Below are 144,179 nucleotides of genomic sequence, written 5' to 3'. Positions count from 1 at the left end.
AGAGCCGCCCAGTTTCGGGGGGTTTTCTCTTGGGCGTCTCCACCCCGGCGGGGGTCCCGGCAGGAGGGTCCGCGGGGGGACTCTGGCGGCGGCGGCGGCTCTTCTCTCTTCGCGTCTAGTCTGTCCTTAGGGCCGGTTGTGAACCCAAAGCCTCCGGCGCGGTGGGACTCGAGGGGGGGACCCTTCCTTCCCCCCTTTCTTTCTTCCTCTCTTTCTTCTTTTTTCTTCCTTCCTTCCTTCTTCTTCCTTCTTTTCTCCCTTTCTTCCTTTTCCTTCCTTCCTTCTTCCCTCCCTCGCTTCCTTTTCCTCCCTCTGTACCTTCCTTCCTTCCTTTTCCTCCCTCCCTTCCTTTCTTTCTTTTTATTCCTTCCTTTTCCTTCCTTGCTTCCTTTCCCTCCCTTTCTTCCTTTTCCTTCCTTCCTTTTCCTTCCTTGCTGTTTCTTTCTTCCTCCCCTCTCTTTCTCCCTCTTCCTTCCTTCCTTCCTTCCTTCCTTCCTTCCTTCCTTCCTTCCTCCTTTTTCTTCCTTGCTGTTTCTTCTTTCCTTCGTTCCTCCCTCCCTTTCTTCCTTCCTTTTCCTTCCTTCCTCCTTCCTTCCTTCCCTCCCTCTCTTTTTCCTTTTCCTTCCTTCCTTCCTTCCTCCCTTTCTTTCTTCCTTCCTTCCTTCCTTCCTTCCCTCCCTCTCTTTTTCCTTTTTCTTCCTTCCTTCCTTCCTTCCTTTTTCTTCCTTGCTGTTTCTTCTTTCCTTCGTTCCTCCCTCCCTTTCTTTCTTCCTTTTCCTTCCTTCCTTCCTCCTTCCTTCCCTCCCTCTCTTTTTCCTTTTTCTTTCTTCCTTCCTTCCTTCCTCCCTTTTCCTTCCTTCCTCCCTTCCTTCCTTCCTTCCTTTCTTCCTTCCTTTTCTTCCTTGCTGTTTCTGCTTCCCTCCCTCCCTTCCTCCCTCCGTTTTTCTTCCTTCCTTCCTCCCTTTTCCTCCCGCCCGGGATGTGGTTCGTTCAAGGCAGCAGGGGGCAGAAGGGGCGAGGCCTCTGGGGCCAACCGGACAGCAGCGGGGTCAGCCAGGAGCCGCCTTTCCGGGAGGTGGTAGAGCAGCCGCCGCGGCGGGGGGGGGGGGGTCTTGGGGCCCGTGCAGGAGGCCCAGAGGCGCCGTCGGTGTTGCGGGCGGCGGGCTGCGTGGTTGGTGCAGGGGCCGGGGGGCTGGAGGGCTGAGGGGGTGGGGGCCGTTGAGGCTGCGGGGCAGGCGGCGGAGGGTGGAGGGGAGCCGCGAGCTCTTCCAGGCCGCCGCGGGGGTCCAGGGCAGAGGGGGCCCTCCTGCAGCAGCGACCTGCGGTTGGTGCGGTTGAATTCTCCGGTGTCCCGTCGGAGCCGGCGGGGGCTGCTGCAGCCCTTCGGAGGAGCCGGGGCAAGGAGTGGGGAAGCGAGCTGTATCCCGATCCGGCTCTTCTCGGTATCCCGCTGGGCTCCTGGGCCGTTCCCACGCCCTTCCCGTCTGTTTGGGGCAAGTTGGGATCCTGTGGCAAAGTGGGTCCCCGCCGGGCTTCCCCACAGCATCTGTGCCCTTCTCCGGGGCTCCCGCCTCCCTCCACCCCCCCCCCCGGGCCGCGCTGCGATCTCCATGGGAACGGGCTTCCCCCCCCGCCCCGTCGTGTGGAAGTGAACCCGGGAAATGGCTGGAGCAGCACAAGCGGCTGCCTGGGACGGGCTCTCCGCAGACACCGCACCGGCTGCGGTCCTCGTCAGCATGCCTTCAAACATACAGAACTAGAACCGACGTTTGCATTGCGTTAATTGAAGAAGGGGGAGTCCCCAACTTCTTTTGCCTGCTTTGCGGGGAAAGACTGGCAGAGACCGCCCCCTCCTCCCCGGGGGGTTTTGAAATCAGCATTGCAGAGCGGCCTGTACAAAGTGTGTATTCCGTGCAAGGAAGAAAAAAAAATGTTTCTCTGGTTTTTTAAAAATAAAACGGTTTAAAACGACGTAACTTTAGCCATTCACTCTGCCGCAGTTGTTTTTGTAACATCGCATCCGATCGGGGGGGAAGTTGGTGGCAACATTTGCAAAAGTAGATGGGAGAGACAGATGATAGACGGACAGACAGACAGACAAGATTAGATGGTAGAACATACAGCATGGTTGCAGATCTTCCTGGAAGTTTCTTTTCATTGCTATTAAATTATTATTTTTTTAATTTTAATCTCCCTGGAAGTTTCTTTTCATTGCTATTAAATTATTTTTTTTTTTAATTTTAATCTTCGTGGAAGTTGATGTTCATTTCTATGAAATTATTTTTTTTTTATTTTCCTCTTCTGGAAGTTCATTTTCATTTCCATTAAATTGTTTTTTTTTTTCTATTTTCCTCTTCATGGAAGCTGATTTCATTTCTATGAAATTATGTTTTTTTTTTTTTTAATTTAATCTTCGTGGAAGTTTATTTTAATTTCAAAGAGAGGCAGAGCAAGAAGTAGACGAGTGGTCCAAGAAATCAGGCCACGATTTTCCGTCTTGAGAGGAACCCTTCCACCCACCCCCCATCACTCACCCCCCCCCACCCCTCCGCATTGTTCTCAGAGCCGCTGAGTGAGAAATTCACCTTTGCAGAGGTCCCCACATCCCGCCTTCTAAATTCTCCAATGCAGTGTCCGTTCCGTTTAAACAGTTCTGGCCCCTCAAACTCTGGAGCACATCAAACCACAGATCCTCAGACTCTGGGGACCGTGCCCCGCTGGGGGACACGCACTGAGAGCGATTCCAAAACCTGGTTTGGTTGGTTTTGTTTGCACACATAACTTGGGCATGACATTCATTTGCATTGCTAAGACACAGAATAGAAGGAAGCGGAGGTTGCCCGTAACGAATTCGTTGGCTTGTGTGACCCATTCGTCTGTGGGCATGAACTATACAATAAAGGAAGCCCGTTGCATACCAGAATGGACGGTGGAACTGGATTCTTCTGTACTTCCTGCACGAGCACGTTTATTTACTTCCTTTATTTATAGTCCGCCCTTCTGACTGAGACGGAAGCCGGATTACAGAATGCAAACGAATGCAGTCAAAGAGGAGAGATCCCATTAGCAATGTCGTAGGCCGATCACAAAAATTAGAAACCGAGCAAAAAAAAAAAAAAACCCTATTAAACATGATGTGACAACCAATACAGAAAATGGCATTACAGAAGAAAATAGGGCTGGAAGAGCGGGAATTGAAGAGAACGACTGCAGTTCTGTTAAGATCTATAGAAATAGCCATTCTCCGCTTAAAACACACGTACACAGAGAGGCCAACCGCTGCTTACAAAGTTTCCCTCTGCTTTTTGACCCTTTCCTGCACCAACCCCACAGAGTTGAGAAGATCTGGCAAGGAGAGCCCACAACAACCACTGTGGGGAAAATGCATTCTTCCTGGGAGGCTTGAAATGAACAAAATCTCAACTTTCTGTTTTAAAAAGTTCTTTTCCTCTGACCAGAGAACAGTAGGAGAGGGAGAAAGTCAGTGGAACTACTTCCCAGACGTACCTTAGCTCACCTCCATCCAAATTTAGCAGGAGGGGTAATGGGTGCGTCAAGCTGTTCCCCTTCTCCTAGCAGGGAACAGAGATCTGGAGGAATTGAATGCTAGAGGGGACTCCAGGAAGGAAATGTCCTGAACATCTCCAGGAAAAGCTTCTTCGATCTGAAGAAACAGATATGATTAAAAAAAAACCTCCTTGAAGCCAGAAGGAGGCTGTTCTCCTTGGGTGCTGAGTCCATGAGGAGGACACAGAACTCTCCGCGGGGAAGGCAGCCATTGATCATGTGTGCTCCTAAAAAGCTGGATCAACCTTTGAGGTAATCATAACTCTGTAGAGATCTGTAACTTCTTAAAGCTATGGTGCCTGTCCTATGTTTTAACATTTGATAGGGCTATGTACAGAGAAAGGCACGGAGGATTTGTGTTTTACCTATTTCTTTTGGAATCCTTTGCTCATTCTGATGCTGTGCTAGAAGTACGCTTGTGAAAATTTTCTTTTAAATAAGTACTTTGTAAATTTGGATTTTGCTAGTGGCTCTCTGTACCACATAGACCTCCAACATCTTGGACATAAGAACATAAGAGAAGCCATGTTGGATCAGGCCAATGGCCCATCCAGTCCAATACTCTGTGTCACATAGGAACATAAAAGAAGCCCTGTTGGATCAGGCCAAAGGCCCATCCAGTCCAACACTCTGTGTCACATAAGAACATAACAGGGAGCCATGTTGGATCAAGCCAATGGCCCATCCAGTCCAACACTCTGTGTCACACAGTGGCCAATATATACGCGCACACACACACACACACACACACACACTGTGGCTAATAGCCACTGATGGACCTCTGCTGGCTATGCTTGTAGCCACCACCACGTCCTGTGGCAGTGAATTCCACAGGAGGTGAATTACCCTTTGGGTAAAGAAGTGCTTCCTTCTATCCGTTTTAACCTCACTGCTCAGCAATTTCATTGAATGCCCACGAGTTCTTGTATTGTGAGAAAGGGAGAAAAGGACTTCTTTCTCTGCTTTCTCCATCCCATGCATAATCTTGTAAACCTCTATCATGTCTCCCCGCAGTCGACGTTTCTCCAAGCCAAAGAGCCCTAAGGGAAAGTGTTCCAACCCTTTAATCAAACCTCTCCTCCTTCTATTGGCTAAGGCTCCTCCTCTTCCTGACCCCTTGGGGAAGGAAGGAAAGAGCCAGAGCTTCCTTTGCCTAATTCCCTGGATCCCATGGGAGAGATACAAAGAAAGCACCTTTCATACCAACGTGCTAATATTTTAAGCATGTTTAATTTTTGTAAAGCATGTTTTAATCATTCTAGTTGCCCTTTTCTGGACTTTTTCCAGCGCTATAATATCCTTTTTGAGGTGCTGTTTTGAAAAGGGGGTGCCAGGGGAATGGCAGGCAGTGGGCAAGTGGCTAGTCCTCCAGGGGTGCACAGGGCAGAAAACTGTCCCCACAGTGACCAGACACTGGGCGGCAGGAGATGCAAAGGAAGGGAAGCTGGGAGTCCTGACCATCCCAGTGGGCTATTCCATACAAGGGCCAGCTAGTGATGGTGGGCAACAAGAGCGAGAGAGAGGCCTCTCTCCAGGTGTTGGGAGACCCTTGAAAGGCAGGGTGAAAGCGGGTGGCATTAGGAAACGGCTGCAATCTGGGCACGAACCTAGAACAGTCCCACGAGGCAGTGCTGATCGTGGCACAGGGTAGCAGGGCCAGCTGGCACCGCGGATGGGCCAAGCTCCTGGGCCGCGTTGGCAGAGAGAGTGGAGAAGCAGGCAGCCAGTGGCGGGTGGGCCAGTGAGAGTGCTCTAGGCACAGAAGAGCGGAGTTAGTGAGCGGAAGTGGGAAGAAGGGAAGAGGCAGCAGGCTTTCCTCTGTGGGCTGGAGGGGGCCAGCCTCTCTTAGGGAAGCTCAGCCGTCTTCCTCAGGCATCCGCCACGTCCTCTGCCCTGGCCGCCTCTCCTGCTGTTTTTCTCAGGCTCTCCTGGAAAAAAAAGCAACAGGATCCGATTCTGCTGCAGCAAAACACAGGACACCCCCCCACCCCTGAAAACCACACACAGAGGAAGAAATCTATTCTCTCCGTTTAATTGAAATCTATTTATCTGACCCTATCCAAGAATCCTCGGGGCCTAAATAGAAGAATTTCCCTCTTAATCTACATTCTCGTTAATCTGTTTTACTCCTAATATGCACAAAAAGGTAGAGAGGGGATCAAAGTGGAAAGTCGTTGGTTTTTGATAAAATTCAGACATTTGGGAGCTAGCTATTATTCTTTGGGGCCTGATATCACACTGGGACAAAACAAGATTATGGTTTACAAGATGATGCATGGGATGGAGAAAGCAGAGAAAGAAGCCCTTTTCTCCCTTTCTCACAATACAAGAACTCGTGGGCATTCGATGAAATTGCTGAGCAGTCGGGTTAGAACGGATAAAAGGAAATCCTTCTTCACCCAAAGGGTGATTAACATGTGGAATTCACTGCCTCATGAGGTGGTGGCAGCTACAAGCATAGCCAGCTTCAAGAGGGGATTGGATAAAAATATGGAGCAGAGGTCCATCAGTGGCTATTAGCCACAGTGTGTGTGTGTATGTGTGTGTATATATATATATATATATATATATATATATATATATATATATATATATATATATATATATATATATATATATATATATATATATATATATATATATATATATATGTGTGTGTGTGTGTGTGTGTGTGTATACACACATATATTGGCTACTGTGTGACACAGAGTGTTGGACTGGATGGGCCATTGGCCTGATCCAACAGGACTCCTCTTATGTTCTTCTGTGACACAGAGTGTTGGACTGGATGGGCCATTGGCCTGATTCATCATGGCTTCTCTTATGTTCTTCTGTGACACAGAGTGTTGGACTGGATGGGCCATTGGCCTAATCCAACATGGCTTCTCTTATGTTCTTCTGTGACACAGAGTGTTAGACTGGATGGGCCATTAGCCTGATCCAACATGGCTTCTCTTATGTTCTTAAAACAGTGGCCCTTCCTCAGAAGGGAAAGCTGGCCAAAGGGAGAACAATCCAGTCCTCTGGGTTTGTTCAAAATAAACCTTAAACCATTCATTTAAAAAGCAGGTTGACGTGCCCCAAGTTACTCCAAAGACCCACAACTGCAGTCTGGTGCTTGAAAGCCTCTTCTGGCACACAGATGGACGCACGTGTGGAAGTAGCCCTCAAGGACAGCACTCTCTCTGCTCCAGCCAGCGATGACTCTCCAGGGTCTCCACTAATATGGAGCAAATGTGATGAGAGACCAGGAATATGTGATGAGGATTAATTCATTTACATTCATCCCCTGCCTTTCCTTATGGCTCAAGGTGTTCTCCTGTGGAGATGGGGCAGGGAGGTCAAGTTCAAAGAAGGGGCGAGAGGGTCCTTTCTTGCTGCAAGTACAGTTTAGTTCTAAATCCCCCCCCCCCCATGAGATTTTTCTAATCTAAATAACATAAGCTGTTTACCTCCGAGGCGGCGGGAAGGGTGTCTCTACAGGATCCCCCTCTCTGTGTGTGAAGTTTTATTTGGGGGCAAGGCACGGGCAAGGTTTAGATGCCGCCATTGCTCGGTCAGTGTCTCCCTGAACAAGAAGAACCTAATTCTGGATCTGCCACATCGCAGCTGGTTTGACACTGAGAGGATAACTGCGCCAGATGTTTTCACATCGTGCAGGGAAGATTAGGAACCCCTCTGATGTCTGAGTTCCGGCAGACCAATGCAGCTAAAACCCAGAACCCAGATTGGGCTACACACACGGGGGGGGGGGGGGACGGGAAAGGAGCTGGTTTTCTCTGAGCCGCAGCAACCTCTTTCCACGCACACACACCTGGACCCACCAAGTGTCAGGTTCCCAACAGAGGTACTGCAGTTTCTCAAGTTAGGTTAGAACAGGGGTGTCAAACATGCAGTTCGGGGGCCAAATCTGGCCCTCGGGGAGCTCCTATCAGGCCCCCGGCTGTCATCTGTTTCCTTCTCCCTCTCTTTCTTGCTACCTTCTGCATCACAGCTTGCTTTGCAAAGTTTGCTCAATTGCTCAGGAGCTACAGAGCAAAGCTTCTATTTTCTCCATTGGCTGAGGCTCTCCCCCCAGTCCCCATGGGAGAAATACAAAGAAAGCATCCTTAAGACCAATGAGTGCTAATGTTTTAAGCATGTTTTAAGTTTTTTAAAAAATATATATTTGTGTTTGTGTTCTTTATAAAATGTATATCTCTGCTACTTAATCTTAAATAGGTACACACATGGCCCGGCCCAACATGGCCTGACCCGACAAGGTCTCATTTATGTCAGATCTGGCCCTCATAACAAATGAGTTTGACATCCCTGGGGTTAGAAGTATTTCTGCGTTTCATTTGCTTTGTTAGTATCTGCACCGTTATGTGTGTATCCTGTATACTCGCTAGCAGAGTAACGCTCGAGTTTGCTCGGGTGATAAAAGAGATCACCTTGATTCTCGCAAAGGTGGAAACAAGACAAATTACCAGAAACGTGGGAATGGACTTTGAAAGCTTTGCATTGGAGTGAAATGGACAAGCTTACAAGAATCTTAAAAGAACAAGATTTAGAGAAGTTCAAAAACGAGTGGGGAAAGTTTCAAAAAGTATATTGAAAAAGAATGGAACGTTCAAGGACATTTGGCGATTTTTGACAATGGTTAATCTAGAAAGAAACTTTATATGGATTATAGTAAAAAAAAAAGAGATTATTGGATTATATCTTTTTCGTTTCTTTGTGAATGACTAAAAAAGACCACTATGAAGTTGGATTACAAATATTTTTTTTTCTTTTTTTAAATGTCTTTTTTTTCATGAAGCAAGATTCTTTAATAGACAGAGTTTATTACCTTTCAACAATTTAAATAAAATAGCAATAGGGAAGGGTTTGTAAAGGGTGTTGGCAGTGCCGGGGGTCATCAAAAGGGGGGAGGGGGGGAGAAAACGTAATGTATGTATATTAATTTTTAATAACAAATGATAATATGATATTACAATATTTTACATTATAATAAATTGTTTTAAAATCGAAGAGATCACCTTGATTCCCACCTCCACAACCTGAGGCTAAAGTTACCCAAACAGCCCTGTCGGATGCTTCTCCTGGCTTTGACTGGAGGTGGGGGGATGTCAGGAAACGGGTGCACCTACTGAAGGGAAAGCCCCCCCCCCCACCCGCCCACCCTCTTCCCTGCTCCACCCCTGGCAGTTTCTACCTAGGAAAACTGTGGCCCAGTTTTGTGGAGCTGCCCACTGGGACAGGCCCACTGGCATGGTCAGGAATCCTCAAGGGCTTGTGGGGGGACACGTCACTTCCCCCTCTATGCCCCTCCCCACACTATGTCCTCTTTCCCTTTCCCTCCTCCCTGGTAACCCCCGTATCCTCTCTCCTTTCCTCGCGTCATCCTCTCTCCTCAGCTATTTTATTTGCCTGCCGTCTTCAGCCACATTTATTATTTATTAAATTCATTTACACTCCATCTTTCTCCACAGTGGGGACCAAAGCTGTTTCCATTATCCTCCTCCCCTCCTTTTGCATCTGTGTGGTAGGTTAGGAAGAAAGTATGTGATTGTTCTTGTGACGGAACCGGCCCGATTCTGCCTTCAGACCCGGTCCCGTCAACTTCCTATTGAGTCGCCAACTCCTGGAGGGAGCTATTTCTCCTCCGGCCACTTGGGCTCGCTGCCACCACCTGCTCAGTCTAGGGGTTCAGATTGAGAGGAACAGGACTCCCAATCCAGGCCTCAAGGCCCTCTGCCACCCAGTACTTGGGTATCACAGAGACCACAGCACTTCTTTGGGGAACCCCTGGAGGATTGGCACCTTACCCAACTGCATGCCTTCCCCCTTCCCCGGGGCCCCCTTCTTAAAGCAGTGTGGTCTAAAGCGGTTTGGGATCTATGTGGTACAGAGTTTGACTGCCAGCATTCAAAACAGCAAAAATATTTAATTAAAAGAGAAACAGAAAAGAAAAGAAAAGTACAACGAAAACAGTTGCCTGTAAAAGGTTAGCATAGCACAGCACCCGCACAGCAAACAGCATGACAAAGAAAAGGTGGTTATAAACGCATCTTATTGTCCCTGGTCTAAACTTGCCCTGTCTTGGGGATGACTTACTTGGTCTGACTACCTGGGGGCCTTTTCCTCTTGAATAGGCCGCTTCCACAGGCAGGGGCCCCCATGCTCACAACCTTCTCCTTTGAGCGCCAGTTGAGGACTGCCTCTCTTCCTGCTAACTCCAATACAAAGAACAAAAGAACTTCCTGCTGCTCTAGGAGGCTTTCCCCCTAGAGTTGTTGGTTTGGCTCTGGAAGGGAGAGGGGGTTGGAGGGAGGCTAGGCCAAAGCCTGCCTAGCAGTTTCAGGTTCCCTCCCAACTAAGATGGCGTTTCTCCACAGTTCTAAAAGCACATGATGAGCTTCTGTGGCAAGATGGGGGTTCAGATTTGTTTGTTTGTTTGTTTGTTAAATTTCTAGTCCACCCTTCTCTTGGCTCAGGGCGGATCATAACAGAGTTAGATAATAACAATAGGCAATAAAATTAGAAGTAAATAAACAATTAATACAATAAAATTACTCCATTTCAGGTGGAGGCCATGGCGCAAGCAGAGCTGGAACCAATGATGTTCCAATAGGCCCAATAGATCAGGGGTGGCCAACGGTAGCTCTCCAGATGTTTTTGCCTACAACTCCCATCAGCCCCAGCCAGCATGCTGGCTGGGGCTGATGGGAGTTGTAGGCAAAAACATCTGGAGAGCTACCGTTGGCCACCCCTGCAATCGATGATGGAATGCTGTTTTCTGGGTCTTCCAGACCCTACTGTGAAGTTCTAACTGCTCCCTCACACTGACTTTCATAGGGTGGTTGCTGTTGATAGGCCAGTCTGAACACATACTGTAAATAAAGCTGCCTTACCTACCCACCCAGGCCAGTCTGGTCCACTCACATTGGCACTGGCTCTCCAGGGTCTCAGGCAGAGAAAGGTCTTTCTCATCCCCTCCTGCCAGGCCCTTTTAACTAGGGATTGTGGGGTTGACTCTGGGACCTTCTGTGTGCCAAGCAGAGACTCTGCCACTGAGCCATGCCCCCAAGCAGCCAGGCCCAGCTGAGTCATGCAGGTGAGGTGGAATCAGGTCACCTAGAGGTTGCTTGCAGGCCTAAGGTGGGACATGGAGATCTCTCCGAATCACAACTGAATCCCAGATGGCAGAGATCTGTTCCGCTGGAGAAAATGACTGCTTTGGAGACTGGAATCCATGACATTATATTCAGCTGAGTCCTCTCCCCTCCTCGTGCCCCGCCCTTCTAAGACTCCACCACAAAATCTCCAGGAATTTCCCAAACTGGAGCTGGCAACCCTAGTCAGTCTTGCCTAAAGGCCAAAAGTAAACCTGGAAAGGGCCCAGCTCTCCCCCCTGATTTTTTACTCGCAACAAATCCAGCCTGTGATACTGTGGAGGCCTAGCAACAGCCAGTGAGAGTTTCTTACTTAAAGCCACAGGGACGTCTTTTATTATTTTGGGTTTTTTAAAACCCTCTATGTATTTTCTTTTTTGAAGATTTCACAAAACTGTCTACAAATCTGGACATTTTTCCAGGTTTGTAGAAAGACCTGTCTTGCCCATTCACATCTCAAATCACCGGATTTATGTAGGCAAAGATTTGACCAACTTTGCTATTAATAAATGGACAAGTGGGGAGCTGCAAAAGACTTGTGGGGAGGCGGCATTTCCCCACCTTTGCTTACTTCCCTCTCCGGCACCTTCCCCCTTCTTTCATTCTCTCCCCAAGCCAATCCATGGAGCCCGATGGTCCAGGATGTACTAAAATGAATGACAAGCTTACCCATAGGAAACAATGGGAGAGCCTGGATTGCCCACTGGATATAATGGGAGAGAAGATTGCCAATTGACTTCCATGGGCTCCACTGAAATACATTGGAGCACAGAAACGGCTGCAATAAAAATCTGGAATGGATCTTCCAGGAAAGTCAACACAACCTACAAGTGTGCTGGACACGGATTGCCAGGGGAAGGGCAGATTTCCAGCCCCTAGGATTGGCACAGGTGTTCTGGATTTGAATTGCCAGGGGGGAAGGTGGGTCGCCACCCTCTGGGACTGGATTGCCAAGGGAAAAGGTAGTTTGCCAGCCTCAAGGACTGGGTTACCAGGGGAAACGTTACCTTGCCAGTCTATGGCACTGGATTGCCAGAGGAAAAGGTACTTTCCAGCCTCCAGGACTGGATTGCCAAGGGAAAAGGTAGTTTGCCAGCCTCAAGGACTGGGTTACCAGGGGAAACGTTACCTTGCCAGTCTATGGCACTGGATTGCCAGAGGAAAAGGTACTTTCCAGCCTCCAGGACTGGATTGCCAGGGGGAAAGGCAGTTTGCCAACCTCTAGGATTGGGTAGCCAAGGGAAAAAATAGTTTGCCAGCCTCTGGAACTGAATTGTCAGGGGGAAGGGTAGTCTGCCAACCTCCAGGACTGGATTGCCAGGGGAAAAGGTAGTATACCAACCTCCAGGTCTGAATTGCCAGGGGAAAAGGCACTTTGCCAGCCTCCAGGACTAGATTGCCAGAGGAAAAGGCACTTTGCCAGCCTCCAGGACTGGATTGCTAGGGGAAAAGCTAGTCTGCCAACCTCCAGGACTGGATTGCCAGGGGAAAAGGTAGTCTGCCAGCCTTTGGCACTGGATTGTCAGGTGTAAAACAGACTTTTCTAGCCTCTGCCTCTGGATTGCCAGGAGTAAAGTGACTTTTCTAACATCTGGCTATGGATTGCCAGGAGCAAAGATAGCTTGCCTTGAGGTCCTCTGCTACTCTGCACCTGATTAAAACAGAGACCCCAGCCCTTCTTGGAAGACACCTGGAGGACTGGTACCCTTGGCAACTGCATGCCTTCCCCCTTCCTGGGAGTCTCCTCTCATAGCAGCGTGGCCAAAGGCATTTGGGGAATAAAGCGGAACACAGCTTTACTGTCAGCCTTCCAAATAGTTAAAGTTTAATTTCCAAAAAAATAGCAAAAGCTTAAAAACATCATCTTAGCATGGCACACGATCAGTAACCAGAAGATCAAATAAAAGTTGTTTTGAAATGCACCCTTCTGTCCCTTGCTTGAAAACTTGCCCTACCAGATGCTTAAGCGGAGCAGGCACATCTACATTTGGTAAGTTACAAAATCTTCTAATGATACCTCATTGCTTCATGCTTCCTGCATCCATCCAGGGCCAGCCGCATGGTCCAATATGGCAGCTGTCTAGTGGCTGGAGAGTAGCATTCTATCTTCCAGTCCCTGCTCCAAGAGAAAAGCAGCCTTGTGCTCTTCAGAGCAGTTACTTTTAGTAATACTCTGACTCCACCCACTTAACATCACTCTCCACCCCTTGTTATCAGGCCCACCTAGGTTTATGCTTCTTTTCCTGTTATCCACTTGAAGGCATTCTGGGAAAACACCATACATTCTGGGAAACCTCCAGCTCATTCCTGGAGATAGTCTCTGGGATTGGTCTAGGCCAATGCCCTCCCTACTCTATTTCCTGCCTGGAGGAGAAGGGTGTCCATTGTCTCTTCAAGCTGAATTCTCCCCCACCCCCGCAAGTCTCTGGACTCAGATACTGACACCTTTAAAGCAGGCTTGCAACCTCTCCAGGAGGAAAGGCATTTCCACACATTGCCAATACGGAGCAGGAGGTCAGTTCAAACCCTCCAATACTCTGGTGAGTAGGAGGAGTTAAACTGTAAACATCCAGGCTGAGACCTGCTTGTGTTAGTGAACTGAAAGAACCGTGGGGAAAGAGAAACTGAAAGTTGAATGGGACACAGCTCTATCTGGGGGAATGAAACTGTGCACTTTCTGTTCTGGCTAGCAGGTATTTATTTATTTCGTATTTATTATTTTTGTAGAGGCTGGGAAAGTCACTTTACCCCGGGCACTCTAGAGGTATAGGCTAGGAAAGTAACTTTACCCCTGGCAATCCAGAGATAGATGCTAGGAAAGTCACTTTACCCCTGTCAATCCAGTGTTAGAAGCTGGGAAAATAACTTAACCCCTGGCAATCCAGTGGCAGAGGTTAGGAAAATCACTTTACCCCTGGCAAACCAGAGGTAGAGGCTGGGAAAGTAACTTTACCCCTGGCAATCCAGTGGTAGAGGCTAGGAAAGTAATTTTACCCCTAACAATCCAGAGATAGATGCTAGGAAAGTAACTTTACCCCTGGCAATCCAGCGGTAGAGGCTAGCAAAGTCACTTTACCCCTGTCAATCCAGTTTTAGAAGCTGGGAAAGTCACTTTACCCCTGGCAATCCAGCAGCAGAGGCTAGGAAAGTCACTATACCTCTGGCAATCCAGAGGCTAGGAAAGTCACTTTACCCCTGGCAATCCAGTGGTAGAGGCTAGGAAAGTAATTTTACCCCTAACAATCCAGAGGTAGAGCCCAGGAAAGTTACTGTATCCCTGGCAATCCAGAGGTAGAGGCTAGGAAAGTAACTCTAACTCTACCCCTGGCAATCCAGTGGTAGAGGCAAGGAAAGTCACTTTACCCCTAACAATCCAAAGGTAGAGACTAGGAAAGTTACTGTATCCCTGGCAATCCAGAGATAGAGGCTAGGAAAGTAACTCTACTGCTGGCAATCCAGTGTCAAAGGCTAGGAAAGTAACTTTAGTCCTGGCAATTCAGTGGTAGAGGCCAGGAAAGTAATTTTACCCCTAACAATCCAGAGGTAGAGGCTAGGAAAGTAACTTTACCCCTGGCAATCCAGCGGTAGAGGCTAGCAAAGTCACTTTACCCTTGTCAATCCAGTTTTAGAAGCTGGGAAAGTCACTTTACCCCTGACAATCCAGCGGTAGTGGCTGGCAAAGTCATGTTACCCCTGGCAATCCAGTTTTAGAAGCTGGGAAAGTCACTTTACCCCTGGCAATCCAGTGGCAGAGGCTAGGAAAGTCACTTTAATCTGGCAATCCAGAGGTAGAGGCTAGGAAAGTCACTTTACCCCTGGCAATCCAGCGGTAGTGGCTAGCAAGGTCACTTTACCCCGGCAATCCAGTTTTAGAAGCTGAGAAAGTCACTTTACCCCTGGCAATCCAGTGGCAGAGGCTAGGAAAGTCACTTCACCTCTGGCAATCCAGAGGTAGAGGCTAGGAAAGTAACTTTACCCCTGTCAATCCAGTGGCAGAGGCTAGGAAAGTCACTTTACCCCTTGCAATCTAGAGGTAGAGGCTGGCAGACTAGCTTTCCCCCTGATAATGCAGTCCTTGAGGCTGGCAGACTAAATTTTCCCCTGGCAATCAATTCCTAGAGACTGGCAAACTACTTTTTCCCCTGGCAATACAATGCCAGAGGCTGGCAGACTAGCTTTTCCCCTGGCAATCCAGTCCTGGAGGCTGGCAAAGTGCCATTTCCCTTGGCAATCCAGTTCTGGAGGCTGGCAAAATACCTTTTCCCCTGGCAATCCAGTCCTGGAGGTTGGCAAGCTAGCTTTCCCCCTGAGAATCCAGTCCTAGAGACTGGAAGACTGGCTTTTCCGCTGGCAATCCAGTCCTGGAGGCTGGCAGACTAGCTTTTCCCCTGACAATCCACTCCTAGAGGTCTCCAGACTACCTTTTCCCCTAACAATCCAGGCCTTTGTTGTTGTTCAGTCACACAGTTGAGTCTGACTCTTTGCGACTCCATGGACAAAGTCACGGCAGGTCCTCCCGTCTTCCACCATCCTCCAGAGTCTGGCAATCCATTCCTGAAGGCTGCCAGACTAGTTTTTCCCCTGGCATTCCAGTCCTGGAGACTGGCAAAGTACCTTTTCCCCTGGCAATCCAGTCCTGGAGGCTGGCAGGCTAGCTTTTCCCCTGGAAATCCAGTGCCAGAGGGTGGCACATTAGCTTTTCCCCTGGCAATCCAGTCCTAGAGGCTGGCAAACTACCTTTTCCCCTGGCAATCTGGTCCTGGAGGCTGGCAAAGTGCCTTTTCCCCTGGCAACCCAGTCCTGGAGGCTGACAAAGTGCCTTTTCCCCTGGCAGTCTAGTCCTAGAGGTTGGCATACTACCTTTTCCTCTGGCAATCCAGTCCTGGAGGTTGGCAGACTACCTCTTCCTCTGGCAACCCAGTCCTGGAGGCTGGCAAATTATCTTTTCTCTTGGCTACCTAATCCTAGAGGACTGGCAAAGTAATGTTTTCCCTGGCAATCCAGTCCTGGAGGTTGGCAGACTACCTCCTCCTCTGGCAACCCAGTCCTGGAGGCTGGCAAATTATCTTTTCTCTTGGCTACCTAATCCTAGAGGACTGGCAAAGTAACGTTTCCCCTGGTAACCCAGTCCTAGAGGCTGGCAAACTACCTTTTCCCTTGGCAATCCAGTCCTGGAGGCTGGTTGGCATTGTGCTCTGTCCCCTTGCAATCCAGTCCCTTCCCCTGGCAATCCGTGTCCAGGACACTTGTAGGTTGTGTTGACTTTCCTGGAAGATCCATTCCAGATTTTTATTGCAGCCGTTTCTGTGCTCCAATGTATTTCAGTGGAGCCCATGGAAGTCAACTGGCAATCTTCTCTCCCATTATATCCAGTGGGCAATCCAGGCTCTCCCATTGTTTCCTATGGGTAAGCTTGTCATTCATTTTAGTACATCCCTGATGGTCCTCTCCCCCTCCCCCCCGCCCCTCCCCACCAGCACCGCCAATTCCAAAGTGAGTGGAAGTTTTAGGGGGTGCCACTTTCTTGCCCCGCCCAGCTGGCTTGTCCTGCCTAGGGACCAGCTAGGCTTGCCAAGTCCACTTCAAGAAATATCTGGGGACTTTGGGGGTGGAGCCAGTAAAATTTGGGGGTGGGGTCAGGAAACATTGGGGTGGAGTCATGAGCAAGGTTGAAACAAGTACAATTAAACTCCAAAGGGAGTTCTGGCCATCACATTGAAAGGGACTGCACACCTTTTCAATGCCTTCCCTCCATTAGAAATAATGAAGGATAGCGGCACCTTCCTTTGGGGACTTCTTTGGACCCCCCTGGTCCAATCCTTTTGAAACTTGGAGGGTGTTTTGAGGAAGGGCATCAGATGCTATCGTTCTCCATAGGGAATAATAGAGTGCCCAGTAGACATTTCCCTCCCCGACCCCGCTTTCTAAAGCGGGGGGAGGGCCTCCAGACAGGAGAATCCCCTGCCCCCTCCCTCCCCCTCTCTCTCTCATACACACACACACTTACTGGGTCTGGTTCCTTCACAACTTTACTTGCTCTGAAAATGAAAGCAAAACAAACGGAGGGTCTGTGCTCTGAAGAAACTACTGCTGACCCTTCCCCATGAAGCGTTTCCTGTTTCCTGCTCAACTTTAAAGGCACACATTTTAAAAACAGACCTGTTTGCAGGTTTCTAAACGTGCCGGAGCTCTAGAGATACATGGTGACTGTGGGGGCGGGGCTTCCCCCTGCCGGCCAGCAGGCTGAGGGCGGGGGGGGGGAGCCTGTAAAACTGGGGGATCCCCCGCTGGGACCTGGGCATTGGGAAGCCTAGGGCCAGCAGTGGTGGGAAAAGCCTTGCTTCGTTTCAGCTCCTTCCCTTCCGAGGAGGCCGCCAGGCCGGCCTGGACAAAGCCCGTCCCTCCGCTAGAGGCCAGCCGGCCAAGGAGCTCAGGGAACAGGCAGGGCCCAGGTGCCTCTGAGCATGGACAGAGGGCAGGGAGCGGCCTAGTCTGGCCAGCCCCCTCAGGCAGCCATGGGGGCTCTCGGGGAGGGGCATTTGGGCAGAGATACGGAGCAGGCAGCCTTGGTCTGCCGGCGGGAGGGAAGAGGCAGAGCAGTGCCTAGCCTTGGTGCTCCAGGAAAGGCCCCGCCAGTCTCCCCTGGAGGAGCACCAGTAGCCCCGCCCCCCTTGTGTGTGTGTTTGTGGTTTTTAAAAATGTTTTCAGATTTTTCTCTGAACCTGGGGAGTGCCCCAAGTTTGCTGAAAGATCGGTTTTACCCTCCCTATGGCCCCCATCCGTGGAAATCAGTACCCACCCACAGAGGGCATGTGAGGACTTGCCAGAAACTTGCGGGAGCAGCTCTTCCATTCCCTCCTCCCACCCTTCTCCCCTCGTTCTTTCACTCACCCCCTCTATTCCCCACCCACCGCCCCTTTTCTGACTCGGTCTCTCCCCACCACACACACACAACTCATCACTCTTTCAGGCTCTTTCTGCCACCCAACCCATCTCTCTTTCTTCTCCCCCTCCCCAATGCCATCACTCTCTCTGACCCCACCACTCTCTCATACCCCTGCCCCTGCCCACCCCCCCCACCCCCTAGCAGCAGTGGCAGCTCTCCCTGTTGCCTGCCCACTTATCCTCCCCACAGCAGCAGATTCGGGGGCTCTCCCAGCTGTCTGCTTGCTTCTTGCGCCCCACAGCAGCAGCAGCAGCAGTGATGAGAATTAGGGAATTAAAAGAGTTTGCAGATTCAGGGAAGAAGAAAGCGAACCCATTAAATGGCCAATTCTTCTGAAGCGGACGAAATTTTCTGGAACCACCATATTGCAAGGATTAACTGATTCGTCCTTCAGAAGAGATAATGAAATCCTAAGGACTCTTTCCTGGCAGTAAGCCCCGTTGAATACCCCTGAGTACGATTCTGAGTAGGATCGGTCTCATTGCAGAGTAGTTCATGCAGAGGCAGATCAGGGCAAGCCAAGTAGTTGTTTGTATCTAAAGAGGTAAAGGAAAGGTCCCCTGTGCAAGCACCAGTCGTTTCCGACTCTGGGGTGACGTTGCTTTCACAATGTTTTAACAGCAGACTTTTTGCGGGGTGATTTACCATGCCTTCCCCAGTCATCTACGCTTTCCCCCCAGCAAGCTGGGCACTCATTTTATCGACCTCAGAAGAATGGAAGGCTGAGTCAACCCTGAGCCAGCTATCTGAACCCAGCTTCCGCCGGGATCAAATTCAGGTCTTGAGCAGAGCTTGGACTGCAGTCCTGCAGCTTTACCACTCTGCGCCACGGGGCTCCTCTGCTTGAATCTATTCATGACCATAATTTTCTCAAAGAGCAAAATGTCCTCATAAAATCCCTGATTCTTTGAGGAAGATGTCCCCCCACAACTGTGTAGCTCAGAGAGTGACAAATCAACCCAGGCTCCTCCACTCCCCCTAAAAAAAAAATCAATTATCCGCAGCAGTCAAGTTACAGTAGTCCATTCATTCGAAAAGCTGTCTGATTTGTCTCTTAGGATTCTATATATAAAATCATATGCTGAAAATAGCAGTTCATCACTTAGGAGTGTATCGCTAATTCAGATACCAGCAAGTCTATTTAAAAGTATTTTTTTTTGAGATAAAGTCAGTTAACACAAAAACAGGATAATTAAAAGTCTGGAGATCTGTGGATATGAACCACAGAGACCATCCAGAATATTTTTTTTATACAAAACAGTATTGTTAAAATAGGAAAATAAAACGTCTAAAATAGGAAGAGGACTTCTGACTTCTTTGGGGGCTGTGAAGGAACTGGAGTTTTAAAACCCCGTGTGTTGTGCTGATACCCTGGAACTTGCTCCATTGGCCTGTTGTATTCTGGTGGACTCTGCTTTCAGGTTTATTGGATACTCAAAGCAATTGTTCGTGGTTAAGATGGCGCTCCTTGCAGTTCAACCAGGTGCAGGGAGAGCCAGTTTGGTGTAGTGGTTAAGTGTGCGGACTCTTATCTGGGAGAACCGGGTTTGATTCCCCACTCCTCCACTTGCGCCTGCTGGAATGGCCTTGGGTCAGCCATAGCCCTGGCAGAGGTTGTCCTTGAAAGGGCAGCTGCTGTGAGAGCCCCCTCCAGCCCCACCCACCTCACAGGGTGTCTGTTGTGGGGGAGGAAGGGAAAGGAGATTGTGAGCCACTCTGAGACTCTTCGGAGTGGAGGGCGGGATATAAATCCAATATCTTCTTCTTCATCTTCTTCTACTGGTTACACAATGACATCAAGCAAAGATGACTACATTCCCCTGAAGACTCCAGAGAGTCTTCCCTGGCAAGCCTCCAGTGAACTCACTCTGTTGGGCAAACGGCTGGTCACACATCTGTCAGCCACTGAGATCCACAGATCTTGAGGCTTGCCTTGGCTTTTCAAAGTCACCGTGGCCTACGTGCGTGTAAGCACCAGCCCTCATCCTGAGGATGCTGTTTACCTCCTTCAGCGGTACCTCTAAAGATACACTAATGGCTGGGAAATTGGCAGGCATTAAGTCTGGAATAGAGCAAATAGAGGGAATTCTGGAGAATCTCTTAAGAGTTGCCTTCTCCTCACCGTACGATGGTCCCCTCGTGTAAGTCAGCAGTCAACAGAGTGGTCCAAAAGGTGTATGGTGGCACCATATGAAGCTGACCCTTGGTCCATCAAAGTCAGTATTGTCTTCTCAGACTGGCAGCGGCTCTCCAGGGTCTCAAGCTGAGGTTTTTCACACCTATTTGCCTGGACCCTTTTTTGGAGATGCCGGGGATTGAACCTGGGACCTTCTGCTTCCGAAGCAGATGCTCTACCACTGAGCCACCATCCCTCCCACTTCAAGCAGATTTCTGGAGAGGTGGTATATATAATTTCTAAATTAAAGAACAAACAAAATAAAATCCAAAGCGATGATTAAGACCCGAGAGTCTGTGGTGAACGATTTTCGAGGTGGAAGAAATTGTTGGTTTGAACTGTGAGCCAAAGACCGTATGTGGTTTTGGAGGAAAACGTGGCTTTACTGGACTGCTGGGAAATGACCCGGTGACTGAGAGGAGATGTAACAGATGAGAGGCTGGGACCGGATAGGTTGTCCGGTTGAGAGACCTCCATGTTCTGAACAGCCTGTTTGCCCTTGGCGATACGCTCCAGGACATTTGACCATAGATACACTCAACACTCCAGGGAAGTCGTCACTGATTCAGAACTTGAGGTCGAAGTGAGAGAAGGGAAACATAACCAGACGTTGGAGGACGACTTATTTAGCCATATCGAAAAGGCTGCTTTGCTATAGGAAATGTTTCTGCCTGTAAGGATTCAATATGTCTCTTTCGTCCTCAGACGGGAGCTGTAGAATAGGAAAGGCTATCAAGTCAAACGCACACGGGCAGAAAGTGTAAATAGTACATTAAACGTAACGTAATCTTTAAGGACAAAAATTAGTGAGAGAATAAAGGCCACCCTCAGCCTGCCTATAGACGGTGCAGTGGTGCTGCAACTGTCAGCAGGTGGAGGCAGAGCTGAAGAAGCAGAAAAAGAGAAGTCGGAAGGGAAGGGAAAGGCTGCCGTCTGGCAGGGTATTTTATTTATTTATTTAAGATTTGTATCCCGCCCTTCCCACTAGTGGCTCAGGGCGGCTTCCAACAATTAGTCAAACATAAAAATAAACAATATTTAAATACATAAACAATTAAACATTTAAAACTGTTAAAACATTAAAAACCAGTAAACATTCCAGATATATACATATAAAACAAGAGTCCGGCAAGCTACATTGAGTTCTCATCTCAGCTAGGTGTAGGCTAGCCGGAAGAGGGTCGTCTTACAGGCCCTGCAGAACTGAACAAGGTCCCGCACGGCCCTCACCTCGTCCGGCAGCTGATTCCACCATGTAGGGGCCATAACAGAGAAAGCCCTTTCTCTGGTGGATTTCAAGCGGGCTTCTTTTGGCCCGGGGATAGTGAGGAGATTTTGTGTTCCCGACCTCAGTACTCTCTGGGGAACATGTGGGGAGAGACGGTCCTTCAGGTAGGCAGGTCCCAGGCCATATAGGGCTTTAAAGGTAATAACCAGCACCTTGTACCGGACTCAGTATATCACTGGAAGCCAGTGCAGAGTCCGAAGATCCGGCCGAATGTGTCCCCACTTTGGGAGACCCAGTAATAGCCGGGCCGCGGCATTCTGCACCAGCTGCAATTTCCGAGTTCGGGATAGGGGCAGCCCCATGTAGAGGGCATTGCAGTAGTCCAACTGTAGTGGGTTCTATGCATGGCAGAGTCTCGGAATAAGTGATAACAAGCTCTTTAATAGGAATCACATAGTAAAAGGTTACAATACAAGACTGGTGTTGGGGCCCACGGGCCGAACTTATATACATCTCTGGGCTCCCGCGCAAGCACGTTATTGGGTCATTCAAACCGGTGGGGGCTTGTGATTGGTCCTGGGCTGCAGGGGTTTGAACCCTACAGCCCTTTGTTCCCAAGTCCCCAAGCTCAGTCCGCATGGCTCCAACGAGCCACACGGAAACACCAAAGTCTTCCCTTGAGTCCACATACATAACACAGGGGAACTGAGAGGAAGACACCATCAGGGAGACAGACCGGAAGCCTGAAGAATATCAGATGGGGAAGCCGTGGGATCTCCTTGGGGCAGCAGCTTGGCTCCCCAGTTCCAGGGCTCTGAAAGGGGAATCCAGACTGGGGGAGGGGGGGGAACCCACTGGTTTCAGAAGTGATGCCCTTGTCTTCAGTACGCACAAAACCCAAGGAAAAGCCTGGCCCAAAGAGATGAGTGTTGGACAAAGGAAGACAATCAACAAGGACATGTCACCTGCATCACAAATACCCACACAAATTCCCATGTTATGCTTTTAATAATGGATTTCTTAATGAATACTTATATCTTTTGAGTCTCGGCTTTATTTGGTCCGTGCCGACCCAAAGTATCAATCTAAATGCATCACTTGGATTGAAGTAGATAGGACTGAGGACAGTTTTGCCTATGTGTCTTTAATTGCCTCCAACAACCCTACAATCGCATGCAAAGCCACAAGAACAAATTGCTTCAGACTATATTTATTTTATTTATATCCCGCCCTGCCCGCTAAGACAGGCTCAGGGGGGCTCACAACATAAAATCATGATAACAATTAAAACGATTATATTCTGAAATCACAAATTCTACCGTTTAAAACAATTCGAATAGGTTTGGTGCTCATCTCATCAGATGTTGCATATTTCCGGTGGCGACGGCATTTCTCCAGATACCTATGATGGAGGCTGCGCATCAATTAAAAGCCAGCCGGAAGAGAGCAGTCTTGCAGCCCCTGAGGAAATGAGCAAGGTCCCGCAAGGCCCTCACCTCCTCTGGCAGTTGGTTCCACCCGTGAGGGGCTGCAACCAAGAAGGCCCTCTCTCTGGTGGTCTTTAGTTTGGCCTCCTTCGGCCCGGGGATTACTAATAGATTTTGCGATCCAGATCGAAGTACCTTCTGGGGAACGTGTGGGAAGAGACGGTCCCTAAAGTAGGCAGGTCCTAGGCTATATAGGGCTTTAAAGGTAATAACCAGTACCTTGTAACGGATCCGGTACACAATTGGCAGCCAGTGCAGTTCCTGCAGCCCCAGCTGTATGTGCTCCCACCTGGAAAGCCCCAATAGCAGTCTGGCCGCCGCGTTCTGCACTAGCTGTAGTTTCCGGGTTCGGCATGGGGCAGCCCCAAGTAGAGGGCATTACAGTAGTCCAACCTCAGCATGGATCACTGTTGCCAGGTCGTCGCACTCCAGGAAGGGGACCAACTGCCTCACCCACCTTAGATGGAAGAAGGCGGATTTGGCAGTGGCTGCTATCTGGGCCTATACACATTTGTATTCAACATCCATCATCTTTGGAGGGAAGGATTGTACTCCCGTCTCTAAGGCCAAAACTAGCCACTTAATCAGGTCTGTATAATGTCTGAGTTTTTTAGAAGGCGAGGGACCATCTTTTCCTACAACTTGGTCTGGAGACAACTCAGCCGTGACTCTAGAGCCCGTAAAATTGATCTCCTCTTCCAAATGAATAGAAGAAACTGGAATGTGTTTGTAATGTCTAGATTTACAGGTGTGTCAAACATACAGTTCGCAGGACAGAACTGGCTCACCAAGCCCTTTAATCCAGGGGTGTAAAACATGCCAGAATCAGCCCTTGGAGGACTCTGATCAAGCCTCCGAGCAACTGGCTATCATATGCTTCCTTTTCCCTCTCTCTTGATTCCTTCTACATCACAGCTTGCCTTGCCTGGCTTGCTCAATTGCACAGGAGCTACAGAGCAAAATCTCTCGTTTCTCCATTGGCTGAGGCTCCTTCCTGAGGGGGGGAGGGAGAGCTTGATTTGATTTGATCTCTCAATCGCACAGCAGAGCTACTGAGCGAAGCCTCTCTTCCTTCTATTGGCTGAGGCTCCTCCCCCTCCTGGTCCCCTGGGGAAGGAAGGAAAGAGCCAGAGCTTCCTTTGCCCAGTTTCTAGGATCCCATGGAAGAGATACAAAGAAAGCACCTTTAAGACCAACAAGTGCTAATGTTTTAAGCATGTTTTAAGTTTTTTTTTTAAATTGTGTTTGTCTGCATCTTTTATAAAGTTTATGTCCCTGCTTTTATAAAGTTTATGGTCCCTCAGGATACAGGATGACCTTGACAGGCTGGAAAACTGGGCTAAAATCAATAAAATGAATTTTAACAGGGATAAATGTAAAGTTCTGCATTTAGGTAGAAAAAATCCAGTGCATGGTTATAGGATGGGGGAGACTTGTCTTAACAGTAGTATGTGCGAAAAGGATCTAGGGGTCTTATTGGATCATACGCTGAACATGAGTCAACAGTGTGATGCGGTGGCTAAAAAGGCAAATGCAATTTTGGGCTGTATCAACAGAAGTGTAGTGTCCAGATCACGTGATGTGATGATATCGCTTTACTCTGCTCTGGTAAGACCTCACCTGGAGTATTGTGTTCAGTTTTGGGCACCACATTTTAAGAAGAATATAGACAAGCTGGAACGGGTCCAGAGGAGAGCGCACAAGAAGGTGAAGGGTCTGGAGACCAAGTACTATGAAGAAAGGTTGAAGGAGCTGGGGATGTTTAGCTTGGAGAAGAGGCGGCTGAGAGGTGATATGACCTCTAGGGTCATCTAGTCCAACCCCCTGCACAATGCAGGAAACGCACAAACACCTCCCCCTAAATTCACAGGATCTTCATTGTTGTCAGATGGCCATCTAGCCTTTGTTTAAAAACCTTCAAGGAAGGAGAGCCCATCACCTCCCGAGGAGGAAGCCTGTTTCACTGAGGAACCGCTCTAATGGTCAGGAAGTTCTTCCTAATGTTGAGCTGAAAACTCTTCTGATGTAATTTCAACCCATTGGTTCTGGTCCTACATTCCTGGGCCACAGAAAACAATTCCACACCATCCTCTATAGGACAGCCCTTCAAGTACTTGAAGATGGTGATCATATCACCTCTCAGCCGCCTCTTCTCCAAGCTAAACATCCCCAGCTCCTTCAACCTTTCTTCATAGGACTTGGTCTTCAGACCCCTCACCATCTTTGTTGCCCTCCTCTGGACACATTCCAGCTTGTCTATATTTTTCTTAAAATGTGGTGCCCAAAACAACACAATATGGTAGGTGAGGCCTTACCAGAGCAGAGTAAAGCGATACCATCACATCACGTGATCTGGACACTAGACTTCTTGATACAGTCCAAAATTGCATTTGCCTTTTTAGCCACCGCATCACACTGTTGACTCATGTTCAGCGTATGATCAACTAAGACCCCTAGATCCTTTTCGTACATACTACTGCTAAGACGAGTCTCCCCCATCCTATAACCATGCATTGGATTATTCCTACCTAAATGCAGAACTTTACATTTATCCTTGTTAAGATTAATTTTATTGATTTTAACGGAGATCTTTGTGAGCTCCTTCCCTCCCCCCCGCCCCGCAGCTGCTGAAATGGCCTTGGGTCACCCACAGCACTCATGGGAGTCGTCCTTGAAAGGGTAGCTGCTGCAAGAGCTCTCTCAGCCCCACCCACCTCGCAAGGTGTTTGTTGTGTGTGTGTGGGGGGGAAGGTAAAGGAGATTGTAACTCTGAGATTCAGAGCATAGGGCAGGATATAAATCCAGTCTCTTCTTCTTCTTCTTCTTGGGAATGATCAGCAGTTGCTTCTGAGGGTCAGTGCACTTGGGGGCCCACACACAGTGACTTTGGGGGGGGGGGGGTAACTGCCCTTGAATCCAGTGGGGCTTCCCCTCTCAAGGAAGGTGTCACTTCTGCAACAAACATAGGGTGAGCCGGTCCTCCTCCCCTTCCAACCAAAGAGCAAAGGGACCCTCCCCCCGCCCTCCTCTGAGGCTCTCCCAAGCCCCCTCCCTGCCTTCAAAACGACCCCCCCCCCGGGGCCTGGACTGGGAAGGGGGGAGCCTTGAGAGCATTCAGATGTCCTGTTTGTATGGCTGGCCCCACCCTGCTTAGAGAGGGCTGCAGGCTTCTTAGGAAAAGAACTGGATGTTGAGGCAATGGCAGCTCCAGGAACTCAGCACATCTCTTGCTTGTCCTCAGTAAGAACAAAAGCAGCTGACTCCCTATCTGCCTGAAGCCAATTTCTTCATTTGGAGAGGGGACCCTCTGGCACCGGAGGTCCCTCCCCTCCCCGAATCCCCCGTGCATCATCACGCTCCACCCCACAATCTCCAGGAATTTACCAACCCAGAGCTGACAACTTTAATTACCACAAGGGAGAGAAACGTTTGGATCCCCAGTCAGCCGTGAAGGTGATCGGTTAATGCAGGGCTAATCGCTCTCCTTCAGACTCTCCTACTGCATAGGGCTGTTGTAAGGATAAAATGGAGGGCAAATTTTGGAGGAAAGGCAGAATAATATTGTGATGAGGAGATATCTGTCTGTTTCTGCAGTGGGACCCTCCCTCCCTCCCTCCCTTCCTTCCTTCCTTCCTTCCTTCCTTCCTTCCTTCCTTCCTTCCTTCCTTCCTTCCTTCCTTCCTTCCTTCCTTCCTTCCTTCCTTCCTTCCTTCCTTCCTTCCTTCCTTCCTAACCTGCTCTCCCCCCACCTAAGAACTGCTAGAAAGCCTGGAGAGAAAGCTACTGCATCCCTTGGAGAGAGGCTTATTTATCAGGTGGCTTCATTTACCCCCATGCTGATGGGAGTTGTAGGCCAGGGGTAGCCAATGGTAGCTCTCCAGATGCTTTTTGCCTACAACTCCCATCATCCCCAGCCATTGGCCATGCTGGCTGGGGCTGATGGGAGTTGCAGGCAAAAAAACACCTGGAGAGCTACCGTTGGCCACCCCTGGCCTACAACTCTCATCAGCCCAGCCATTGACCATGCTGGCTGGGGCTGATGGGAGTTGCAGGCAAAAAACATCTGGAGAGCTACCGTTGGCCACCCCTGGCCTACAACTCCCATCAGCCCCAGCCATTGGCCATGCTGGCTGGGGCTGATGGGAGTTGCAGGCAAAAAAACACCTGGAGAGCTACCGTTGGCCACCCCTGGCCTACAACTCTCATCAGCCCAGCCATTGACCATGCTGGCTGGGGCTGATGGGAGTTGCAGGCAAAAAACATCTGGAGAGCTACCGTTGGCCACCCCTGGCCTACAACTCTCATCAGCCCAGCCATTGACCATGCTGGCTGGGGCTGATGGGAGTTGCAGGCAAAAAACATCTGGAGAGCTACCGTTGGCCACCCCTGGCCTACAACTCTCATCAGCCCAGCCATTGGCCATGCTGGCTGGGGCTGATGGGAGTTGCAGGCAAAAAACATCTGGAGAGCTACCGTTGGCCACCCCTGGCCTACAACTCTCATCAGCCCAGCCATTGACCATGCTGGCTGGGGCTGATGGGAGTTGCAGGCAAAAAAACATCTGGAGAACTACTGCTGGCCACCCCTGTCATAAGCAGTCCTCTGTGAGCAGAGCTGAAGTGAGAGATCAGGGGGGCTGGGCCTAAAACCTCCCATCTGCTGTAGGGCCCAGAGAAGCTGGGCGGGCTTGTTGGGTGAGAAGAGAAAGAAGCAACAGAACACAGAGCCTAAGTCCCTTATTTGCCAACTCAGGGTCAGGAAAGGCCAGGAGATTTGGGGTTGTGGAGTCTGCGGATGGCACAGTTTGGTGGGGGGGGGGCATCAGCAAGGTCTAACTCCGTGCACCCCATCCTCCAAAGCAGCCGTTTTCTTCACGGGAGCTGAACTCTGTCGTCTGGAGGTCAGTTCTAATTCTGGGAGGTTTTACAGCCTGGTCCAACAAGGTCCCATTTATGTCAGATCCGGCCCTCGTCAGAAATGAGTTTGACACCCCTGGTCTAGAACCAGTGACCAGCACTCACAAGGAATGGGATGGTGCAGTGGGTGGGTGTGGGGGGTGGGAGGGTATCAGTGACCTTTGTGGTGTGCTGAAGCCAGTGCTGACAGCATTGGTGGCAAAGTGGTTGTGGAAAGTGTGGAGTGAATGTTGGCGGCAAAGTGCAGGTGGGGACACTGAGGGGACCACAAGCTGGTGGCAAAGTGAGACCTTGGGACTTGGCACCCGGGATGGAGCCGATATGCAAGCAGCCTTAGTTAGTGCCTGTGATGCTCTCTCAGCATGGAAACTGCTGTGGAGAGATCAGAAACAGATCATATCCTCTGGGCTCTGAGCAGGAAGGAGAGCTGCTGGAGCGGTACATGGGGGTTTTTTGTGGAGGAGGGGTTTGTTCCTTAACTGCTGGGGAGAATTAGCTGAGCTTACTGTGTAGGACAACAGTGTTTGAGGGTGTGTGGATGTGTGTGGCCTTCCGGAAAGCGGTGACTGCTAGAGTAAGTGTGGTTTCTGTTTGTCTCTGTTGCCTGCGTTGTGTCCAGACTCTTATCTGGGAGAACCGGGTTTGATTCCCCACTCCTCCATTTGCACCTGCTAGCATGGCCTTGGGTCAGCCAGAGCTCTGGCAGAGGTTGTCCTTGAAAGGGCAGCTGCTGGGAGAGCCCTCTCCAGCCCCACCCACCTCACAGGGTGTCTGTTGTGGGGGAGGAAGGGAAAGGAGACTGTGAGCCGCTTTGAGACTCTTCGGAGTGGAGGGCGGGATATAAATCCAATATCTTCATCTACCTCACAGGGTGTCTGTTGTAGGGAGGGGGAAAGGTAAAGGAGATTGTGAGCCTCTCTGAGACTCTTCAGAGTGGAGGGCGGGATATAAATCCAATATCTTCATCTACTTCACAGGGTGTCTGTTGTGGGGAGGGGGAAAGGTAAATGAGATTGTGAGCCGCTCTGAGACTCTTCGGAGTGGAGGGCGGGAAATAAATCCAATATCTTCATCAACCTCACAGGGTGTCTGTTGTGGGGGAGGAAGGTAAAGGAGATTGTGAGCTGCTCTGAGACTCTTCGGAGTGGAGGGCGGGATATAAATCCAATATCTTCATCTACCTCACAGAGTGTCTGTTGTGGGGAGGGGGGAAGGTAAAGGAGATTGTGAGCCACTCTGAGACTCTTCGGCGTGGAGGACGGGATATAAATCCAATATCATCATCTTTTTCTTCTTCTTTCTGCCTGGTCTCAAGAGTTGCCAAGGTCACTCTTGCCCAAATACATGCACACCTGCAAGGGGTCTGAGAAAATCTTGGGGGGAGGGACCACTGCTTCCCGCTTTTATTTGAAAATGTAATGGTTTAAGCCAGGACTTTAAGAGAAAGGCAAAAGCCCGCCAAAGCCAGTTTTCGCAAAGTCCATCTTGCCTTGGACCGTCACGTATTAATAAATGGTTACTCTTCGAATGGACTGTTTGTGATCACTAAACTGCTGGGGGCTTGAGAGGTTGTAGCTGGTTGTGGAAATTGATTGTTGCTGATAGGCGAGGGTCTGACTGCTGGCCCCCACCCTCTGCTGGGTGAGCCTTAAACTGTGTAAGACTCCTCCTTGCCAGAGGCGTGAGCTGAAGGGTGAGAGCTCAAGGGCTTTTGCCCTGTGGCTGTTAGCCTGGGGGTCTGGCCTGGGGGCCCTATACGAAGCTCTTACATTTCTTCTTGTTAAAGCATGGCTTAGGAAGAGAAAGAAGAATACTTCAAAGAAATGACTGACTGTGTAGATGGTGTCATCTGGAAAGGTTTGGATTTTGGGATTGTGGATTACACTTTGAGATGAAGCTCTTCCATCAGGAGATGGTTTGCACCTCACGAGGGCAGGGGAAAATATGTTTGGTAATAAGCTTTAAGTTAAGCCTTACAGAGAAGTGAGACAAAAAAGTCAAAGCCTGGTATGATGCCAATATACGAAGAGAAGAACACTTAAAATTTCTGAGGATTGACACACATGCTAAGAAACATTAACTTGCAGGTGAGTACAGAAACAAACCCTCAGGGCACCCAAAATTTTAATTCTGATGGCTCTACACAAATGCAGAGTATGGGAAACAAGCAGGAGGAACTGGAAGTCCTAATACAGGAAGGGGACTATGACCTAATAGGCATTACTGAAACTTGGTGGGATGACACCCACAATTGGAATATTAGGATTGAGGAGTATAACTTATTTAAAAGGGACAGACGAATAAGGAAGGGCAAAAGTAGGGTTGCCAAGTCCAATTAAAGAAAAATCTGGGGACTTTGGGGGCGGAGCCAGGAGACTTTGGGGGTGGGGCCAGGAGACATTGGGGGTGGAGCCAGGAACAAGGATGTGACAAGCATAATTGAACTCCAAGGGAGTTCTGGCCATCACATTTAAAGGGACAGCTCACCTTTTTAAATGCCTTTCTTCCATAGGAAATAATTAAGGATAGGGGCACTGTCTTTTGGGGCTCATAGAATTGGACTCTCTGGTCCAATCATTTTGAAACTTGGGGGGTATTTTGGGGAGAGGCACTAGATGCTATACTAAAAATCTGGTGCCTCTACCTAAAAAAATAGCCCCCCCAGAGCCCCCAATACCCATGGATCAATTCCCTATTATTCCCTATGGGAATCGTTCTCCATAGGGAATAACAGAGTGCCTAGTAGACATTTCCCTCGCCCCCCCCACGCTTTCTAAAGCGGGGGAAAGCCTCCATACCAGGGAATCCCCCCTCCCTGCCGCCTCCCTCTCTCACACACACAAATACTTACTGGGTCTTCTTCCGGAGAACTCTACCTGCTGTGAAAACGAAAGCAAAGAAAGGGAGGGGCCGTTCTCCAAAGCCCTTCCTGTTTCCTGCTTCCTGCCCAGCCTTAAAGGGGCAGACATTTTACAAACTGCTCAGGAGCTAACAGCATGAAGCCTACAGGTATGTTCTCCCCCCCTCCACCCCCCGCTTCCCAATTTTTGGAGAGCGGGAGATGACGCTGGGAACCAGAGCGGGAGGTTTGGGAAGCCTAGGCAAAAGGATCACATTACATTTGAATGAGTTATATATTTATGAGGAAATATACCCTGCCCTTCGCTTGGAGTCACCGAGTGGCTTATAATCTCTTTCCCTTTTCCTTCCCCTTCCCACAAAAGACACCCTGTGAGGTAGGTGGGGCTGAGAGAGCTCTCCAAAACTGCTCTTGAGAGGAACAGCTCTGAGAGAGTTCTGACTAACCCAAGGTCATACCAACAGGTGAAGGAGTGGGGAATCAAACCTGGTTCTCCTAAATTAGACTCTGCACACTTAACCAGCACACCAAGCTGGCTTGAGCATTTGCAGACAAAAGACAGGTTGCTTACCTGTAACTGTAGATCTTCGAGTGGTCATCTGTGCATTCACACTCATGGGATAGAGCGCCTGCGCCGATCCCTGAATTGGTATCTGAAAAGCCCGGGATTTTTCCGCGCTCAGCGCCAATGGGCATGCGCAGGTGTCCCAGTACGCATGCTCACCGGCGCCAGCGCGGGGATCCCGCCAGTTCCTTTCTGACCGCTGCACGGAGAGGATTTACCTTTCGTGTCCCCGGTCGGTGAGATATTGGTTTTTGCCTTATCGTTGTATATAGCCCATTTGTTGTTTTTTCTAGTATAGATAGTTAGTTAGTTAGTAGATAGTTTTAAAAAAAAGTTTGTGATTGTTGGACTTGCCCTTCGGGGCCTTTTCTCCCGTTTGTTTACCCCCAAATTTTTTTTCCCCTCGGAGGACTCTGAGTGGGTTTTTTTGTGTGTGGCGTCTATGGAAAGACACTGGGGTTTTTTCAAATGCTGCCGCTCTTGTGGGAGGGGTGAGTTGTTCCCATACAGAGTATTGGTATCTAGCCATGCAAGCAGCATAGTTAGATACCTTTACCCCTAGGGCCCCTACAGAATAGACCTTACTTCCCATATTGTCCAGCTTTCCCCCTTCCTTGTCAGGTGGGGATGAGTGGACCTTACACGCCTTGGAAGAGGAAGAGACGACCACTGAGTTCGCTGATGAAGTCCCATTTGAACTTTTGCCTTCATGTTCCCTTGCTTATTGGTCATGAAAGATAGCCTTTGGACAGCAGTCAGTCAGAACTCTCTCAGAGCAGGCCGAAAACAACAGATGCTGAAATGTGACAAAAAATAGGCAATGATGCTGCTGAGTCACCCAGTCCTCGAAATGATACCATTTTTTGAAATAAGATGACCTAGCAGACGGTTTTCTGGCTTGCAACAGAATCTCTAAAACTCCTTCTAAGACGCTCTAGTCTCCAAGCTGTTAGATGTAATTTGTCCACATAGGAGGCCCTATGTGTCAATGAGTCTGGAACTCTTGGAAGTGGCATGAACCTCCCTTTGGATAACTACAACAGTTCCGGAGGCCAAATCTCTCTGGCTCAAAAGGGTCCAGTTGGCCTTCATTTTCCTCAGTACCCTCCCTACCAGAGGGAAGGGGTAAAATCATAATGCACCTGTATAAATCGATGGTGCGGTCTCATTTGGAGTACTGTGTGCAGTTCTGGTCGCCGCACCTCAAAAAGGATATTATAGCATTGGAGAAAGTCCAGAGAAGGGCAACTAGAATGATTAAAGGGCTGGAGCACTTTCCCTATGAAGAAAGGATGAAACGCTTGGACTCTTTAGCTTGGAGAAACGTCGACTGCGGGGTGACATGATAGAGGTTTACAAGATAATGCATGGGATGGAGAAAGTAGAGAAGGAGGTACTTTTCTCCCTTTCACACAATACAAGAACTCATGGGCATTCGATGAAATTGCTGAGCAGACAGGTTAAAACAGATAAAAGGAAGTACTTCTTCACCCAAAGGGTGATTAACATGTGGAATTCACTGCCACAGGAGGTGGTGGTGGCCACAAGCATGGCCACCTTCAAGAGGGGTTTAGATAAAAATATGGAGCAGAGGTCCATCAGTGGCTATTAGCCACAGTGTGTGTGTATATATATATATATAAAAAAATCGTTGGCCACTGTGTGTCGCAGAGTGTTGGACTGGATGGGCCATTGGCCTGATCCAACATGGCTTCTCTTATGTTCTTATATTCTTATGGCACCTGACCGAATCAGTTGAGACATCTCCCAGGGAACCAGGTCTTTCTCTTCCCCAGGTGCAAAACTCTAGAGCTTAGGCAGACACAGTCGACATGAACAAATCCACCCGGGGAAAAATGCATTGTTGGAAAATCAGTAGCAGGTACTTGGGTTATACTGTCCAATTGTAAGTGCCCCTGTCAGCTTCTGTATTCTTCACACCTGCCTTATGTATGGCATGAGGAAGCACCTAGAACACTACAGCAATGCCCTACAACATTTGTGCCTCTCTGCAAAAGCAAAGAGATCCTGTGCCCCCTTGTCTGTTGATGTACTACTCTGTGGAGAGATTGTCCATTTGTATTAGAACCGATCTCCCCTGCATTGTATCTGCAAAAACAGTTAGGGTCAGTCCTATAGGAGAGACAGAGAGAGTGAAAGTATATGGATCCTCTAGGTCTTTGAAGTGTATATTAAAATTGTTGGAAGCCTGGATGAAGCTCACCACAAAAATGAGGGGGTTTAGCATCTAGAGACCTGTTTGCTTTTTCAGCCGTAGCTGCCTTTTCCTTGAAATTTATTCCAGTCTTCTTTTGGATAAAAGCATCGAATGGAGCAGCTTCAGCAATATTTGGAACACGAAACACCCCTTCTGTGTAAAACTTTGGCAGCTGTAATCTTTGGAGCGACTGTGACATAACCTGTGGAATACTTTGGGATGTTCCTGTTTTCATTGCTTTTGTTCCATGTATATTGAATGTCTAACCTTGTTTAATAAGACTGATGGATGTGTGAATGAGATAGATTTATCTATTGGTTTGTAACAGATTTCCCCCCCATTATTTTTTCTTTACATGGAGGCTTAGCCTTGACTCTTCCACTTCCTTCTGTGTTTCTCACCTGTTGCCAAATCTCCAGGCGAGGGCTCGTGATAACTCAGAATTACAACTGCTCTCCAGATGGCAGAGATCAGCTCCCCTTGACTTGGGGGGGGGGGTAGGGTAGTGAAAATTTGAGTGGGTGTGAAGACAGCAAGGGGGGGGCACTCTCTTTCGAGAGTCTGTTGTGTTTTTCTTCACAAGGGGCCTTAACCCTAGTTAGTAATAACTGACAAAACTCACACTTCTGAACAAGCGCAAGGCCAACCCTCCACAAAAAGTGACAAATGATCCTTGAACTATAACATGATATTCCCCTTTGGGGCACAATCAGAGTTTGTGGACAGGGTGCTGCTGCTCTTGCTGACCTGACTCTCTGTGATGCTAGGCAGGACAATTACGAGGGGGACCCTGTCACACCTCAAAGGGTGTCTGTTGTGGGGGAGGAAGGAAAAGGAGATTGTAGGCCGCTCTGAGACTGATTCAGAGAGAAGGGCGGGGTATACATCTAAGGTCTTCTTCTTAGGTTCAAAGACTCTTATCTGGGAGAACTGGGTTTGATTCCCCACTCCTCCACTTGCACCTGCTTGGGTCAGCCAGAGCTCTGGCAGAGGTTGTCCTTGAAAGGGCAGCTGCTGTGAGAGCCCTCTCCAGCCCCACCCACCTCACAGGGTGTCTGTTGTGGGAGAGGAAGGGAAAGGAGATTGTGAGCCGCTCTGAGACTCTTCGGAGTGGAGGGTGGGATATAAATCCAATATCATCTTTTACCTCACAGGGTGCCTGTTGTGGGGGAGGAAGGGAAAGGAGATTGTGAGCCGCTCTGAGACTCTTCGGAATGGAGGGCAGGATATAAATCCAATATCTCCGTCTTCTTCTTCTTCTTAGGAGGAGGATTGGAATTGACAAGTAGGATACATTTAGGGATGTTGCTGAAATAGTTGATGTTGACCTCTGTAATAAGGGCTTTGGTAACGTTAATATCTTGGAGTGTACCATTGGCCTTGATTGGATTGAAATGTATAGACATTCAACAATTTTGCCTACTCTTCTTAATGGGGGATAAAAACTCATCTGTATTCTTGGCAAAAAAGCATGGTTTGAATGGTAAATCCTCCACTTCGGCTCGGGTCTTTCTAGGTAACGCCGTGTTCCAGAGCCATGCGTGATGGCGAAGCACAATATCTCAGCTGAGTCTTTGCCTGCATTGATCTGTTGCTTAAACAACTTTAGGGCCTCGGTTTTAAGCTTTGCCATAGCTTTGGACTCTTCAGGAACTTGACCAAAGAACTTGTTCAAGTTCTGCCATAAACAAAGCTGGTAATCCAAGATGGTTTTGTAATTAGATATTCTGAAACTCAGAGCTGCTGAGAAATATAATTTTCTCCCAAGAATGTCCAGTCCACAGTTCTTCTTGTCTGTGGATGAGGCATGTTGACCTGGGGCAACAATGGGTTTCTATTCCCTCAATAATGATTGAAGATGAAGATGGAACTGGATGGGTGAATCCCATCATCTCAGACTTTATCTTGTAAAGGTTGTCCAATTTACTGGGAGCAGCTTGCATTGAAGAAGGGTTTTCCCAAATAGGAATGGTTAAGTCATTAAGGCCTTTGAGGATTGGGAAAATCAGGACCTTGCGGGACTTGCCACAATTCCGCAGGGCCTGCAAGGCGGAATTGTTTCGGTTAGCATTTAACATCTAATGGGGAGGCAACCGCTATTCCACCATCCCACAGCATTGGTATTTGAATCCATCCCGCTATAAATGTAGAGTACTAAAGAACACCTAACATTGTTACGTATTGTGCTCAATAAGAACCACACCATCCTGGATTCTAGGGAATGAAATTGAAACTGGAAGGATTGTTTTAAATTGTATAATTATATGAAATGTTTAATGATTTCATTGTGCTTTTATTTGGCACTATGTTGTTTTTATTAGTAGCGGCCCCCAAGTGCAGAGTGGTAAAGCAGCAGCACTGCAATACTGTGGTCTGAACTCTCTGCTCATGACCTGAGTTCAATTCCGGCGGAAGCTGGATTCAGGTAGCCGATCCAAGGTTGACTCAGCCTTCCATCCTTCCGAGGTCAGTCAAATGAGTACCCAGCTTGCTGGGGGGGGGGGAGTGTAGATGACTGGGGAAGGCAATGGCAAACCACCCCGTAAAAAGTCTGCCGTGAAAACGTCACCCCAGAGTCGGAAACGACTGGTGCTGGCACAGGGGACCTTTCCCTTTTTTTCCTGTTTTTATTATTGTTAGCCACCCTGAGCCCATCAGGGGAGAGTGGGATACAAATGTAATAAAATAAAACTACAGATGTGGGAGTAGCTGAATAAAGACAACTAAGGATTTAATCCTTGGCTTTGTCATCTGAAGTGGCCACATCAGAGAGCCAGTTTGGTGTAGTGGTTAAGTGTGTGGACTCTTATCTGGGAGAACCGGGTTTGATTCTTCACTTCTCCACTCGCAGCTGCTGGAATGGCCTTGGGTCAGCCATAGCTCTCATAGAGGTTGTCCTGGTGTAGTGGTTAAGTGTGCGGACTCTTATCTGGGAGAACTGGGTTTGATTTCCCACTCCTCCACTTGCACCTGCTAGCGTGGTCTTGGGTCAGCCATGGCTCTCACAGGCGTTGTCCTTGAAAGGGCAGCTGCTGTGAGAGCCCTCTCCAGCCCCACCCACCTCACAGGGTGTCTGTTGTGGGGGAGGAAGGTAAAGGAGATTGTGAGCCACTCTGAGACTCTTCGGAGTGGAGGGTGGGATACAAATCCAATATCTTCTTCTTCTTCTTCTTCATCTTCATCTATTTCAAGAGCATAGGCCGCCCTGATCATTTGCTTGCAGTATAAGTGCAGGTCTTCATTGGGAGACATCAGGTTAGGATCATTCATGGCATCATCAAGGGACGGTTCTGATGCCGTCTCGGGGCTCAGGTGTGAGGGGCCTGAGCCTTGGTTGAAAGGTTGAAACTGGGAACCCGTCAAGAAATCTTGTGAAAAGTTGCATTCGTAGTACTTGTGTAGATCAGAGTATTCCTCAAAACCTGTCTGACTGTCCTTCCAGGCATCAAGAGACTGCGGAAACATGTTTTGATGCCTTTTCCAATCTGGAACAAGGTAGAATACTTGCAAGTTCCAGAAAACAGCTATTATGGTAGTTGTAGCCAATAAGGGCCACAGTACTGAATTCAGACCGAAGCCCCAAAACCCAAGAAAGCCACGAAATATAATTAATGGAGTTTATTAAAAGATCATACAAGAATACAATAAAAAGCCAGTGATATAATAATAAAGTTATACATATCTAACCTAAGTACTCTTACAAGCACTGGTTTGAAAACGAGATGTTACCTTTACAAAGCTGAGCTCAACAGAGATTCAAACAGACGCGCTGGATGGCATACATCCAAGAGTTCTGAAAGATCTCCTGACAAAAATATGTAATCTTTCATTAAAATCTGCCTCCATTCCTGAGGACTGGAAGATAGCTAATCACCCCCATCTTTAAAAAGGGTTCCAGAGGAGATGCAGGAAATTACAGGCCAGTCAGACTGATGTCAATACCAGGAGAGTAGGTGGAAACTGTTATTAAAGAGAGAATTAGTAGGCACATTGATGAACAAAAGCTATTGAGGAAGACTCAGCATGGGTTCTGTAAGGGAAGATCTCGTCTCACCTGTTAAGAGTTCTTTGAGGGGGTGAACAAACATGTGGACAAAGGAGACACGATAGACGTTGTTTACCTTGACTTCCGGAAAGCTTTTCATAAAGTTCCTCATCAAAGGCTCCTAAGTAAGCTCAATAATCATGGGATAAAAAGACAAGTTTTCTTGTGGATCAAAAACTGGCTAATTAATTATACTCTGTTTCAAGAGTATAAATGGGCAGTCTTCACAGTGGAAGACAGTAAGTAGTGGGGTGCCGCAGGGCTCAGTACTGGGTTTGATGCTTTTTAACTTGTTCATTAATGATTTGGAGTTGGGAGTAAGCAGTGAAGTGGCCAAGTTTGCAGATGACACTAAATTGTTCAGGGTGGTGAGAACCAGGGAGGATGGTGAGGCGCTCCAAAGAGATCTGTCGAGGCTGGGCAAGTGGGTGTCAACATGGCAAATGAGGTTCAACATGGCCAAGTGCAAAGTAATGCACATTGGGACCAGAAATCCTAACTATAAATGCAAGTTGATGGGGTCTGAATTGGCAGAGACTGACCAAGAGAGAGAGATCTTGGAATAGTAATAGATAACTCATTGAAAACATCGAGATAGTGTGCGACTGCAATTAAAAAGATAAACACAATGCTGAGGATTATTAGGAAGGGAATTGAAAACAAATCAGCCAGTATCATAATGCCCCAGTATAAATTGATGGTGCAGCCTCATTTGGAACACTGTGTGCAATTCTGGTCACAGCACCTCCAAAAGGATATTATAGCATTGGAAAAAGTGCAGAAAAGGGCAACTAGAATGATTAAAGGGCTGGAACACTTTCCCTATGAAGAAAGGTTGAAACGCTTGGGGCTCTTTAGCTTGGAGAAACGTTGACTGAGGGGTGACATGATAGATACAAGATTATGCATGGGATAGAGAAGGTAGAGAAAGAAGTCCTTTTCTTCCTTTCTCACAATACAAGAACTTGTGGACACTCAATGAAATTGCTGAGCAGCCAGGTTAGAATGGATAAAAGGAAGTACTTCTTCACCCAAAGGGTGATTAACATGTGGAATTCACTGCCACAGGGGGTGGTGGCGGCCACAAGCATAGCCACCTTCAAGAGGGGTTTAGATAAAAATATGGAGCAGAGGTCCATCAGTGGCTATTAGCCACAGTGTGTGTGTATATATAAAATTTTTTGCCACTGTGTGACAGAGTGTTGGACTGGATGGGCCGTTGGCCTGATCCAACATGGCTTCTCTTATGTTCTTATGTTCTTGACCTTTGGTTCTCAGAGAGCATAAAATGTCCATGCTTTTCTAAACCGCAACCTGTACCACTGTTTGCATTTGGACAAGAGAGTATGAAAAAGGTCTAGTCTCTCCTTGGCACGTCTTGCCTCTCTCTTTGAAGGCATGCACAGAGGGACAACTCTTTCTTGGGGTGGAACAGGAAGGATCTGTGCACCTCATTTCTTTGCTACAACCTTCCAGAGTTGCTATGGCATCAATGTACAACCCAGTCTTTGGGACTCAATAGAGACCACCATGAAGAGCCTGACCCCTACCAGGAGAACCTCTCCAGCCCTGCTCCTTTCCACAGGAGTCCGTTTCCCACAACAGCTATGATTTGTGGGGCTGGAGCTCTTGCCTCGGGCAAGTTAGTCATGGAGATGTGCAACTTGGTCGAATGACAAACAACAAGTTTGTGCCATTCCTGGCTCCGAAGCACCTTCTGCTTTGGAAATTTATTAAAGCCAAGTAGAAATCTATTAAGTGTTCTTATTGGACTATTTATTTATTTTCATTTGTTGTCCACTTTTCTCACTGGGCTTCCAGACTTCTTACAAAATAACCATGAAGTCAATCAGTAAGCCAATCATAAAATATGCTAACATTTAGGGGGAGGTATTTGTGCATTTCTTGCATTGTGCAGGGGGTTGGACTAGATGACCCTGGAAGTCCCTGCCAACTCTATGATTCTATGACTGTGAAGAGCAGTTCCTCAGTGGAACAGGCTTCCTCCTCGGGAGGTGGTGGGCTCTCCTTCCTTGGAGGTTTTTCAACAGAGGCTCAATGGCCACCTGACAGCAATGAAGATCCTGTGAATTTAGGGGGAGGTGTTTGTGAGTTTCGTGCAGTGTGCAGGAGGTTGGACTAGATGACCCTGGAGGTCCCTTCCATATGATTCGATGACAGGTTCCTCAGTGGAAGAGGCTTCCTCGGGAGAAGGTGGGCTCTCCTTCCTTGGAGGTTTTTCAACAGAAGCTGGATGGCCATCTGACAGCAATGAAGATCCTGTGAATTTAGGGGGAGGTGTTTGAGAGTTTCCTGCAGTGTGCAGGAGGTTGGACTAGATGACCCTGGAGGTCCCTTCCATATGATTCGATGACAGGTTCCTCAGTGGAAGAGGCTTCCTCGGGAGGTGGTGGGCTCTCCTTCCTTGGAGGTTTTTCAACAGAGGCTAAATGGCCATCTGACAGCAATGAGGATCCTGTGAATTTAGGGGGAGGTGTTTGTGAGTTTCCTGCATTGTGCAGGGGGTTGGACTAGATGACCCTGGAGGTCCCTTCCAACTCTTATGATTCTATGATTTGACCAATACCAACATTTGAATCGAACAGCATAGATTCCTAATAAAACAATTTAATGGGCGGGGGGGGGAGAGAGGGAAGAAAAAACAAATTTGTCCCAAGCTGATTCCGCTCTACCCCCTCTACCCAAGCCCCCTCCCCAAACAATTCTGGCTTCTGCATGTTTTGTAACACGACAGGAGCTTCCCATGCAAGTCGCAAAGCTTCTGTTTAAGGCAGAGTCCAAAAAGTGACCAATCTGTTGCATGCAGAATTCTTTTCGATAAATTTATGCTCGTTGTCAACTGTGTGATCTTTAAATTACAGTGAATTAAAAAATGACGAATTGCCGTATTCGTCTAAAGAAGTGCGTCGCAGCCCTGCCCGGGACCTTGCCAACGGGGTCGCAGTTCAGTTGAGGGCATAATTAAACTGGTTTGCAAACTTTTCGTGTTTCCTTTGGTCCGCTCGATTCATGGCTTTCACCACTCGTTTCACGGCCGCTCTGCAGGAAGAAGACGAGACAAGACGGAAACAAGAGCGTTGAGCGGATGTTTCATGCAAATGCGTTTCGTTTATGAATCTGTTAGCAAAAATAATGAAGTGGAGTATGATTAATTACTAATCAGGCCTCCAACACCGCACCGATGATGAAGCAGAACTAATTCATTATGTTAACTAAATTAGCTACAGCAATATAAACAGTTTTAATTCGGCAATGGGCTCATTAGCAGGAATAAACAAATGGCGGTCTTTCAGCGTAATGATCTTGCACTCCCTACCCTTTATACCCCCCCCCCATCCATTGCAGACAATTACTTAGGGGGATTTTAAAACCTGCTGCAGGAAATGCAAGGGACACGGACCTCTAGAGGGCAATGTTTGCAGTGTTTTGCTTATCGACCAGCGGTTTGAACTTGGTGAAACGAAAGCATTTTACACGTTAAGATGGCACGAGCTGCAGCAATAAAAAGAAACTGGAGCTGGACACGTGTCATGATTTCCAGCTGAAATTGGGAAGGGGGGGGGAGATGACTTAATGGATCTCTGACACAGAGAAAGAAGCCTGCCTGAGGCTCTTCCAGTGTTCGTGTCTCAGCCTCACATTCGTGCTTTCCTGTAGGTAGTAAAGGCCACCTAAAGCCCAGCACTTGATCAGTCACAGGGACAACTTTCAAAGGGGAAAACCCTAAAAGCGAACGAAGCTTGCTAGAGCAGTTTATGTTGAAACATCACTGGGCTGCTACACTAAGAACATAAAAGAAGCCATGTTGGATCAGGCCAATGGCCCCTCCAGTCCAACAATCTGCGTCACATAAGAACATAAGAGGAGCCATGTTGGATCAGGCCAATGGCCCCTCCAGTCCAACAATCTGCGTCACATAAGAACATAAGAGGAGCCATATTGGATCAGGCCAATGGCCCATCCAGTCCAACAATCTGCGTCACATAAGAACATAAGAGGAGCCATATTGGATCAGGCCAATGGCCCATCCAGTCCAACACTCTGCGTCATTTAAGAACATAAGAGGAGCCATGTTGGATCAGGCCAATGGCCCATCCTGTCCAACACTCTGTGTATATATACACACTGTGGCTAATAGCCACTGATGGACCTCTGCTCTATATTTTTATCTAACCCCCTCTTGAAGCTGACTATGCCTGTAGCCGCCACCACCTCCTGTGGCAGTGAATTCCACATGTTAATCACCCTTTGAGTGAAGAAGGACTTCCTTTAATCTGTTTTAACCTGACTGCTCAGCAATTTCATTGAATGCCCACGAGTTCTTGTATTGTGAGAAAGGGAGAAAAGGACTTCTTTCTCTACTTTCTCCATCCCATGCATAATCTTGTAAACCTCTATCATGTCACCCCGCAGTCGACGTTTCTCCAAGCTAAAGAGCCCCAAGCGTTTTAACCTTTCTTCGTAGGGAAAGTGTTCCAACCCTTTAATCATTCTAGTTGCCCTTTTCTGCACTTTTTCCAATGCCATAATATCCTTTTTGAAGTGCGGTGACCAGAATTGCACACAGTACTCCAAACGAGACCGCGCCATCGATTTATACAGGGGCATGATGATACTGGCTGGTTTGTTTTCAAATCAAACTGTTCACCACTTAGACTGCAAGGAGTAGAAACGTTCTGAATGAATTAATCAGATAAATCCCCCGGCCACAAAGGCCTCCTTTGAAATCTTTCAGAATGATAAGTAGACGGACACTTGCTACTTTCTTGATTGTGTCCCTGATGACATTTGTCAGGTTCCTTAGCTTGGAAAGAAGAGCCCTGCTGGAGCCCTCTAGTCTAGCAACCAACCAGCTGCCCTGGAGGGCCAATAAAGGACAAGACGTGTTAGCCAAGACCTTCCCTAGCTCTTGGCTCCTAGTGCGGCTGTTCAGAGGTTTGGCCAGTGAGAAGCAAAAGGAGACAGGAGCTGTGCTATACCGAGCCCTCTGCCAATGTATGGGTGGCGGATGCTCAAGCAGCATTCCGGCACCAACTTCCCGATGAGGATCTGCACTCTGAAATCCCTGAAAATACAGTTCTAAGACCCAGCAATAAAAGCGCTCCGCATTTTGTAAGCCAGTCGAGTGTCATTTATTTATGCATTGAAATATCCATATCCTGCTCTTCCTTGCGGCTCAGGACAAGATTAGAAATTACAACTAAAAACATACAAAACGCACCAAATTTCCAGGACTGCGTCCAAAGGAGTCAGTACTGTGGGACTCTTGGAGGGCTGCGTCTCTGAAAGGAGAAGGTTTTGGCACCTAAATGGCAGCTCTAGAAGTTTCCCAACTGTTGGTTCACTGCCATAGGAGGCGGTGGCTTCTACAAGCATAGCCAGCTTCAAGAAGGGGTTAGATAAAAATATGGAGCAGAGGTCCATCAGTGGCTATTAGCCACAATATATATATGTGTGTGTGTATGTATGTATATATATATATATATGTGTGTGTGTGTGTGTATATGTATATATATATATATATACACACATACACACACACACATATATAATTTTTTTGGCCACTGTGTGACACAGAGTGTTGGACTGGAAGGGCCATTGGCCTGATCCAACATGGCTTCTCTTATGTTCTTATGTGACACAGAGTGTTGGACTGGATGGGCCACTGGCTGGATCCAACATGGCTTCTCTTATGTTCTTCTGTGACACAGAGTGTTGGACTGGATGGGCCATTGGCCTCATCCAACAGGGCTTCTCTTATGTTCTTATGTGACACAGTGTTGGACTGGATGGGCCATTGGCCTGATCCAACATGGCTTCTCTTATGTTCTTCTGTGACACAGAGTGTTGGACTGGATGGGCCATTGGCCTGATCCAACATGGCTTCTCTTATGTTCTTCTGTGACACAGAGTGTTGGACTGGATGGGCCATTGGCCTGATCCAACATGGCTTCTCTTATATTCTTATGTGACACAGAGTGTTGGACTGGATGGGCCATTGGCCTGATCCAACATGGCTTCTCTTATGTTCTTATGTGACACAGAGTGTTGGAATGGATGGGCCACTGGCTGGATCCAACATGGCTTCTCTTATGTTCTTCTGTGACACAGAGTGTTGGACTGGATGGGCCATTGGCCTGATCCAACATAGCTTCTCTTATGTTCTTATGTGACATGGAGTGTTGGACTGGATGGGCCATTGGCCTGATCCAAAATGGCTTCTCTTATGTTCTTATGTGACACAGAGTGTTGGACTGGAGGGGCCATTGGCCTGATCTAACATGGCTTCTCTTATGTTCTTATGTGACACAGAGTGTTGGACTGGATGGGCCATTGACCTGATCCAACATGGCTTCTCTTATGTTCTTATGTGACACAGAGTGTTGGACTGGATGGGCCATTGACCTGATCCAACATGGCCTCTCTTATGTTCTTATGTGACACAGAGTGTTGGACTGGATGGGCCATTGGCCTGATCCAACATGGCTTCTCTTATGTTTTTATGTTATGTTCTTATGTTGGTTCTGCATAAGGGAAAAACCCCTCAGTGCGTGATGCCCAGAGACCCCAGAAAGAAAGAGCCAGCCTGCTACTCTGGGAAGTCGCTGTGAGCACGTTGTCCTTCTGCAGTCCCAGCAACTTCACTCCCTAACCACTCAGAGATACCTAAAGGCGGGGAATACTTCTTAAATGCTGCTTTTAAACTGGGCGCTTGCAACAGACAAGCTTATTAACAGATTAAGCAGAGTGCCCCTTTAAGGAGCGCTGTCCTCGGCAGCCCCGGCAGCAGCAGCAGCCATGTGGTCACGGCTCTGGAGCTGGAATGCGATTTAATTGGCAGAGAAAAGTGAGTCTTTAGCACAACGCAGTGGCCTTGGCACCTCCGTGTAGCTTTTACATTAGCACCACTGGCTTGTGAGATACTGTAAATGAAATGAGATCCCACTCTGATGATCTGTGTGCAATTTCACTTAACTTTATTGGCAGACTAGAGGCCGGGTTTATCACCTGTACATTTCAAGTAATTTGGGGCTGTTATATAAAGCCAAGGTTATCATCTTGTTTAGTGCTGCAAACTATGAAACCTATTAAAATATGACAGATTGGATTCCCACGCCTGACCCTAACACCCATCCAAAATCATTAGCACAAAGCACAGTAAACTAAAACAACTTTTAAAATTTATTTTCTAAAGCTGATGTGAAATTCTGCTTATTAGAACTTTATGGCTTATTGACTCTTCAAAATAAGAACAGATAATAAGAGATTGTCATGGCCAATGTGCCGTTCTGCGGGGAGAAGAAAGCCAATGTGAGTTTTCATTACTCATAACCACCATTACATCAAGACAAAGAGAGGAACACAATTTGTAAACGAAGAACATCCCTCAGAGTAGCCTGTGCAGCGTTTGAGATTGTTCTAGCACAAACAGTTGTGAGAACAGAAGGAATTTTGCTTCATGCTTTAATAATGCCTCCTCTCTCCCACCGAGGGCAATCCCGGATGCCACAAAGCAACTGCCATGCGTGGTTCCCAAGTGCATCACTGCGGCTGCCGGGCTCTGCCCACGGCTCCACGGCCAGTGGAAACAGACATGTCCCTGTTAAGTTCAGGACTTGGTCCGTGTCAAAGGCTGCTGAGCAGAGCATCTGCTCCGGGGAGGGTGTCAAGCGCCTGTCCACTGGCAACCAACTCCTGTGACTGTGATCTACCAAACTGCCAGAAAAGAGCTGTTGCTTAAATCCCACATTCAATCACATTCCAACATAAGAACATAAGAGAAGCCCCATTGAATCAGGCCAATGGCCCATCCAGTCCAATACTCTGTGTCACATAAGAACATAAGAGAAGCCATGTTGGATCAGGCCAATGGCCCATCCAGTCCAACACTCTGTGTCACATAAGAACATAAGAGAAGCCATGTTGGATCAGGCCAACGGCCCATCCAGTCCAACACTCTATGTCACATAAGAACATAAGAGAAGCCATGTTGGATCAGGCCAACGGCCCATCCAGTCCAACATTCTGTGTCACATAGGAACATAAGAGAAGCCATGTTGGATCCAGCCAGTGGCCCATCCAGTCCAACACTCTGTATCACAGAAGAACATAAAAGAAGCCATGTTGGATCAGGCCAGTGGCCCATCCAGTTCAACACTCTGTGTCACATAAGAACATATGAGAAGCCATGTTGGATCAGGCCAGTGGCCCATCCAGTCCAACACTCTGTGTCACATAAGAACATAAGAGGAGCCCTGTTGGATCAGGCCAATGGCCCATCCAGTCCAATACTCTGTGTCCCATAAGAACATAAGAGAAGCCATGTTGGATCAGGCCAATAGCCCATCCAGTCCAACACTCTGTGTCACATAAGAACATAAGAGAAGCCATGTTGGATCAGGCCAATGGCCCATCCAGTGCAACACTCTGTGTCACACAGTGGCCAAAAAATTATATATATCTATATATATATATACACACACATATATATACCCACTGTGGCTAATAGCCACTGATGAACCTCTGCTCCATATTTTTATCTAACCCCCTCTTGAAGCTGGCTATGCTTGTAGCCGTCACCACCTCCTGTGGCAGTGAACGCATTTATCTGTTATGAACAGGTTTTTGTATGCTCAGGCAACTTATTTATTCTCATGACCAGTGAAAACACTGAAGGTTCTTCCTCACAAAACGCACTGCGCATTCCCAGGAACAGGGCGAGCTAGGAAGTTCTTCCATTCGGGAAGGTAACCTCTAAGTCTTCTTCAAGTTTTTCTGGCATTCTCATGCAATTAGAGATGTCATGTGTAACACAGCCAGCCCTTTTCTGGGTGAAGAGAAGGCACCCTACTGTACTTCCTGCCCCCACCTCCGGCATGTTTGCAGGGTACACCTGGGCGGTGCCCGTGGCTCCTATTTGACCTCTAGAAGATGATGTGTTTCAGCTCCCACACTCCCATTCATGTGTGGGCTACAGACATTCTCACTTAAGTGGCAGGCACAAAACAAACTTTCTTCTGCTCCAACACGCTAGAGCAGGGGTGGCCAACGGTAGCTCTTCAGATGTTTTTTGCCTACAACTCCCATCAGCCCCAGCCAGCATCGCCATAGCTGGCTGGGGCTGATGGGAGCTGTAGGCAAAAAACATCTGGAGAGCTACCGTTGGCCACCCCTGCACTAGAGCTTCAGGCTGGCCTTCTGCTTATACCTTGAGGTTAAGCTCTCTGTCCCCGAAGGCTGAGAATCCAGCCTGTCCCAAGCACAGCAAGAACGGTTCTACCTGCCACTTGGACCAGATCACAGTTCTAGTTTTGTACTGACCTCTTGGGTAGAGAGATTCCCTACAATTTAAAGGAACAGATTTCACCTTCCGATTCCTAAAGGAATCTCAGAGAAGCAAATCAGTAAGCGGACAAGTGAGGGACTAAGGACTTGAATACAGTCGCTATTTATTTATTAAAATATATCCGCCTTTCCTTGTGGCTTAAGATGGATTACAACCTACAATTACGAATGTTGCGATACAAAAGACAAAACACTCCCTCCCCCCAAGAGACAGCCTGTATGTGGCTCGTGAAAAGCCCTGGCAAACAGGAAGGCCTTGCTGCAGCACTTCCTGAAGGCAGTGAAACGTGGCACCCACCCCCTCACCTGGAAGCTGCAGTGGAGAAGCCATGGGGAGGGAGGGGGAGGGCTCCGGTTGGTTGATGCCAGGGGGGCCACAGGCCCCACTGCAGTGAGCCAGAGTGCTGCGGCAATTGAGTGTTACGTGAAGGTGTGGGAGACCCGGGTTCAAATCCCTACTCTCTCATTGGGCCAGTGTGAAGCAGCCTCCCTCCCAGGGTCGCTAAGAGGATAAAACGGAGGAGGGGAGAATGAAGGGAGCCACTCTGAACCCCTCTTAAGAGAGAAAACCAAGATATAAATGAAGTAAATGAGTAAGCATGCGAGGAGATGGTCCTTTAGAGCTCTACGTAAACAGCTTTAAAGTTCATCATCTTGAACTGGACTCCAGAACAAACTGGCAGCCAACGCAGCCACTGAAAGACAAGCAAGGGAAGTTTCCGGCAACCAGCCCCTTACAGTGTTTGGGCTGCTGCATTCTGACAGAGGCAGTTTCCAGATCACCTTCAAGGGCAGCTCAACATACTGCACATTGCAGCAGTCCAACTCCAAAGCCATAAAAGCATGTGTCAAGTGTGGTCAAATTGGCTGAGTGCCTAACTAGATGTTAAAAAAGGCACAACTTTGCCATGGGGGCTTCAACGCACGCTGTAGCTGCCAGTTCCAGCTGCCAACTCGTGAGTAAACATGCAGCAAGGCCCAATTCAGACTGGGACCACTGTACGGGAAGAGGAATTCTTGCCAGCTCCCTGTGGATTTCTGGTGGATGAAACACCCGGGGCAAACTACGGTGTGCATGTTGTTTCCTCTGATGGGAATCAGCAAGGCACTCAATGCTTCCCTTGGCTCCCCCAAGGGAAGGAGGCAGGGATTTCTCCTGACCTGAATCAGGCCCTCCTATGTGCTTACTCATGAGCTGCCAACAAGAACTCATCCCTCTGGCAAACTCACACAGTTTGTAATGTCTAGTTACCCTTGGCTTCTATGGAAGGAGAAATGACAAGCCCCATAGAACTGCTGAAGGCACTTGTGGTTTCAAGTGGCAAATGAGCCCTCCCTCCCCAAGTCCTTCACCTGCTCTGCAAATGTTGACTCCACAACATCCAGGACAAGTGGACCCAGCCCCTCTAAGTCAGCTGGGAAGACCAGCCCCACCTCTGTCTCGTCTGGATTCCGACTCAGTTGTTTTTTGCCTTGGCTCTCTGACCATGACCTTGATGCTCAGGTTCAGAAGCAAGACTGAAACATCCTGAGGCCTGGACAATGAGAGTTGTCTGCATACTATGGCAACCCAGTCCCCAAACTCCAGACGGTTTCATTCATATGTACATATTAAAGAGCACCGGTGAGAAAAGAGAGCTCTGTGGCATCCCAAGGGACAAATCCCACCCAGCTGATTCTCCTCCCTCCGCAGCAACTCTCTGTGTCTCGTCAGGCAGGACAGATCAAAAACAGTGTGGGGGGGGGGGCTACTCACCTAATGCCCTATACTGGGTAGTCTCCTCCATGGTTTGAAAGATGTTCTGTGTACCTTTTTCTTTGCATTTCACCGGCTTGATGCAGGTCAGACTAGGGGTGGGCACGAACCAGGAAAAGGGAGGTTTGTGAAGGTTCGTGGAGTCTCACCAACCACCGGTTTAAGGTTTGTGTTTTATGATGCGGTGTGATTTGCAAAAGCCACTGAAAGAGCTGCGTTAAAAGGGTTTTTTGCATGCTGAGCCACTGGCACAACTCGCCAAGTTGAGTCCTGAGTTCACCTGCAAGTCACGTGGCGGTGGTGGCGGCGACGGCGACGAGACTTGCAAAGGGATCCCCTCACAAGTGAACTCAAAAGGCATTTAATGGAGTGGGGAATTTAAATGCCTTCTGAGTTCACTCACAGTCACACTGCCACGCGTTTAAAGAGACGGTGATCTCTTTAAATGCCCTCTCCAAGTCTTGCCACCGGTGTGCGTCTACCACCATGAGTTACACAAACCTCCCAAAGTCACCTGGTAGGTTCATGGGGGTGGGATGGCACGAACTGGGCCCGGTTCATGATGAATTTCCATTCATAACTTGGTTTGTGCCCATCCCTAGTTCAGACAGATGGTTTGTGCATATCCTGTCACTCTCATCTATATGTACATGACAGAAACCCATCTTTGTACAGCCTGAAGCAGTAGAAACAAAGGACCAGGTGTTTGCAACTTTCACAACAATTGTGATAGCTTTTCCATCTGTTGTGAGGCATCCAACAATTCTTCTACTCTTGGTGGTCAGTATGTGATGCACACATTTTAAAATACACGAGGATATCCAGAGAACAGACTGCAGGACAAACAAGCAGTTATTTTTCCATGCAGCGGCAGGAGGCGGAGAAGACGGGAATTATATCCCACCCTTCACTCAGAATCTCAGAGCATCTTACAATCTCCTTCCTCTCTCAGCCCCACCTACCTCACAGGGTGTTTGTTGTGTGTGTGTGTGTGGGGGGGGGGTAAGGTAAAAGAGACTGTGACCGCTCTGAGATTCAGAGTGGAGGGCAGGATATAAATCCAATATCATCATCTTCTTCTTCTCCTCCTCCTTCCCACAACAGACATCCTGTGAGGTAGGTGAGGCTGAGGGAACTGAGAACTGCTCTTGAGAGAACGGCTCTGAGAGAACCGTGTCTGACCCAAGGTCACCCAGCAGCTGCATGTGGAGGAGGAGTGGGGAATCAAACCCAGTTCTCCAGATTAGAGTCTACCACTCTTATGTTGGAAAGGAGGTAATAACACCGCCACATCACCACCCACCACAAATCTAACTGAATGTATTAAGAAGCAACCGAGGAGCTGAGCTCCTGAAATGTCCGGCTTCTGCAGAGCAGGCAAAGAAGGGACGAGGGATCTGCCTTTCACTGAAAACAAAACCTGATGAAACTCTTCAGCACAGCCTGCAGACCCTTGCAAGAGAGCCAGTTTGGTGTAGTGGTTAAGTGTGTGGACTCTTATCTGGGAGAACCGGGTTTGATACCCCACTCCTCCACTTGCACCTGCTAGCATGGCCGCTCTGAGACTCTTTGGAGTGGAGGGCAGGATATAAATCCCACATCTTCATCTACCTCACAGGGTGTCTGTTGTGGGGGAGGAAGGGAAAGGAGATTGCGAGCCGTTCTGAGACTCTTCGGAGTGGAGGGCGGGATATAAATCCAACATCTTCATCTACCTCACAGGGTGTCTGTTGTGGGGGAGGAAGGTAAAGGAGATAGTGAGCCGCTCTGAGACTCTTCGGAGTGGAGGGCGGGATATAAATCCAATATCTTCATCTACCTCACAGGTGTCTGTTGTGGGGGAGAAAGGGAAAGGAGATTGTGAGCCGTTCTGAGACTCTTCGGAGTGGAGGGCGGGATATAAATCCAACATCTTCATCTACCTCACAGGGTGTCTGTTGTGGGGGAGGAAGGTAAAGGAGATAGTGAGCCGCTCTGAGACTCTTCGGAGTGGAGGGCAGAATATAAATCCAATATCTTCATCTACCTCACAGGGTGTCTGTTGTGGGGGAGGAAGGGAAAGGAGATTGTGAGCTGCTCTGAGACTCTTCGGAGTGGAGGGCGGGATATAAATCCAATATTCTGGAGCACTGCCCAGTGTAGTGGCCTTGACAGAGGTGAAAGGGGTGGGCATCTTCAGTACGTGCAGCCCAGCTACAGGAGGCTCTCTGCCTCCCCCACACCCCCAAGCCTTGCCTTCCAGCATCTTGCTAAGAATATTTTCTTTCAGAGGGGTTTGTGAACAGGTAAGAGATGCTGCTACTTTTGTCAGCTTTTGTTGTTTTCAGCTTGTGGATATTGTAAGGGGTTTTTAAACGCTGTGATTCATTCTATTGTTTTTATTCTGCACTGCCTTTTATATTTTATATGTATAGTAGAAAAGCTGGCTACAAGCACTGTAAAGGAATAAAAAGATAAAAATGAACGTCAAATGTAATTTTAGCCATTTCATTTTCAGAAGATTCTCTCTTGAACAATGCTTGCTCGTGCTCTGAAAAAGAAAGCAGTAAATGAAAACTAAAGTACCATGCACGATAAGTGTAATATACAAGAACACCTCTTACTTATCAAAAACTTTCTTTCCAAGGCGGGAACGAGACGTATTTGCTTGCTGCTTCAGGTCTGTGAGGTTGGGGTATTTCTTTTTCTTTCCCTTGTTTCTCCCTCCTTTCCCGCTGTATCGAGAAGACCCAAGGTCAGCCCCTGTGGCTGCTTCCACTTCTCTCATGAATTCTGGATCTTGCCACTCTGATCAAAAAGAAATGAAACAAAACACAAACTGCTAGTGACGAACATTCAACTTTAACTCTCACATGGTTTGCTGGGTACTGTCGTCTTTCATTGCCACTCAAAAGTTTGGTCAATTTGTCTCCAACTGAATTTTGTCACAAGCCTGTGTTCATATCAAAAATTATTATTATTTTATTATTATTATTATTATTATTACTTTCAATTTATATCCCGCCCTCTCCGCAAGCGGACTCAGGGCGGCTCACAACTTCATAAAATACAATCAGTCCAATAAAACATATAAAACCATAATTTACTTATTTCAGTTTTAAAACCATTCTATGGCACTGTTTCAGTACAATATAGGCGGTATTGAATTCTCGACTGTGATCACCAGCATTTTATAAGATGTCCGGGGGCAGCCCTTTTTCAGTCAACAGCAAAAGCCTGTTTAAACAATTCGGTCTTACAGGCCCTGCGGAACGCAGCCAAATCCCGCAGGGCTTTTATGGCTTATGGAAGAGTGTTCCAAAGTTCTGGTGCTGCCACCGAAAAAGCCCTAGATCTCGTTACACACAACCTGGCTTCTTTTGGCCCAGGGCGGACAACAGATTTTTTGTCCCTGATCGCAGTGCTCTCTGGGGGATATATGGGGAAAGGCGGTCCCGTAGATAGACAGGTCCCTGACCATAAAGGGCTTTAAAGGTTAATACCAACACCTCGAAGTGAACTCGGAACACAACAGGCAACCAGACTCTCCTGTGTCTGATGCTCTCCGAACCACTATTTAATTCAATTTAAATGCTAAAGAAATTCTATTTGAATGTTAAAAGTTGCTAGAAAAATATTCTCTCTCTGCCTGTGGCTTGACTGATGTCCTGGCCACTCCCAGGGCCCTGACCTGACCTGCCTTCCTCCAGGACCTCCTCCCCCCACCCCCCGCTCCCCATGGTCAGTTGACTTCTTGCCTCATCCCAAAAGACATGTTTGCCAGCTAATCCAAACTGCCAGATTTCAGTCCCTCTCAAACACATCCCTTTAGTAGCTGTCCTACACACGGAGAAGGAAAGTGGTTCAGTTCTGAGGTATTTTCAACCTGCTGCTTTTATACAGAGCGTATCCATTATCCCTGCCCTACCCAAAATAGCCTCTAACATTCTTTACTCCTCCATTGCATCTGTGTGTCAGCAAAGGGTTCGCTGAAGTTTCAAAATAATCGGACTTGTCTTTGTTTCAAAACTAAGTTTCATTTATTGATTACAGCAACGTTACTCTCTACTAAGCATTGAAACTGATAACGAGTGGCTTCACATCTCAGCATTTATGCATACAGTTCAAAGGACTGGGCTTTAAACTAATTCCCATAATAAAATACATTTTGGCCCTGCAAGTAACTCCTTCACACGCCAGCTTATCAGTTGTCGGGGACTGCCGGTCTCTCCCCCCTGGTGATGTCCTTGCTTGGCTCGGGAGGCGCCAGAGAGGCGTGCTTGGCGCTTTTGCACTTCAAAGGCAGTGCTGGCCTCTAGGGCCCTGGCACCTCCGTTCCCACCCCTCCTCCTTCTCTTGCAGGGCACAGGTGTTAGTGGTACAATATTTCATTCAGGCATAGGGTTAGTAAATGTAAAACATTAATAACTTCAATGAGACATTTCTGGCACTGTGAGGTCGAGGAGGCGGAGAGCGTGCCTCTCCCATATCCCTGTCTGACACTCTGACCACTGTGTCGTGCAGGCTCTCCATCCTTCCGTGTGGGCTTACATGGTCTCTGTTTTTTAAAGACACTACTAAAACCAGGGGTCATTTTATAGAAGAAGAAGTGCTGGAGCTCACTGGCATAAATCCTTCGCATACGCCACACACCGCTGGCATCGCCTGAAGTGCATCAGAATGCCAGGTAGCAGAGAGATAAACTTTATAAAGGGAACAAAAAAATACAATTTAAGTTTTTTTTTTTTTTACTCAAAATAAAACATCATTAAAACATTAGCACGCTTTGCAATATTTCGTTTTAACAGTCTCTGATAACTGAGACGTTGTGCTCTGAATTATTGCATCAAAATCGGGAGACAATGCCTGTGCTGTGGCAGTCCTGAGTATGCTGTTCAGGTGTGCATCTGTAAGTTGCAAACCGACTTTTGATTTACTGACACTCATTGCAGAAATCTCATGTTCAGTGCTCAGTGCCCTAGGACCCGGGGAAAATATGAAATGACTGGGCATTGCGAGCTTTTGTATATAAACTGCTTCATGTGCTGGTTAAGAACATGTGAAGAAACCATGACACAGTCTGAGGGCTATGTGTTTGTCTACAAAACTATAGTCTTCCCCAGAGAAATTACTGCAACTCCTATGAGGCAGTGCAAGAACAGAGTCAGCCATGTATAGTGGTCAGTATCAGCCTACTATCTGGGAAGTCTAAGTTCAAAATCCCCAATCAATCAACTAAAGGAAAATGTGAAATGTTACAGAAAAATAAAAGGAAATGTGCTGGATGAACTTGATCTGGACACACACTCTCGGCCTAATCCTGGCTTGTTGCTATTCCTCTTCTGGATAATGAAGGCATGGATCATGAAGGCATTAATACAGTGAAAAGGGGAAGGCAAATCCAGTTGCACCCAGGACAGCCCAGGCATAATTGTGGACACCAATCTGTAATTGGCTAAGTATGCTTTAAGTACCTGTTAAACCATTATTCTCATAATCATCACTTCCAAATCTTTTTCTAAAACCCTGAAAACCTTTTTCAGTCTTTCTACTTCATCCGTTAGTTCATTTTTCATTCCTTCTGCCTACTATATCTTCAGTAATTTAATTTTTGGCATATATTTTTTTAAATCTGGCATCAACTTTTTCTCCCATTTCCTCTATACTCTGTGGAAGATGCCTTTCAAGAATCTTTATAATTTACCAAATTTACCAAATTCAATTGGGAACAATTTCTGAACTTCCTTAGCAAAGCTATTGTCTCACTGGTCTTAGAATCTCCTTTTATTCACAAGCTTAAGGATATAATGTTTAAACAACCAGCAAGAATTTTAAATCCCACTGAATTTCCAGATATCCGTTTCCAGTTATGTACACAAATGATCTAAAGGACTTATAAAGTGCTTGTATTGCAAGATGTTAAACTAAGAAAATAATATTCCACAATACCCCTGGGGCAGTAGAAAGTGCTTATAATAAATGCTAAGCCACATATTAACCTGTGACTACAACCCAAACAATAATATTGCACTATCCCACAAGCAGTTCCACAAAACATACTGCAACTAAATTCATGTAAACAATATCCCATACTGCACAAATCCCAAACAGAAGATTAAACTCAATGTGATACAGATAAGCACCAACAAGGAAGTTCTATATCTGAACTCATTCCAAAAGTAAATTACCACGTACAGTACCTGTCCTGAGGCCAGCAGCTCTGTAGTGTCCACATGCTCATTTAATACAAACTTGAGAGTTCAATATATAGATAACTAATAGCTAGTAGTCTATTAGTAGCAATAGATGACAATAAAGTACTTCACAAGCAGACTTCACATCTATGCATGACAATTCTCAGTTCACCGATACCTTAAAAGTAAAAGCACCAGTCGTTTCCGACTCTGGGGTGATGTTGCACGATGACATTTTCACGGCAGACTTTTTTTAGAGGGCGGTTTGCCACAAAAGCTGATAACGTTGAAATGTCTGCGCTATGAACAGACATACTCAGCACTAACTTGCTGTGTGGCCCAGGTTGGGTGACGCAACCTTTACGTACTGCAGTGGCCCACCATCATGAATAAGCTAGTAACACAATGACAATCCATAAAATAAACACCTACTCTTTCACAAGAGGTTTTCTTAAAGGCCAGGGGGAGAACTCTAGAATCATATCCTCCATCTTCCCTTGCTCAGATCTCACAGCTATTAACAGTGGGGAGAAGGAATTGTGTAAACTTGCATTTGTCCCCTGAATTTCTGAAGGCCTACCCTAAGAGTTTTCAAGGACCCCCTTGGTCTGCTGTATGTATTCTAAACTTCTCACAAAATGTCTGTACTATTTCAGTCTTCAGTTATGTCTCGCCGGCTTGTGGGAACAGCAAAATGCCCTTAAGATGCATTAAGATTTGCACATACCTTGTTAACATGCTCATATCACTTCAACCGTCATGGCTGATTATGAAAGTCAAGCTTTTCAAACTAGGATCGAAGTAAGCTACTTCACACAGAAGACACTGGGTAAAGGATTTTTTAAAAAAAAAAAAAAAACTTTAACAGGCAGGGCAGAATCAGCCTATTAGTTTCATTTATGGCAATAAGAGAAAGAGAAATAAAACTTCAGCGAGACAACAAGTGGGAGGAAAAACGAGCTCGGAAGGAATTCGAGGGAAGTACAGAAGCGCAAAATGGAACGCACACATCAGAGATGGATCAGAAGGCCACAGAGAGTTTATTTTTTGAAGTAAAGGAATATAGAGCAGCACAATTCAGATACAGGAACGATTAATCTAAGATTAACAAAAAGCGTCTAAACAGTTTATCTTCCAGCAAATAAGACGGCGTCACAGTTTAGGAGCCCAGTGAATGGCACAATTGTTTAAACACAACGAAAAAATGCTGGTGTTCAGTAGAGATGAAATGAGCATTTGAGTAAAATGAAGGGGCAATTTAAAAGCCTTTGAGAAAAATCGATAGCCTGCCAGGGAAGAGCACTGATGGGCCCCTAAAGCTCTTCATACATTGTTACTGGTTTAGCAGCAGGGAAAAGAAAATTACACCGTTTGTACCAGCAGGGTAGAATCAATACTGTAGTTAGTAAAGAGATACTATTTCACATCTGACTGGCCAGCGGCTGCCTTTGCTACCTTGTCCTGATACCTGTTTGTTAACAAGTCACTAAGGGTTGGAAAACCACACATTCTTCAGGGCTGACACAAAAATAGGCACTTAATTTGCTCCCCAGTGTGAACTATTGTAACAGGATGAACACCACAGATTAGCAAATCAGTCCAATCCCTCATGATTTCAGAAGCCGGGGCTGAAGTTCTGCTCTCCGGCCACCTCACTCACGTGTAAGAGTCATCCATTAAGTGCAAAGAAACAAAAAAGGAGGTTTTATCGTTATTAATCTTTAGCAACGGAGCCATGGTACTATTCTGCCATTCGGTTGGACACAAAGCCACAAAGTACAAGTGGGGACACCCCCCCACACACGCAAAAAATAAAATAAAATCCCAGAGGTTGAGGAAATGGGGCAAGGAAAAGTGGGGGAAGGATACTTCAACTTTTGCCCCACTCCCTTGGCCCCAACCCAGATGGCCCAGGCTAGCCTCATCTCATCAGATCTCAGAAACGAGGTTGGCCCTGGTCAGTGCTTGGAAGGAAGACCTCAAGGACGCTCAAGGTAGCTACACAGAGGCAGGCAAAAGCAAATCACCTCTGAATGCCTCTTGTCTTGAAAAACCCATGAGGTGTTGCCATAAGACAGCTACAACTTCATGGCACTTTCTACACACACTCTCTATCCCACTTCCTCTATTCTGTGGAGGCAGGGTGGGGGGAGGGCTAAGTCTCACTACCCATGCCCAAACCACTTAGGAATGGACCGCCTAGTCCCCTTCACCAGTTCTACTTCCTGCACCCCCATGTTCAGAAGTAAGGCAGGCGGGTCACCAGAGGAAGGGCCCTTCCACAGGGGCGGTGCCTCACTGTCCTTCCCCTTGCAGCTTGCTTGCAAGTTCTGCTACTCACTCTCCTTTAGGGGCCAGGATTTTGGTGAAAGGCTTGATCATCTGACACAATTTCTATAGCGTGTTTTCAGCCTGAAAACGGTTGGATTCATTTTTAAGTTGCTCGGGGTTTTAAGATTCTGTGCCGTGCTGGGTTTTTAACGGTGGTTTTAATTAACAGCTTTAAATGTTGAATGATACTGTCGGGCTTTATTTTTAAAGGCACATATAGAACCTGTGCTGCAACACCTGCACTGGCTCCTGGTGGAATACTGAGTCAGATTCAAGGTTCTGATGGTGACCTTTAAAGTTCTGAGTGGTCTGGGGCCTGTGTCTCTTTGGGACCACCTCCTCTCCCTGGGAGAGTGCTGAGCTCTGCTGAGAATAACCTACTCATGGTCCCTAGCCCTAAAGATATAAGGCTGTCCTTGACCACAGCAAGGGCTTTTTCAGTCCTGGCCCAACCTGGTGGAACTCTCTGCCACATGCCACTGAGGCCCTGTGGGACTTAATGCGATTCTACATGGACTGTAAGGCAAAGATGTTCTGCCAGGCTTTTAGCCGTGGGCAGCAATGGTTCCACCATAGTCAGCACCCTCCTCTCTTTTTTTCTTCCCTCCATCTTTGCTTTGGCCCCCCTCCTCTTCTGTCCATGACACAGCGATGTAGTCCAGAGTGGGGTAACAAAGGAACATCTGACGCCACGTAAGATAATGTAGCTGATTCTCCTCTGTCTAGTTTTGCTTTTAATTCTGTTTTTAATGGTTGTACATCTAGAGCAGTGTTTCCCAAAGTGGGCAATATTGCCCCCTGGGGGGCACTGGAAGGATCCAGGGAGGCAGTAATAGCCTTGAGTGCAATTGGGGGACGGTGAATAAAAATAAGGGGGTGGTGGAAGCATAAAGGAAAAGAGAAGAGGGTGGGAGGTGTCAAAATATCACGTTTCTTGGAGGGGTCCAGAATTTCTAATTTAGAGAAAAATTCCAATTAACAAAAATAGAGGGTTCCTTTTTGTCTGCTACTTAAATGCAAATTCACCCAATTAGACTAGTAATGAGGAGCAGAACTCCTTCCAATTAAAATATAAGAAGGATGCAGCATATTTACAAGACAGAATAAAAAAATAAAGGTGTACAGACAAACAAGAAAGACAGAAACAAAAAACCCTTACTAGTCTATCCTAACCAATACTTGCTATAGCTAGTAGCTTCTCAAGGTTGCTTGCAGTTTCTCTCTCAGCAATACAGTTCAAGTCATGACAGTGGAAGCACTGAGGCAATTTCTCTGAAGAGTTTCAACCTGTAGCTTGCTCCTCACAAGGTTTTATGCAGAGCGTCTTCTTACAGTCCTCTGGTTACCAGGTGGTTGCTTCTGTTGATTTCAGCCGACCGCAATGCCCCAGACACAGAGACCGATTTCCCACTCGCCTTACGCCGCTCTCAAGCTCCTGGGGCTGCAGCTACCGTCTACTTTTCTGCACCACAAGCAGAACCTGGGTTTTAGAGGTTTCTGTTTGCAGCACAAAAAAGCCAAAGCTAGCTGCAGCCCCAGGGCAGATAGTGTGTAATCGGAGGGAAGCCCCGCTGAGAAGAGGAGCTCGAGAGCAGCGTAAGACGAGTGCGAAATCGGTCAGAGTGTCTTCTGCAGGGCCAGCACATGAGAGTAGGTGGGTAGGCAACTGCCTGGGATGCCACCCTGCCAGGGGGCACTGCTGGGCACCCCCTTACTCCCCCTTCCCTAGTGGCACGATTGCGCCAGCCAGCAGGCAAGCCAAGAGCTCCAGGCAGTGCTGCCACGCCGCCGCTTTTCTTCGCAGGGCAAACATTGCCTGCGCTTGTCTGAGGCTTCCAAGGAAGCCTCCAAAGAGCGCCCCATTTTACCACCGCCCGCTGCTTTCAGGTAGAAAGCGGCTGGGCGGGGCACCTTTCGATTGCATTAGTCGGAGCTGACAAGGGGAGGGTGGATAATAATTATAAAGGAATTTCAAAAATTCTCTGGGTATGGGAATGTTACTATGGTTGATTTCATAAAAGAATTTTAGAATTTCTAAGAGTCTTCTTTACAACATCTTTGTTTACTCTGCACGCAAATATGTCACTGCATCTTTTAGTCCACTTCTTAAAGGCAGATTTCCAGGGGGGCGCTGCATAACTAGCTGCCGGAAGAGGTAAGGGCCCTGCGGGACCTTGTTCAATTCCGCAGGGCCTGTAAGACAGTCCTCTTCCGGCTGGCTTACAACTAACTGGCACTGAAATTTGAAACTGAGTGTAGTTGTAAGACCGCCGTATGTCTCGAATGTTTTAAGTACATAATTGTGTGATGTTTAGATTTTAAATATGTAAATTATGAAATATTTTTATGCTTAATTTTATACTTTTATGTTAGATTTTACATGTTGTAAGCCGCCCTGAGCCACCTGGTGGGAAGGGCGGGATATAAAATACAAATAAATAAATAAAATAAAAATAAATAACTTTTTTTTCTGAAAAGGGGGCGTTAGGCCAAATAAGTTTGGGAACCTCTGATCTAGAGTCTTGCTTGGCAGAGGGCAGGCAATCCATAAATCAAATCAAATCAATAAAATTTATTCCTAAATAGTATCCTTGCCATGTTGAACTGTTTTATATATTTTACATGCACGAGAATTTGGGTTGTTCCTCTATATCCCATTCAAGACCCCTCTCCCTCCAAAATTTAGTAGTATTGATTATGGGCACTCTCTGAGTATCCTTCACCAACCAGCTATGAATCTACACAACAATCCTTTATCAAAAAATGGCGCAGTGGTTTGTGTCAGGCTAGGACCAGGGAGACCAAGCTCTAACACACACATACACACACACCATTCTTAGGAAACTCTCATGTTGACCTCAGGCAAGCCACAGGCTCTCAGCTTAACCTACCTCACAGTGTCTTTGTGAGGATAGGAGGAGAGGGGAGTGATGGAAGCCATTTTGGGTCCCCGCTGGGGAGAAAGGCGGGGCATAAATAAAGTCCATAGCATCTGCATCCACACTGACTTCTACTAATCGCTACACAGTTTTCAAGATGCTTACCGTTCATCCACTTTATGATCTGCTCTAGTTTCTTCTCTGGTATTATAGCCAGACTAACTGGTTGTTTCACACATCCCCCCCCCCACCTCCACACAAAGACTGAAACTATATTTGGCCATTTCTCATCTCAAAAAAAATGAGATTTTTGTGACAGGTCAATGGTTAGAATAATCCCAGTTTACGGAAAGCTTATTCAAAGGATGCCTTGCCTTCTTCAGGGCAGTGAAGAACAGCTCGTTAGAGCAGCATTAACTATTTTCTGGGTCCTGCTCTCGGCTGTGGTACATCAAGATGGGAAAACTGGAAAAAGTTGTACCTCTTCGAACAACCATCGAGCTGAAACCACTGGGATCCATTTAAACAACTGATAGCATTTTCAGGTTGTCCAGCTCCATGTCTGGAGTGGGTGCAAGTAATTCAGTCTCCACAATGCCTCACATCTGAGTGCCCATCAATAGGAGGGAGACCAGAGGCAGCTAATCATTCTCAGGCTCATTACTACCAACGAGGGATCTCTAAGACCCCCATTCAAAAAACCCTTAAAACTTGCAAGGTGAAGTGGTGATAAACAAGAGAAGGGACCAAGACTAGTCAACAACAGCAGAACTTCCATGAAGCTTGACATCATCTAGCAGCCTATTCATACATGAGCCACCCAGTGGAGTGAAGGAGGTGCATGCGTGAGCTTATCACTCCAGATCAAAAATACCAATGGGCATCCCTCCAGTTTCAGCCAGCTGTTCATCAACAAGTCAGACAACACCGCAGGCTATCTGTCCTGAGTCTAATTCTGAATGTTGGAACACTCAGAATCCCGTGACCATCAGGAGTGCAATGGAAGTTCTGGAGACCTCCACCCCTTTACCTACGACTCTGAAACAGTGGCGGGAGCCAAGCCACAGGTCAGCAAGGAGAAGGAAAGCAGTTTCCTTCTTCCCTCCGCCTCCTGATGGTTGCTGGGTGGGTGTGCCCAGGGCCCTCTGAGAAGTACAGCTATGTAACCTCAAGCATTCTGGAACGGATATTACCCAGAGTGCATCTGCTGTTCAGTCTCCACAGAGAGCTGGTTGAACCCAGGGGGAGGGGGACAAGCGAAATGGGGCAAGGAAGCAGGGGACTCTGCCCCTCCTCCTGGTAAGCTGCCTTATAGACAGCAAGCTGCAGTTAATTTGGAGAGGAGCGATGAGGAAGATGAAACTTCTTCGGGCTGGATGTACCATCTGATCCAAAGAAGAATTCTGAGTGTAGTGAGATAACTGCCTCGTGGTGAAAGGAATCATTCATCATTTGCTGAAACTAAGCCAAGAGCCCACAAAGTTTACCTTCTTACTAGACTCCATTCACTTAATTAACAGCAGTTATAAGAAAGCTGAGCAGTTACCTTGTTCCCGCAAAACACCACCACAGATTTCTATTTCATACAAACCTGGATGCTTCTCCTTTTGCTCAAACTGCTTCCTTGCTTCCCTGGCTCTGTCCTCTGGATTAACAGGGTTCCCGAGTTCATCTCGTGGGATTATTTTTCCATGGAAAGGGCACTTAGGATAAAGCAAATACATTCAAAGTTGTTGTCAGAAAGAACTCCCGACGTTATGCTTCCTTTATTAACAACGTAAGAGAAACAATAAATGGGTCTATTGGGGTTATGCTGCTATCGACTGCTGAATATGCAAACCGTCATCTGGTCAGTGGTCATGACATATGAACATATGAAGCTGCCTTATACTGAATCAGACCCTCAGTCCATCAAAGTCAGTATTGTCTTCTCAGACTGGCAGCGGCTCTCCAGGGTCTCAAGCTGAGGCTTTTCACACCTATTTGCCTGGACCCTTTTTTGGAGATGCCAGGGATTGAACCTGGGACCTTCTGCTTCCCAAGCAGATGCTCTACCACTGAGCCACCGTCCCTCTCCGTGACGGCCACTCTCACATTTAGAAACCTGTTTCTATATCCTTGAAAGAACATAAGGAAAGAATCAGGCCTGCAGGTGCCTTCCAAAAGATGTTTTAATTCATCTCAAGTCCATTCACCCTTTCCACTAGTCCATGGCCATACACACATACACTGTGTGACCGTCAAGCGCGCTCATTTCTGGACCACGTTTTACTATGTAGAGAGCAGGTCATCAGCTCTCCAGCTTTCCCCCATTATTTACAGCCCAGAGGGCACATAGAGAAAATATCTGGCCCTGGGATGTTTATACTAGAGGCTGGCCGCTGGTACCTTCAAGTCGCCTCCCCCGCTCACCCCTTTCACACAGACAATCCTTATCTCTTCACAAAGGAGTGTGAGAAGGTTTGATGTTTCCAGTAGCCTAAGATTCCTTAGTAATAAAATAGATAGTTGCTTAGTAACCTCTGAACCCGTGACTCAAGCATGCATCTGTAGTGTAACCTTTCATGACATCCTATATAGCAACTGCGTAACTGTTTGTACCCCATTACTCCCAAGGCTTGTGTCCTCGGCAAAGCTCCCGAGTTTCTAACAATAAACCTACTTTTGATTCAAACAAAGGATTTGGTTATTGGGAAATAGTAGTCCAGATTAAAAGATGAGAGCTGGACTTGAGAGACTGGAATTCAAACCCTTGCAAATTCTAGTGCAATGTATAGTCTGTTGCTGTTCGTTCTCATTTTCCCAAGCCCAGAGTCCCAACATTCTGCTCCTCTTATTCCTTGGCTCCTGTATCAAGAGCTGCCAGTTCCATCCCAACCTCTGCTCAGGCACAGATCCGTCTCCATGTGCCTCCACCCCCCAGGATCTCCCTCTCCCTCAGCCTGCTTGGACTCTGGGCCTCCCCCAACCCCCTGTTCTGCACAAGTCCCAGGTGCCCCCCATACCCAAAATCTGTCCCATGCTGAATCAGATTCTTGGCTTTACTGCAAGCATTTACATGCTGGTGCTGGAAAATACTTAAAACATTACTCCGAGTATCTTTATTCTTACACAACAAGCTCCCTTTACTTTAAATGTACTTCTGTTTCCTTCCAGACTTGCTCTGGAGCCCTGCCTCTTTCTTAGAGATCCCTAAAAGAGGGCGTGGCGGCCTAACTGTTAAGAGCATCTCAGCAGTTCCAGCTGAGATAGGGGAGGGACGGTGGCTCAGTGGTAGAGCATCTGCTTGGGAAGCAGAAGGTCCCAGGTTCAATCCCTGGCATCTCCAACTCAAAAGGGTTCAGGCTGTAGGTGAAGGAGATGGAGGGACAGTGGCTCAGTGGTAGAGCATCTGCTTGGGAAGCAGAAGGTCCCAGGTTCTATCCCCGGCATCTCCAAAAAAGGGTCCAGGCAAATAAGTGTGAAAACCCTCAGCTTGTGACCCTGGAGCGCCGCTGCCAGTCTGAGAAGATAATACTGACTTTGATGGACCCAGGAGGGTCTGATTCAGTATAAGGCAGCTTCATATGTTCATATGAGAAGGCATCTTTCCTACTCTTTTGTGTAACTCTGGGCACCCTCTGGGAAAGCCCAGAGGATGTATGTCTAATGTGCACATGTATAAGGCCATGGTGAAATCCACTAACGGGACAGGAAAGCACTAAAACTGAAGAGGAGAGAAAGTATGTGAAAAGAAAGGAGAACTTATGAGTATGGAAGTTCCCAACGCTGCTGCTGTTGCAGTGGCCGAAGAACTAAATCAGATGGCCGTGGCTCCACCTCTCTGGAGCCAGCCACCAAAAAGTAGTTTAAGCTTAGCTTTGGAAGATTCCAAACAGGCACAGGGATCCCAATGGAGCGCCTGAACAGAGACCTCAAAGAAGAGTTGCAGATCATTCACTGAAAGGGATTAGGAGAACGGCAGAATTTGAGCCCAAGAGCACCTTAGAGATCAACAAGATTTTGTCAGATAGGAAATGACTTAGTGGTACATTTAAGCCCAACCAAAGCAAGCGCTTTTTCAAATATATAGCCAAATTGTTGTTGCACTTGATTTATTGCCCTATCCCAGGTTCTGGACAATGTACAGCATCTTATAGAGAGCCAGTTTGGTGTAGTGGTGAAGTGTGCGGACTCTTATCTGGGAGAACCGGGTTTGATTCCCCACTCCTCCACTTGCACCTGCTGGAATGGCCTTGGGTCAGCCATAGCACTCTTATCTGGGAGAACCGGGTTTGATTCCCCACTCCTCTACTTGCACCTGCTGGAATGGCCGTGGGTCAGCCATAGCCCTGGCAGAGGTTGTCCTTGAAAGAGCAGCTGCTGTGAGAGCTCTCTCCAGCCCCACCCACCTCACAGGGTGTCTGTTGTGGGGGAGGAAGGGAAAGGAGATTGTGAGCCGCTCTGAGACTCTTCGGAGTGGAGAGTGGGATATAAATCCAATATCTTCTTCTTCTTATAGCTATACTTAGCTAATGGCGGCCAAACAGAACTTTCCTATAGGCTTAGGGGTGCATTCCATGCACTCCACAAACCATTGGCCAATCACAATCAGCATCTCTGGCCTCCCATTGGCTGACTCCCATGCCCCCACCTACTGCAGACCTGGGAATGTTGAACAAACCATCAAAACAGTCTTGCCTCTGAGACAGTCACATCTCCAACTCTTCTCTGTGTCCTTCCTGTCCACTGGCCTCATGAAAGGTGCTGCCAGCAACAGACCTCTGCCGCCCCATCAACAGCCCACACAGATGGCCTCCCAGCACACACAGCCTTCAAAGGCCACAGAAATAGCCAAGGAGTTGCTGCTGCTATAATGCGACTAGGCAGCAAGGCTTGGCACTGCTGGGAGCATTTCCTCAGAGACATAGCTGCTGCCTTTCCTGTCACTCCCTTCTCCCCTGATGTCTGTCATCTGGAGAGTTCCTGTTTTGGTCCCCACTGTGGAGAAAGACTGTACTTTTCCTAGGTAGAGGCTGCAGGGAGGGGGGAGGAGATGACAAACTGAAGTCAGATCAATTCCCCTAGTTAGTGGTATGCTGTAACATAACCAGACCAGACCAAAAACAAAAAAACAGATCACACCACAAGCTCATGCTGACGCTAAATGCTGCAAGGCTTAATATGACAGGAGAAGACGGCAGCAATGCACTGCAAACAAAAGGAGTGCTGAGTTTCAGTGTGTCAAGGGGCTTGCCATGAATGTTGCTGCTTTCTGTACTTGCTGTTTTCATGTAATTGCACCACCCTCTGTCCCCCATCAAGGAGAAATGAGGAGAGTCACTGAAGGGCTACCCTACAAATTTCCACATCAGCGAGGCAGTGAGTCAAAAGATCATAATCGACTGTGTCAAATGCTGTGAAGTCAAGCAATAACAGCAGTGCCAACCCGTTTTGATCCATCTGTCAATGGAGATTGTCTGTCAGGATAACCCATTCTGTCCCATGGCCAGGGTAGAGCCAAATCCTGAAGCTACTCAGCCACTGCCCTCTCAATTATCTTATGCAGAAACTGCAAGTTTGAAACTGGGCAGTAAGTAATTGGCTGGATTAAAAGGATCCAAAGATATTTTTTCCAAGCGGAACATATACAGCTCTTGACAGGATGTGATTATTTTTCAGAAGAATTACACAAGTTTATGGAAAACTGGTCTAACAAAGAGATACTTAGGGATTATAAGGATTCTGTCATCAAGCCAGCTGTCTGTAGGAAGCACTTTTGAGACCCTCTGCCCCATCATTATCCGTGGTGCTCCCGTCTAGGCTGCAGGGACAGTTTGTTCTTGGCCTTTGCCACACTGGATGACAGGATGCTGTCCCTCTGGCAGAGCTATCAGGAACAGGGTCAGGGCTTGCTGTGCTCCGGTGTGGAAGACTGGCATGCCACGGCCCACTCCTGTTGACAGAGGAACTTACTTTGACAACCACCTAGAAGATCTGAATGTGCACAGGTGGGATATACATATATGAAATAAATGGAAAAAGATGAAAGAGCAGTATTGAGAGGAAATAGATTTCTGACAGGCAGAGGCAGGGGACAAAGAAGAAGAGCTCTCCAGGATCTTGGAAAGCATTACAGAGGTCTTGATCTGATGGTTATCTGAAGTGATCCAGCCAGGAGGCTCTTATACTGAACGCTTGAATTAAGATGTGCTGAATGGCTTGAACTTTGCTATGAATATTAAAAGTTTCCATGTACCACATTTGCATCCCGCTCTTCCTTATTAATTTATATTCTTCTCCTCAGCAAGGATGCAAAGCAGTTAATATTGGACATATGGAGGCTCAGATAGCAGCCACTGCCAAGTCCGCTTTTTTTCATCTTAGGCGGGCGAGGCAGTTGGCCCCCTTCCTGGAACGCGACGACCTAGCAACAGTGATTCATGCTACGGTCACCTCGAGGTTGGACTACTGTAATGCCCTCTACATGGGGCTACCCTTGTGCCGGACCCGGAAACTGCAGTTGGTGCAGAATGCTGCTGCCCGGCTGCTATTAGGGCTCCCAAGATGGGAGCACATTCGGCCGGGGCTCCGGGATCTGCACTGGCTGCCAGTAATATTCCGAGTCCAGTACAAGGTGTTGGTCATTACCTTTAAAGCCCTATATGGCCTAGGACCTGTCTACCTTAGGGACCGTCTCTCCCCACACGTTCCCCAGAGAGTACTACGCTCGGGTTCACAAAACCTGTTGGTAGTCCCTGGGCCAAAGGAGGCCCGCCTAAAATCCACCAGGGATCGGGCCTTCTCAATAGCGGCACCCCATTGGTGGAACCAGCTGCCGGAGGAGGTACGGGCCCTGCGGGACCTAGGGCAGTTCCGCAGGGCCTGTAAGACAGCCCTCTTCCGGCAGGCCTATAACACCTAACTGATAATGAGAACACCTCTGGATGGAACAAAATGCTTTTATAGACCGCTGAGTTTATCTTATCTTTGTTTTATTAATTATGGTTTTAATTGTATTTGTAAATGTTTTAAATCGAATTGTATGAATCACTATGCTGTGAGCCGCCCTGAGACACTTCGGTGAGAAGGGCGGGATATAAGTCCACTAAATAAATAAATAAATAAATAAATAATAAGCTGCCTTATACTGAATCAGACCTTTGGTCCATCAAAGTCAGTATTGTCTACACAGACTGGCAGCGGCTCTCCAGGGTCTCAAGCTGGGTTTTTTCACACCTATTTGCCTGGACCCTTTTTTGAAGATGCCAGGGATTGAACCTGGGACCTTCTGCTTACCAAGCAGATGCTCTACCACTGAGCCACCATCCCTCCCCTAAAGGCTTTGGGAGATCCATTCTTCATATGAACATATGAAGCTGCCTTATACTGAATCAGACCCTTCTCGGTCTATCAAGTCAGTCTTGTCTACTCAGACTGGCTGCAGCTCTCCAGGGTCTCCAGCTGAGGTGTTTCACGCCTATTTGCCTGGACCCTTTTTAGTTGGAGATGCCAGGGATTGAACCTGGGACCTTCTGCTTACCAAGCAGATGCTCTACCACTGAGCCACCGTCCCTCCCCAATTGTTCTCCCCTCCTCCATTTTATCCTCTCGACAACACCCCCGTGAGGTAGTTTAAGCCAAAAGAGACTGCCTGGCTCAAGGTTACCTGGTGCGATTTCATAGCACGGCAGAGATTGGATCCTGCTTCTCCCAGATCCTGGACTAAACCGTGCTTCTCTCAAAAACCTCAGGAAAGAGGTCACGTGGTTACGCCATTTTATCTTCACAATAATTCTGTGAGGTCTGCCTAAGAAGCTTTCAGAGCTGAATAAGAAATTGAGTGCAGATCCCTCTGGTCCAAGTCTAACTTTCTGGCAACTGCATCATACTATTAGGACTTGCAGCAACAGTGAAAACGAGAGCTTGCCTATCAATGGAGAATCCGGCTGCACCTACCTTAACTCTGTCTTGCCTTTCACACAGACCCCCTTTCGGCATTGGGGCCCGGCACTTGTGCTGCACTGGCTCAAACGTGCCAGCAAAGGTGATGCACCTGCTCTTCAGCATCCCTGCAACATCTTTGTTCTCCACCTCTTCTTCCATCTCACTGGGTGCCCAAAAGCGATGCTGAGATGAAGCTCTGCAGAACAAAACACAGTTCAACAACAATGCACTTCATGCAGTTCTGACGGTCAATATCTGTCTCGTGAATCATACCTAGATTCCAAAGATACACTATCACACTTAACACTTCTTGAGAAAAGCTGCATCGTATACAGCAGGGATGTCAAACATCTGGTCTGGGGGCCGAATTAGGCCCCCGGAGGGCTCCTATCAGGCTCCCGAGCAACCGGCCGTCATCTGCTTCCTTCTCCCTCTCTCTTGCTTCCTTTTGCGTAACAGTTTGTTTTGCAAGGTTTACTCAATCGCACAGGAGCTACAGAACAAAACCTCTATTTTCTCCATTGGCTGAGGCGCCTCCCTTGGAGAGGAAGAGCTTGCTTTGCCAGGCTGTCACAACCACACAGCAGAGTTACGGAGCCAAGCCTTCTATTGGCCGAGACCCCTCCCCCTTGTGGTCCCCTGGGGAAGGAAGGAAAGAGCCAGAGCTTCCTTTCCCAGTTCTCTGGATCCCATGGGAGAAATACAAAGAAAGCACCTTTAAAAGCAACGAGTGCTAATGTTTTAAGGTTTTTTTTTTAAGAAAAAAATCTTTAATTGTGTTTGCCTGTGTCCTTTATAAAGTTTTTATCTCTGCTACCTAGTCATACCTTCGGGACCGTCTTTCCCCATACGAACCCCAGAGAGCGCTGAGGTCAGCTGGGAAGAACTTGCTGACTATCCCCGGGCCGAGAGAGGTAAAGCTTCAGAGCACCCGTGATCGGGCTTCCTCGGTTATGGCTCCACGCCTAGGGAACCAGCTTCCGGAGGATCTGCGGGCCCTGCGGGAATTCGAACAGTTCCGCAGGGCCTGCAAGACCACCCTTTTTCGATTGGCCTTCACCGACTAAAGGGAAACTGCTAGTGGAATCTATATAATAGCACCAATATGTTAATTTTAATGTTTTTCTTGATTTTAGAGTTTTAGTAGAATTTTAATTAATGTGTTAGTTAGTTATGTTCAAATACCTGTAAAACTATTGTATTGATTATGTTGTTAGCCGCCCTGAGGCTGCTTCGGCGGGGAGGGCGGGATACAAATAAAATTGATTGATTGATTGATTGATAAACAGGAACCCACATGGCTCAGCCCAACCTGACATGGTTGGGCCCGATAAGGTCTCATTTATGTCATATTTGGCCCTCATAACAAATGGATTCGACGCCCCTGATATACAGTTTACCAGTATTCAAAATGTCTACCAACCACAGAGTGATAGCGCTGCTCTAATTAGGAACACTGGATAGCCGGATTGGTCTGCAGTGGAAGAGTTAGACCCAAGTCCAACAGCACCTTAGAGCCCAACAAGAGTTTCACAGTAAAGGTACAGGAACAAGTATTCTGATTTTTTTACATACATACCATATTCTCAAAGGACATTTCCCATTTACAATCTCTTATTTAAGATATCAGCTTCAGCTACAAATCGAGTTCAAAACAGTCTGAAATGCAACTATTACCTCAAAAGGCTTCCAAAGCTTTCAGTACTCCATAGAGTTGGAAGGGACCCCCAGGGTCACCCGGTCCAACCCCCTGCACGGTGCTGGAAACTCACAAATACCTCCTCCTAAATTCACAGAATCAGCATTGCTGCCACATAGCCATCTAGCCTCTGTTTAAAAACTTCCAAAGGAGGAGAGCCCACCACCTCCTGCAGAAGCCTGTTCCACTGAGGAACTGCTCTATCAGGAAGTTCTTCCTAATGTTTAGCTGAAAACTCTTTTGATATAATTTCAACCCACTGGTTCTGGTCCTACCTTCTGGGGCCACGGAAAACAACTCCGCACCATCCTCTAGATGACAGCCCTCCAAGTACTTGAAGATGGTGATCATATGATATCACCTCTCAGTTGTCTCCTCTCCAGGCTAAACATACCCAGTTCCTTCAGCCTTTCCTCAAAGGACTTGGTCTCCAGATGCCTCACCATCTTTTTTGCCCTCCTCTGGACATATTCCAGATTGTCTACATCCTTCTTAAATTGTGGTACCCAAAACTGGACACAATACTCTAGGTGAAGTCTAACCAGAGCAGAGTAAAGTGATACCATCACTTCACATGATCTGGACACTATACTTCTGTTAATACAGCCTTTTTAGCCACTGCATCACACTGCTGACTCATGTTCAGACTACAGTACACTAAGATCCCTAGATCCTTTTTTCACATACTACTACCAATACAAGTCTCCCCCATCCTATAATTATACATAATTATATGCATAATTATATCTCCCCCATCCTGTAATTCTGCACCATGAACCAGTTCATTGTATGGGAAGGTTTGTGAAGATTTGTGAAACTCCACAAACCCCAAACTGGGATGAACCTCAAGTTTCCCAGTTTGTGCCTATCCCTAGTCTTAATGACATACACCTGAGAGTTCTTATGGAACTGAAATGGGTAATACCAACTAATCCATATATGGAATCTAGCACTAAATTCAGCCACTGTGCTAGAAGACTGGAGAGTAGCAAATGTTACAGAAATTTTTAAAATGGGATCCGAAGAGGAATCAGGAAATTACAGGCAAGTCAGCCTAATGTCTTTCCCAGAAAATTAGTAGAAACTGTAATCAAAGAAGGAATTATTAGGCATATGGGGGAACAAAGCCTTCTGAGGGAAAATCAGCATGGCTTCAGCGAAGGGAAGTCCTGCCTCGGCAACATTTTGGAGTTCTTTGAGAAAGTGAACAGCATTTAGACAAGGGTGATCCGGTATACATTATAAACTTGGTTTTTAAAAGGCTTTTGACACATTACCTCACCAAAGACTTCTGAGTAAACTTAGCAGTCATGGGATAAGAGGACAGGTTCTCTTACAGATTAAAAAATGGCTAAATGACAGGCAACAAACAAAGAGCAGGTACAAATGGACAGTTCTCATAATGAAGTGAAGTAAGCAGTGGAGACCCATAAGGATTGGTATCGAGGGTTGGTGCTACTTAATTTATTCATAATTTGTTCATCGAATGTGTTTTAATCCCCAGTAACACTGTAACTACTGTGAGAAAGAGATCACATATTTATTGCATCAGAAAGTCAATAAGAAAAACCGCCCTGAGCCTGCCTAGGCGGGGAGGGCGGGATATAAATAAAAACTTATTATTCCTTTTGCACACCCCTTACCAACCTATGGAAAAACAACCCTACTCCTGAGATCCTCAGCGTTGTGTATATAAAATACTACCCCTCTAAACAACACCTTGCTTTCTTTCCATTTTTACTTAGCACTGCCGAAGTAATGAATCACTCCAGCTACCAATCTTCTGAAAACTGGAATGCAAGTGAAAGCAAAAACAAAGGAATAATTTTAGAAGAAAAGGTTGAATTTATTTACTTAAGAATCTTGCCAGCGGTTGGCTGTTCTTGCCCCCAGTAGAAAAGATCTAATCCAAAAGGTACGACTGGAGCCCTGGATTGCTCCTCCTCACGTTTTCTGTTGTGCTCCCCCGAAGCTGCAAATTCGGAATTCCTGGATGTGCAGAACAAAGATAACTAACTGAGGAAGCAATGCATCAAAGTCACAATCAAGAACAGAAATATATTTTCAATATCTTTTGCACGCACATCACTTGATATCTGCTAAAAATTTCTACCATCTTGGCTGTATATCACAAGTACTGAAATACACAGAAGGAACGATAACAATTCACCCACTCAGTTTTATATACTTTTAACACTGTTTGCTTTAATCAATCGCACGAACTTTGTGCCTCATGGAGAACACCTCTGCAATCACCAGTGTCCAAAAGAGCTACCTGACAGCCATGTGACCAGTTTCAGCTTGTCCTCTCCTCTGCCTCTGTTCCCTTTTCCACCTTCCCTTTCCCCCCAAAAGTACTCTATCTCTTCCCTCTGGTACCCTTTGCTCCTCAGTGGATGCTTCTATATTGTTTTAACAGTAACTCATTGCTGATCCTATGCCATTTCCAATGCATTCACATTTACTTCTGGAGGTGGTGGTGGCTACAAGCATAGCCAGCTTCAAGAGGGGGTTAGATAAAAATATGGAGCAGAGGTCCATCAGTGGCTATTAGCCACAGTGTGTGTGTGTTGGACTGGATGGGCCATTGGCCTGATCCAACATGGCTTCTCTTATGTCCTTATGTGACACAGAGTGTTGGACTGGATGGGCCATTGGCCTGATCCAACATGGCTTCTCTTATGTTCTTATGTGACACAGAGTGTTGGACTGGATGGGCCACTGGCCTGATCCAACATGGTTTCTCTTATGTCCATATGTGACACAGAGTGTTGGACTGGAGGGGCCACTGGCCTGATCCAACATGGCTTCTCTTATGTTCTTATGTGACACAGAGTGTTGGACTTGATGGGCCATTGGCCTGATCCAACATGGCTCCCCTTATGTTCTTATGTGACATGGAGTGTTGGACTGGAGGGGCCACTGGCCTGATCCAACATGGCTTCTCTTATGTTCTTATGTGACACAGAGTGTTGGACTGGATGGGCCAGATGTCAGTTTCAATTGGTCACATTCTACAATTCAGTGCACTGATGGTCTAAAAACACAATGGCAGGTCTAGCAATAAGGTGGTATCAGGTGGTATCACAGCAAAGGCCAGCTGATGGGATAGGATGTCCGTTGCCTCAACCAAAGGTCCGGCAGAATAGTTCTGTTTTACAGGTCTTATGAAAAGGTAACACATCAGAACGGGCCCAGATCTCTGTGGGGAGCTGATTCCACCAGGCCGAGGTCAATGCCGAAAAAGCCCTGGCGCTGGCTGAGGTAAGTTGGACAACCTTCAGGCCAAGGATGGTCAGTAGATGCTGCAAACCAGATCTTAATGATCTTCGGGGCACATATGTTTTGTCATGTAATTAATAAGGAAACCCCATTTTCTTTTGAATTGCCCTTCTTTCCTTAAGCTATTTATACGATGTTAACTTCAGCCAGTGTGGTCACATGTCACAATTCACTTATTTCTTCAGTAATGCTAATGTTTTCCCAGGCAGTACCCACAAAGACAATCTTCAGACACCACTGTACGTAACATTGGTTCTGCATCTTCCAGCACCCGATCCTGAACTAATCTACGACGAGGTCAGTTTAATCTTTGAAATAGCAGCAATGCCACTGTATTATGAAACCAGAGCTAGAAGTGTAATTCATTTCCTTCGCAAGTAAATTATTTTCTTTTCTTGTAATGCTTAATGTTCAAAAGTTAATGGGTTTGACCCTAAGATCTCCAAGCGGAGCTCGCCTAGCAGAAGAGATCCTTCTGACCTCCTGTCTTCTGTAGACCCTCCACGTGCCTTTCTGTGTGAGGGATTCTTAGGAAAGGGACTGAGAAAAAAAACAACCAACACTGCAATGACCCTGTAGAGATCTACGGTGAGGCCTCATTTGGAATGCTGTGTACTGTTCTGGTCACCGTCTCGCAAAAAAGTCCAGAGGAGGGCAACCAAGAGTTGGAGGCTGGGACTTTTAAGTTTAGAAAAGCATTGGAGAAAGTCCAGAAAAGGGCAGCTAGAATGATTAAAGGGCTGGAACACTTTCCCTATGAAGAAAGGTTGAAACGCTTGGGACTCTTTAGCTTGGAGAAAGGTCGACTGTGGGGTGACATGATAGAGGTTTACAAGATAATGCATGGGATGGAGAAAGTAGAGAAAGAAGCACTTTTCTCCCTTTCTCACACTACAAGAACTCGTGGGCATTCGATGAAATTGCTGAGCAGACAGGTTAAAACGGATAAAAGGAAGTACTTCTTCACCCAAAGGGTGATTAACATGTGGAATTCACTGCCACAGGAGGTGGTGGCGGCCACAAGCATGGCCACCTTCAAGAGGGGTTTAGATAAAAACATGGAGCAGAGGTCCATCAGTGGCTATTAGCCACAGTGTGTGTGTGTGTGTGTGTGTGTGTGTGTGTGTGTATGTATATATATATATATATATATATATATATATATATATATATATATATATATATATATATATATATATAAAATTTGGCCACTGTGTGACACAGAGTGTTGGACTGGATGGGCCATTGGTCTGATCCAACATGGCGTCTCTTATGTTCTTATGTGACACAGAGTGTTGGACTGGATGGGCCATTGGCCTGATCCAACATGGCTCCTCTTATGTTCTTATGTGACACAGAGTGTTGGACTGGATGGACCATTGGCCTGATCCAACATGGCTTCTCTTATGTTCTTATGTGACACAGAGTGTTGGAATGGATGGGCCATTGGCCTCATCCAACATGGCTTCTCTTATGTTCTTATGTGACACAGAGTGTTGGACTGGATGGGCCATTGGCCTCATCCAACATGGCTCCTCTTATGTTCTTATGTTCTAAAAGAGATGACTAAGGGGAGGGGGGGACAGAGGTTTATAAATTTAGCATGGGCGGAGAGAGCTGACAAAGAGAAATTTTTCTCCCTCTCCCTAAAATACAAGAGCTTTCGGGCATCCAGTGAACCTGGTGGGTAGTAGGCTCAGGACAGACATAAGGATATACTACTTTACACAGAGGAATCAAAATGTGGAATCTGCTACCAGAGGAAGTAGTGACGGTCACAGGAATAAACGGCGCTAAAAGGGGATTCAATAGATTCATGGAGGATAAGTCTATCAATGGCTACTCACTGTGGTGAGGGGAACCTCCACATTCAGAGGCACTGATCCTATGAATCTCAGAGTCAGAAGGCAGCATCAGGAGAAGGCCTTGGCCTGTATGCCAAAGCATTCTCCTGGCTCTCCAGAGGAACTGGTTGGTCGCTGTGTGAAACAAGATGCTGGACTAGATGGACTGCTGGTCTAACCCAACAGGGTTCCTCTTATGTACTTATAAGGGGAAGGCCTAGGCCTCTATGCCCTGTCGTTGATCCCGAGGAACTGGTTGGCCACTGTAGTGAGGCAGGAAGGATGCTGGACTACATGGACCACTGGTCTCATCCAGAGGGGCTCTTCTTATGTTCTTATGAAAGCCTTGGTCTCTGCCCTGCTGCTGGCCCTCCAGAGGAACTGGTTAAGTGAGACGGGATGCTGGACTGGATGGACCACTATTCTGATCCAGCAGGGCTATTCTGATGCTCTTAACAGCCCAGTACTTTTGCTGGACTGACAAAGGGAAGAAAGGGAGCTGGACCCCAAGGGCCAGCATTTGCTACTCTGAGTTTGGGAACATGAACTGGCATGCCTCTCTGCCTCCTCCCTCAAGTACGTTTTGGAGTAGCTGTGCAGAATGGCCCAGTGCTGTTTTCTGAACCTGAGAAGAACCCCCATTACCACAGAAGACATAGAGACTCCTAATCATCCACTGAGAAACCCAAAAGAGCACAAGAATGAGCCACAATCTTCCCTGGAACCTGGGAGTGTCAATGACCTATAATGGACTGAGAGAACCTGAGCTCTAGCTCAGCACTAACTCTATGTCGATTTATGGGTTCTTAGTGTGTGTCATGGGTGCTGGGGACCCTGCAGAAGAAGCTGAGCCTGCAGAAGAAACTGTGCCCCTGCCACCTGCACCAGTGCCCCTGCCTCCTACTGGAGAAGATCCAAGCCCCCCTGCCTCGCCCTCTCGGGTGGCTCGTGTGCGTGACCGCCTTCGTCAGGACCTCAGGGATCAGAGGAGGGCGGCACGCTCACGAGCAAGACGCTCCCTGAGCCCTGAGTTCTAAAAGGATCCTGGCCCCTCTAGGAGTGAGGATGCTTGAGTCTCAGCAGGATCCTGGCCGCCCTCTGAGTCAGCAATTAGTCCAAATGGGCAACAGACAGCAGAGGGCTATATAGCTGTGGGCTTTGGGAGAAGGCTTTGTGGAAGCAACTAGTCACTTACCTGACGTTCTAGCATCCACTTCGGCTTCTGACTTTGGCTTCTGGACCCCCTGACTTTGGCTTTGACTTCTGGACCCCCCCCCCCTGACTATGGCTCCTGGACCTCTGACCTGCGATACCTGGACTGGGATTCGGCATTGGTGTATTGGACCCTCTTTGCTCCCCAGCTACAGACCTTGGACTGCCCCTGGACTTCGCCTGGCCTAGCCTCAGCCCGTGACAGTGTGTAAAACAGGAGTGGGCCTTTGTGATGAACATTTTTACAAGGGGCAGGACGTTTGGTGCACGTGATGTTTCACTGCAAGTGGGAGCTGGTAGATACGTGGCTAGGAGATTTCCAAGATAGCATGAGTGATCATTGCTCATCATCATGACTAGACTACTGTACTGCACACTACATAGCTCCCCTGAGCCTGCCCCGGCGGGGAGGGCGGGGTATAAATAAAATTTTATTATTATTATTATTATTATTATTATTATTATTATAGGTCTGGTTGTCAGCTCAAAGACGACAATTAGTACAAAACGCCACAGCAGCTCAGCTACTTTTGAACTTTCAAATTGTTTATTACGTTTTTATTTGGTTGACGTTATGCTGTATTGATGCTGTTGTAACCTGCCCTGAGTCTGATTGTGGGGGAGGGTGGGCTAGAAGGTAACAATAAAAACAGTACGAAAAAATGGCAAAAGCCACAGAATGAAAACCAACGTCAGAAAGAAAGATCCAAAATTTAAGTCATTCACAAAGCAATCATCTTGAGGAGACAGAAGTCCTTTTACAGTACCTCCGAAAGTACAAGAGAGGCATACAGTATATCTTCTAATCCCCTTTGGAAAACTATTCCACAACACTGGAACAGCCACGGGAAAAGCCTGCAAGTGGACAGCAGTAGAACATACCCTTGCAGGAATCAGAACAATCGAAAGGCATTACCGCGTAGAGCAAAGACATAGCGAAAGATGGTCCCAGGTCATGGAGGGCTTTGAAAGCAGCACTGACACCTGAAATTGGTCTTGGAAACACCCAAGTTAAGGGCCACAAAACAGGTGTACTATGATCCGTATGGCCTGCTTCCTGATAACAAACATGAGGCCATATTTAGCACCAACAGTAGCTTCCAAATTGTCTGCAAGTGACACCCCATGTACAGTGTGTTACAGAAGAACAACATAAGAGAAGCTATGTTGGATCAGGCCAATGGCCCATCCAGTCCAACACTTTGTCACACAGTGGCAAAAAAACCCCACAGGTGCCATTAGGAGATGCACTAGTGGAGCCAGGACACCCGAAGCCCTCCCACTGTTGCCCCCCCCCCCCCAAGCACCAAGAATACAGAGCATCACTGCCCAGATGAGAGTTCCATTTATATTGTGGCTAATAGCCATTGATGGACCTCTGCTCCAGATGTTTATCCAATCCCCTCTTAAAGCTGTCTATGCTTGTAGTCGCCACCACTTCCTGTGGCAATGAATTCCATGTGTTAATCACTCTCTGGGTGAAGAAGTACTTCCTTTCATCCATTCTAATCTGACTGCTCAGCAATTTCATTGAGTGCCTACGAATTCTTGTATTGTGAGAAAGGGAGAAAAGTACTTCTTTCTCTACCTTCTCTATCCCATGCATAATCCTGTAAACCTCTATCATGTCACCCCTCAGTCGACGTTTCTAAAGAGCCCCAAGCACAATAAACTTTCTTCATAGGGAAACCCTTTAATCATTCTAGTTGCTTTTCCGAACTTTTCCCAATGCTATAAATATCTTTTTTGAGGTGTGGTGACCAGAATTGTACACAATACTCCAAATGAAGCCGCACCATCAATTTATACAGGGGCATTATGATACTGGCTGATTTGTTTTCAGTTCCCTTCCTAATAATCCCCAGCATGGCGTCGGCCTTTTTTATAGCAGTCGCACACTGCCTTGACATTTTCAGTGAGTTCTCTACTATGACTCCAAGATCTCTCTCTTGGTCAGTCTCTGCCAGTTTGGACCTCATCAACTTGCATTTATAGTTAGGATTTTTGGCCCCAATCTGCATTACTTTGCACTTGGCCATGCTGAACCTCGTTTGCCATGTTGATGCCCACTCGCCCAGCCTCGACAGATCCCTTTGGAGTGCCTCACAGTCACTCTATGATTATCAAGTCACTTTCCCTCAGTCACGTTATGACTATCAAGTCACTTTACGACCATCAAGTCGCTTTATGACTCTCGCAGTCCCTTTACGGTTATCAAGCTTCTAGGTTACAATTACACGGATCGGTTCAGTCAGATCAGCAGTTGAGCTGTAAAAAGTGTTCAGACTAATTACAGTTACCTAGCTGTTCTTAACGTTATGTGGTAAAAGACAAACAGGGCAGCCCTATGCCGAGATAAAACTCTTCTGAGCCGGTTGACTTCGAAGGACTTAGGATGACACGGCGAGCCGCAAATAAACCGGCACAGATCTTCAGGACTGATATTAACTAATCCTGCCTTATAATCTCTCAGGTTTCCAAAGGCTAGACGTATATGCATACCTCAAGGAATCAGTGGCATGCCTAGCATCTATCGTCTGCTTTTACTGGGAAGAGCCTGCTATCACCCGGTTGCGACGCAGTAATTAAAAAAGGAGAAGCAAAAAGGAAAACAAGATCACTTGCAGAAGCCGCCTTGATCATTCATTCCTGTCTGACATGGGTTAAAACCCCACCGGGATATGTCGATGTAAGTGGGACTGGGATATGTGGGGCTTCGATGCATTGGTTTTTCCCCCTTAGCGTTTACAGATGGCATCAATACCCTGCCTTGCTAGTTAACTGCATTACTGAAACAATGTGATTTGAACACTGTCTTGACTACTATACAACCATTTCTGTGCATCCCCCGTTTCCACACTATACGGTTTTCATGTATAGCAGGGATATTACTCATCTCATTTCAACTTATTACTTCTTTAAAATACCTTCTGACTACCGTGAAAGTTACATTTAGAAATAATACTCAAATTCCGTTATTCCAACAGCATATGAACAGCTTCTGTTTACTTATAAGGGAAAAACAAAAGTATATGTGAACTTGAGCAATCTTCTCTATAGACTATAGACAAGAAGACTAAAGCCCTATATGGCCGAGGACCTGCCTACCTTAGGGACCGCCTCTCTCCACATGTTCCCCAGAGAGCACTGAGATCCAGCTCCCAAAGTCTTCTAAAAATCCCTGGACCAAAGGAGGCCAAACTGAAAGTAACGAGGGAGCAGGCCTTCTCAATAATGCCCCCCCACTGGTGGAATCAGCTACTGGAGGAAGTGCGAGCCCTGCGGGACTTTAGCCAGTTCCGCAGGGCTTGCAAAACCACCCTTTTTCAACGAGCCTATAAGGAACCCTGAAAGCGACATCTCGCCATCTGGATATACACCTTACTGAATGTAGCACCTTTAATTTATTGTAGTTTTTAAAAAAATTTATTGTAGTTTTTAAAAAAAATTATGTAACCGTTTTTAATTGTATTTATTAACTGTATCTTATAATTGACTTGTATAATAATCATGGTACATACCATGTCTTGTTAGCTGCCCTGAGACTGCTTCGGCGGGGAGGGCGGGATATAAATAAAATGTATTATTATTATTATTATTAAACTTAATCGTTTTGTTTAAAAACTCAGAAAATTAGGATTTCCCCACCAAAATTCACCAGCATGTTAATATTATTGAACTTGATGCTGCAAAGAATATTTCTGCTGATGGGACGTCCCACACATATTCAATAATCCCAACAAAGCACACAAACGCCCTTTCTCTCTCTTTCTGAAAGAGGAAAGCAAGATCATCCGTACTCTACAGCTCTTAAATGCCAGCTATGATTGTAACATTCAATGATAAACCTCACACCAATATAAGTAATTCTAACCTGGTATTTGGCGATTCCACTCTCGGTAGTTTATCATGGACCATTTTCCAAGTTGCAGCGGCACACGTTGGATCGAGTTCGTCTTCGTTTTGTTTAGGCTCTCTCTCTGTGGCAGTCTTGGTTCCTACAGCTTTTGGAGGTGACAGCGGTTCCAGGCCTACAACAAGACAAGCAAAGATGGTGGTAGATCCAAGCGGGCAGCCGTGTTGGTCTGAAGCAGCAGAACAAAGCAGGAGTCAAGCGGCACCTTTAAGACCAACCCATTTTTATTCAGAACGTAAGCTTTTGTGCGCTCTCTTAAGCACACTTCATCAGACGAGGGGATCAGATTGCGGTAAACATCCTGTTTTTGCAGCCATGTTACTTGTGAAACCAAACCATTTTTCTCTAAAAGAGAAATACGGCTAGTTTGTACAGCAATGCTCATTAGTGGAGAAATTATGATCCAGTTATACTAATAGAAAAGTGCTAGCTTAACTGAAAAGTTGGATGTGCTACTCATTTTAGCTTGCTCAGGAAAACAAATGACATCAAATCAAGCCCAGATTATTGTCTGAGGATTTCCAGCCAGGTACCATTCTACCAGCTAGCTGTTGCAAGAATATCTGTAGTTCTTGTAGTGAAATAAAGGCCCCATAAACAAACCATTGTTTATGTAGACTTTATTTTACAACTACTACTGAAGGTGCCACAGGACCCTGTGTAATTTTGAAAAAAAACTACTGCATTTTTAAAAAAAAGAATTAAAGCAATTTTAGCAGACATGAGAGGAGCGTTATCATTTTTCTGGAGTCGGGGTGTGTGTGTGTGTGAGCATGCTGCAGACCAGGTCCACAGTGGAAAGTAAGCCCAGAGGCCAAAAAGTCCAGAAACCAGTACTACTTATTATAAACCATGCACCTAGGCGTGGCCTCCTCAAAACATCTACCTTTTCCTTTGGGGGAGGGATGTCCAAGATAACCTGTCTCTGGTCAGCCATCATAGAACCTCATTGTGCAATGGCTACATCCCCCACACACACAGTTTGGCTACCTGAGGCTGAAAAGGAAACTGAAGTCATTGAGAGTCTTACGTGGAAACTTTCCAATGAGATGACACCCTGGCAGGACACTCGCACGCCCAGGGTTGTGAGATGTACCTGAAGAACCCTTGTCAAGGCTTCTTGTATCTTCAGAAGAGAGAGCCAGTTTGGTGTAGTGGTTAAGTGCGCGGACTCTTATCTGGGAGAACCGGGTTTGATTCCCCACTCCTCCACTTGCACCTGCTGGAATGGCCTTGGGTCAGTCATAGCTCTGGCAGAGGTTGTCCTTGAAAGGGCAGCTGCTGTGAGAGCCCTCTCCAGCCCCACCCACCTCACAGGGTGTCTGTTGTGGGGGAGGAAGGTAAAGGAGATTGTGAGCCGCTCTGAGACTCTTCGGAGTGGAGGGCGGGATATAAATCCAGTATCTTCATCTACCTCACAGGGTGTTTGTTGTGGAGGGAGGAAGGGAAGGGAGATTGTGAGCCGCTCTGAGACTCTTCAGAGTGGAGGGCGGGATATAAATCCAATATCTTCATCTACCTCACAGGGTGTTTGTTGTGGAGGGAGGAAGGTAAAGGAGATTGTGAGCCGCTCTGAGACTCTTCGGAGTGGAGGGCGGGATATAAATCCAATATCTTCTTCTTCTTCATTTTCAGTTGTCTCTGCGTTGGCAGAAAAAACCTTTCCCCTGATCATGTCTATGCAAATTATTGTGTTTATGTGGTTGTATTTTGCAGAATGTTCTTGTCTACACTGATCACAAATCCACGTTTCTGTAGGCAGATTGGCATGTGTTCTGCATCTCTAAGTTCCTGCTGTGGTTGAGGGGTCTGCCCAGGAGATCATGGAGGCAGGAAAATATCACCACCCCCTGGGTGCAAAGCAAGGCACGTCCCAGGTCTCAAACCCATACATTCTGTTGATAGAAACATACAAAGAGTTCTCTGACAAGTCCACGGATGACAGAAAGTCTCCCTACCGGATAGCTGCTATGATGGATCCCGTTTATTTATTGGCTTTATTTATACCCCACCTTTCTCCCTAATGAGCACCCGAACTGGCTCACATTATTCTCCTCTCTGCCATTACTTCGCAGTTTAGCCACTTCAAAACGGTCAAAATGTCTCTGTTTTCCTTTCAAACTTTATGATGACCGAATACACCCCTGATGTCTTCTGGGATTCTGATACCAGTTTGATAGTTCAAGTCTTCACTTGAAAAAGAAGGCATGATGTGAGCATCCACTTTTTTTTGGTACCCGCTTTTTTACTTTGTTACAGAAAATGTTTCTAGTCCAAGCCGTTGGTGTTCGTCTTCTGCAGCCACTGATCAGGAATAACTGCGGCCAAACCACAGTAAAGCCGCCAGTGCCTGAAGTGGGGGCCTGCGCTGCAGTCATCACATGGAGCTATTTCCTCCTCCCTTGTATTGAAGGGAAGACTTCTTATATACAACAACCTAAGATCTCCTATTGCAGACCTGGTTCTTTGCCACTTCTTGTCGAAATTCTGATAATTTCCATATCTGAGTGGGGCACTTGAGCCATGAAACGTTCCAGACTTTGTAAGAGGTCTCTCCCCCTTCTTTTTGGTGGATAAGGCCTTCTTGTCTGTTTCCAGAAGTAACCAATTTTAAGAATTCCCAAAGAATTCTTCTAAGCTGTGGAGTTTGTGAGCCAAAATTCAACTTTGCGAGCCAAAGAAGCTACCAGTATTAAGGTTGTGAACAAACCTACATTTGATTATCATGCAAATTATTTTTCTAGAAGATTATTACCATAACTGTCTAAAAATTTCAGAATGAATCCTTTTACTTAAATTTAAAGTTATAACTATAGTAGTAGTAGTAGTAGTAGTAATAATAATAATACTCTATATTTTAAGAATGATTTAAAGAGAATCAAGTCAAATTTCATTACATAAATTTATTAAGATTAAATCTGGCTACTGTCATAATTCCAGCTGGGATTCTTTCAATATATCATGAATGAGACATTATGACAATGTAAGCAACAAACCACACTACAAATCTTCGGCAGCCCACCTTGGGTAAAACCTCTAAACTTAGGTACTACCCATTCAGCAAAAAAAATCCAACACTTAACATGGTCAGCTTGCCAATCCTTTGGACAGAACTCATGGGGACCAAAAACCAAACCTTGATCCAAAGGAGGTCTAATGAGCAAGTGGCCATGGGTTCAAGTGGTTCCAGCATTAGCAGCGAGAGTACTAAGAAGGACCACTGCAATACCAGCTTGGGGCATGGGGGTACATGCTCATTAATCCCTTCAAACACTTGTTTGGAGTGCCTATGGAAGAACATGGTGTGGTCCTTTATAGGGAAGTGAAAAGCCAAATGGCCACCAGATGGACCATCACTGCAGAGTAGACAAACCCCTGTGCCATGAGAACTAACAGGTATTGTAACATCACTGAAAGGGAACACGACCTGGGGGAGTGACCCTCAAAGTGGGCCCAGAGTTGGAAATGTTTCTGGTAGATGCCTTACAAGAACTGAAAACGACCCTCACGAATATGTGGGGGTAGAGTCATATGTTCTTCAACCTCAAATGGTAAACAAAACCACAGAACATCAAGATGATCAATAATGACAACTGCAATCGAAGTCACAAGAGCTACAATTTTGAAGCATTTGCTAAACGATAATTTTGAGTCTTCCAAGAGGCAATGACAAACTGCTTACAATAAATGCAAAATCTAATTCATTTAAACAATCCGATACAATTATGCTGCACCAGTGTTAACAAGCGTAGTGGCAGAATCCTTCAAAATATATTCCTGGTTTGAATCTGCACACTGCCACCTGATCTTCAAAACACCTTTTGTTCAAAATTAGTTTTAAACACTTGCTTCGAGACAAGTGTCCAAAACCTGGTGTGTTTGTTTAAATGGACCAACCAGCAGCCATTTGCCAGAAGCAATAAAACAGACAGTATTAAAGAGACAGATCAATAGGAGGAAATAGAGAGGCTGGGCCTTCGGCAGCAAGTTGGGCTCCTGAATGCCGACATTATTGATTTTCACCAGCTTGGCTGGCCTTGTAATTAAAATGTAAATTTGAGAAAGAGATTATGTCCTGACAGAAATGGTGGGATTAAGGGGAGATAAAAGCTCCTAAACGAAAACTCAAAGAAATAAGGAGAACAACTCACATCAGCCGTTCGGATTTAGGTATAACAAAATTACTTAGCATTAGTATACGTTTAATTGAAACGAAGGGGAAAAACCCTACACAGCTAGAATATAAAGATGAACAATATGAACAGAAACTTCTGAAGAACAGAATTATTTGCTATTAATAAAGTGCGGGATCCAGAGGGATGGTTCAGGCAGCTCCAAAAGGCTAGCCCATGCCCTCCAGACAATTTTGTTCTCTCCCTCGGGAGCAGAAGCAGCTTCCCGTAACTCATCACAAACCGTTTTTCACATCTCTCACAATTTCAACAGCAATTTGTACTACAGCACCGGTGGGTTCCACTGAAGAAACACAAGAGTGCATCAGCCTAAACTGTGCAAATGCAGATCCTTCAGCCCACATAAGAACATAAGAGAAGCCATGTTGGATCAGGCCAATGGCCCATCCAGTCCAACACTCTGGGCGTTTTCGCACTCACCTTCAAGTGGTGCGACCACCCTCCTCACGCCGGCGGATCTGCAGGGATTTCGCACCAGAAGCGCCGGCGCACCCAAAAGAGCCGGCGACTTCCGTTGCGAAACCAGCTCAAACGTTTTCCTGCTTCTTGGCGGTTTCCGTTTGAGCTGGTTTCGCGACGGAAGTTGCCGGCTCTTTTGGGTGCGCCGGCGCTTCTGGTGCGAAATCCCTGCAGATCCGCCGGCGTGAAGAGGGTGGTCGCACCACTTGAAGGCCAGTGCGAAAACGCCCTCTGTGTCACATAAGAACAGAAGAGAAGCCATGTTGGATCAGGCCAATGGCCCATCCAGTCCAACACTCTGGGCGTTTTCGCACTCACCTTCAAGTGGTGCGACCACCCTCCTCACGCCGGCGGATCTGCAGGGATTTCGCACCAGAAGCGCCGGCGCACCCAAAAGAGCCGGCGACTTCCGTCGCGAAACCAGCTCAAACGTTTTCCTGCTTCTTGGCGGTTTCCGTTTGAGCTGGTTTCGCGACGGAAGTCGCCGGCTCTTTTGGGTGCGCCGGCGCTTCTGGTGCGAAATCCCTGCAGATCCGCCGGCGTGAAGAGGGTGGTTGCACCACTTGAAGGCCAGTGCGAAAACGCCCTCTGTGTCACATAAGAACAGAAGAGAAGCCATGTTGGATCAGGCCAATGGCCCATCCAGTCCAACACAGTTCCCCTTTATCCTTAATTCCCTTTTGTATCTGAAGAAAGTCCGACTGCTACATGCTATATTTAGAAACGTGGTCTAAGCAATAATGGACAAGATCATCAGGGTTCTGGAGTGATGTGCCATCAAAATCCTAAAGAGGCCAAATCTGGGCCCAGAAACTCAAGCTTAAGCCAGACACAGGTGAGGTTTTACAGGTCAATGACAAACCTGCTTGAGGACTGGATGGGTGGTTGCACTTCCCCACAAGGGGCGTGTCTGTAGTTTGAGGCTGTCGCTGAATCCTGGCTCAGATCTCTACCCAGGAGCTTCCATGGAGCCCAGCAACCTTTGGCAAGCAGCCTGGTGCTGGAAGAGGGAACCCTTCCACTATCTGCACTGCTGCCCATCTGTGTCAAGGAACATGTCAAGGTGCTTCTGCTTTCCTTTGCCTCCCTGCAGATATGAGGCAAGATGTTACCAGGGACCACGTTTCTCCCCCCACTCCCCAGTGGAGGCACTTCACCTGTGGAACGCCCTTCTCCTGGAGGCTCCTCTTACTTCCTCTAGGCTCCAGGTCGAAACGTTTCATTTTATCCATACTTTTGTCTGAGGGATTCTGTCTTTTTGAGCTGTTCTTTAATAGCCTGCCTGTTTCATGAACGTAATTTTAAGCTGCTGAGTTGTTTTATGCTGTACTTTTAGACAGCTTTTTATGAAGTTCCGTTTTTTTTCATAAGGTGTTGCAAGCGGCTTTCTGAAGAGGTGGCACGTGGTTTTTCTCGATAAATAATATTTTTGCATATGTGTAGCCTGCTTGAGTCTGAAGAGAAGGTGGGACAGACGTGCACATATAACACAAACTGCTGTGTGATCACAGAAACCAAACGCACCCCTGTGGGAGTCTGAAATGGAATTCACTTCTTCAAATGAGCTTGCTATCTTCTGTCCCGCTTATACACAACTGCTCTTACTCATCTCTTTCTCTCTCCTGGCAAATCCTCTTCAAAATTACTCTCCCACCACATGCCTTGGAAACCTATGGCGAGTTTGCCAGTTTTTGATTTAGTACATTTAAAGTAGGATCCAGCAATCCCTGAACTGGCAGAGACTGACCAAGAGAGATCTTGGGGTCGTAGTAGATAACTCACTGAAAATGTCAAGACAGTGTGCGATTGCAATAAAAAAGGCCAACGCCATGCTGGGAATGATTAGGAAGGGAATTGAGAACAAATCAGCCAGTATCATAATGCCCCTGTATAAATCGATGGTGCGGTCTCATTTGGAATACTATGTGCAATTCTGGTCACCACACCTCAAAAAGGATATTATAGCATTGGAAAAAGTCCAGAAAAGGGCAACTGGAATGATTAAAGGGTTGAAACACTTTCCCTATGAAGAAAGGTTAAAGCACTTGGGGCTCTTTAGCTTGGAGAAACATCAACTGCGGGGTGACATGATAGAGGTTTACAAGATTATGCATGGGATGGAGAAAGTAGAGAAAGAAGTTCTTTTCTCCCTTTCTCACAATACAAGAACTCGTGGGCATTCGATGAAATTGCTGAGCAGTCAGGTTATAATGGATAAAAGGAAGTCCTTCTTCACCCGAAGGGTGATTAACATGTGGAATTCACTGCCACAGGAGGTGGCGGCGGCTACAAGCATAGACAGAGGGAGTTAGATAAAAATATGGAGCAGAGGTCCATCAGTGTCTATTAGCCATAGTGTGTATATATATGTGTGTGTGTATATATATATAAATATAATTTTTTTGGCCACTGTGTGACACGGAGTGTTGGACTGGATGGGCCATTGGCCTGATCCAACAGGGCTTCTCTTATGTTCTTATGTGACACAGAGTGTTGGACTGGATGGGCCATTGGCCTGATCCAACATGGCTTCTCTTATGTTCTTATTTTCTTTGGATTTTCTTTGCCAAGGATGATCACAGCAATCTGATTTACAGTTATGCTAGGAGATGTTCACGCATGTGCCTTTGGGAAAGCATCTGCTAGTAGCTAACCTCCCTACACAACTCAGATTCCAACTCTCCTACCAGCGCTTCTGTTAAGGGCCCACTGCAAACCCCATGGCCCAGGCAGGGAAAGATCATTGCGGGGGCGGTGGGGGGGGGCAGGGATTTGATGCAGCAGAGCAATCTGCAAACATTCCCAACCAAACTTAAATGACTGTCCTGTAAACTCAAGTTAAAAGTTTAATTATTCGCACGATTCTGCATTGTCTTGATTCTTCAGTCTCCATGAAGAGCACCCCCTTCTTCGTTAGCCATGTGTAGGCAATCAACAGGTTTTCTAGCCGTTGGCACCTCAAAAGAGTGGCAGCCGTCAGAAAGAGCAGGGCTGTGCACATCTGACCATATTGCAAAGAAAGATTAGGTGGGCAGCCATGTTAGTCTGAAGCAGGAGAACAAAGTCTGAGTCCAGGGTCACCTTTAAGACCAGCAAAAGTTTATTCACGATATGAGCTTTCAACGTGCAGGCACACTTCTTCAGTCATACTGTGAAGAGAGAATCTTTCTAGAGAAAAGAGGTTTTCCTAGTACTGGGCCACTAGACCATTAATCAAGGCCTTCCAAGAGATTTATCAGTAAGCCAAGAATCACAAAGGAATCCTGCCGTTAACATCCCACCAGGGGACGAATTAGAGCTCCGACAGCATTTCCCCTAAAAGGTCAGCCAGCCCAACGATATAATTAAGACTATTTAAATTTCCAGCAGAAAACCCAGGCTCAAGGAGGCAATTAAGACCTGCCTCTGCAGATACGTCTTCCCCAGCCAGAGCTGTCCACACCCCTTCCTTCCTTCCAGATGCTCCCAGGACCCTCTTCCATTTCAGCCAACCATTTCAGCACAGCCATGTCACTTGACCTCGCTGCTTTCTGGGCCTTGGAATAACAGGGGCAGGGAGCCCCCACCCCGCAAGCGGAAGGCACTGGGCATTGTTATGTGAGTGTTCGAATATTCAGCTCCGAACGTGGTATGGGAGTCTTGGGCAGTGCTTCTCTACAGCTAATGCTTTTGTTTGCTGGAGGCGGCCACCTCCCCAGAGCAACTGCCTGTACTATTCCCTTCAAATCTTGTTCTTAATTTTACTCTATTCAGATGCTAAGGGGCACTGCTTTAACCCAGATGCAAATCTAAAGCACCAGCCTTTCTGGGAGGCAGTAGAAGAGTGAGTGCTCAAGCTATTGCAGGAGAAATCTGGGCCCAACTAGAAGGCAGGGAATGAATACCGGCATCAAAACGTTACCATTCCAACCTGGAATAATAATTTGAAAAGAATGTTTCAGCACAGTTAATATGAAGCATTCACTTCCTGCTAGCTGCTTTTTAAGAGGCTTCCCCTCAGTCCTGTGACCATTTTCACAGCTTCCCCTCAGTCCTGTGACCATTTTCCTATGCCTGTGCCGGCCCCAAAGAGTTGAGCAATGTAGCAAGTACACAGCAACAGCCACAATTACCAGGTAACACTGTGGAGGGAAACTCTATCCAGGGATTTCAGAAGTCTTCTAAGTGTAACTTTCATGCGAGCAGCATTGGGCCCAGAACAAAGGACAGATGGAGACAAGTAGATGATCTGTGAAGGGCTGGTAGAAGGGTGGATAGCTGAGCCCCCTGGACAGTGGAGTGAGCAGAGACAGCCCTGGAGCAGACCGAAGGGTGAGCAGGGACTGGAATGCACTGCTCTCTCAGGGAAGAGACATCGCTTGGCTCTTACCCCAGTCCCCCCACCCGCCTCCTTGGCAAAACCAATCAGTACCCTATCTGGCATTGGCTGTCTGGGAAGTCTAGTTGACGTTCTTTACCCAGGCAGCCCAGTCCGCCTTCTAAGAAGCAACAGAGACTCTGAACATCAGAAATTACAAAATTCAGAATCTTCCATCCTGATAGAAAATGAGCCACAGGCACTGCACCAATGGATCACCTTTATTATCCCCAAGACTTCCTGAATATAATCTCCCACAAGGATGGGGGAGTTGCAGCCCTGGAGAAATTTACTCTAAAGCTAGACACGCAGGTAGTTCAGGTCACAACTTACTTTATGAGCAGTTCACTCCACCAAATGTCAGCATTTTCCAGATCTCCACACTGAATACTTACTCCAAATCCCACCCATAAATTTCAGCAAAAGTCTCTGGCACAGCATTACTTCTCTTTCTTCCCTTTGGTCTATCCAATGTTGTCATTTAAAGGGAAAGTGGGAGGGGTCACAAAGGAAGGGAAAGTGGGCAACCCGAAGCAGGACAGAACTCGCAACTCAAAGGAGGACAGCAGAAGAGTTCCCATTCTGCTGGTGACCCGACAACAGAGGGGCTTTTTTTGCCTCCATTTTCACTCCAGAGCTTTCTGAATCTCAAGGCGACACTTCATGTTCACGTTCATGTTACGTTCAAGAACAAACAACAAAGTGGGTTCATTAAAATCACAGTCTCTCAGGTGAAATGCCAGCATCTGTGCCGTCTGCAGACAAAGGCAGAGAACGGAATGGGGTGCAGGACAACGTTTTCTCTGAAGAGAGAACATTTAGACTGAATGTGAAAGTGCAAAATGGCGGCCATCCTGCAGAGATCAGGTGCAAATGTAAATAAGGATTATACAAATGAGGGGTCATTAAAAAGCCTGGTAATGTTAATTTGGCATGACACCCCTAATGGGTTATGTCTTCACACTTCAGCTGCCTAATCACCTAAATTCTTTTACAAATTTACATTTCATCTTGCATATGCAAAGTCAAATGGACTATCTTCCTTCCAAAAGATCAGTAATAAAAGTAAATCTCTTCTCCTACCCTATTGTTAAGAACATACCTTTTATAGGCTCTTTTATTTTTATTTTTTATTTTTATTTTTTTTTTACCTTAGACTTTTATCCCGCCCTCTCCGCAAGCGGACTCAGGGCAGCTTACAACAGTCGTTTACACGATTTAAAACAATAAGTCAATAAAATCTATAAAACATTAATATAATTAAAATTTAAAAACTATTCCACTGTGCTGTACCATTACTATGTTGGCGGTTCTGCTTTTCAGACGGTTGGTCACCGGGAACTCTAGCTGATGTCAGGTGGCAGCTCTCTCTCGGTTTAAGCTTCGAAGGCCTGTCGAAACAATTCGGTCTTACAAGCCCTGCGGAATGTAGGAAGGTCCCGCAGGGCCCTTATGGCCTCCGGGAGAGCATTCCATAACTCTGGTGCTGCCACAGAGAAGGCCCTGGCTCGTGTCAAACGCAACCTGGCCTCCTTTGGTCCAGGGGTGGACAGCAGATTTTTTTGTCCCTGAACGCAGTGCTCTCTGGGGGATATATGGGGAAAGGTGGTCTCGCAGATAAACAGGTCCCTGACCATAAAGGGCTTTAAAGGTTAATACCAACACCTTGAAACGGATTCGGAACACAACAGGTAGCCACTGCAGCTCTTTCAGCACTGGCTGAATGTGCTCCCATCGAGGGAGCCTCATTAACAGCTGTGCTGCAGCGTTCTGCACTAACTGTAGTTTCTGAGTCAGCGTCAAGGGTAGCCCTATGTAGAGAGCATTACAGTGATCTATTCTTGAGGTGACTGTAGCATGGATCACCATTGCTAAGTCATTGTGTTGGAATACAAGCTACATTGTGCTCCAGAAAAGGAGCCAGCTGCCGCACCTGCCAAAGATGAAAAAAGGTGGATCTAATAGTGGCTGCTACCTGGGCCTCCATCGTAAGGGAGGACTCAAGGAGCATGCCCAAGCTCTTGACCTTAGGGGCCAGTATCAATGGCACCCCGTCTAGAGCCGGCAGCTGGACCCCTCCCCTTGGACCACCTCGGCTTAGATAGAGAACCTCCGTCTTCATCGGATTCAATTTCAGCCGACTCAGCCTGAGCCAGGATGCTATGGCTTGAAGAGCCAGGTCCAGATTTTCCGGGGTACAGTTGGACTGGCCACCCATCAGTAGATAGAGCTGGGTGTCGTCTGCGTATTGGTGACAACCCAGTTCATACCTCCTGACAATCTGGGCAAGGAGGCGCATATAGATGTTAAATAACATCGGGGACAGAACCGCACCCTGAGGCACACAACATGTGAGTGCCTCTGGGATGACTCCTCCCCATCACTGCCCTTTGTCCCCGATCTTGGAGAAAGGAGGTCAACCACTGTAAGGCGGACCCCTGAATCCCCACGTCGGCAAGGCGGCCAGTCAGTAGGTGATGATCAACCGTATCAAAAGCGGCTGACAGGTCCAATAATAGTAGCACTGCTGAGCCGCCCCGATCCAGATGTCGCAGGAGGTCATCCATGAGAGTGACCAGAACCATCTCCGTCCCATGACCTGGTCGAAAGTCGGACTGGAATGGATCCAGTGCAGAAGTGTCCTCCAGGAATCGCTGTAGCTGAATTGCCACCACCCGCTCTATAACCTTATCCAAAAAGGGAAGGTTTGATACCGGCCGATAGTTCGCCAATATGGCTGGATCTGCAGATGGTTTTTTCAAGAGCGGAAGGACCACAGCCTCTTTAAGGGGCGTGGGAAAGATCCCTTCTATCAGGGATCTATTGATGATACCTTGCAGTGGTTCACATAGCATCACCTGGCTAGCTTTTATAAGCCAGGACAGGCACGGATCCAACATACAAGTCGTAGGGCGTACAGCTAAAAGGATCCTGTCGACTTCCTCCAGGCTGAATGGACTGAAGAAATCCAGAACTGGACCAGAAGACGTGCTCAGTGCCCCAAGTTCTTTCACTGTATCAAGTATGGTGGGAAGGTCGTGTCGGAGCGACGAGACTTTATCTGCGAAAAAGCTCGCAAAAGCCTCACAGCCTATTTCCAATTCTCTAATATTTTGTTTACCATGCAGTAAAATTATTAGTGACCGAATTATTCTAAACAATTGTGCTGGGCGCAAGGTTGCAGATGCAATCCTGGATGCAAAGTACTGGTAATTCTTCTTTGTGTCCTGGACTGCCATCTCATAGGTCCGTATAAATGACCTATAGGATATTCTCGTAGCTTCGCCGCGAGTATGTCGCCATTGTCTTTCTAGTCGTCTTAATTGCCGTTTCATTGATCGCAGCTCCAGGTATACCATGGAGCGGATTGTGAACGAGGATGAAGAGAACATCAGGGAGTGATCTCGTCGATGGCCGTGGAAAGCTGGCTATTCCAGTTCTCCACCAGTTCATCCAACAAGTCGCCAGAGGGCCAGGGATCCCGCATAGCCATTTGAAGCCACAAAGGGTCCATCTGGCTACGTGGGCGAACTAAAACTTGCTCATCGCCTAGATAGGGTAGAGGTGGCGTATTCACACGAGCCCTCAGGGCATAGGGGTCAGACCATGGCACCGCCTCGGCAGAAATCTGATCCACTCCAACTCCCGCCGCAAAGATCAGGTCTAATGTATGCCCAGCCTGGTGTGTGGGCGCTGTTACATATTGGGAGAGTCCCAGTGCTGCCATGGAAAGCACTAGGTCCGTCGCCCGAGTGGAAGCTGCGTCCTCAGCATGGACATTGAAGTCACCCAAGACTATAAGCCAAGGGTGCTCCAATGCCCAGCCTGCTACAGCCTCCATCAGGGACGGTAGGGCACTGGCTGGTGCGCTAGGCGGGCGATACACCAGCCAGATTGCTAAACTCTCCCCTACATTCCACGCCAGTCCAGCACATTCTATGCCTACGATCTTTGGGGGAGGGAGCGCCCTGAAGGAGCAATCCTCCCTTATGAAAATAGCCACCCCTCCCCCCCACCCGCTAGTCCGAACCTGATGAAGAACGGAGAACCCAGGAGGGGCTACTTGGGAGAGAGCCACTGTCTCTCCATCCCACACCCAGGTCTCCGTCACGCAAGCTAGGTCCATGTCCTGTCTGATAAAAAAATCCTGCAGGACTGAGGTTTTATTATTTATGGACCTGGCGTTGCACAATATCAGGGATGGAGGCGAGTGTTTCCACTTGGCCCTTCTACCTGCTATCTTTGGGATGGGACACAGGCTGGAAGGGGAACGAGCCCTCTTGTGTCTCAATCTCCTTCCGTTCCAACTTTGCCTGCTCCCACCGCAATACTTTCCCCTCCCCAGGAGCACTGGAATCCCTTGACTCGACATCATTTACTGAAGATCTATAGAGTCTCAGGTCACCAATCTCAGATCACCCAGTCACGTATTCTGCTCCTCACCCACTCACTCAGTTTAATACTCTATCCACTAATATTCTTAAAGACCTAACTAAAAACACATACTTTCTACTAATAATTTATCCAAGCCAACTAAAAAATAAACCCTCTCCCCCACCCACCCTCTAATTAATTGGCAAAATTCATGTCCCCATTCAATTTAGTAGCTAAATAATCAATTAGGTCCAAATACAATCAACTTACAAGCAATTTTTCCAAATGAAAACCCTCAGGATAGTAGTATTAAATGGATAATTTACTAGCTGGAAGACAGGTGTTGAAGTGCTCGTGTTCTTAAGGTTCCTTAAGGTGCTGGGAGGTTTAGCATCAGATGATTTGGTAGCTGGAGGACAGATTTTAAAGTGCCAGTGTTCTCACAGTTCTTAAAGTGCTAAACGATCTTTAACAGTCAGAGCGTCTTCAGTATCTCTGACGTGCTGGTGCGAGTGTTCTTATAGTTCTTAAAGTGCAAAAGATCTTTATCTTTAATGTGCTGGTACAAGGTGCTATACGCAGAGGTAGTGCAGAGACAGCGCAAAAAGCAGCAGGGTGCAAAGGAAGCAATTCCGTCTCAGTGCTAGTATGCAGTGCAAAAGCAACGATGATAGTTCTTATTATAAAGTGCCAGTGCAAGATTCCAGTGTAAACAATTCCTTCCGGGGGTCGGGGCGCCCCACCCTCCTGGCTCTTGTCACGCTCCGTCTCGGACTTTGTTTCTTCACTGGCTCCTTTCTCCTCTCTCTGAGAGCCCAGCTCTTCGTTCTTCTGCTCCCCTGCACCCTGTTATTAAGTTAGTCGTTAAGTTCATCAACTCGCCGCTCCTACCTCTCCAGCAGCTCCAGGCTCCGTCCAACAATGGGTTCAGGCTGGCGCCGCACCCACAGCACTCCACCGCCAACGTTAACACTCGCTTACTTCTTACTCCCCGCTAGCTCCTTCCTCGCTCCACTGGCTCTCCACTCTCGTCGCCCGGCTGGATCGCTCACCCTGGACTGCGGTCCGCGGCAGCAGCCTCACACCACCTCTCGCCCCAATTGCAGGCCAGCACAGTCTAATGTTCCCCGTCGCCCACTCTACTCAGTTGGCTTTGGGGGCCGCTCACCCTGGGCTGCGGTCTGCAGCGGCAGCCTCTCACTGTCTCTTGCCCCACTCGTAGACGAGCGCAGGCTAACACTCCCCGTCGCTCGCTCTGCTCCGTCGGCCCCGTCTCCCGTCGTCAGCGCCTCTAGCCAGTACCTCCAACAGCCCTCCGCTCTTCCAAAAGCTAGCAGGTAAATTGAGGCAGGTTTTACGTTTTGTTTTATGTTGGTTTAAGTTGTTGTTTATATCGTTTCCTCAGAGCCTCAGCACCTAGGCTCTTGCACGCGGCACCATCTTAAGTGAATTCCTATAAAGGTTCAGAATATGCAGGCACAAACAGAACATATGATGAGGGAAGGGAATTGCAGCCTAGGATCAGCATGGGGGTAGTGCATAAACACCTAGTTTCTTTAAACAAAACGAAGTCCACTGGCCAGATGAACAGCAGGTGAGGTGCCAGAAGATTGGAGGCAGAGAAATCTCCGAGAAGGGTGGAAAGGAGGATCTGGGTAACTACCGACCTGTCAGCTTGATGTCTATACCTGGAAAAGTTTTAGAACAGATCAACAAATAGTCCCAGAACATTTGGCTGTGATCAAGAAGAGCCAGCATGGATTTCTCAAGAACAAGTGATTATTCAATACAAGAACTCGTGGGCATTCAATGAAATTGCTGAGCAGCCAGGTTAAAACGGATAAAAGGAAGTACTTCTTCACCCAAAGGGTGATTAACATGTGGAATTCACTGCCACAGGAGGTGGTGGCGGCCACAAGTATAGCCACCTTCAAGAAGGGTTTAGATAAAAATATGGAGCACAGGTCCATCAGTGGCTATTAGCCACAGTGTATGTGTGTATATAAAATTTTTTGCCACTGTGTGACACAGAGTGTTGGACTTGATGGGCCGTTGGCCTGATCCAACATGGCTTCTCTTATGTTCTTATTCCTGTGTAGGCTGGTGAGCATTGTAAATCTTTAGAGCTGGCATTTAAATTTAGAAATGAAAATATAGGTTTCTTATGTTGCTAGATTTGTGTTATTCTTCATGCTTTTAGACGTGTGGGGAACGCCTCGTGGAAGAAGGGGTCATCAGAAACAGTATATGCAAAGCGTGGCTGTAGAAGCTTTGGTTAAACCCACCGTCAAAAAGATCCCTTATTTAAAGTCGTGAGGCATTCCAATATGCTTCTTGGAATCTACTGAAATAATGTAAAGAGGACTGCGAGGATTTATGCACAAGGAGTCGTCAGGAGCTCTGGCACTTTAATTTATCCACAGGAGCGGACAAATGGTTGATCAAGCTGGGAAGTCAGAAACTGACACGCAGGAATAAATCTATGAACTTTCGCTATTTCTCTTCCTAGATATTGTAATTTTTGCATGATTGCGATGAATTCCTAGCTATGATATATGTAAAGTTGGTATTCAAAAATGTTATAAAGAGTATTTTGATACTTTAGAGTGCTCGTTCTGTAAAACAGTGTGAGTGAGAGAGCCTGGCAAAATAAACTCTGCCTCCCCTCCCTTCCTTCCCAAGGGAGGAGCCTCAGCCAATGAAAAAAGCAGAGGCTTTGCTCTGCAGCTCCTGTGCGATTGAGCAAGCCTTGCAAAGCAAGCTGTTATGCAGCAGCAAATGGGAGAGGGAGAAGGAAGAAGAAGAAGATATTGGATTTATATCCCGCCCTCCACTCCGAAGAGTCTCAGAGCGGCTCACAATCTCCTTTCTCTTCCTCCCCCACAAAGACACCCTGTGAGGTGGGTGGGGCTGGAGAGGGCTCTCACAGCAGCTGCCCTTTCAAGGACAACCTCTGCCAGAGCTATGGCTGACCCAAGGCCATGCTAGCAGGTGCAAGTGGAGGAGTGGGGAATCAAACCCGGTTCTCCCAGATAAGAGCAGACGACAGCCAGTTGCTTAGGAGCCTGATAGGAGCCCTCCAGGAGGCATGATTCGGCCCGGGGCCGCGTGTTTCACACCCCTGCTTTAAAGGCTCCTCATCCGAAAATGGGATCGAGCTCAGGCATTCTGAGAATGTCAGACTGAAGACTCACCCAGGTAACTCTGAGGGGCACAATTCTGCTGAGCTGCAGGATGGCCTCTCCACAGTTCTTGCAGACCCCATGACTGGTGAGTTCCCACAATCGTCTTTACCCAACCAGGCTCGGACAGAAGGAATTTCCACCAGCGCAGCAGACCTCCCCTGCCACTCCCACTGAAGCCCAAGGTGACCCCGAAGAACAGCATGAGAGGAGAGTTGGGGGATTGCAGCAAGAGCCCCCCTCCTTCTCTACTCCAGGGATCCAGCCCACTGAAGTTCTCATTGCTCATTCCCAACTGAATGTGGAGCACTGCAGGGAATGGTCCTCTTGCCAATGTCCTTGAACATCTATATGCAACCCCCTTGCCCAGGTGGTGCGGGGGCTTAGGATGGGTTGCCATCGCTATGCTCTATCTCAGGGGTGGCCAACAGTAGCTCTCCAGATGTTTTTTGCCTACAACTCCCATCAGCCCCAGCCAGCATGGCCAATGGCTGGGGCTGATGGGAGTTGTAGGCAAAAAACATCTGGAGAGCTACCGTTGGCCACCCCTGCTCTATCTGTTGCTGGACAGCTGCCTTGATTCTACCCCAGAAAGCTTGGACAGGGTTTTGGAGGTCATGGCTGAGGGGTTACAGCAGAGCCAGCTGACACTTAATCCAACAAAGATGGAAGTCCTGTACCTGAGCTGAGGAGGGGTAGATTCGGGAATCAGACTCCCTACCCTGGGTGGGGCACCATTGGTGCCAGCCCAGATGGTGAGGAGCCCAGGAGTGACTTCGGATGCCTCACTTTCTATGGAAGCCCAGGTCACCACAGTGGACAGCTCTGCCTTTTATCATCCTGTAGTTCCAGATTTGATGTTTTATCTGTGGCAGATCAGGCAACTGGTACCTGACCTCTCCCCCCCCAGGACTTGGCTGCAGTGACCCATGCAATGGTCACTTCCAGGCTTGATTACTGTAACCCACTATACACGGGCTTACCCATGAGGCAGATCTGGAAACTCCTACTGACCGATGCTTGGGTGGGCACGCATCCAACCAGTACTCTTACAATTGCACTGGCTACCAATCAAGCACCGGATTCATTTCAAGGCGCTGGTGATAACCTTTAAAAGCTCTATGCCTGCCTTTAAGTTTGGTGTAGTGGTTTGGTGTGCGGTTTGGTGTAGTGGTTTGAGCCAGTTTGCTGTAGTGGTGAAGTGTGCGGACTCTTATCTGGGAGAACCGGGTTTGATTCCCCACTCCTCCACTTGCACCTGCTAGCATGGCCTTGGGTCAGCCATAGCTCTGGCAGAGGTTGTCCTTGAAAGGGCAGCTGCTGTGAGAGCCCTCTCCAGCCCCACCCACCTCACAGGGTGTCTGTTGTGGGGGAGGAAGGTAAAGGAGATTGTGAGCCGCTCTGAGACTCTTCGGAGTGGAGGGCGGGATATAAATCCAATATCTTCTTCATCTTCTTCTTCTTAAAAAACTGTTTTAATTATGTTGATATTTATTTCTACTAGTTTTAGCTTTTATATTTTATTGTCGTGACCCACTCTGAGCCCAATTCTGGAAAGGGCAGGATATAAATCAAAGGAAATAATAAAATAACAACATAAATTAACCTCAGAAATCAGTTGTTGTTTTTTTGGCCCTTGCGGCTTTGGTTTTGGACACAGAGCTATCTTTGGTTTAATATTTTGTTTATTCTTCGGTTTTAAGAAATGAGCGGCGTTTATTTAGACTTCTTTCATCTTGCCCGACCTACCTACCTCCAAGGAGATCAGAGTGGTGTAAATTAGGGGTGTGCACACAAAAAAAAATGATACTGGGATTTGGGAAATATTTGGGATTGCTGAATATTTTTGGCTCACAGACTTAGAGGGGAGCCTTCTCCTGCCCAGAAGATGGCCCCGGGATCTGCCTGGGGTGGAGAGGCCTCTTGCCGCCTCATGCAAACCTGGCTGGGAGGCTTCTGCTCGGCAGCACAACTCGGCAAGTGAAGCAGCCATTGCAAAAGATTACGGGCTCTCCAAGCCACGCCCGAATAAAGGCTGAATAATATTGGCTTTTATTTGGACTCAAGTTATATCGGTATCCAAAAAGAAACTCTAATTCTTCTCAGCTTAACACCCTCCCCCCCCCCCCCCACAAAAAAAAGAAAAGAAAATCCTGGTAAGGTTAGTTTGGGTAAGCTGAATGCACACCTCTAGTATAAATACTATAAAGTGTGTGACTGGCCCAAGATCCTAGAATCACAGAGATGGAAGGGGCCATACAGGCCATCTAGTCCAAACCCCTGGTCAAGGCAGGTTCAGCCTAGAGCATCCCCAACACGTGTTTGTCCAGCCACGGCTTAAAGACTGCCAATGAGAGGGGGCTCACCACCTTCCTAGGTAGCTAATGTTGAAGTGTTGAACATCTCTTGCTATAAAAAGGGTTTTCCTAATATCCAGTCGGTACCTTCCCACCCTTAATTTAAACCCATTCTTGCGAGTCCTCTTCTCTGCTGCCAACAGGAACAGCTCCCTGCCCTCTCTAAGGGACAGCCCTTCAAAGACTTATAGAGAGCAATCATGGGACCCCCCCCCCTCAACCTCCCCTTCTCCAGACTGAACATTCCCAAGTCCCTCAGCCTTTCCTCACAGGGTTCAGTCTCCAGGCCCCTGATCATCCTCTTCACTCTTCTCTGCACATGCTCCATTCTGTCCGCATCCTTCTTGAAGTGAGGCCTCCAGAACTGCACACAATACTCCAGGTGCGGCCTGACCAATGCAGTGCACAGTGTGACTATGACACCTTATGATTTGGATGTTATGTGTCGGTTGATACACACCAGGATCACATTAGCCTTTTTTGTCGCTGCATCACATTGGCTGCTCATATTTAACTTACGGTCCACCTGTACTCCCAGAAGTGCACTCCCATTCAGAATGTGTGTTTCTTATTTTTGTTACTGAGATGCAGAACTCTGCACTTATCCTTGTTAAATTGCATCTTGTTCACTTCCGCTCACTTTTTCAGCATGTTCAGATCCCACTTAATTCTATCTTTATCTTCTGGTGTGTTACTTTCTGCAACATCGCATCCAAACAAAAACACCAGTGCCTTTTTCTAACATCGCCCCACTAGAAAACAATCCTGACGCTTTAGACATGACACCAGCAAGAATGGGAAGCGCCACCCCACAGGGTGAAATTGATGGTCGGGGGGGGGGGGGGGGGGGGTGGCGGCAAGCAAATGGGCAAAGCCAACCTTCACCTTCTTTCTGACCATGCGGCATGCGGACGGCATCCTGTGTCAGACCTAATTATGAGGGCTAAATCAGATGACATATAAGGAATGAATTATTTAAGAAGAACGAAACACTTGTTAAGTATTGTTCTGTGATTAAAATTTTTTTAGCATGGGAAGGCTGAAGTCTGAGATTAATTTTTAGTTGTCAGATGAAGGCAAGGCCCAAAAGGGAAAAATAAAGACTACCAGGGAAGAAGCACTTCACTGACTGGGGGACAGGCCCGCAATCTGCGGAAAATAAAGCCAAACAGATTCCCGCTTTCTTCCTCTCCCAGCCCAGCAGAGTTTTGAGAACACTCCAAGAACAGAAATGCCCTCATCAGCACGAAAGCAAAGATTATGTTGGACGGAAAGCTCTCAACCTTACAGTTAAATCAGGGCCACCATTTTTAATTGATTAATTGGCGTCATTAATCAATGAACGCTTTAAGCACACCTTAAAATTTCCACCTGATTAATCAGCAGGATTGTGAATAAGTAAAACTTCTGGACTCTTAAAGGATTCATATTACACAGACTGTATAAATGGTAATTAAAACAATTCAATGCAGGTTTCCCCCAGTTCGCATCTACAGCTAAGCACACAGGGTTGGACTGTTCCCCCTCTTGCCTCCCCCACCTCCCTCAGGGGAGGGACGGTGGCTCAGCGGTAGAGCATCCGCTTGGGAAGCAGAAGGTCCCAGGTTCAATCCCTGGCATCTCCAACTGAAAAGGGTCCAGGCAAGTAGGTGTGAAAAACCTCAGCTAGACACCCTGGAGAGCCACTAAAGGGGAAAGACGGTGGCTCAGTGGTAGAGCATCTGCTTGGTAAGCAGAAGGTCCCAGGTTCAATCCCTGGCATCTCCAAAAAAGGGTCCAGGCAAATAGGTGTGAAAAACCCCAGCTTGAGACCCTGGCGAGCCGCTGCCAGCCTGAGTATTGATTTTGATGGACCGAGGGTCTGATTCAGTATAAGGCAGCTTCATATGTTCAACAGCAGAGCTTCCCTCTAAAACAAAACAAAGGCACCAGTGGGAAGGAAGAGCCCCCGTCGGGGAAATCCCTTCCACAGGACCCAAAGCTGCTACAGATGCTCTTCTGGCAGAAGAGGAGCTTCCTTTGCCTCCTTCTTTGGGACACGACAAAAGGCATTACTTGGGGGGGGGGGCCTCACAGACCATAAGCCACCCGATGGGAGAGTAAGACGAGATCATTGCTTTTCAAATTAGGGGAATGTCCACAGGATCCAACCCATCTTTTTCCTCAATGCATTAAAATGATGGTAGTTTTGATTTTAGGTGGGCAGCCCTGTTGGTCTAAAGCAACAGAACAAAGTCTGGAGGCCAAGTCCTATGAAAAAAGGTCGAAGGAGCTGGGGACGTTTAGCCTGGAGAAGAGGCGGCTGAGAGGTGATGTGATCACCATCTTCAAGTCCTTGAAGGGCTGTCATCTAGAGGATGGGGTGGAATTGTTTTCTGTGGCCCCGGAAGGTAGGACCAGAACCCATGGGTTGAAATTAAATCAAAAGAGTTTCCGGCTCAACATTAGGAAGAACTTCCTGACCGTGAGAGCAGTTCCTCAGTGGAACAGGCTTCCTCAGGAGGTGGTGGGCTCTCCTTCCTTGGAGGTTTTTCAGCAGAGGCTAGATGGCCATCTGACAGCAATGAAGATCCTGTGAATTTAGGGGGAGGTGTTTGTGAGTTTCCTGCATGGTGCAGGGGGTTGGACTAGATGACCCTAGAGGTCCCTTCCAACTCTTCAATGATTCTAACAGGCTTCCTCCTCGGGAAGTGGTGGGCTCTCCTTCTTTGGAGGTTTTTCAACAGAGGCTAGATAGCCATCTGACAGCGATGACAATCCTATGAATTTAGGGGGAGGTATTTGTGAGTTTCCTGCGTTGTGCAGGGGGTTGGACTAGATGACCCTAGAGGTCCCTTCCAACTCTTCTGTGATTCTAATAGGATTCCTCCTCGGGAAGTGGTGGATTCTCCTTCCTTGGAGGTCTTTCAACAGAGGCTAAATGGCCACCTGACAGTAATGAGGATCCTGTGAATTTAGGGGGAGGTGTTTATGAGTTTCCTGCATGATGCAGGGGGTTGGACTAGATGACCCTAGAGGTCCCTTCCAACTCTATGATTCTATGAAAGTTTGTGTCCAGTCAGGCACCTTTAAGACCAACAAGGCTTAATTCTGGGTAGGAGCTTTTATGTGCACAAGGCCTTTGCTGCCAGGCTTCAGAACCTGAAAAAAATTCAGTCCTGCACAAAACCCATTTATCTTGAGCGATACGATTTATTGTAACAAAAATCAAACCATGCCATTCAGCTCACTAAAAGGCTTTCCACAGATGCTATATGGTTAGAACAAAGATTGAAGAGATAAAGGTTATTTGGCTTAAATATACGGTAGTTAATTTTAGATAAAGAATAAAGTATATAGAATTTTAAGGATCATTAATGAGAGTGCACATCTTAATGGCGATTCCATTCCGATTGGGATTTGGAGATACGCATGAAGGCAAAAAGGCTATTTTAACTCATGTTGTCAGGGGGAGGGTGTAGGATAAGAGGGGAAAGGATAATTAACTCCTTTGCTTTGAGTTAACACCAATGTTTTTGAACCAAATAACCTGGACAGATGTTCACAAAAAAATGAACATTCCCCAAACATGGCTAGTTCATGTAGGACTCCAGGTCTCTCCAGAAATGACAAACACAGAAGACACAGGGCAATAATCTACATAATATAATATAGATTTTGATCTTCCTGCAGTCAGGGAGCGAGTTGAGGCCCCTGGCAAACGGCAGCATTTTTGCAAGCTCCCCGATGATGGGGTGAAACAAAGAACAACATCTTCTTGAACTATTTTCTCTTTCTGTAACAGACAGAAAGCTGTGTAGCTTTCAAGTGTAGTGGCACAAAAAAGCCCTTGGGAAGCTGCTGAATAAATGCAGTAAATGCAGCCAAACATCATTCCAAACCCCAGAATTTGAACAAATAACGAGGACTATAGTGTTTGCAAAATACTGATTTTGCTCAAGACCTTCGGTTAAGGAGCATATCGATAAAGAAAAGACCAACATATGTAAATAGGAATTGTAGGAAACTCTCTCTCTCTTTCCCTTCCACTGTTCTTAGGATCGCTATATGGGGTTGTGGCTGAGTCACAGGCAGTGGCTTTCAGCAGCCTGGTCTAATATTGGCTCCACTAAGAGCATCCTTGGAAGTACGTAATGCAAATTCCATCCTGTTCCACATCAAGTGACCATGAGCCGTTGCAGGTCACCAATACGTATCTTGTATTATGCACCTGAATAAACAGCTATTCCTTTTGAAACATCACACACGCATAAACCGCTGCTCCCGAGGTCTTGGTTCAAAGCCACCGTGGAACAGGAGGAAACAAAGCGAGCCCCTGGCCCAAGCTGCCTCCTGGAGAATATTTGTTTTTCTTTACTCCCCTCTCTGTGTCAAGATTTCCTCAGAGCAATCAGAGAGATTAGCCGTGCGCCCGGTCAGTTTATTACCTCATAATGGCTGCTTATTTACTCTGCTGCTGCTGCAGCAACACACGGGGGTGTGGGGGGTGTGTATGGGGGGGTGCGTGTGAAGCTTCCCACAGCTGGGCAAACTCACCGTACTCCTCCCGAAGGTGGTCCGGAATGCAAGGCTCATAGCCCTCCTTCGCAGGGACTTCCACAAAATCCTCATCATCACTGCTATCGTCAGAGGCTTTCAGCTGCAACGACACATCAAAGCACCAAAGCCAAAGTGTAAATATACAGCTGAGCGACTGAAGGACGCAAATGCCTCTATTAGGACAGGGCTATCGTTCAATTTTGCTTCTGGTCAGTGAAGGGCCACCATGCCATCTCAGGTGATCCCCAGCATTTCTCCCCACGCCATATTGATTTCATTGTTAAGATGTGAAAAAAGAAAAAAACCATGCGCAAGGATATTTAGGTACACTTTCAGTATCTGTAAAATCACGCTTCACCTAGAAGCTCACAATTTGTCAGGGAAGTTGCTGGGATACCTGAGATCTCCTTGGCACGCACAACTCTTTACTCGATTTTTTTTTGGTGGTTTTACTGCAGAGGCCTCCCGAACGGAAAAGCAGAAGGCTGCCGCATAGCCAGCTACGTGTCACCGAGTCCACCGGCTTCAGGACCCCAGGAAGAAAAAGGCTCTTCCCAGTCCCTGCTGACAGGGTTCCCCCAACTGGAGACAGCAGGGGCCAAACAGAGAGCCACCCTCCATTCCCTCCTTCCAGGAAATCAAAGAATTCCTGGCATCTACGGGGTATGAAGAATATGCACAGCAAGCATCCCATCAACAGATAAAAGCACAACAGAAATGCATGTTAGAAGTTTCGCATATTCATAAATGTTATGTCCGTCACTTTTTATTGCTCTGTGACCTGCTTCACACACACATGCACACACACACACCACTCTGGCTGCATCAGTTCAAGAAAACACCCCTGCAGTGTGCTACTCCCACAGTTTAGTACAGAAACCCGCCTGGATTTTTCAAAGATATTTACAGAAACAATGCAAAGGACGCTCTCTTACACCACAGGTTTCAAAACTCAAAAGAAATGTGCTGCGCTTAAAAAATGTAAGCAAGGAAGAGCCACAAAAATCACAATATCCTGATTATATTTTTAAGTGAAGTATCTCGTCTGCTCAGCAGCACACTGGCAAAGTGCTCAAACACATTAACGGTTAAGATTCCGGGAGGGGTGACGAAATTGACCAGGGCAGCAAAATCTTCACTGTGCAGTTCACCAAACCAACCCTTAAATTACCATTTCAGAACTGAGAGTCCGCAATCGGTGACAATTGAAACGAAGTTTAAACAAGTGCACCAAATGTTATGAATGCATTGTTGCAACCATAAACCATAACAAAAAGTTGAGCTGGAAAGCGACAGACAGACAAAATCCACCTTGACATCTAAAGGCATCCTTGGCTATTCAACTATGATGGGATCACAGCGATTTCCCTGATTTAATACAAGCTCTTTCAACAGTTCTAGAATCAAAAGGGCCTGATACAGGAATCCTTTTGATCAAACTGTGATAGTGCGTTCTGTAGCAAAAGCAACAGCAAAAACTGAGTTATACCAGCAATTTGACCCATTTTACACACGTACGACTAATGCTATGGAGCAACAGCAGAACAAAAGTATGAGTTCAGTAGCACCTTTAAGACCAACAAAGTTTTATTCATGGTATTTCCACTTCCTCAGATACAATGAAATGAAATTTACCAGCCTATACGTATAGGGAGAGGTTGAGCAGTAAATTAGCATGCAACATCATTAAGACACTTCTCAGATTCAGAAATAACAAGCTTGGCTTTTATGGTTACCATCTAACATAATGAAGATGTTTTAACAGATTCAAAGACCAAACAGAGACAAGTTAAGTCCATCTGGTCACCAGGGGAGGGACGGTGGCTCAGTGGTAGAGCATCTGCTTGGGAAGCAGAAGGTCCCAGGTTCAATCCCCGGAATCTCCAAAAAAGGGTCCAGGCAAATAGCTGTGAAAAACCTGGAGACTTGAGACCCTGGAGAGCCGCTGCCAGTCTGAGAAGACAATACTGACTTTGATGGACCAAAGGTCTGATTCAGTATAAGGCAGCCTCATATGTTCATATGTTCATTTTTTTGGATTCAATTCCACAGAGAGGCAAATAAACATGTCAGACTTGGAGACTGATGTGTAAATGTATCATTCTTAACTGTGGAATGCTAAAAAAAAGTAAATAGCAGGAGAATCTTTCACATGGCTGACATGAGCGTCATTTGATATAATTTCATTAATGCTGCTGCTTAAACGAAGACATTATTAAACCTTTCAGAGATTTCAAGCAGGGATATGATCCTCCCCCTCTGCAGTCACTGGTTTTACCTGCGCTCAGCCCACTGCCTTCCTTCCAGATTTGGCTCTGACGTGTTTGCAGCCCCTGTTATAGAATCATCACTAAAAGGACACAAACCTTGATGGGCCTCTTTGAAACCTGACCTCAAACCTATAACTGAAGAACAAGGGGAGAACTGGAACGTGCAACTCAACATCCAAATTCAGAAAGCACTATAGCAAGAAACATTGTACTTCTTTAGACCTCAAATTAAATTAATAATAATCATCATCATAATATTATTTACAGTTAACAGATGCTTAGTAGACTCCCCCACTATCAGACTCAGGAGATGTAAGTGGCCAAGAGCAAATCGGACACACGTATTCTGACACGTCAGAAGTTAAAAGGCAAATTAATTTTAGACTAGATCTAAACCGCTTACTGCAATGCCGGGGTCATCTCTTCTTCCTGGAACCTCTTGAAAGGACAAGGGCTCTAGATATTATGACCCTCGGAAACAGTTAAGCGAAAAGTTCTTCCGAAGGGGAAAGGAACAGCTATGCCACATACTGGCATATGGACTGAAAACATGTTAGACCTCACAGTTAAAGAAAGGGTTGCCTTTCACAGACAAGAAACAAATATAAAATACGGCATTCGTTCTCAGTTTGTGCACTTATACGGTTCTGTGTCTGTATGTGTGTGTTAGGCTGGATGCAGAACTGGGTCATCCGGTCACTGGGACTGAACAGGATTTTTTTGAGGGGGGGGGACTGTCTCTAATGAGCTGCAAGGAAGTCTTTTTTCCCCACCTGCATATGCATTACGCTTCTTTCAATAGAGCTGATTAGTGGCAGGGAGGAAGGCAGAAGCTGGGCTTGCCAGGTCCGGAGGCAGGACAGACTCAACCCATGTTCTGGTAGCCCTCACGCTAGAGTCACGGCAGTTTTAAAATAAATGAATAAATAAAAACATTTGTCTCTGATTACTTTTTAAAAACAGTCATATAAATCGATAAATAAAGAAACAGAATGCGGGGGGGGGGGGGGTGGGAAGAGGCAGGAAAACTTGGCAAGCACCCTGAGGCATCTACTGATTAAGGACTTCTGCCTAAGCCAGCCGTGTACTGGGTGTGTGGCTGGGGGACACTGCGGGGGGGGTGGCTTCCCATGGGGGTGGGCGGCATTTAGCAAGACAGTGTGCGATTGCAATTTAAAAAAGGCCAACGCCATGCTGGGAATTATTAGGAGGGGAACTGAAAGCAAATCAGCCAGTATCATAATGCCCCTGTATAAATCGATGGTGCAGTCTCATTTGGAATACTGTGTGCAATTCTGGTCACCGCGCCTCAAAAAGGATATTATAGCACTGGAAAAAGTCCAGAAAAGGGAAACTAGATTATGATTAAAGGGTTGGAACACTTTCCCTATGAAGAAAGGTTAAAACGCTTGGAGCTCTTTAGCTTGGAGAAACGTCGACTGTGGGGTGACATAATAGAGGCTTACAAGATTATGCATGGGATGGAGAAAGCAGAGGAAGAAGTCCTTTTTTCCCTTTCTCACAATGCAGGAACTCGTGGGCATTCGATGAAATTGCTGAGCAGTCGGGTTAAAACGGATAAAAGGAAGTACTTCTTCACCCAAAGGGTGATTAACATGTGGAATTCACTGCCACAGGAGGTGGTGGCGGCTACAAGCATAGCCAGCTTCAAGAGGCGATTGGATAAAAATATGGAGCAGAGGTCCATCAGTGGCTATTAGCCACAGTGTGTGTGTGTGTGTGTGTATGTATATATATATATATATATATATATTATATTTCTGGTACGTAGATTAATATAAGTCAAATCGACCTACCTCCAGCTCCACTTATTTTTCAAAAGTGTGCGCGTGCACACGTGCATTTGTATGCCTGGAAGTCACGGTGACTTCTGGCAACCCCTAGTGAGGTTAGGATACTTTTCAGAGAGGTGGTTTGATATTTCCCTGCCTCTGCACCCCAGCCCTAGTATTCCTTGGAGGTCTCCCTTCGCAAGCACTTGCCAGGATCAGCCCTGCTTAGCTTCCAAGCTCTGATGAGATCAGGCTTCCCTGCACTATCCAGGACAGGGCTCCAGTTCTGCTCGTCTTAACTCCCAATGTGCGCCACCCAAGACAGACTTTGCTACTGTGCACGCATAAAAGCACCCTATGCGCGCATGTCCGTTAATTTCCTACAGGAAATGAAGCCACTATTCAATCATACTTAGTACAGCGGATCACCCTACAGCGAGGTACTGAGATACCGAAGCTATTTTCTCTCTTTCTCTCTCAAGAACCACAGTCCCCTCCCTCCGCACATATTTATCAACTGCTCTCTGTAGAAAACATCCCATTAGCCTTAATCTTGGAAAGGTTTTTGGGGGAAGCTGGTATTTAGGGATCTGTAGGAAACAGCAGCAATTCAGACCAAAATTTAGAGCGTTTCTTCTGTTCAAACACTTATCAGGAAGGCACTTGGACACCTGCAACTGGACAGACAGAAGGCTTGAAAATCTGAGCACAGGCAGAGAATACTCCCGTGCAGAGCTTCCTACACATTCAAAACAAATTATTTGGAGCCTTTCTGTTGCAATATAACAGTCTGTAAAATGTTCCACAAAACAGGAACACCGAGGCATATTTAACCAGCAGGCTTGTTTCCCAGGCAGGTAAAGGGAGAGGTAGTTAGCTTAGAATCATTTTCAAACCAAGAACGGGGCCTGCAGGATTTTCTTTTATTATTTGACCAGCAAGACTTCCTTAGGCTAAAGATTATGTCTGCAGTTAATAAAGTTGTCTGTAGAATATGGCATATGCATAAGAAAATCTAATAGCCAAACTTGAAATAGTTAAACGTTTTTCAAGACTTCCTAAATTTTCCTAGTTTTTTGACTATAAACATGCTGAGAACTAGGATTTCGAAAGCATCGCGCACAGAAAAATAGTCCATCTGATAATCCCGCAGGCGCAAGAGCCCGAGGCAAAACCCGAAGCGTCGACATCTCTGCCTCCTTGCAGGGGCTCCAACTCTGAGACCCTCACAAAGCTCTGCTGAGGAATAATCAGATGCAAATTCACTTTGTTTAGGCACAATCCATGAGTTGTGCATTTAGGCACTACAGGAAGCATTAATCATGGGAAAGTGTAATTTTTGTTATCAGTCCAACACTAATCAAAAGGGAAACCTGTCACTAGCGCTGACCTGTGAAACGTCCCAATTATACTCTTTGGAAATGACAGGAGCACTTAACTTGCTCACTGAGTAAATGACGACGATCAATCACGTTTGAATAACAATGAGCCACAGAGCTGAAAATTATTTTTTGTATAGAATCTACCCAGGAATTTATGAAAGGTGAAAAGCAACCCAAGGTTTTAGGGCCATTATAGCTTTCAGCTAGAGCACCGCATATCAAACACTAAACAGAATTTATGTGTTTTAATTTTCTAAAAGGTAGATGTGGACTTGGTGCTACAATGCATAATGCCAGATTTTAAATATGGGGGTCATTTTCATAAAATATTATGCTTATTGTCTGCATCCTTGAATTCAAAAAGGATCCCTTTTTTTATTAAATTCTGTATTTCCTGTAAGAAAAAAAATTTAACTGCTTGGCTAACTATGAGGAATTAAGCCCTCTGATATAAAAGGGCTGGCTCTCGTATCACTTTAAACAGTTGATATTATTCTTCATTTGTTAAGGTAATTGCTTAGAAAAAAAAGGCACGCAGGTGCCTCTGAACTGCTTATTTAAAAACCATGGGTTGGTCCTACACTAGCGTAAAGTCAGCAAGTTTATTTATTTATTTATTCATTCCACTTATATCCCACCCTATCCCATGGTGGGCTCAGGGCAGCTAACAGCATAAATAAAATACAATAACGATATATTTAAAACAGTTACTAAACCAAGAGGGCAGCAAAACATACATTGCTCAGGACAGTCCAACGTACTGCCTGTTGGACCACAAACATCTGTAAGCTTGCTAGGGGCAGGGGGGAGGCTGAGATGGTCAAAACAGGGTGCTTTTTCTGTAGAAAAAAGCCCAGCAGGAACTCATTTGCATATTAGGCCAAACTCCTGACACCATGCCAGCCAGAACTGCGTTCCGTGCGTTCCTGTTAAAAAAAAAAAGCCCTGGGTAGAACAGCTCCATTTTACATGCCCTGCAGAACTGTAACAAGCCCTACAGGGCTCTGATTTCAGTTGGAAGCACGTTCCGGGCTTTTTCTGCCCTGGCCCTGATCAAAGCAAAGTGGACATCTTTTGGGCCATTGACTACCATTAGGTGCTGGTCTGCAGAGTGTAAGGCTCTCTAGGGCATATATATGGAGAGACAGTACTGAAGGTATGATGGTCCCAGGCTGTGTAAGCCTTTAAAGATGAACACCATAACCTTGAAGCCGTTGTGGTACTCAATCAGTAGCCAGTGCAGTTGGCTCAGCACCAGCTGGACGTATGCCCACACAAGCACCACCACATTCTGCACTAGCCGAAGTTTCCGCGTCAGGTTCAAGGGCAGCCCCACAAAGAGCGACTTACAGCAGTCCAACCTGGAAGTGACTTGTGGTGGCGGCCACAAGTATAGCCACCTTCAAGAGGGGTTTAGATAAAAATATGGAGCACAGGTCCATCAGTGGCTATTAGCCACAGTGTGTGTGTATATATAAAAATTTTTGCCACTGTGTGACACAGAGTGTTGGACTGGATGGGCCGTTGGCCTAATCCAACATGGCTTCTCTTATGTTCTTATGACCACTGCATGGATCACTGTAGCTAAGCCCTGGGAGGAGAAATTGGGTACAAGCTGCCTGTCTTGCCTCAGATTATAAAAGGTAGACCTGGCAACAACAGCAACTTGGACCTCCATAGAAAGAGATGCATCCAGATCACCCCAAGGCTTCTTGCCCTCGGCACTGGCATCAGAGGCGCCCCACCAAGCACCAGAAGCTGGATTCCTGATCCCAAATCCCCATGACTCAGATACAGGATTTAATCTCAACCAGCTCTGCTGTAACCATCCAGCCATAGCTCCCAGTGCCCTGTCCAAATTACCTGGGGTGGAGTCTGGCCGGCCTTCCATCAACAGATAAGAGCTAGGTCAGGGGTGGCCAACGGTAGCTCTCCAGATGTTTTTTGCCTACAACTCCCATCAGCCGCAGCCATTGGCCATGCTGGCTGGGGCTGATGGGAGTTGTGGGCAAAAAACATCTGGAGCCACCGTTGGCCACCCTTGGCCCTACAACTCCCATCAGCCCCAGCCATTGGCCATGCTGGCTGGGGCTGATGGATGTTGTAGGCAAAAAACATCTGGAGAGCTACCGTTAGGCAGCCCGAGCTAGGTGTCATCAGCACACTACAAGGGGGCACATACAGATGTTAAACAACATCAGAGAGAGAATCGCCCCCTGCGGCACTCTGCATTTCAGTGGGTATTGAAGGGACACACTCTCTCTGAGTGCCACCCTCTGTCCCTGACCAAGGAGAAAGGGAAAAAGCCATTGTAAAGCAATCCCCCATATCCCTATGTCAGCAAGGTGGTGGGTCATGAGATCATAGTCAACCGTGTCGAACGCTGCTGTCAAATCCAAAAGCAACAGCAGCGCCAGCCCACCTTGATGCAGGTGTCTGTGGAGATCATCTTTGAGGGTGACCAGCACGGTCTCGATCCCGTGCGGCCAGAGCAGAAGCAATCCAGGATGGAGGCCTCATCCAAAAAGACCTGGAAGCTGCTTGGCTACTGCTCTCTCTACCACCTTACCCAGAAACAGCACATTTGAAACTAGGCGGGTTTTGGTGCCTCCTCACTGTTTATGAAGGTTTGGAGGGACCCTTGGGAACAATCCAAAATGCTATACAGAGAAGAACAAGAAAAAATCCCTCACCTCCCCAACCACCAGAGGCAACTTGGGCACTGCAAAAATTTGTGCTGTTCCACTCATGCATGATTTAAATATATTTAATTTTCAACACTGCTAGCTCAGCAGACAAATCCAGACTGGAACGGTGAACAGACAAAGAGAGATCTTTATCCAAACCTGAAAAACACCCCAGGTTTGCAAAAGAATCTACAATTTTAAAAAACAAACAGAAACAATCCCTGCAGCTTTAAGAGACAAGTGCTCTCTCACACTGCAGGGATTGGTAGGCAGTATTGCCAGCCTTCAATTTATTTATTACTTTATTTATATCCAACATTTCTCCCCACTGGGGACCCCAACAGCTCTCTCCCAACTCAGCCTAGCCTGAAAGATGGCCCTCTACCTTGATACAGCTGATCTGGCCCCAGGGACGCACGTCATGGTGACATCGAGACTAGACTAATGCACTGCACATTGGTCTCCCCTCAAAATCAGTTCAGAAACCCCAGCTGTGCAGAAAGTCACAGCTTGGTTATTATTGGGAGGGACGGTGGCTCAGTGGTAGAGCATCTGCTTGGTAAGCAGAAGGTCCCAGGTTCAATCCCTGGCATCTCCAACTAAAAAGGGTCCAGGCAAGTAGGTGTGAAAAACCTCAGCTGGAGACCCTCGAGAGCCGCGGCCAGTCTGAGTAGACAATACTGAGGGTCTGATTCAGTATAAGACAGCTTCATATGTTCCTATATAGATGGAACATACACATTACTCCCATTCTGTGGTTACTCCACTGGCTGCCCATTACTTACTGGGCTTAATTCGGTACTGGCTATCACATACAAAGCCCTTTATGGCCTTGTCCCCTCCTATCTGCAGGGCCACCTCTCCCCCTATGCTCTGCCATGATCGCTTCATTCATCTCAGGAAGGCCTTCTGCAGGTGTCAATCTACAAATGGGCAAAATCCACAACCGCCTGTACACAGGCCTTCTCCACTGTGGCCCCCACTCAAGGAACGGCCGGCCTGAGGATGTCAGGAAGGCTCCCGACTCTCCGGGGCCTTCTACAACTTAAGAAAAACTAAATTATTCAAGAGGGCATTTCCATGCCGTCAATAAAGTTGCACTGCACTAAATAATTCACAAGTTACTTAGATAAATTATTGGGGACTCTGGTTCATACTACTGTGTTGCTGAAACTGGCATCTTACTATGTAATCTTTGCAGCATTAAGAACATTAGAGAAGCCCTGTTGGATCAGGCCAATGGCCCTTCCAGTCCAACACTCTGTGTCACACATAAGAACATAAGAGGAGCCATGTTGGATCAGGCCAATGGCCCCTCCAGTCCAACACTCTGTGTCACATAAGAACATCAGAGAAGCCATGTTGGATCCGGCCAGTGGCCCATCCAGTCCAACACTCTGTGTCACATAAGAACATAAGAGAAGCCATGATGGATCAGGCCAGTGGCCCATCCAGTCCAACACCCTGTGTCACATAAGAACGTAAGAGAAGCCATGTTGGATCAGGCCAGTGGCCCATCCAGTCCAACACTCTGTGTCACATAAGAACATAAGAGAAGCCGTGTTGGATCAGGCCAATGGCCCATCCAGTCCAACCCTCTGTGTCACATAAGAACATTAGAGAAGCCATGTTGGATCAGGCCAATGGCCCATCCAGTCCAACACTCTTACCGATTTCGCACACAGCTTACCCAGCGGTCACGTTCCTCTTCTCTGCGCAGCGTCCGTCGGATTTCCCACTAGTTGCGCCGGAGTTACAGGAAGTGCCGCGGCTTTCGCTTAGCGAACGTAAACTGGATTTTAGCGGTTTATGTTTGCTACGCGAAAACCGCGACATTTCGTGTAACTCCGGCGCAGATAGTGGGAAATCCAACGGACGCTGCACAGAGAAGGGGAACGTGACTGCAAGGTAAGCTGTGTGCGAAATCGGTATCTGTGTCATACAGTGGCCAAAAATATATATTTTAATGTGTCATTTAATGTGTCATGTTAATATTTACGCTTTGCTTCAGTTTTGCTTCTAGATTTTTTTTATTAGTTCTACAACCCTAATCCTACTGCATTGCTTCCTGAATGTTCCATTCCGTCAACTATATCGTCTCACTCTCGAGTCCACACGAGAAAGATGGACTAGAAATGATGTAAAGAAATTTTAAAAAGTGGCTTATATCATTCTCCTCTCCTGTTTTTTTCCTCACAACCACCATATGACACAGGTGAGCTGTGAGAGTTGACTGGCCCAAGTTCACCCAGCGAGTTTCCATGGCAGAGTGGGGATTCGAACTTGGGTCTCCCAGATCTTAGTCTTGACACTTTTAACCAGGGCTTTTTTTTGTAGGAAAAGCCCAGCAGGAACTTTATTTGCATATTAGGCCACATCCCCTGACACCAAGCCAGCCGGAACTGCGTTCCTGCTTTAAAAAAAAAGCCCTGCTTTTAACCATTATGTCATATTGGAGCTGTACGTGGTTTCTGTTAGGGAAGGCACAGGGGAGGAGGCAGTGCACTTTGCAGGGACATTTTGGCCTTTGGTGGAAGATTCATCGGGGTCAGCCCCACCTAGGGCTGCCAATCCCCAGGTGGGGGCAGGGGATCCCCCGGTTTGGAGATCCTCCCCCTGCTTCAGGGTCGTCAGAAAGCGGGGGGAGGGGAGGGAAATGTCTGCTGGGAACTCTATTATTCCCTAGGGAGATTTATTCCCATAGAAAATCATGGAGAATTGATCTGCGGGTATCTGGGGCTCTGGGGGGGCTGTTCTTTGGGGTAGAGGCACCAAATTTTCAGTACAGCATCTAGTGCCTCTCCCCAAAATACCCCCCAAGTTTCAAAAGGATTGGACCAGGGGGTCCCATTCTATGAGCCCCGAAAGATGGTGCCCCTATCCTTCATTATTTCCTATGTAAGGAAGGCATTGAAAAGGTGTGCCGTCCCTTTAAATGTGAGGGCCAGAACTCCCTTTGGAGTTCAATTGTGCTTGTCACAGCCTTGATCTTGGCTCCACCCCTAATGTCTCCTGGCTCCACCCCCAAAGTCCCCAGATATTTCTTGAATTGGACTTGGCAACCCCTAGCCCCACCAGCAACCACCTGACTTCCATGACCCAAGCGCCTACTGACTACTGGCCATTGTGGTGTTAAGGTTTGAGCAAGGTCCGCAGGCTTTTTGATCCCATGGACACCTTTGACATTCGATCACAGGGTGGCGGGTGCAATAATGGCTGCCAAGGGAGGCGGAGCCAATCAAAAATGGCCACCGTGGGAGGCGGAACGACACAGACAGAGAAGCAGCCCAAGTGCAAGGAACAAGAGGAGGGATTTAAAACATATGCCGGGAAAGAGTGTGACAATAAAACAAACACCGGTGGCAGATCTGCACAGCCAGTGTTCAGTCAGAAGGCCTGCGGGACAGAAGTTCCAGCTGGACCCACCCACTTCCTAAAAGTACTTTGCTTCCCCCAGATCAGGACCATGGGTGAAAATCTGATGTGTGCCCTAACGCAAATCTGAGTCACATACTTGCCTGTTTGCACTGTGTTGTTTTCGACGGCCTCTGCATTTAAATTTGCATCCCTGTCCTACATCAAAGAGCATCAGGACACCTTCAAAAATGTATTGTGGCATAAGCTTTCAGGAACGAAAGCCAACTTAATCAGATGTGCAATGTGGTATTCTCAGTGGGAGCGTCTTGGCAGAGCTAATCATACAAATAACTTGTTAAGCATGTCAGCAGCCTGCATGGACGAGACTCTTGATATGCTCACTTTGCACACTTTTGCTCAAAGACGAGGCGAGACAAGCGCCGGCTGAAATAGATCCTTCTCTGCTGAACAGGTTGATTCCTGGCCCACTGCCACGCAGTTCAGTTTGGTCACCTGCCTTTCTGAGCTTTTACAACAAACCCCAGGTCTCTGGGAATCCGATTCAGTGGCCGTTTGTGGCTCCAAGATTCCAGATCTTTGCCACGCTCCCCTGAATCTCAGCAATCTCTTCCAACATGGAGCAAATCAGACACGGAGCAAATCTACCGCAGGGTTGCAGGACCTGAATGAACAAACGGCTGCGTGGGTCAGGGGCTGCAGTGATGCAGAAGGGTGATTGGCTCCTCCTTCCCCCATCTTAGTGGAGCCCCCTGATTCACACGGTTGTTAATCCACACAGGTCCTGTGACCCTGGCAATCAACTTCCCCAGGATGGGAAGAGACTGCTGGACAGGAGGGGAACACAGCAAAATCCACTGGCAGATCTCAGTCTGTAAATCCTTAACACGGGGTCTCTCCGTTTATCGTATGTAATGCCAAAATATAGTATGGTCCGCCCGTTTTGTAGCAAATCAAATATAGCAAATAGCAAGCCTTTATTGGCATAAAACAGATTTAGCAGTAAAATAGCAATATAAATAATATAAAATCCTAGATTATAGAGTATATAGGGAGCTAAAATACATAAAATAAGTAAAATATATATGAGTCGAGTTTAGCCAAATTAAATAATTAAAACAAATAAAATGTGGTCATTCCAGAACCATTCTCTGTCGTATTTCCATGGCCTGTTGGAGAAATCTAGCCACCATTAAAGTTACCTCAGCGCAAGTGTCATTTAAAAGTTTGTGGACTTTGCCTGAATCAGCACAGCCCAACATATCTGCTAAGATATCTTTCAAGTATATACAACGAATATCATCATAAAGAGGACAGTTCAGTAATACATGGGAAATAGTTTCAATATACTTGGAATTACAAAGACAGTGTCTATTAGAGTACTCAATCCTGTTAATTCTACCAAATAGGATAGCAGATGGTAATGCATTACATCTTGTTAACGAGAACGCACGCCGTTGCTGTGGAGCTTGCAGAGAGGAGAAATACGACGCTAATTTCCCTACTGAGAGAGGAAGTTCGAAATTCAGCGGGGAGCAGGACTTCTTGGCCAGGCTGTATAACATTTGCATTTCAATATCTAGAATTCTGAGCTTAAGTTTCAAAAAAAGCTTCTTTTAAGGATAGCATAAGAAGTGAATCTAAATCAATGCCCACAGATTTTATTTTCCTCTCAATAAATACTAGCCAATTTGACAAATTAGATTCTGAGAGCAGTTGATATAAAAGGCTCTCTGAGTCAGAGTGGAAATGTAGCCGTAGCCAGTATTTAAGTGACATTAGCCATGCTTGTGTTTCCACAAGATTCGTCCCTGCTTCTAAACACAAAACTACATATGGTACGCACTTTGGGAATCCCAGAATTTTCTGTAGGAATTTTGATTGGACACCTTCAATGTTATTATCCAAGGCTGTGATACACACAGCAAAATACTACAAATGCCTAGGAATTCTTTTCAATATAACACACTTTGTAGCAAATCACAACTTGCCCTCCAAGGCAGAACTGGAAGCCGCGGTTTTATCACGGGTTGCCATTCCAGTTTGAAGGGCAAGTTCAATCACGACCTGCTGCCGCCAATATGAAGACAGGTTGGATTTTCTGCAGTCAATACTTTAGAAGCATCTTCAAAAGGAAAACAGAAAAAGAGCAAGAGGCCAGCAGCACCCCAAAGACTAACAACATTTGTGGCAGTGGATGAGTTTTTATCTAGATAAGCTGGATCTAGGCAAGCTGGAACAGGTCCAGAGGAGGGTGACGAAGATGGTGAGGGGTCTGGAGACCGAGTTCTATGAAGAAAGGTCGAAGGAGCTGGGCGTGTTTAGCCTGGAGAGGAGGTGGCTGAGAGGTGATATGATCACCATCTCCAAGTCCTTGAAGGGCTGTCCTATAGAGGATAGTGTGGAATTGTTTTCTGTGGTCCCAGAAGGTAGGACCAGAACCAACAGGTTGAAATTAAATCAAAAGAGTTTCCGGCTCAACATCAGGAATAACTTCCTGACCGTTAGAGCGATTCCTCAGTAGAACAGGCTTCCTCGGGAGGTGGTGGGTTCTCCTTCCTTGGAGGTTTTTCAACAGAGGCTGGATGGCCATCTGACAGCAATGAAGATCCTGTGAATTTAGGGGGAGGTGTTTGTGAGCTTCCTGCATTGTGCAGGGGGTCGAACTAGATGACCCTGGAGGTCCCTTCCAACTCTATGATTTTGTCAGTCACTGCAGTCACTTCTTCAGATATACGAATATCTGATACCCACAGAATATCTAAAGAAATGAGCAGCGACTCATGAAAGCTCCACCCCTTGCCTCAAATTTTGTTAGTCTTCAAGGTGCTGCAGACAGACTAACACAGTGACCCATTCTTGATCTACTGGTAAGAGAGATGAGGTATTAAAGGCGGACAGACTGATCATGCATAGTGCAGGGGAGGATAAGCAAACAAAGTTGTACCAACACTATAGGGTTTGATTCCCCACTCCTCCACTTGCACCTGCTGGAATGGCCTTGGGTCAGCCATAGCTCTGGCAGGAGTTGTCCTTGAAAGGGCAGCTGCTGGGAGAGCCCTCTCAGCCCCACCCACCTCACAGGGTGTCTGTTGTGGGGGAGGAAGGGAAAGGAGATTGTGAGCTGCTCTGAGACTCTGTCCTTGAAAGGGCAGCTGCTGTGAGAGCCCTCTCCAGTCCCACCCACCTCACAGGGCGTCTGTTGTGGGGGGAGAAGATATGGGAGATGTAAGCCTGAGACTCTGATTCAGAGAGAAGGGCGGGGTATACATCTACGGTCTTCTTCTTAGGTTCAAAGACTCTTATCTGGGTGAACCGGGTTTGATTCCCCACTCCTCCACTTGCAGCTGCTGGAATGGCCTTGGGTCAGCCATAGCTCTGGCAGGAGTTGTCCTTGAAAGGGCAGCTGCTGTGAAGAGTCCTCTCAGCCCCACCCACCTCACAGGGTGTCTGCTGTGAGGGGAGAAGATATGGGAGATTGTAAGCCGCTCTGAGTCTCTGATTCAGAGAGAAGGGCGGGGTATAAATCTGCAGTTCTTCTTCCTGCTATTATCACAAAGAAATAACTCGTTCAGGAGTGAGTGGCTACCGCAATTGGTGTATGGTGGTGGCGGTGGTTAGCAGAAATGCTGTGGAAATGGCTGTCAATGTTAACGCGAGTTCTTGCCTGCATCAATTACTGTCCTTTGGCTGTGTTGGGGAGGGATCACAAGAGGGTTATGGTATGTGCTGGTGTAACAGCTACCAACCCGGCAGAGCTAGAGCTGCAGACTGCCCACATCTGAGGAGGCTGAAAGCCAAGAGGTCACAGACGTGTGTTTAAAGCATCTGGGGTTGTTTTACGTTTCGCAGCTGAAGTCCTTGTCCCACCACATCAGTTATGTTTCATCTCCTTTCCCACTCCTTAAGGTGCTTCTATGGCGGAATCCGTTTTGCTTCCGCTAGCATGATGTAAGGCATCCTCGGAGAAGTGAACTCTAAACTTCATTTGTCTTTCAGCAGGCTTGATGACTACGCATTTAAAAACCCATTCTATCTTATAAACTAAAAATTAAATGTACTCAGCTGTGATGGTCGTCATTGCATCTGCTATTTATATGCTAATACCCTCACTGGGAGATCTTGCAAATTATTCCACCATGCCAATATTTCATGTGCGTCTACTCATAACCAGCTAAATATTTTTTTTTTCCTAGAGGAGAGTAGATTTTTGGCCAAGAAATTAATATTTACCACAGTGGAACCAATTCATACAGACAACTTTATGTGAATGTATTTTGAACTTGGTAAGAACATAAAATATAGCCAAGTCATCTTAAATGGAGGAAATACAAGTAAATCATGCAGTGCTCATTAACGAGAGTATAGAAACCTTTTGAAACAACAAACAGTAGAGAGCCAAAGAAGTGACTTACTGGAATAGTGATTGTTTTTTATGAATTGTCTATTTTGCACTTTTAATCCTAAATATAAATGGGCCATTGAATGAACTACAACCTATTTAATCCTTCCTCTGTTAAAAAAGTAGCAGTTACATGGGGACCAGAAACACTCATTCTGTTCCAAACTCAAATATAAGCTGAGATGAATTCACTGCATTTCCTCCAAAGAACTGAAGAGAGCCTCCCATCACACAAAAGCAGCCTGATATGCTGGAACTGTGAGGGGGGGGGGGGGGACGAGAGGCAGAAATTTAACTGCTGACTTTACGATGCCCGCAGTTTCTTCAGCTTGTCCATCACAGCCTTGCTCTCTGCAGCAACACTCAAGCACGCTGAGGAACCACCATCTTGCAAGTGTCAACTTGGAAAGTCTATCGGGAACCACGTTTTAGCTTGCTTCGCAACACGATGCCGAGCACCTTGCTTCCAAAATGCAGGACTAGAAACTGTTCCCTCAGTCCAGTTGGCAGCTCTTGAGTTTTGTGCTGTTTATTAAGGCCACAATTTGGCCTGGCTATCAGAAGGTTTTAACTTCATTACGTAGCATGAGTTTTGTGAACCGTCTTAAGAAAAGGCAGGACGCACCTTCGAAAACAGGGCTTCACTGTGCAATCTGAGCGTCTCTTGAAAAGACGAGAAAAATTGCTTGATTTCTCTGACTTCAGGGAATAATGCCTTTACTCTGGCTCTGGGGAATTCCCTTTCTTGCCTACCCCACCCACCCGCCCTCTCTTTGGGTCTCCTCCTGCCCTACCTCATACCTGCAAGAGTCCTGAGATTGGGCTGACAGAGAGAGCCTCATCCAGGTGAGCTTCATGGCAGACTGAGGCCTGGTTCCCCATTCAGCACTCTGACTGCTCTTGAGCCACAGCTGCTAGACCAGAAGCCTTGGCAGGGGAACAAACACCTTAGAAACAAAGCCTGGCTCTAAGCATGGAGCCCTAAAACAGTAACTCATCAGAGGGCAACCTGTATAAAAAGAATAGGAGGGAGGAAAACCCAGACGAGGAAGAGAGGCATTTTTAGAAAAGGTGAAACAGACAAGGGTACAAATCAGGTCAGAGGAGAGCTGAGAGAGGGGGGAAGAAGCCTTCAGAGGAGAGGAGATAGCCCTTATCTAAAGTAGAAGGGTTTGGAAGTCTACATTCACTCTCCAGATCTGTTCTGAAATATGCCTAGTTACCACCCAAAGAAGGCTAACAAATAACACCACAATATGCTCTCACAGGGGTGACTTAGAATCATAGAATTGGAAGGGTCCTCCAGAGTCATCTAGTCCAACCCCCTGCACAATGCAGGAAACCCACAAATACCTACTCCAAATTCACAGGATCTTCATCACTGTCAGATGGCCATCTAGACTCTGTTTAAAACCTCCAAGCAAGGAGAGCCCACCACCTCCCGAGGAAGCCTGTTCCACTGAGGAATCGCTCTGACGGTCAGGAAGTTCTTCCTAATGTTGAGCCGGAAACTCTTTTGATTTAATTTCAACCCATCGGTTCTGGTCCTACCTTCCAGGGCCGCAGAAAACAATTCCACCCCATCCTCTAGATGACAGCCCTTCAAGTACTTGAAGATGGTGATCATATCACCTCTCAGCCGCCTCCTCTCCAGGCTAAACATGCCCAGCTCCTTCAACCTTTCCTCATAGGACTTGGTCTCCAGACCCCTCACCATCTTCGTCGCCCTCCTCTGCACCCGTTCCAACTTGTCTACATCCTTCTTAAAATGTGGTGCCCAAAACTGAACACAAGACTCCAGGTGAGGTCTTAGCAGAGTAAAGCAATACCATCACATCTTGTAGCAATCCTGTGATATTTCAACCCATCCTTTCCAGAAAAGCTGCTGGCCAAACAATATTTATGGACACTGTCTAAACTCAGTTTTACTTTTTTCTATTAATGAATGCCCCCCCCTTTTTTTGTTATTTTGGTGCATGGTGTTATCAGATATCATGGTTACCTTCCTGACATATCTTTAAAAATCCCTCCTAAGTAGCATTAAGTGCAGTTTATCAGCACATTCATACTAACTCCGCCCCCCCCCCCCCCATATCACTTTTGAACTCCAAGCCTGAACTGGTTCAGATCAGCCATTCTGTTTTCAGTTCCATAGAAACCACAATTCTGTGCCTGGGACCGTGAAAAGCTTCTACGCACTGCAGCAGCTGCATGGTTCTTTCCTTCTCACGCAGGCCAGAAAGCTCCCTGTTCTCTGCAGTACTCTGGCGCAGAAGAGAACTGCTGTCATCTTAAAACGGGCAGCCTGCTGCTGAGGGGAGCTTCTCAGTCCCTATTTAAAGGGACCACTGGCATGGAGCTTCTCAGTGCTGCCCAAAACAGATTTTGTACTACCACCACCATCTTTGCACAGAAGGAAAACACACATTTGAATAATTATGTGCTCCGCTGTGTTTCTGTTGTGTTCTTAGCACTGCAAACGCATTAAACTGTGCAACTGTGAATGTTCACAGACTTAACAGACGACAGCGTGGTAATAATTTTATAATAACTGATGGTAATAAACAATTCTGGACCACTTATGTTTAGCAAGTCTTTTGGAAAACAGAGAAATGTGTTAAGAGAAATGTGTTCATCAATAAGAGCTTCTTTCACTAATTAGTATTTTTTCAATTCTAATTTTTTAATGTTACATTGGAGAGAAAGATACAGGGATACTATTCCACTGGTCACCTGTCAACAGGTTGTAACACCTGAACTGCTGTCCAATGAAGGAAGGAGCACATGAAATCCCCAGGAGGAGAGTCCAAATGTAGGATATACGCCCTCTACTGGCCACTGGAGTAATTCTGAAAAATCTATCCAAATCGGTTATCCATTTTAGAACCTACAAAACCGTATGCGGTTGGAATCACACTCTCAGAAAAATGATTTCATTAATTCCTAGAAAACGCTGCTACCTAACTCTGGAAAAATATTTAAATACATGTTTGATGTTCCAATAACATCTGCATTTAATGATGCCAGCGTACAGACATTCTCAGAGAGAAATCTAAAGCTCTCATCAGAATATCCTGGCTAAAAACAGCCGTACCATAAATAACATTCCTTTGACTATAAAAAAAACCCGCAAGGGCCTAATTCGGAGGATGGGCTGGATCCAGACGACAGTTTCTGTTAACAGAAGGGCTGTGGTAATTCCCACCAAATCCTGTCGCAGACTCCCAAGTTGTCTTCCATGCTGTTCTTGAGGGTCGCCCTCCCCAGAATCAGCATTGGGAGGAAATCAGTGGGCTGCAGTGTGGGGTGTGGGTGGGTGCGGAAGGGTCTGCTCTAGTGACAAAAATACCTTCTGTGAACAATAAATTTAGTTCCGATTCAATCTAGCAACTCCAATCCCAAGTAAATGACAGCAACTATGGGTTCACCAGATAATGGAGTCTCGGACATCATGAACACTAAAATCTTAACTATGTTAACTATGACATGATAAAATAATCTGAATCGACAGCCCAAAACTCTGGTCAATAATCTATGCTCCATGGAGCTGAGACTACAGAATAGGCGAACATATGAAGCTGCCTTATATTGAATCAGACCCTCGGTCCATCGAAGTCAGTCTTGTCTACTCAGACCGGCAGCGGCTCTCCAGGGTCTCTAGCTGAGGTTTTCCACGCCTATTTGCCTGGACCCTTTTAGTTGGCAATGCCAGGGATTGAACCTGGGACCTTCTGCTTATGAAGCAGATGCTATACCACTGAGCCACCGTCCCTCCCCATGACGATGGGGAAATGATGATGGAGAAGAACCTTTGAAGAATGATTTGACTGCTGTTCTTCAGCTTCCAAGCCCCAGTTAATTTATAATATAATTTGGCACGTTTCTATTCAGTCTCTAAAAACAATTTTTTCCCGCTTTCAAGGCTTCAAAAGTAGCAGGAAACTTTAAATTTAGCTGCAAAATTCAGCAGCGCGGTCCATACCAGCTGCTGAATATTTGATCTACGTGAATCAAACTATTCAAACAAAGAGGAGGAAAGAAAACACTTGGCCTCAGAAAAAGACAATGTCTTGAAGAAGATAAGAAGAAGATATTGGATTTATATCCCGCCCTCCACTCCGAAGAGTCTCAGAGCGGCTCACAATCTCCTTTACCTTCCTCCCCCACAAAAGACACTCTGTGAGGTAGATGAAGATACTGGATTTATATCCCACCCTCCACTCCGAAGAGTCTCAGAGCGGCTCACAATCTCCTTTACCTTCCTCCCCCACAACAGACACCCTGTGAGGTAGATGAAGATATTGGATTTATATCCCGCCCTCCACTCCGAAGAGTCTCAGAGCGGCTCACAATCTCCTTTCCCTTCCTCCCTCACAACAGACACCCTGTGAGGTAGATGAAGATATTGGATTTATATCCCGCCCTCCACTCCCAAGAGTCTCAGAGTGGCTCACAATCTCCTTCCCCTTCCTCCCCCACAACAGACACCCTGTGAGGTAGATGAAGATATTGGATTTATAACCCGCCCTCCACTCCGGAGAGTCTCAGAGCGGCTCACAATCTCCTTTACCTTTCTCCCCCACAACAGACACCCTGTGAGGTGGGTGGGGCTGGAGAGGGCTCCCACAGCAGCTGCCCTTTCAAGGACAACCTCTGCCAGAGCTATGGCTGACCAAGGCCATCCCAGCAGGTGAAAGTGGAGGAGTGGGGAATCCAACCCGGTTCTCCCAGATAAGAGTCCACACACTTAACCACTACACCAAACTGGCCACCTTGAGGGGGAACGAGGGAGACACAGGATGGACGTGGTGTTTGGATTCTGTATGCAATCTTGTCCCAGCTTCCCCTGCTCAAGGTGGCTCTGGGAGGAGGAGGGTCAGCACTTGGTCGCTAAGCCAGAGAGGGAAGGCGGGAACAAGACACGGCCATGAATAAAAGAAAAGCAGCTTCTCAAGGGAACCCAGGTGGGCAGCCGTGCTGCTCTGAAGCAACAGAACAAAGTCTGAGTCCAGTCAGGCACTTTTAAGACCAACCAAGTGAGCTTCCGCAGGCAAGCACTTCTGAAAAGTACAGCCCCCGCCCCCACCCCCCGGTTAAAATAAAAGCTTTTGGCCTGTTCCTTTTCCCCCCAAAGTAATGAAATAATAATGCTCAATGCAGATATTAGTGCGCATGCACACAAAAGGATTGAACTTTGTTGGTCTTCAAGGAACCGGACTGGACTCAAACTTTGTTCTGCAGCTTCTCGAGTGGAAAGGCTTCAGAAGAGATGACGGCCACAGGACCCCCCAAGCCCGGAAGTGGGCACCCGCAAAAGAAAAACCAACTCCCGGTCACACCGTCTCAAGGCGCAGCAACCCTTCTGCCAGGGCAGGAGATGGCAACAGCACAAAGGGCGAGTGGCAAGTGACACTACTGCCACTGAGTGGGCAGAAAGGAGCAATGGGATGCCCCTGAACTTCATCTGGTTGAACCCTGCACCACTTCTTCAAGGAAGAACTTCCTGACCGTTAGAGCGGTTCCTCAGTGGAACAGGCTTCCTCGGGAGGTGGTGGGCTCTCCTTCCTCGGAGGTTTTTAAGCAGAGGCTAGATGGCCATCTGACAGCAATGAGGATCCTGTGAATTGAGGGGGAGGTGTTTGTGAGTTCCCTGCATTGTGCAGGGGGTTGGACTAGATGACCCTGGAAGTCCCTTCCAACTCTATGATTCTAGGATTCTAACATCAGGAAGAACTTCCTGACCGTTAGAGCGGTTCTTCAGTGGAACAGGCTTCCTCCTCGGGAGGTGGTGGGCTCTCCTTCCTTGGAGGTTTTTAAGCAGAGGCTAGATGGCCATCTGACAGCAATGAAGATCCTGTGAATTTAGGGGGAGGTATCTGTGAGTTTAGAGCGGTTCCTCAGTGGAACAGGCTTCCTCCTCGGGAGGTGGTGGGTTCTCCTTCCTTGGAGGTTTCTAAACAGAGGCTAGATGGCCATCTGACAGCAATGAAGATCCTGTGAATTTAGGGGGAGGTGTTTGTTTTTCCTGCATTGTGCAGGGGGTTGGACTAGATTACCCTGGAGGTTCCTTCCAATTCTATGATTCTAAGAGCACCTGGCAAATGGCTCAGCCTGATCTCCCTCTGGCTGGGGATTCTCGTAGGTCTTCTGTTCTCCCAACAGCCCTGCAATAGACTCTCCCCCAGTTTACTGATTCATTTATAAGTTTGGAACAGAGAACTGCTTGTGTGTCCCTTGCCCCAGCTGCACAGTGAGCTGAAGGCTTACAGGTTTAAGAACATGGGAATCCAACTCAGTGGCATGCAAGGCTAAAAACAGGAAAAGCGGAGTCCCCAATGACTAGGATAGCGGACTATGTGGAACACTACACCATACAGAAGAACAAGGGCTCTACAAGAAAGCCGCGGAAGCAGAAAGGAGCAGCTGACTGGCCACTATCAGAAACACTAAAATGCGGACACAAAGCTTAGCTACTAAATCCGGCTCAACTGCTTCCACAAAGCGAGACCCTTTCGACCCAGTGTGGTGCAGTGATCAGCCTGCCAGACCAGGGTCAGGGAGACCCAGATTCAAACACCTTGGGACAATCACACACCCTCGCATTACCCTACCTCGCCATGGGGTGGGGGGGGGGAAGGTTGTTGTGAGGCTAAAATGACAGCTGGGAACACTGTTGCAAGCTACTTCTCCTGAGGTTGGAAATCAAAGTGAATTTCGTAAAATTCCAGACTTAAATATACAAGAAAAGCACAAGTTTTTAAGGTGCAGCTTTTAAACAGAATGTGAGCCCTTGGGTGATGGAAAAATCTCTACCCAATGGCTAGTTAGTATAAAGTTGACTTGGCCTCAAGGATGACAAATTTCATGATGTGTGAAAGCCCCCAACACCAAGACACCTCTGTGACAGAAATCAGGCAGGTTCCAACAAACCATCAATCTGATGTAAAAAAGGTACGAACATAGAATCCAAGAATCGCAGAGCTGGAAGGGGCCACCCAACTCATCCAGTCCAACCCCCTGCTCCATGCAGGACCAGCTGTCGAATTCATTTGTTAGGAGGGCCAGATCTAACTAAATGGAACTTTTTTGGGGGGGGGGGGGTGTCACAAGTGCGATAAAATGTAATGTGAGGTATAAACTTTATAAAGGACACAAACACAATTTTATATATATATATATATATATATATATATATATATATATATATATATATATATATATATATATATATATATATATATATATATATATATATATATATATATAAACTTAAAATACAAACATGCTTAAAACAGTAACACTCTTGCAATATTTTGTTTATTTAACAAGTCTTTTTATGTGACATCTCCCAAACTTTCTCCCCCTTAAAAGATGCCTTTCTAAAATGGAGACGTGGGGGAACAGTGGGATTTGGTAATGCAATCTTTAAAAATAAAACATCAAGAAAAAGCACAAGGATCACAGCAGGAACTAAAAACATAAATATAAAATGCTCTGAGCCTAGGAAAACATTAAATGGCCGGGCATTGCAAGCTTTCTCCCCTCCTCTCCCCCAATCCCCCAATCTACTCACAGTGGCAGGCAGTGGCTCTCCAGACAGGGTCTCAAATTTTTTAATAGGGTAGTTTGAGCTGGGAGAGGCTTGAAGGCCCTTTGGAAATAATGGGAGCCAAGATTGCAAATTTACTTGCATGGGCTCCATTGAAAGATATTGCAGAACAAAAAAAGTTGTAAAGAAAATGCAGAATGGATTTTCCATTAACATCTCTTGGGCCAGATAGACTAATTGGGAGTGGAAAATTCACTCCACATTTTCTTCGCAATTTTTTGTGTGTGGCAATGTATTTCAAAGGAACCCAGAGGAGCATCTGCCAGCAAAGAGAAGCTAGGAAGTTTGGCAGCCCTGCTCTCTGCTTCCTGTGCTCAGTGGCAGCTCGAGCTTGAGCTTGGAATGGTGAAGACAGGCAGGGGAGAAGAAGAGAACCGCAGGCCAGATTAAAGCCCTGGGCAGGCCAGTTCTGGCCCACAGGCCATAGGTTCGACGCCATTGGTCTAGAGCATCCCTGACAAGTATCTGAACAGCTGCTGTTTAAAGACTAACAGTGAAGAGGAGCTCAACACCTCCCTAGCTTGCTCATTCCACTGTTGAACAACTCTTACTACAAAAGTTTTTCCTAATATCCAGTCCTTCCCACACTTAATTTAAACCCATTATTGTGAGTCTTATCCTCTGCTGCCCTCCTCTAGCATATGAAGAGCCCTGCTGGATCAGACCAGCGAGGGTCCATCTTGTCCAGCCTCCCATCTCACACAGTGGCCACCCTGTTCCTGTGGAGGGCCAACAACAGGGAAAAAAGAGGCCAAGGCCTTCCCCTGAGAAGTACATTAGAAGAGCCCTGCTGGATCAGACCAGTGAGGGCCCATCTAGTCCAGCCTCCCGTCTCACACAGTGGCCATCCTCTGGGGGTCCAATAACAGTGCATAGGGGCCAAGGCCTTCATAAGAACATCAGAAGAGCGTTGCTGGATCTGACAAGTTCCATCTAGTTCAGCCTCCTGTCTCACGCAATGGCCAACCAACTCCTCTGGAGGGCCAACAACAGGGCATTGAGGCCAAGGCTTTCCCCTGATGTTGCCACCTGGCTCCAGGATTCAAAGGCTCAGTGTCTCTGAGTCACCCTGGCTAGTAGCCATTGATAGATGAAGAAGGCAAAATGACTTCACTCCTGGTTTGTCCACAAGAAAGCCCCTCCCAATTTCACACCATGTCTCAAACCAGTCTGTAGTGTCAGAAGTCAGATTCCCAGCTCTTTATGCACTTTCTGAGGCCGTTATTCAGAAATGCTTAAGCAAAAATACAGACTCAAGACTCTGCCCTTATGAGATATGGCAGACTATGATGCACAACCAGATAACCATGAGAGCTTCCAAAAGTTTCAAATGATTTTATGAAAATAAGAACATAAGAAGAGCCCTACTGGATCAGACCAGCAGTCCTTTTAGTCCAGCATCCTGTCTCACACAGCGGCCAAGGCCTTCCCCAATGTTGCCTCCTGGCTCTGGGATTCAGAGGATTAATGCCTCTAAATGGGGAGGTTCCCTCAGTCACCAGGGCTAGTAGCCACTGATGGACGTCATTCATGAATCTAAGCCCTTTTTAAAGCTGTTTGTTCCAGCAGCCATCACTACATCCTCTGGCAACAAATTCCACATTTTAATCACTCTCTGCGTCAAGTAGCATTTCCTTTTGTCCATTCCGAACACACTGCCCATCAGCTTCATCGGATGCCCCCGAGTTCCAGTATTTTGGGAGAGGGAGAAAAATTTCTCTTTGTCAACTCTCTCTACCTCATGCGTAATTTTAAAACTTCTATCGTGACCCTCTCCCCAGTTGCCTGTTTTCCAAACTGAAAAGCCCAAACCCATCGGCCTTTCCTCATAGGAAATTATTTTATGAAAAGTCCTAAAAGAATAAGAATAAAACATTTATGTATAATCAGAGCTCTTTTTCAGCTGGAACGCACCGGAACACTGTTATGGCTAGCCCAGAGAGTGTTCCGGCTGGTTCAGGCAGCGTTCCGGCTTGGCCTCATCGACTTCCCCTGCTGCCTGGCGGGGCTCAGGGAGGCCAGCCGCGCTTGCGTGGGGGCCTTCTGGGTGTCTGGTGGGGCTCAGGGAGGCCAGCCGCGCTTGCGTGGGGGCCTTCCGACATCCGGGTGTCTGGCGGGGCTCAGGGAGGTCAGCCATGCTTGCGTGGGGGCCTTCTGACATCTGGGTGTCTGGCAGGGCTCAGAGAGGCCTGCCGCGCTTGCGTGGGGGCCTCCCGACATCCAGCTGGCCGGCGGGGCTCAAGGGGCCAAGCTGCAGAGCCAGGGCTTTGTGGGATTCAGCACTTTTACAGGCGGGTTGCTTGCATCCCCTTTCTTTCAGTCTATTTTTTCCTTTCCTTTCTCTTTTTCTTGCTTCCCCCCCCCCCTTTCTTTCATTCCTTCCATCCCTTTTCCTTTCTTCCAATTTCATTTCTTTCTTTTTTTCTCTGTTTCCAACTGTCTCCACCTCCCTCCCCCTCCCCCTCTTTCTTTCTTTCTTTCTTTCTTTCTTTCTTTCTTTCTTTCTTCCTTCCTTCCTTTCTTTCTTTCCAACTCTCTCCTCCCTGTCATTCATTCATTTTTTTTCTGTCATTCCCTTTTATTCATTCATTATTTCTTTCTTTTTGGCAGTGTTCTTTCTTTCTTTCCAACTCTCTCCCCCCTTTCATTCATTCATTTTCCTTCCGTTTTTACTGGATGTAACTTTTCTGTTCACCATACTGTTGTTGCAGATAAAGGAGCTCTGCCAATGAAAAGTTGGCACCCCCAGTTGTAGTCAGGTAGCCTTCTATGAGATTTCTGTGTGAGTGAGTGAATGAGAGTAGCAGGTGTGGGGCAGAAAGAGACTATTGGAGATTACTGCGGTATATCTCAACAGCACTGGAAGAGATGGTACTATGAAGTTGGCATCATTTTACTGGTCCTGCTTTTAATGGCTGTCTGACACCAAAATTAAACTCCTCCCGTAGATATTAAAAGGGATGAAAGTAGTTCACTGGCTAAGTATCTGCACAACAGGTTGCTTTTGAAGGCATGGGAAACAGCCAGTAAAAAGCTGCAAGCCCCTCATAAATATCCTTTCTGGACGAGTTGGTCAAAGAACCAATGATAAAGTGGTCGCAAAACCTGCAGAGGACTGTAGACTTAGAAGAATGGGACTCCTATTGGAGGTTAAATTATAAATATATTAAACCAATAAATCTTAGAGAAAATTTTTTAAAAATTTTCCATAGATGGTACATTACTCCTTTACAACTCTCAAAAATAGATAAATCGATCTCGCCAAAGTGTTGGAAATGCGGCTCGGCTATAGGTTCCTTTTTCCATATCTGGTGGAATTGTAAAGTCACAAATAAATATTGGATAATGATTTATGAGCTCTTAAGGGCAATATTACAAATTGACATCCAATTTAAACCAGAATTGATGTTATTATCTTTCGTTAGAAAAGTAATCCCCAAAGATGATATACATGTGACGATGTATATCCTAACCTCTGCTAGGACAATTTTTGCTAGATATTGGCGACAAGAGAAGTGTCCCAAAATGGAGGAGGTGATAGATAAGATTTTTAACGTAGCAGAAATGGATATACTTTCGAATATGTTGAAAGGGGACTCCGAATCAGAGGCCAGAATGAAATGGGAGAAATTTTACAGATGGTATGAAGGAATCAGGCATGAATCTGTGTTTGTAAATTAACCATTCATAAGTTCGCTCTTCTTTTTGCAAATTTTCTACAATATTGTTTTTCTTTATGAAAATTTAAATTTACCTACAAGGAGAATTTTGTGTGTTTGGTAAAATTGCCAACAATTGATACAAAACCACAGGTGACCCTTCTCAAGGACAATAAGTAATTAATTTGTACAGTAACTTTTTTTTGCTACTTTTTTCTTGTGATGACAAACTCTGTAATTTACTGTATGACGTTTTCAGATTGAATAAATATTTAAAATTCAAAAAAAAAATAAATAAATAAATATCCTTTCTGGGATAACTACAGAAAAGTTTGTATGAACTTCATATAACTTGAAATTAATTCATTAATTGCAATACAATTCTCTGCTATCTTTCACAGCAATTTCCCCGTGTTCCAACCAAAGAAAACTATGAAAAAAAGCTGTCGAAAGATTTTCTTGAAACCAAGCAAATTTGGTTGTAGCTTGAGGCAGGGTTCCAGTTGTAGCAGATGAAGGAAGGGCCTACTAAATGTGTCAGCATACACTGGCCAGTGCTGTTGAGGAAGGGATGTGTAGGTAGTGCAGGCAACTGAACATGGGCATTAGGAGTGTTTGCAAGCTGGAGAACAATACACAAACAGATAGGTGCATACAGGTGTGGGGGTGAAAAGAGAGGACTGCCCACTTTCCACCTCCATTTTGGCTCAACATGAGTTTCAGAGAGATTTTTCTGAAAATGAATTTACTTCTGAAGAAGTGGCTGGTTTGGGGGAGTGCCCTGAAAGTGACATCATAGCAAAAGGTGGAGTTTTGGTTCAGTGTGCCCCGGAAGTGACATCACTTGGTCCTTGACACCACAGAAAATGACATAATTCCTGTCTCTCGGCTCCACCCCCAAGTCTCCTGGCTCCACCCCCAAATTTTAGTAGGCCACGAAGGAGAATATTTCTGGACTTTTTCTAATGCTAGAATATCTTTTTTGAGGTGTGATGACCAGAATTGTTACCACACCCCAAAAAAGACGTTATACACTTTTGGTGATGTCAGAGGTGTGGCCTAGTATGCAAATGATGGCGATGTCAGAGCTGTGGCCTAGTATGCAAATGACAGTGATGTCAGAAGTGTGCCCTCACATACTAATGAGTTCCCGCTGGGCTTTTTCTACAAAAAAAGGCCTGCGTGTAATGCTTTCCATCACATTTCCAGAACTCCCTCCCCCCGTATATAAAATTGAGTAGGTTACAGAATGAGAAAATACAAACACAGCACTTTCACTATACACGCTATACAAGCCAGTTCAACTCACCACTTTCCTCCTCTTCTCTTTACATTCAATATTCATTTCCTTATGTTTCTCCAATGCCGTTTCCAACTTAGTTTTAAGATCAATAGCTTTTCTTAGACGATCATCACTTATTCCAGCTCTCGTGAACAACTACAAAATCAATCATAAAAACTGGTTATTTCACCCAAACGCAAGCCAAGAGATCGACCACATTTGACATGCGATACGAAAAACAAGAAAAGCTTTTCCGTCTGGCAACCCACAGATCATTCTGGGAAGCACTTTTTTATTTCCAAACAGTGAAAAGTAGCAGCAGAAGGGTCAACAAGCAGCTGTAACTCGGTTATTTCTCGGCAGACGTCAATCTTCAGCTGATCAAGCGACTGGTTCCCTATCTCACCTCCCAGTACCTGGCTACAGTGACCCATGCAATGGATTATTGTAACTAGCTCTACACGGGGCTGCCCTCAAACTTGACCAGGGAATTGTAGCTGGTGCAGAATGTGGGGGCATGCATGCCGACATCTGTGCCCGCGCGGGCACACATTCCACTGGTACTCCATCAGCTGCACTGACTGCCTAGAGCAGGGGTCCTCAAACTGCGGCCCGCTGAGGACGTTTATGCAGCCCACCGGGTTATGGCAAAATCAGACCGGAAGTGACGTTTGACCTAAACTCGCGTTAGCAACGCACACTTCCGGCACTGGGCTGAGGCGGCAGAGACAGAGTGTGAGGCGATACCGAGGTGAGGTGAGTTCCCAGGCTGGGGTGTGTGGTGTGGGGAAGGGAGAGAGATGCAGGAGACGGAGAACTGACGGCCCGCGGCCTTGTACAGTAACGGCAGCCACCACAACAGTCCGGCCCTCCAACAGTCTGAGGGACAGTGAACTGGCCCCCTATTTAAAAAGTTTGAGGACCCCTGGCCTAGAGAGTACCGGGTCCAGTTCAAGTTTTAGTGCTGACTTTCAAAGCCCTGCATATCTGAGGGGCCGTCTCTCCCTGTACAAGCCCCACAGAGGCTTGCACTCAACTGACCAACATCTCCTGGCTGTTCCGGGGCCAAAGGACACCCAGCTAGCCTTTTTAGCCCTGGCCCCAGCCTGGTGGAACAAGATTCCATCTGAGATGAGGGTCCTGTGGGATCTACCGCAATTCCACAGGGCCTGCAAAATGGAGCTGTTCAGCCTGGCTTTTAGTTCAGGCCCTGAGCATACAGATTTCTTTCTCGGCCTTCTCTGGTGACAGTCCTCGCCTAGTGGTTAGTGACTTGATACGCCACAGCACAGCTCACAGGATTGCCATCCCAACATCACACTGAGGAAACTTTTACTCTGCGTTTGTTTCTTATGAAATTTCTGATTTTTTAAAAAAAATTTAAACTTTAATTGTTTTTTATATGGACTTCTGTGACCTTGTAAGCTGCCCTGAGCCCATCTGCAGTGAGGGTGGGGTAAAAACTGAAAGAAAGAAAAAAGAAATTCTTAATTCTTTCAGAGCCCCCCCCCACACACACACACTCTGAAGTTGGTACTGTCTACTTTGACAGGGCTCCCAAAGTTTCCCCAGCACTGCTACTGAGACCTGACTCTGGGACTGCTAAAAGAAGAATATATTTAATTTTTTTAAAATTTAACTGTCAGTTGTTCTTTGGGCTTGATGGGTGGTAGGGTGGGTGAGGACAAGGACCTCAGCCTCCCCCCTTTTTTGCTCCCTTTGGTTTTATTCTTAGGTTTTAGTTCCTTCTGGCTTTATGGCTTCCAGTTTGGAGTTTTTTGTTACTTGTTTGGGCCGGTGTGTGTGGGGGGGTGTTGAAGCCAAGGATCTCAGGCCTTTCCCCCCCACACACACACACACACCCCTTTGGTTTTATTCTTAGGCTTCAGTTTCTTCTGGTTTTGTGGCTTGCAGTTATTTTTGTGGAGTTTTGCTGTTGTTTGGGCTGTTGATAGGCTGGAAGGCCAAGGGTTCCTTCCTTCTGCTTTGGTTCTTGGCCTTGGTTCTTCAGATTTGGTTTAAAACTTGGTTAACTTATTCATTTTTGGTTCTTTTGGAGGGCTTGGGGAAGGGTTCTGCTTGGTTTTTAAAAATCTATTGTTTTACCTGAATTCTCTTTCTCTGTCTCCTTTGCTTTTTTCCTCCCTTTTGGGGAGTGAGGCTTTTTAGCTTGTTTTCTATTTTTCCCTCCTTTTGTTTTTTTTATCTGGGGTTTTCGTGTATGTGTGTAGAGGTTACTTTGCAGGGGTAGGAAGTGAGAAAGGGTACCCAAAGAAGGTGCCCCCCCAATTTGGGTATACTGGACTAAAAAAATATTGGTATTTCCTGATATTTCCAAATTCCAACACCGGTATAGTGTTCAGATTTGGTAAATATTTGGGATTCCCATTTTTTTTTTCAGGGTTGAGGTATAGGTACCAAAATTGCAGCATAATTACTGGAGCCTTCCCCCCAAAAAATTAAGGGAAGAAAAATGGGAGAGAGGATGGAGACAAAACTAACGGGGGGTGGAAAGTGGGGGAAAGGACTCAGAATCATAGAACTATAGAATCATAGAGTTGGAAGGGACCTCTTGGGCCATCTAGTCCAACTCCCTGCACAATGCAGGAAAAGGAAGGGCAGTAGAAACCCAGCAGAACACTCAGAAGTAAAGGGCAGGCAGGCATTTTCACTGAACCACTGGAAGCAAGGTCAGCCCAATACAGAGAAAACCATCAATGTTTTGTTTTCTTCCAAAGCTAAGGGCAAACCCAGAGAAACTTCGTACACCATTTCCCTAGGAAAGGCCTCAGAAAATGAAGGCTGTTGTTGTGTCCACCACACCGACCATCACTGCCTGAGTGGAGGAGCCTTAGGTCAGGTGCTGCGGCTGCCCTCCATCGTTTCCAGCGGCAAATCTATCCTGGGGCATATTCAGTGGTCTGGGGGAGGGGTTTTTTCCCTTGCACACCCCCAGTTGGGACATAAAATTAACACTTATTTCCTTCATTTATGCACCATCTTTCTCGCCAGTGGGGACCCAATGCAGCTTACATTGCTCTCCTTTCCTTCAGAAGAGGTAGGTGAGGCGAGTTAGGTGAGGCAGAGAGAAAATGACTGACCCAAGGCCACCCAGCAAGCATCCGTGGCAGAAAGGGGATTGGAACTCGGGTCTCCCAGATTCTGGCCCAACATTCTAACCCCCACACAACATTGGGGGCTAAAGTTTAAAAATTCTGTCTACCAAATATGACGTCACTGAAGAAAGGATATCCACTTTCTCCTCCCCTCTTTCTAGCCCACACAGAATTCACAAAAATTAACTTGATCAAAGCCGAAACACAAGGAAATGAGCTGCCCAAAACTAAAGCATTAGGAAAACATGCTGAACTCCAGGCATGCGTTATAAAGCCATGAAACGTTTGGAAACAGCCAGTTCTTTAGTTCAGAAGCATGGAAGTCAACATCCTGGGAAACTAAAATACTACACCGTAATTTATCAGAGTTTAGGCTTATAAAGGCAACAGGCAATTGGGGGAGGGGGTAACTTTCACAGCTGATAGTAGTCCTTCCTACCTGAATCCAAGATTGTACAGATGGCAAGAATTTGTTTCTGATGAGTTTGTGAGCATCTGTAACAGCGTTTATTATGGCTGTGTTGTCTTCATTTTCCTGCAGCTTCACATCTATCCGCAAAAGAAGAAAATGAAAAATCAAGTTTCATTAAGAAACCAGAAGTCTATAAAACAGACATAAATGCATCAACTCAAAATTAACTAGCAGCCTCCTCCCCTGGCTTGAACACCCCATCGTTGCTACTGGCATCGTTGTGGTCTGGTGACCAAGTAGGCCCCTACAACCTCAGGAAGAAATGCCAAGGCAGACCCTGAAAAGGTCCCAAGAGGTTTCCACAGCCCCATCAGAACATCCATCATCTCCACAGCCCCTTTCCTTAACGAGGAATGGTCAAAGGGAACCATGACCAGAAATAAGTTGTAGGCCACCCAATGACGGAGAGACAACAGTTCACAAAAATCAAAACAAATAATACAACTCATCAGTCAACTACTGTTGGCACCAACTATAACATTTTCAGTAATCTTAACTGACAGTCAAAATATGGTGGTTTTTTATTCACTTAACAGTCAAGAACAACAGAATTAGTTAAAATAAGTTAAGTGAGAATTAAGGCAGCAAATCAGCACTAAACCACAGAACTGATTTTACCTGGCTGGCACCTAAAGCTCAGGAGAATGGACACAGGAAGACAGTCACAACAAAGCGTCACACTATAGAAACTGAGTCTTGCAGGTAAAGATGGGAAAAAATCCAGAAATTCTGAAGCCTGAGGGGGGAGTTTGAGAGACCTCGAAACACAGAATTGTGTTGGATTGTGCCGACAGAAGTAATAAAGTTATATTTTGATATTAAGGAAGAAAAATGGATAACGTACTAACGATTGCTAAAAATATAAGGCGGCAAAGTAGAATTAAAATCAGTGGAAGAATTGGATTATAAGTATAATTGGCTTCAATTGCAACAAATTAAAAGTCTGCTTGAACAGGATATTAGAAATGAAGGAGTAAGACAGGATCAAACTGAATTTGAAAGAATGCTGTTTGGCGATAATGAAAAAATGATTTCAAAAGTATATAAATTATTATTGAAGTGGTCTACAGAGGAAGAAGTGATTAAATCTCAAATGATAAAGTGGGCAATTAATATAAATAAAGACATTCAGATGGAACAATGGGAATATTTATGGAAGAACTCTATGAAGATATCGACATGTAATAATATTAAAGAAAATTGTTTTAAAATGTTATACAGATGGTATATGACTCCTAAGAAACTTTCAAAAATAAATAACCAGATGTCTGATCGATGTTGGAAATGTAAAAAACATGAAGGATCTTTCTATCACATGTGGTGGACTTGTGAAAAGGCTATACAATTTTGGCAAATGATTCAGCAAGAAATTTCAAAGATTTTGGGTTACAATATAAAGAAAGCACCTGAAATCTTTTTGTTGGGATTACAAATGGAAAATTTTCCAAAACAAGACAGAACATTACTTCGGTACGTGCTTTCAGCTGCACGGACATTATATGCGCAGTTGTGGAAGCAAAATAAATTACCAAAAAAATGGGACTGGATTATGAAAGTTATGCATTGGAGCGAAATGGACAAGCTTACTAGAACATTAAAAGAACTTGATATAGATAAGTATAACAAGGAACGGGAGAAATTTCAAAAGTATGTTGAAAAACAGTGGAAGGTAAAAGGACATTTGGTGATTTTTAACAATGGTTAATTTTCTTTTTTAATGTAAAGTGTTAACTACAGATAAAGAAGAATTATGGAAATATACAGTATATTTGCATATAAGGACTGGGTTTAATGGACTATAATTAGGATAGATAACACTAAGAATTAAGTATAGCAATATTATAAATGGACTATTAATCAAGATAGATAATAATAGTAATAAGTAATTTTGTTCTTATTGGTATTTTATTATAGTCGTAAGTTTTTTTTGTTTTTTATTTTTTTTAATAGGTTCTTAGAAGGCTAGTATTACCTTTTATTCTTTTTATATTTTAAGTGGAATGCACCGGGGAAGCCACAAAAAGGGGGAGGGAGATGGGAAATGTGATGCAATATTTTTGATGTTTATTTTTGGACAATAACTGATTAATGTTGCTGAATAATAAAAATTGTTTTACTCAGAAACACAGAAATTTGCGGGGAAATTGCAATATAAGCTTTGACTTATTTGGATATATATTTTCACCCAACTTTTCTCCTAGTGTTATTTATTCGGGTGGGCAGCCATGATGGTCTGAAGCAACAGAACAGTTCAGGGGCACCTTTAAAATCAAAAATAAAAGCTGCATTCAAAGTATAAGTTTTCATGTGGATGCGCCCTTCTTCAACTGCATCTGAAAAAGTATGCATGCACATAAAGGTATATACGTTGAATACTTTTCTTTTGGTCTCAAAGGCGCCACTGGAACTTTTTATTTATAACACACAAATATTTATAACACATTACTTTTTATTTATAACACATTACATAAAAAATTAAACGTCTTTAGTTTTCTTCCAGAGAAACTGCGACTGTACTCAATACCAGAGGTACAGAAAAAACACAAGCTACAAATGGCTGCACTTTAGATGTTTGTTTCTCTCCCAAAATTCTTACCTCTGTTCCACTTATATTCTTCTTTCCTACCTCTCACATGGCATAAACGGTCTCACCAGGATTGCCAACATATTTAGATCTTGAGTTGAACTTTATAGCACTGAAAACACCTAACTCTTCAATGGTATATCATTGCTTCACATCTCTACTGACAGCACTTCAGTCTTGTGTGGACTGAGCCTCAATCTACTGGGCCTCAAACAACCTCTTACCCAGAACATCCAATGCCTTCTCTAAATCTGCTCAAGAGAAGTGCAGAGTTCTGTGTCATGTGCCTTGTGAATGACACTTTAAAGGGCAGCCAGATCAGAATGGGACCACTGGAGCACAGTGAACATATGAAGCAACATATGAAGCTGCCTTATACTGAATCAGACCCTTGGTCCATCAAAGTCAGTATTGTCTACTCAGACTAGCAGCGACTCTCCAGGGTCTCAAGCTGAGGTTTTTCACACCTTTTTGCCTGAACCCTTTTTTGGAGATGCCGGGGATTGAACCTGGGACCTTCTGCTTACCAAGCAGATGCTCTACCACTAAGCCACCTTCCCTCCCTAATGAACATCTCAGCCACAGTGTCCCACCCCCATGAACATCTCAGCCACTGGACCCAGAAAACACAGCACGGTGAAAGGTATGAGAACCACTGAGAGGTTCAGCATGGTTGCATGCCCACATCTCCTGCTTAGAAAAGGTGAACTGGAGGGGCGGAGGAGATAAATCAAATCAGTTTGCATACTAAAATAAGATTACTAATTGGCCTGAAATGGATTTAGGGAATTTTCAAAAAAAGCTGGAGTTGCAGAGTTCCAAGACCACCTTCAGTAGCTCTAGCAAGGTAACTATTAAGCAACAGGGTTTAGTGGCGTACAAGTGGAATATCTACTCTGCCCCATACTGCCAATACTAGGTGTGAAGACTCAATATGGCAGTTCTGTTTGAGACACCATCTGGAAAAGTTCTACTGCATGCTGAAGAAACACAGTACTAAGCACATCTGTTATCTAGTGAAAGCTATCAAACAACCTGCCAGTAGAAACAGAACTTGGAATGAATGCTGGAATTAAATTGAGTCCAGATACCTGTAGAGATTTCAAGACTGAGAGCGTATTTATGGGAGCCGAGACCATAACTGCGAACAAAGGCTGCATCATCATCATCCCCACCAGGACAACCAGAAGTCAATTCAGATGTTAAAGAATCTTCTCTGCCAGTGTCCTCCTCTCTTTCACTATCGGAGTCTCTGTTATCATCTTCTGGCGCTCGAGAGATGGGAGGAAGGTCCCTGCTGCAACAGGGCTGCTCATCTCCCATCTGTTCAAGGAAAGGAACCTGATGATCTACGGCCTGGGCAGATGAATGGGGAGACTGGTCACCTTCAGCAGTCCTCCGAGGTGCACTGTCAGTATCATTCATCGTGAAGTCAAACGGATCAGGCATGAGAAGCCGAAAGCAATTCTCCATCTCTGTCAGCACAGCTCCAATCTCTGGCAACATGTCTGTCAAGGGACAGAAGGTTCAGAAAATGGTCATATAAAGTACAGATCATCAATAAGCACTCTAAATCAAGGGTGGCCAACGGTAGGTCTCCAGATGTTTTTGCCTACAACTCCCATCAGCCCCAGCCATTGGCCATGCTGGCTGGGGCTGATGGGAGTTGTAGGCAAAAAAAAAAACATCTGGAGAGCTACCGTTGGCCACCCCTGCTCTAAATGACTTCTCTTCTTACAGGGACCCTGCCGGTCGAAACAAAATTAATTTCAACATATTCCTAATGTAACGCAAATTTGTTTCCTCCAAAAAAAAATAAAGTCTCACTGCCATAGTAAAGGTACTGCAAAACCATGAAGAAAGCCACTTTCTCCTGCTTTTTCACTCAACAATAAGTGAATGATTCAAAGAACTGGGAAGCAAAAAGTCGCAGGGCTTGAAAGTGACAAGGACCACATCTGTGTGATGGGAATTAATACAACACTCTATCCAGCCACAATTTCTCCCACAGTGAGACAGCTAGACAGAAGAAATACTGCTCTACGGGGCAAGGAGAAGTGCCGTGGCTGAGAGATCCTGCTCAGCATGCCAACATCTGCTTGGGGTCTGAACTGGGCATAGAAACAATTCTGATACCATTCTGAATTGTCCCAAGACTGGCACAACTGCAATCATGCTTCTGCATTCCTACCCCTTTTCCTACCGTTCTTCTCATTTTCTGTTTTAGAACATAGCCACACTGAGAACCTATTTGATCTCCGCTTATACAAGTCAGTAAGGATGCAAAAAGTCACATCACCATTTGAGCCAGTTAATACCAGATGGTATCGCAGGCCTATTTCCAGATCACAGTGTTGCTCCCGCACAAACTTACCTTCCAGTTCTTTTTCAGCTCTTTGGGCTTTGTTTTTGTAAATTCTGTCCAATCGTTTCTGTCTCTCTTCATTCCTTCTTCTTTCAACTACAGTTCCAGCACTTATATTTTCAAAGTCCACCTAAAAAGTGCAACCGATATGTATACTAGATTGTGTAAAGGAGAACATTCAAGAGCACGCTTTTCTAGTCTGCCAACCTTGGTTGATTTACTTAATTTGTTTATGCCCCACCCTTGAAGCAGATTACATCACCTTCCTCTCCTCCGTTTTGATCTCACAGCAACCCTGGGAGAGAGGTTCAGCTGAGAGTATGTGACTGGCCCAAGGTCACCCAGTGAGCTTCTATGGCATTTGGGGATCTGAACCTGGGTCTCGCAGATATTCTTAACCCCTTGTTGTTGTTCAGTCGCACAGTCGAGTCCGACTCTTTGCGACCCCATGGACAAAGTCACGCCAGGCCCTCCTGTCTTCCACCATCCTCCAAAGTCTGCTCAAATTCGTGTTTGTTACATCAGTAACGCTGTCCAGCCATCTCATCTTTTGCCGTCCCCTTCTTTTGCCTTCTGTCTTTCCCGGCATCAAGGTCTTCTCCAGGGAGTGCTCCCTTTTCATTGGGTGGCCAAAGTATCTGAGCTGCAGCTTCAGCATCTGACCTTCCAGGGAACAGTCTGGGTTGATTTCCCTTAGGACTGACTGATTGGATCTTCTTGCAGTCCAAGGGACTCTCAAGAGTCTTCTCCAGCACCACAGCTCAAAAGCATCTATTCTTCTGCGCTTGGCCTTACTTATGGTCCAGCTCTCACAGCCATACATTACGACTGGGAATTTCATCGCTTTGACTATATGGACTTTTGTTGGCAGGGTGATGTCTCTACTTTTTATTATACTGCCCAGGTTCACCTTAGCTGTCCTTCCAAGGAGCAACCACGCCTGAATATCTCTTGCCTTGAGAATTCTGCAAGCTGCCATAAGTCAGCTGTGATTTGATGGCACCCCCCACCCCCACCCCACTGGCTCTCCCAACAGACAACACATGGATGGGGATTTCCTCAGGGGTCCCAGCTAATGAATACGCCTGTCTCTTCCAGTTATCAAAAGCAAAACACAGCAACTAGCAGCAACCAGAGATCGTGTACAAGGCCCTTCTGCTCCAAAACAGAGGCAGAGTACAGGAGCATCTGTGGCTGCCCAGGGGGAGGAGTAGCTGTGCCTCAGGAAGGGCCTGCAGGTCCCCTCGCAAGTGCTGCCAGCAGTCAGTCCCAAGGTCTCTGTGCTGCTGCCTCTGCCCCTGTAAGCTCTGGCTCTGGCGCCCCTGCCCTGCCCGTACCTGCTTGTTGTGCTGGAGGAACCTGCAGGCAAGCTGGAGCTGGGGGTAGGCTTGGCTGTAGCGTTGGTGCCAGGTGCGGAGGGCACGGAGGGCGGCGTGGCGGAGCTGGCAGGCGGCGGGGGCGGGCGGCGGAAGGGGGCGATCGAGGTCAGTGCCCACGGTGAGCTCCAGCAGCAGGGGGAGATCGGCGGCGGCATGGGCACGGAGGGCGTGCGAGCGGCAGAAGAGCTGCTCCAGCACCAGGAAGGCACCCAGCCGCACCTCTGCATGCTCTGCCGACAGCTGGCCCAGCAGCAGCCGGTAGGCTGCTGACACCTCCTCCGGAGATGCCCTGGTGGGAGAAAGAAGCCATGAGAGGGAGGCAGGCAGGTGGGGGGAATTACCTCAGGCCAGGCCTGGACAACCCCAACCCCTACCCCACCCCAGCCCTCCCCACCCACACCCCCCACACCAGCCCTCCCCTCCCCACCCCCACCACACCCCCATCTTCATCCCAGCACCCCCACCCCCCACCTCAGCACCCACCCCAGCACCCCAACCCCCATCCTCCCCACCCCCACCCCAGACCCTCCAACCCCACACCACCCCAGCCCCTTCATTCCAGTCCTCCCCACCGCCACCCCACCACACCACCCCCACCCCAGCCCTCCCCATCCGCACCCCAGACCCCCCAACCCCACACCACCCCAGCCCTCCCCATCCGCACCCCAGACCCCCCAATCCCACACCACCCCAGCCCCTCCACCAAAGACCTCCCCACTTCATCACACCACCCCCACCCCAGCCCTCCCCATCCGCACCCAACCCCCCCACCCCAGCCCTCCCCATCCTCACACCAGCACCCACCCCAGCACCCCCACCTCAGCACCCACCCCAGCACCCCCACCCCAGACCCCCCAACCCCACACCACCCCTCCACACCAGCCCTCCCCACCCCCACCATAACCCCATCCTCACCCCAGCACCCCCACCCCCGTCCTCCCCACTCCCACCCCAGCCCCTCCACCCCCACCCCTCCCCACCCCCACCATACCCCCATCCTCACCCCAGCCCCCCACCTCATCACCCACCCCAGCACCCCCACCCCCGTCCTCCCCACTCCCACCCCAGCCCCTCCACCCCCACCCCTCCCCACCCCCACCATACCCCCATCCTCACCCCAGCCCCCCACCTCATCACCCACCCCAGCACCCCCACCCCCGTCCTCCCCACTCCCACCCCAGCCCCCCCCATACCACCCCCAGCTCCTCCACCCCAGTCCTTCCCACCGCAGCCCACACAAGCTCCCCCCACGTTTACTTGCAGCGGCGCTTAAGCTCTTTCATCCTGCCGGGCTCCGGCTGCGGCCCCCCGGCCGTCGTCAGCGCCTCCACTAGCTCCGCCAGCGACTCCGCCATCCCCCGGAAGGACGGCGACGACAACGCCCGCCCCCCCGATGACGCCATCACCACGGCCCCGCCCCCGCTCGAGAGGCCCTCCTCCCTCGCGAGGGCCGTTGCCATGGAGACGGAGGGGCGACGCCGGGGGCGGAGAATGGGGCGGGGCTCGCGGAGTAGAAGCCCCGCCTTTCAAGGCAGCCCTTTCCGGGGGCGGGGCTGATCTGCGCCAGCCCGAGAGGCTCCGCTTGTCCGCGTTGGGCGCTCCGCGGGCTCCCTCCAGCCAAGCGGAGTCAGGTGGGCCGGCTCGCACATTCTGGTCTTGGCTCAGGAAGGAGCGCACTCACTGAAGCAGCAGCTCGCAGCTTGAATGCCCAACGGTTTGCTCAGTTTGTTAATTTGACCGCATCCTGCTGTTTTGTTGCTTTCGCGTGCTCATGCTACTCAGGCCAAAGGTTTGCTGGTTTTACTGTTCCGTCACTGGACCATTTCATACTCTCAACCCCTGCCTACCAGATCGTTTTGCTTCACTGTCATCGGTTCTGAGATCTGTCCCATGTTGCATTCTGGGCCACTGCCTACCAGCTCTGCGTGGCTTTGCTCACTGTGCCGGATTCCTCGTCTGATGAAGTGCGCTTAACAGCACACGAAAGCTTACGTCCTAAATACAAATGGGTTGGTCTTAAAGGTGCCACTTGGCTCCTGCTTTGTTCAGCTTTAATGCCAGGAGCTCACAAAGTAGAATTTTTGCTCGCAAGGCTCTGCAGCTCCGGGCCCCTCTTTTTTGTGGGAGGAGGGGAATTCACCAGAGTTATTGAACAGCATTGAAAAGAAAAACCTGTTTATTCTTAATCACTGCTCCATATGATGGATCAAAAAGCTTAAGCCTTTTTGCAGTTACAAGAAACTGGATCGGTAATTCTGCATTTGCAGGAGTATCTGTTATGACCTTGAGATAACCAAAGTAGATTTTGGAATAGGCCTACATTTGCCAGGGGGAAATGGCGGAAAAACAGGCACCAATCCCCGTGAAGGCGGCGGAGATGTAACAGAGCATATAAGGTCCTGCACAGAGGACTCATTCCCTGAAGCTGAGCAGGTGAGGGGGTTTATGGAGGGAGTGAACCCCTTCCTCCGTGGGAGGGTGAATCTGGCGTCCTTGGTATTAAAATACAGTAGGCACTAAGTCAAGGGAGCTTTGTCGATTTCTGGCCTGCTTCGTTGTGAATTTTACCTTGAATTCTGCCATTTTTATAGGTTTCCCCCCCTACTTATTTGTTAAAGTGTTTCAAATACTATTTGTGGTTTACTTTGCCCAGGTTCTTCATGTCCTGAATTTGACCATGGATCAGAACATGCTGACTAAAAAGGGAGTTGTGGGGGGGGGGGAGGGGGGGCTCCAGGCCCTCTCTAGCAACACCTGAGACCAGGATGGTGGCCATCGGTTAAGGCCCTTACCT

The 144,179-nt window shown here is 46.9% G+C and overlaps 1 protein-coding gene and 2 non-coding genes across 3 annotated transcripts; all 3 read right to left on the bottom strand.

Annotated features, from left to right (window-relative positions):
• Nucleotides 1-19,970: 19,970 nt before the first annotated feature.
• On the bottom strand, nucleotides 19,971-20,045 carry TRNAP-CGG (transfer RNA proline (anticodon CGG)). Its single transcript has one exon. It is a non-coding gene; the product is annotated as a tRNA-Pro (tRNA).
• Nucleotides 20,046-39,777: 19,732 nt separating this feature from the next.
• UVSSA (UV stimulated scaffold protein A) lies at nucleotides 39,778-142,753 on the bottom strand. Its single transcript, XM_060233563.1, has 13 exons — nucleotides 142,643-142,753; nucleotides 141,344-141,674; nucleotides 140,016-140,136; nucleotides 138,733-139,149; nucleotides 135,025-135,134; nucleotides 131,497-131,625; nucleotides 103,008-103,110; nucleotides 79,508-79,664; nucleotides 71,150-71,284; nucleotides 67,609-67,792; nucleotides 61,262-61,373; nucleotides 50,891-51,074; nucleotides 39,778-40,225 (listed from the first exon to the last, which is right to left on the bottom strand). Exons 1-13 carry the CDS (start codon nucleotides 142,738-142,740, stop codon nucleotides 40,132-40,134), a joined length of 2,175 nt encoding a protein of 724 aa, XP_060089546.1. The 5' UTR covers nucleotides 142,741-142,753; the 3' UTR covers nucleotides 39,778-40,131.
• Nucleotides 122,620-122,690, bottom strand: TRNAM-CAU (transfer RNA methionine (anticodon CAU)). Its single transcript has one exon. It is a non-coding gene; the product is annotated as a tRNA-Met (tRNA).
• Nucleotides 142,754-144,179: the final 1,426 nt, after the last annotated feature.

Source organism: Heteronotia binoei, chromosome 3, assembly GCF_032191835.1.
Source record: "Heteronotia binoei isolate CCM8104 ecotype False Entrance Well chromosome 3, APGP_CSIRO_Hbin_v1, whole genome shotgun sequence".
NCBI classification, from domain to species: Eukaryota; Metazoa; Chordata; class Lepidosauria; order Squamata; family Gekkonidae; genus Heteronotia; species Heteronotia binoei.
Note: the sequence above shows the minus strand (reverse complement) of the source record. Positions and strands in the feature narration are given on the sequence as shown.

What these genes read in the sequence shown, in the direction of transcription:
- UVSSA (XM_060233563.1), bottom strand. Translation starts at nt 142,740, where the DNA reads ATGGCGGAGTCGCTGGCGGAGCTAGTGGAGGCGCTGACGACGGCCGGG. An exon ending in AAAGGCAAGACAGAGTTAAG is followed by an intron (nt 61,374 to 67,608) that starts GTAGGTGCAGCC and finishes CTTTATCCTAAG; the next exon opens with TGCCCTTTCCATGGAAAAAT. An exon ending in GCAAAAGGAGAAGCATCCAG is followed by an intron (nt 51,075 to 61,261) that starts GTTTGTATGAAA and finishes CTTTTTGATCAG; the next exon opens with AGTGGCAAGATCCAGAATTC.